This window comes from Squalius cephalus, assembly GCF_949319135.1.
Source record: "Squalius cephalus genome assembly, chromosome: 17".
Taxonomy (NCBI): Eukaryota; Metazoa; Chordata; class Actinopteri; order Cypriniformes; family Leuciscidae; genus Squalius; species Squalius cephalus.
In genome coordinates this window covers 1889765-2033943 of record NC_137138.1, presented here as the reverse complement: position 1 = coordinate 2033943, position 144179 = coordinate 1889765, and the positions used below count along the sequence as shown (strand labels likewise).

The window sequence follows — 144179 nt, the reverse complement described above, 5'->3', positions numbered from 1 at the left end:
CACCTGCATCCCTCCTTCAGGTTTTGAACAACAGGTGTGTGTGTGTGTGTGTGTGTGTGTGTGTGTGTGTGTGTGTGTGTGTGTGTGTGTGTGTGGTGTAGGGTATAACTGCTGTATATTATTTCGGTGGGGCTTCAGTCACTCTCAGACGAGCTGTTCTCCAGTGAACTGAACACACATGTGAAGTTTGTTTGTTGTGTAACGCGTTGTGTCCGGATGGAAATATGGAAAGCTCACTCAATTGAGTTATTATTTCAGAGACCAGTGTTGTGTGTTCTTGAGAACATGATGAAGGGTTTGATCAGAATCAAACTTTACAGGCTCATCTGGATCACAGGAAACTAGAAATCACAAATATATATCAGATTATCCATATTGTTTATGATTTGTGTTTTATGTTCTCAATCTGTAACACCTTCTGTCAATTAAATACAATCACACATCTGTAGACATTGATCTGAGACTGTAGAAAGTGATGATCTCTCTGAATGTGGAACTTTAACATCATGAGTGTGAAGAAAATAAATGTAAATCTAGCAACACTGTAAGAGTAATAATGATCAAACACTCACAGTTTGGCTTTATTTCTATACTCTCATGTCTATCAAGTCTCTCTCCTCTTTTCTCTGGTGATTCACTGGTTTGTGTCTCATTTCTGTCCTCCATTTTTCTCTCAGTCTTCTTGTTTTCTGCTGATCTGTGATTTCTGCTGATTTTCTTTCTCCTCTTCATTTGAATCTGTTCAATCACACAGACAGAGTTTCATTAAAGATATATTCCTGTCATGCATTAATTTCTCTTGTATTCAGATCCTGCACAAATCTGTTTAGAAAGAAATACGGAGATTTATTATATAGTTAAAATGAAAACATTTGTTAGTGATTTTTTAATACATATTTATCTTTCAGTTTCACTACTTTGTACACTTTGTACAACTCAGTTCATAATTGTTTTTACAAAAATACTCTTACAAAATGTTTAAAGATGAAAGTGTTTAATTACCTTGTGATGATCTGGACAGAGAGAAGCTCCAGTGTTACTGAGAGTCTGAGGAGCAGAACTGACTTTATACACTTACACACGCCACTCCTCCTGAGATATCTTATTACCGCATTTATATCTGACATGTTGCAGGTGTAAAGTGTCAGACTGAGGAATCCCACACATCTCTCTGACCTGTCTTACAGGTTTAGCTCTACACACTAAGAAAGTTCATTACTCCTCTGGCTCAGAGTTCACACACTGGTTTTGTTCTCTGTGTTGTTTTGCACATTTCTCAGATCTTTAACTGGACATGATGAAGAAACACACACTGATGCAGATTGTTTACAAGAGATTCTGTGTACAGGATTATGGCCAATCAATAATATCATGTTATTTATGATTATCATCATTTATTATAAGAACATTACTGGTCATCCATATCTTTAACACACTCTGGTAACTTGGATACAAATGTAATTTCGTCTGTAATAAATATATAGTTGATTATTAATAAGCATAACAGTGGAAACTAATCTCATGTTTTCTAATAATTTTACAGACCCACATTTGACACACAATAACACTTTACATTCAAACACAAGCTCTTCTTTCTGCTCAATCTTTATCAGCAGTAAATATTTACACATCATAGTAAAGTTGTAAGTTGTTACTGTATTATTCACAGTTTTCATGAATCTTTTATTATTCAGTCAGATTTGTGTCATCAGCTCTTCCTCTGCTCTAAAATCATTTTACTCATTTTATCCTCATGAAGTTGATCATGTAGAGAATAACACTGGATCATCTGAGCCAGATTCAGACACGTCAGTCCTGCCAAACCTGTTTCATATATTTCATATATTCTGTTATTCAAAACACACACAGATTTGTGCAGATGTCAGAATGGGTTTATTTTGTAACAAAAGGCCCTCCCGGACATTAACACTTGAACTATCTCCTGCATATGCAACAGGGATTTCTGCATATGCAGACAGTGCAGCTCACACTTCACACACACTATCTCACCTTCATCCCCCTCCTCCTCCTCCTCACCTGAAATACACTGAAAACATATGCAATGCTATGTATGTACAAGAAGTAACTATACATGTTTGATATCCTTTAAAGTGTCTCAGTGCGCCTGGTAAAATGGTCTCATTCTCCCAACCATAATGAAAAGCTAAAAAATGTTATAAAATATGAGAAAAGTGATGTGTCCCTTAAAGGTGTTATTGCATGTGAGAAGATATACTGCATTTAACCTTGTTGTGTTGCGAAAAGGGAAAGACATAACACGCAGAGAAACCTTCCCCGTATTATTGGAAACCTCCATTGGACCAATAGACGGGCTTACAATTTAAACCTTTGCTTTTATTGCTTTGCTTGAGTCATTATTGTTGAGTTCAGAAACTTTTGATCTACTGGGATTTCCACAAACAACATCTCTAGAGTTTACAGAGTAAAAGTGTGTTACTGTAACTGTGTGTGTTATTGTATGTTCTGTATTATATGAGGTATTATTCTATATGTTGACCAATAGGCCTGTGTTTCAGTGATCCAGAGCTGACGACTGATGTAATGATACACCACATCATACAGTATTTCTACAGTGCGTATGTGTATGAAGGTTCCCAGCATGCAGTGCAGCATGAACAGATTATACTGTGGAGTTTCTTGATTCTTGTTGGTTTTGTCTGTGCTTCTGAACTTATTTATGCTTCGCTTTTAGCAGTTTGTGTTGTTGGTTTATGTTGTAATGTTTATGCTGTAAGTATTTTTTATTAGTTATTGAGTGTCACCATTGTTGTGTAAGGATCTATAGAACCGCCCTGTTATGTTGGAGTGTTGTAGTTATTCAACAAGAATTTCACTTTCATACCAGAGATTGAAATGAAAACCTCTTTACTCTTTTGTGTCACTCACACTCATGAGTCAGAACGCAGGGACTTCCCTCATAACAATGTCACGTCACTCGTTCAGGAATAAGGACCCAAAAAAGGAATTCAAAATAAACAGTTCTTTAATGGGAATAAGGCAGGCTGCGTAGCTGTCAAACAGAATGTCTGTTGTTGTAGAAAATAGGATGAACACAAAGTATCTTAATGTATCAACTGAAGAACAGTCCCGTAAAGGTACTCAGCATACAACTCAGCATTCGGCAGCATCAAATCAAAACTGGGCTTGGGGTCCGTCTCTCGTCGTCAGATACAGAGTAGCTGGGCAGAGAAAAGCTTCAGCATTAAACAGTCCAGACAGCGCGTAGCTTCCAAATACACATGTACCAAAACCAGGCTTTGACTGGACAAGACAAGACAAGACAAGATTCTAACAGGTAAGCTCCGTGACGTAAGAAACATTGACAATAATCTGGCAGAGGAAAATGGGAAAAGGGGTACTAGAAGTAGGAACGCTGATTAGAAGAAAGTGGAAGCAGGTGAAGAGATAGATTGAGTAAAGAGAAGAATGATGGAAAACAGCTGGCGTAGAATGAATGAGCGTAATAGTAAGTGGGTGTGTCCGGGCAAGTAGTGTGTGAATGAAGAGCGAGTGTGTGTGTGTGTGGTGGGTGTGTCAGAGAGATGAATGAATCAAAGAAACAGACCACAAGGGGGAGACAGAGACAGAAGAGAATACCGGGATCATGACAAACAAAAGGGATTCCCTCACCCGTGGTTCCCTTAGAAATCTTGAAAACCCTTCTGAGAAACTCTGGTTAAACCGGTGTTTCTACTCTCGTTCTACAGTTATGTCAACCTTGAGTTCTTCTGATCTAGCTCACACACACACTCATCCTCATGTGGCACACACACACACACTCACACATCCTCACTGTCAGGTTTGGCATAGACGAAGCAGACAGAATGGTAAGTTAAATGCTTTAATTTGCAGAATGGATCGGTACAGCGAAACAGGTGAGTAAACAGTAAGATGAAATTCAGATGATTGTAACCAAGTCTCTCTCTCTCTCTTTCTCTTGCAGATGATGATGATGGAGTTCCTTGGAAGACAGAATGGTGACTGGCTGAGAAGATCTGGATCGAAGGTAGGTGTACAGGTAAGTATGCAGAGAGTCTGTGTCATGTATAGACGAGATCAGACAATGACTGAATGTTTGTAGCAGGTATATATGGGTGAACTGATGATGAGGTCCAGGTGACGGTGATTAGTAATCAGGTGACAATGAGAGTGTGAATGACTGAGTGGGCGGAGTGAGGGAATGAGTGGAAGGAGATGGTGATGGAATCCTGACACTCACGTCAGTGTTGTCTCACGTGGAACAAAATGTCTAACCGGTCTGCGCAGACTCAGAGGTGCATGAAGTCCAACAAGCCTACAATCCAACACACACACACACACACACACACACACACACACACACACACACACACACACACACACACACACACACTCAAGATCAGATGGTGGACCTGCACCTGGACCCATCCATGACGCATCCCTGAAGTGCCAGCCTCATCAGCCCTGTGAAGGCCTCATCGACTCGACCAATCTGACCTCTGACCTGTAATGCCTGGATCATAATCATACACAGTTCGCTCGTTGGCCAGAGGAGAACTGAGCGACTGAGTCTGGGTTCTCACAAAGTTTTTTTCTCCATTCTGTCACTGATGGAGTTTTGGTTGCTTGCCACTGTTGCCTTGGCTTTTGGCTTGCTTAGTTGGGGACATTTAATATTCAACAATATTATTGATCTGCCTTATTAAAGGGTACATAACATGCACAGTTTCACCTAATCTCATGTTAATCTTGAGTACCTATAGAGTAGTAGTGCATCCTTAATATCTCAAAAAAGTGTTTAGTTTTATTATATTTAGAAAAGAAAAATACAGCTTTCCGATTCTCTCCGGAAAAAGCCGAGGTCCTGGAGGCGGAGCTATAGAGTCAAGCGGTAGTTCTTGATTTCCAGCAAAAGACAGAAATCCGATCCAGTTGTACTTACATGAATGGGGTCTTTTATCACTGGGACCGCTCCACGTTTTAATAGCAAACGATTTGCAAATCCAGCGTCGACCTGAGCCTTGTTAATAAAACATTCGTCACTGAAACGACCAGAACACACAACCGCACTTCCTACACTCCGTTGCTGCCCCGGAAAAACAAACTGCATCCACTGTTCCTGTAACACTGGGTTCTTTGGAAAACTGAACACGGTAAGCTTTCCCTCACATCCAAATACACACTTTTTTGGAGACATTCTTGAACAAATCCTATGCAGCGCTGCGATGATTTCCTGTTGAAGCGCGTTGATGTGCGCGGTCTCGCTCTCCTCTAGTCGACGTGCTCGCGGGCGCGCTTTTCCGAGAGAAATGCTCATATAAGGAGTTCCACTCTGATCTACGTCATTAGATCCACGATCTAAAAAAAACCAGCCGAAACTTGTACCAACCCGGAAGTAAGATTTTCAGCATAGAAATTCTCCGTTATTCGTCCAAAATATTTTTTTAAAACTTTGCCCATGTTTAGCATGAGAATCCATCTCTTTAACACTGTAAACAACTCTGAATACATGAAACACCATTGTACCCCCCCTTTAAGGGTGGACGATGATGCAATTTTCTTCTAGAAACAAACTTTGTTGTATTATTTTCATGTTATCACTGTGAAGCTGCTTTGATACAATCTGTATTGTAAAAAGCGCTATATAAATAAAGGTGACTTGACTTTACTTTTCATTTGTTGCTGTAAAACACATTTTCATCTGTAGCTTCTTTAACTCTGCTGTGATTCTGATTATCTCCTGTAGAGGGAGACACGAGACTGCAGGACAGGGTCAAAGGGCAATCTGGATCCGGTTTATCTCAGAGTTTTATTTTTATTTTTACTTTATATTACTTTTACGTTTATTTGTATAGGGTTTTTCACAATACACATTGTTTCAAAGCAGCTTCATGGAAAATTAATTTCTGAATTAAAATTAAGACCAATCTGTTATCAGACGTGACTCAAAGTAACGTCCATATGTCAGAAATATACAGATAATACAATCATGCAGTTACCAGGCATAAAAACAGGTCAGGGGTAAAAAAAAGGATGCGGCATATATAACCCCAAAAAAATGTGTGTGCTTTTTAATGTTAAATTCATCAATCTGGTGCAAATTAAACAAAGAAAAATTCTAAACTCTTTTAGTTACAGTGTCTGTCTACATTACTACTACAATAATAGTTATAATATTAATCCCATAATAGTAATAGCCATATTGTAAAACAAATGCACTGAAAAATAAAGGAAACTTTCATAATTAGTTTTGTACTAATTTCTATACTTGAAAGAGTATATTTCTATACTTAACATTAAAGATGTGATTGGGCCAGCCCAGTGTCAATCAAGAAAAGAACCAATGGGCGCTGATCTACGTGTTTCATCGGGTGTCAGAAAAAAAAACTAGCGCTGACTTTTTTTTTTTTGACCAATGCATTACACACTAATTACGCACTAACCCAGCACTACGTCTAACCCAGCGCCGCCAAATAAGCAAAACAAAACGTATGGGCCGCCGATGTACGAGTTTTATGGGCCGTTAAGACAAAAAAACAAAACAAAAAAGTATGAGATGTATCGGCCCAAAAAGCATGTCGGCCCACCGGGAATCTCACGGTAGTCCCGATGGCATTAGCCTGCATGCCTGGACGTCACACAAAACAAAATCCTACCTGTAGCCTTTCACCATCCACTTATTTAGCTGCTGTCGCATCAGTTGACATGCCATCTCATTTCCCCTCTTTCTTTTTCTATTTTTAGCCCCCAACAGCTTTTTTGCGTTATCCATCTTTTTTGACAACTCATGTTACTCGTTCCTGCTCGCTCAGAGCCCCAAGTGGCGCCCGCGCCTGCTCGCGATATTATCCCGCCCACTTCTATGTAAAAAATAAAAAAATAATGACATTTGCAACATTGCTGTCTGTATCTGACAGTCAAGTTAACATTGTAAGATAACTTACCTCAGGCTTGCTTTCCGACGTGCGGTTCTTTGTTCGGCAGTGTGTCCAGTTGTCAGACTCGCGGTGTAAAAGACTTTGAAAACATTTCTGCCCTAACGTTACTCTGACTTGTATTGGCTGTCATGTTTCAGCATTAGGAATGATGATTGTTTTTTAAAGCTGCGAAGTTTATGGTAACTTTATAGCGGGTAAATGCTGGTGTCGACCTCGACCACAACACCACCACCACCCCCCCCCCCCCCCCAATAAATATTTTCTCATCGGATCTGCACAAATCACGTAGGTGACCCATTTTGGTTTTAAAACGGCGAATTTCGCCGAAAGGTTAGGAGTTTTCATGCCTGAGTTACAGTAGTTCACCATGTATTCATTCGTTCTCATGCTCTCAGTGTGGGAAGACTTACACATCCAGAAGCTCTCTCAAAGATCACCTGACCTGAGATCCTTCATGTGTGATCAGTGTGATAAAACATTCGCTGTGGAATCCAGCTTAAGACGACTCCTGAAAGCTCACGCTGATCTGAAGCCTCACTTCTGCTTGTTCTGTGGAAAGAGTTTCTCTCCCTCCAAACCCCTGAAAGGTCAGGAGAGAGGTCAGGGGCGTCATGCAAGCCAAAATTCTGGGGGGGCACAATCTGAGACGTTGCAATTGTTTTCTGACGGGTGATATGGATCATGTTAGGAGGGGTCAGGGGGTTTCTCCCCCTGAAAATGTTTAAATTCTGGCTGCTAAACATACCATTTCAATGCAGTTTGAGAGGGACAGAAATACCTTAACGGAGCTAGCAGCAACCCTCCTCTATCTGAGGACTAAGTTAAAGTATCTATTTTGTAAGTTTATGTAAAAGACAGGTTGATGAAAGAACTGTAAGCTCAAATTCAAAAGCTTTTGAAGTCTACTTCATTAAAGCATGTTTACACACACACTTACTGTACACTTAGGCCTACAACACATGATTTTAAAAACAGTACCATTGCATTTTTTATGTTATGATTTTAAATTGGTATGTGACCTAAGAACGATCTTACATTAAAGGTACATAAAAGTGCTGAGCTCTGACTTTGTGGTGCTCTGAAATTAAGTTATTTTAATATTAATATGTGATAAAGGACTTTGAAATAAGTTTGACAGATTTCAGTGCTGAATAAGGTTAACACTACCCCGTTTATTTGAAAATGGTTAATATTTGACAGAAATGTAAAAAAGTAATCAAATTGAACCAGCTGGAGACTTTGACACAAGACAAAACAAAACAGATGTTTCAAAACCGATCAGATAACGTTATTATGGCTTTGTATGGCAGTAACGTTAGCCAACTAGTTTACGGTTAGACTAGGCTAGCTATCGATAACGTTACACTGACACAACTTAAGTTAATGCTCTGAATTCGCAGCTAATATCAAATCCATAACTTTTTGATCAAGTTAAAATTTCCAGGTCACAAATAATCCCACTACCTTTTAAAGGGTTAGTTCACCCAAAAATGAAAATTATGTCATTAATGACTCACCCTCATGTCGTTCCAAGCCCGTAAGACCTCCGTTCATCTTCGGAACACAGTTTAAGATATTTTAGATTTAGTCCGAGAGCTTTCTGTTCCTCCATTTAAAGTCAATGGACGGCATACTGTTCACGTCCAGAAAGGCAATACAGACATCATCAAAGTAGTCCATGTGACATCAGTGGCTCAATCTTAAGTTTATCAAGCGACGAGAATACTTTTTGTGCGCAAAAAGTAAACAAAAATAACGACTTTATGCCACTATTAATTTCCTTCTCTCTGTGCCTCGAGTGAGTTCGCGTAGTGTTTCAGTGTAGCGCGTCTGTGTTGTACGTCAAACGCATCACACATGACCAGCGTCGGCCAATAGTGAGCCTACGTGTGACGTACAACACAGACGCGCTACACTGAAACACTACGCGAACTCACTCGAGCCACTGATGTCACATGGACTACTTTGATGATGTCTGTATTGCCTTTCTGGACATGGACAGTATGCCGTCCATTGACTTTCAATGGAGGAACAGAAAGCTCTCGAACAAAATCTAAAATATCTTAAACTGTGTTCAGAAGATGAACGGAGGTCTTACGGGCTTGGAACGACATGAGGGTGAGTCATTAATGACATAATTTTCACTTTTGGGTGAACTAACCCTTTAATATCATCCGATAGCTAATTCAATGCCGAATTGTTGCTTTGCCCACTTACCACTTCAAGACCATCTGTAAAACATTGCCAGCTCAACGTGCGAGACGAGTGAGTTGCTTGAACATACACAGCAAAGACGCGCGTAGCGCTCTAGATTTGATATACACAGACACCATATTAGGAAAAATGGGCGGGCTGATGCTGACCGATTTATTACACATCCAGAAGAATACATTTGAGTCGTTATAGGCTCTGGTATATTATGGAGCATAATAGGAATAAAGTTGTGACAAAAAAAAATTATCAGGGAGGAAAAATCTGAGGGGGCACGTGCCCCCTCACTTTGAATGGGCATGACGCCACTGAGAGAGGTCACACTGGAGAGAAGCCGCACCAGTGCTCTTCATGCGGGAAGAGTTTCACTCACTGGCCCAATCTACTGGTTCATATGAAGAAGCATTGTCCAAATCTGTGTGAGTGAGTGTGAGACTGGCCACATCACGCCATTAAATCCTCCATATCACACACTTGATCAGATGTGATGCATTAACAACTCACTGAAAATACTGTGCTTGTCAGGTACAGTTGGTTTATGTAACATTTATTTAACATCTTTTGTTGTCTAATCAACAGTATCGACTCAGACAAGTATTTTAGTCTGCTGTCACTTTAAGACCGATTGCTAGGATCTACACTGACACGGATCCGGTTTTCACCAAGTTCACTGAAGCCAGAATCAACTGGATCACAAGGGGAAGTTGAGGAAAGGAATTTAAGTGTGCCTAATGTAAAGGTGTTTGATGGATGCCATGTTTATAAATCTCTTTTAACCCCCTGAGGTCGGCTATCGCGCTGGCGCGATAGGCTCGTTTTTTTCCTTATCAGTGCAAAAAAGAATCAAAATACTAATATTAATTTTTATCTTATATGCTTGTGTTATACATCAATCGATCCTGTTAAGTGTGTATTATTTTTGTGTATACTCACAATAAAAGCAAAGTGTTGTGCTTTTTGCCAAATAAAGAAAAATAAACATGATGTGAGTTCTGCCTTCTCTCTGTCAGTGAAGTCAATTCTGAAACGCGTCCGAAAATGAACCATAACTCAGCGAATACTCAGTCAAACAGACATACAGACACACAGGCATGAAGCTTGAATTCTCTTCTTTTAAATGAAGTAATTTTTATAAAAAACAAATATTCTCTGTTAATGTAGTCTGTATGAAAAGAGCGAGATGTCAGTCGTTCTCATCTCAGCTAATTATTTTTAATGTGACCCCGCCCACGGAGAGCGCGCGCTATTCAAACGCAAATGACTGAGGCAATCCTGCAAACTGTGAACGCCCCCATATCAGCTCGAGAAAACACATCAAGTTTATTCAGATCATTGTACTTGTTTACACCGTCTCGCTGCAAGGAATAATACTATGGTAATAATAATAATGGAAAATGTACCTCAGAAGTGCTGGTATTTCGAGCTCGCAAAAAGACAGTTTAAATTTGAATCGCGTTTCTGTGTGTGAATGAATGATCCGCTTTTAGCAAACTATATTGCTATACTGAGATGAGTAAAAATCGACTGAAATATGTTGAAATAAAATGTATTTGTATAAGCAACGTATTAAACTGCAAATTAACATTTATATTCCTTATAATAAAAACGAAAGACCTATGTTACAGACATATGAAAGACAACATTTCGTTGACTAGTTTTGGATAGATTATATATTTTTACTGTAAAATATCTGCCACCTCAAATAAGCTTTTGTTTGCCAATTTTTGCTAATATATTAAATATAGTATGTTTTGTCAATGTAGGCTATATTCAAAGTAATGAATCCTTAACTTTGAAATATGTATGATAAAATGTATACTTCAGTTTTTACAAAGAAAGATTACACTTGAATTGTTTTTGTAATTGTAACCTTTTTAATAAAAAAATATATTTACAAGGTACATGTAAACAAATTTTAAAAGGTAAATATAGGTAACACATTTTTATTGTGTTTTATTATTGACAAATTTGGGGAGAGGATACATATTCCAAAACTGAAAATACAGTATGAGAATTAACTGCACAATTACTAGACATGTTTTCCTTGGATATTATACAATTTGCAAGCACAATTTGTGAAAAAAATTAAAAAATAAATTGAGATGCTTCCAACTGTGAACCAATGCTCTTGCATTCTTGCATCAGTGACACACCTGAATGAATGGCTCATTAAGTATGCGGGCCCCATTGTCTCCTCAGGTGTGAACCACTAAATATGCATGATGGTGTTGGATCGTTGACGCCCTTTGCGCATATTGCCTTTCCAAACAAAAAGTATTTTACAAGATTTAAATCAATGTATTGTTTTATGCGAATGATGGCAGGATGATTTTCACATCATTTTGAAGAAAAAACTCTAGACGACAACATCCATTAGTCAAAAGTCTTGTGGACATATTTAGTATGTGTTCTTTTGTGGCCTTATTTCAGAAACTTTAGTTTTTAGTTTTTTCAATAACCATGCATAAACATTATTCTCTCAAAAATACAAACATGTACATGCATGTTGCTCACATATTATGATAGCCCTATTTGTGCTAAATAGAGTGTAATTACACCTTTGCCATTAATACGTTTATAAGCAACTGAAAAAAGCACAAATGTCAGGGCATGTCAGAACATCTCAAGGACCCCCAAAACCCCTTAGACCTTAGACGTAAAACGTGATAATTTAAGTTGAGAAAACTTAAATTCTTTAGGTGTTACCAATTTAAGTAATTTTTTAAAGTTGATCCAACTGTTCACTTTTTACAGTGTATTACTACAGTAATATTTAACCGTCCGATTGGGGTTATTCATGGTCTGTTGAAAGTACCTTGTTGATGCTTTTACACTTTTAAATCTTTTAATGTTCGATGGTTAAAGGGTGAGTAGAATAATGTCATCTCATTGTGACACTTTTTTAAAACGTATTATTGCGTTCATAGAGGGCGTAGGAATTAGGTGGATAGAAATTGCAATAACTGGTCACAACTAGTTACTAACCCTGAACCTACACTCACCTAAAGGATTATTAGGAACACCATACTAATACTGTGTTTGACCCCCTTTCGCCTTCAGAACTGCCTTAATTCTACGTGGCATTGATTCAACAAGGTGCTGAAAGCATTCTTTAGAAATGTTGGCCCATATTGATAGGATAGCATCTTGCAGTTGATGGAGATTTGTGGGATGCACATCCAGGGCACGAAGCTCCCGTTCCACCACATCCCAAAGATGCTCTATTGGGTTGAGATCTGGTGACTGTGGGGGCCATTTTAGTACAGTGAACTCATTGTCATGTTCAAGAAACCAATTTGAAATGATTCGAGCTTTGTGACATGGTGCATTATCCTGCTGGAAGTAGCCATCAGAGGATGGGTACATGGTGGTCATAAAGGGATGGACATGGTCAGAAACAATGCTCAGGTAGGCCGTGGTATATAAACGATGCCCAATTGGCTCTAAGGGGCCTAAAGTGTGCCAAGAAAACATCCCCCACACCATTACACCACCACCACCAGCCTGCACAGTGGTAACAAGGCATGATGGATCCATGTTCTCATTCTGTTTACGCCAAATTCTGACTCTACCATCTGAATGTCTCAACAGAAATCGAGACTCATCAGACCAGGCAACATTTTTCCAGTCTTCAACTGTCCAATTTTGGTGAGCTCGTGCAAATTGTAGCCTCTTTTTCCTATTTGTAGTGGAGATGAGTGGTACCCGGTGGGGTCTTCTGCTGTTGTAGCCCATCCGCCTCAAGGTTGTGCGTGTTGTGGCTTCACAAATGCTTTGCTGCATACCTCGGTTGTAACGAGTGGTTATTTCAGTCAAAGTTGCTCTTCTATCAGCTTGAATCAGTCGGCCCATTCTCCTCTGACCTCTAGCATCAACAAGGCATTTTCGCCCACAGGACTGCCGCATACTGGATGTTTTTCCCTTTTCACACCATTCTTTGTAAACCCTAGAAATGGTTGTGCGTGAAAATCCCAGTAACTGAGCAGATTGTGAAATACTCAGACCGACCCGTCTGGCACCAACAACCATGCCACGCTCAAAATTGCTTAAATCACCTTTCTTTCCCATTCTGACATTCAGCTGCAACTGCCATGTGATTGGTTGATTAGATAATTGCATTAATGAGAAATTGAACAGGTGTTCCTAATAATCCTTTAGGTGAGTGTATATAAAGGACTTAATTTATTTTCAACATCACAAAACGGCAAGGACGATCAATGATTGTCATCAGTTGTAATTCACGGGAATGCAAACAAAATCCAGCATAAATTACTTGAAGATAATCAGTGTTGCATTGAGCTATATTGACTTTTTGTCCGGAGACATCAGTAACAGAAAGTGAACCCTTGTCTTTGAGCATGCAGTCGTCATCAGGCTCCTCCCCTTCACAGAGAACTGATATAAATAACAGCGATGAAACTAAAACTAAACAAAGCTGAAGAGATATATTCTGATCAGCACATCTGCACTGAAAGGTAGGATTAAACTTACAGAATTGACTATTAGCATGAAAAAAAAAAATACAAAATGCAATTAATTTTATACATAAACTGCCAATAATGCTTTATATTTATCACATTAATAAATAAATTCTGTTATATTTACATCTTTTTAACACATCCAAATCTCAAACTACAGCTAAAATGAAACTGACTGTATCCAGAACCTGGTTTCTGTCTCTCTGCAGTGGTTTTGCCTTTGGTTCACAGGTAATTATCTCTATGAAAATATAATTGTATATTGTTTGGCTGTTGCTCTTTATGTTCAGAATAGACTGAAATAATATTAGGACTAGAGAACTAGTGCTACAATATGATTCAACCAACAATCACAATCTTTCTGTCAGTATTTAAATATGAAAATCCTCAAGGCACAGAGGGAATATTCCTGTCATTCCTGTTAGGCAGTGCTTTAATGATGAATATGTTGCAGTTCAAGTATTTCTATAGAGATGTGTATATACACCACACACTTATACTAATGCCAATATTTAGGCAATGGTAAGTCCATTACCCAGATGGAACCTTATAGAATGGAAATAAATAACTGTCACGATTTGGTCTTGTCTTGGTCACGTTTCATGTTTCTGTGTCTTGTCATGTGATTCTGTTTGTCATGTGATCCTTCCATATGTTCCCTTGTCTGATGTGTTGTCATTGTTTCATTGTTCACAGATGTCCCTTGTCTTGTCATTTATCTGTGTATTTAAGCCCTCATGTTTGCCATGTGTCTTTGTCAAGTATTGTTTCCTGTAACCACTGTTTGTGAGTCATTTTTTCAGTTCATGCCACTTCATGCTTTTGTTTTATGTTTTGATTTTATTGAAATAAAGCTGCACTTGGGTTCTCTTTACAACTTTCCTTCAGTGGATCACTTTACAATAACTAGAGTTTGCTCATCTGAGGGTGTCAACATTCATTTTCATATTTTCATCATCTTTAGGATTTTTAATTAAGATTCTTGTTGATATCTTGTAATTTCATCAAACCGGCTTGAACGTCTTAAATAATCCGACCATTCGTCACAGAATTCACTCCACTGCTAATACAAATATTAAAAGTGAAATTAGGACACGTTTTGATAAAAAAAAAAAAAAACATTTTGAAGAGAGAAAAAATAAAAATAATAAACATTTCTTAATTAACAAGATTTTTATTTTAAAACTGCATCTGCTCACCATAACAGTGACATTATTTAAAATCAAATGTTTTCATGCAATGATGATGGGGATGTCCTAATACCTCTTTCACCAGGGTCAGTTGTAATACTATTAAAAATACATTGACAAAATACAAATCAGTTTATTTTTTGTAATAATTTTTTTCAGGATTTATTTGTTTTGTTAATAAAATTAATAGAATTTACTTGTCCAAAATGATTTGCATACCATCTACTTTCAACGGCTTTCCCCCAAATCCACTTTTTGCAGATTAAGACGACTGAGACCGAAACTTCCCTCAATCAATATGGTCTCGAAGAAAATGGGACTGGTAAAAATCATTATCCTATCCTCTAATGGTGGTTCTTTTTGTGCTTTATATGCATAAACAAAACATAGCTTTAATTTAAAATGAAATTATTTTATCTGTCATGAATAACAGAAAATCAATAATAAGCCTTGAATGTGTGTTTGGTGTTATTTAACAGAACAAAAAACTGAGCTCCGGATTGTCCTGGTTGGAAAGACCGGTGTTGGGAAAAGTGCCACCGGAAACACCATCCTGGGAGAAGAAGTCTTCAAATCACGTCTTTCACTTTCATCTGTAACCCGAGAGTCTAAAAAGAAGTTTAGGATTATTTATGGAAGAAAAATTTCAATTATTGACACTCCTGGTCTTTTTGACACAAGTTTGAGTGAAGACAAGGTGGAGAGAGAAATTAAGACGTGTATATCGTATTCTGCTCCTGGTCCACATGCCTTTCTGATTGTTCTTAAACTGGAAAGATTCACAGAAGAAAATGCAAAAGCAATAGAATACATTGAAAGATTATTTGGTAAAAAGGCATTAAATTACGCCATGGTAGTGTTCACTCATGGAGATCAACTTAGAGGACAGGACATTCAAACATTTGTGCGCAGCAGTCCAGAATTACACAAATTTGTCAAGAGATGCTGGGGACAGTATTTTGTGATTGATAATACGAAGAAGGATTCAAACCAGGTTATGCAGCTGCTACACAAGATTGATCAAATGGTTATTGATAATGGTGGAGAATATTACACTAATGACATGCTTCAGGAGGCAGAGAGAGCAATTGAGGAAGAGAAACAACGGATCCTGAAAAAGAATGAAGAACAACTAAAGAGGGAATTGGAGGCTCTAAAGTACAGATTTCAAGGGGCAGAACTAGAGAAAACGCAAGCAGAATTAGCAAAGTATCAAGAGGAAATGGCAAGAATTCGAGCGGAGCAAAACAATGGTTTCATTCAGAAACTAGTAAAGGTGGTTAATGATTTTGTCAATTTGTTTTTAGTATAAATGTTTAGTTTCATTCTATTATTCCAATGTTTGATCTTCACTAAGATATCTCAGTATAAGAGCAGAGGTTTTAAAACTATGTTGTTTAGTTTTTTTTAAAAGCGGTCTTATTGATAAATCAAGGTCTGATTCTGCTGAAACATCCAACAATTGAAGAGAGAAACTAAAATTCCTGAATTTTTCGATTGTACTGTATTCCTCACAAAGCTATAAATGAAGTCTGTCTACTTTTAAATGTAGAGGACAAAGGCTTAGCTTGTTCAAATTCATTTATAATGTCTCCTTGTAATAATTTGTACAACTGTTATATCAACAGAAGGTTTTACACTGTAAACATTGTACTTTTTATTAGCTTTATTACTATGTGTAAGTAAACAGTCATTCTGTGATAGTTGGTGTCTTTTTCAGGTTTTTTTTTTCTTTCAGTATATATTGAATATGATTTTTATGGCATATGCAACAGTTACATATTAAACATTTTTTACACATTGCATATCTTTTGCTTTCATTAATGTTCTCATGTTGTCACTGCACGGGTTATCTAAAGCTTGACCAGAAATATTCTGCATCGCTGAACTGATGGATTGAATGAATGGATCTGAGTCAAGTTAACAATAGAATAGTTGTGAGATTTGCACATGCAACAGCTTTTCTATGTGTAATGATATAATTCATCTCTGTGGTAGCGCTTCATAACTTCATCTCTATTAACTAATGACAGTAATAATGGAAATAAGTGCTTTGCTTTTAGAGATAAAAGTGCTCTTTCTTATCAAGAAACAAATCATACACTGTGTGTAGGAGCCATTTGTTGTATGGTAAAGTTTTTGTCCACTGGGTGGTGCTGTGGCTGTGTATAATTAGAGTATAATTAGATGTAATATAATATAATAGATGAGAATAATTAGAGCACCTGAGCAACAGGTGTGCGGTTGGCTATTGGGAAGCACACAGGTTTTGACCACACAGCAAGGGGGATTTTAGTCTTATGCTGTCCACAAGGCATGGCTTTATGTGAACGTGTGAACAAGGAAAGGCCACAAGAAGTTTTAAAGGGATACTCCACTTTTTTTTTTAAATAGGCTCATTTTACAACTCCCCCAGAGTTAAACAGTTGAGTTTTACCGTTTTCGGATCCATTCAGCCGATCTCCGGGTCTGGTGGTACCACTTTTAGCATAGCTTAGCATAGATCATTGAATCGGACAAGACCATTAGCATCTCTCTCAAAAAAATGACCAAAGAGTTTCGATATTTTCCCTATTTAAACCTTGACTCTTCTGTAGTTACATTGTGTACTAAGACCGACGGAAAATGTAAAGTTGTTATTTTCTAGGCTGATATGGCTAGGAACTATACTCCCATTCCTGCGTAATAATCAAGAAACTTTGCTGCCGTACCATGAGTCCAGCAGGCGTAATGATATGACACAGCACCTGAAAATAGTCCCCAGCTCGGTAGACTATAGGGTCGACTATTTTCAGGTGCTCGTCATATCATTTGAAAACGGTAAAACTCAACAGTTTAACTCTGGGGGAGTTGTAAAATGAATCTATTTCCAAAAAAAGTGGAGTATCCCTTTACTATAGGTTTTGAGATCATGTTTAATGGAGCACAAGTAATAAAAAAGACATGTGTTTGCATCTACGTCTGTCTGCATGGACTCTGTTTGTACGCGTTATAAACTTGCTTACTCCTATTATCAACGGCAACGGCATTGGAAAGCCAATACATAAAGTCAAAAACTGTGCATCACTGGATAAAGGAGATCGTCTGGAATAAAAGTCAATACGTTTGTTTTGACGGACAGAAGGAGGCTGTTTGGATAAAGTCTTTGTGTCGCTGCACGTGAGGATCGTCTTATCAAGACGTCTGGCTGGATTCAAGCGTTGGATTTGACTCAGTGGATTCTGTGATGGATTTTTTAATTAATCAACTTTAATTAATCAACTAACATTTGTTTTTCTTGCAGGAACGACATTCATATGCTTTTAAATGTTTCCAAACTCTTTGGGGGAAAACTTGTGACTTTGAGTTTTGTGTGTGTGTGTGTGTGTGTGTGTGTGTGTGTGAATAACAATTAAGGGAAGTGAAACTAGACAGATGCCTAGTTCTCAAACCTTGTGATAAGTAATCACAAAATCAGAGTTTGCTTGTGCCAGTGACAGAGGGAAAAGGTTGGGGCTTTTGAACCAATCATATTGAAGGTGACATGTTTAGTCACGATAATCTTATTTGTTGTCTCGATCCTATAAAAACTGTTGTATCCGTGTTTTCTGGTGGGATTCTCAATGGAATTTGTTGGGAGGGATTCCCTGAGAACTGCTCGGGAAGATCTCCTGGCCGTGATTAAAGCATCTGAAGGACATTTGCAGAAGTCTGTTTGTTGATTATTCCTGCGCAGGAAGCTAGTTTAGGAAGTAGGCTAGTTTAGGGAAGCAAGTTAGTTAGAGTAAGACTCGCCCAGTTGTCGACTGAAGACGCAAGAGCTAGAGGATAAAGGTATTGGGTGTCGATTAGTAGACGCACCAGATAAAGGTATTCTGTGCAACTTGTAGGCTATTGGGGTGTGCAATATGTCAGTTGTGCAATCTGTAGGCCATTTGGGGAGCTGTGCATTAGGTTATTTGTGCAATATGTATATTATCGGGGTTGTGCAATATGTCAGTTGTGCATTTTGTAGGGTTGGGGGGTTGTGCACTATCTCATTGTGCAATATGTATACCATTAGGGATGTGCAATTTGTATACCATTGAGATGTGCAATATGAATACCATTTGGGATGTGCAATACGTATATCATTGGGGATGTGCAATACGTATATCATTGGGGATGTGCAATACGTATATCATTGGGGATGTGCAATATGTATACCATCGAGAATGTGCAATATGTATACCATCGGGAATGTGCAATATGTATATTTGGGACGTGCAATATGGGAGCCTGTAATCAATAATGGTTGTAATTTTTTTTTTTTTTTTTTATTTAACCTTTATTTAACCAGGAAAGTCCCATTGAGGTTAAAAACCTCTTTTTCAAGGGAGTCCTGGCCAAGAGGCAGCAAAAAACACAAGTCAATTACATTTATAAAAGTTATACAATACAAATAATTAAAAACATTTGCAATTTAAAGAGGTCATTTCAGGTTCTCTCAATCTGGACTTAAAAGCGTTTAAGGAAATAAGTTCAGATAATTTCAAGTCTTTTTGCAAAAAGTTCCATGCAGAAGGAGCGGAGTAGACAAAAGCCCTTTTTCCCAGTTCTGTACGGGCAAATGGAACAAAGAGCAACAAGTGATCATTTGATCGCAATGAATAAGAACCAACACTTCTCCATGTGATTAAACTACAGATGTAGGATGGCAACAGACCAAGCATGGCCTTATAAAAAAAAATATGCCAGTGCCCTGATCTCCTGTTGGACAACGATGGCCATCCCACTCTGGAATATAATTCACAATGATGGGTCAAGTTTTTACAATTCGTAATAAATCTCAGAGACGCATGATAAACAGTGTCAATCTTATGCAGACATTGTGCTGAAGCGGTCCTATACACCAGGTCTCCATAATCTAAGACAGATAAAAATGTTGCAGTGACTAGCTGCTTTTTTGCTTTAAAAGAAAAACAAAATTTATTTCGAAAGAAAAAGGACAGTTTAAGTTTAAGTTTCTTCACGAGATTGTCTATATGAGGCTTAAAAGTGAGAGCATCATCAAGCCAGATACCAAGGTACTTATAAGAATGAACCACCTCTATGACACTTCCAGACAGAGTGAACACAGGAGGAGGAGCTTGAGAAACCTTCTTAGAATTACTAAACAGCATCAGTTTGGTCTTATCAGCATTGAGAACCAGCTTAAGCTGCATAAGCGTGCGTTGAACCACATAAAAAGCTTTCTGCAAAGACTCAACGGCTTTAGCTGGGGATGATCCAAAACAATAAATAATCGTGTCATCAGCATAGAAATGCATATTAGCATCCGACACATTGTGGCCTAATTCATTTATATACATAATAAACAAGAGAGGACCTAATATTGAGCCCTGTGGCACCCCCTTGTGGACCTTCACTAATGCAGAACATAGACCAGTGGTTCTCAACTCCAGTCCTCGGGACCCGCTGCTCTGCACATTTTGTATGTCTCTCTTATCTGACACACTCAAATCAGTTCATGGAATCTCTCCTAACGAGCTGATGATCTGGTTCAGGTGTGTTAAATAAGGGAGACATACAAAATGTGCAGAGCAGTGGGTCCCGAGGACTGGAGTTGAGAACCACTGACATAGACCATCACATTTAATGCACTGAGTGCTGTCACTCAGATAATTCATGAACCAGGAAACTACACAATCAGACAATCCCAGACAAAGAAGCCTATGCTTTAGAACAGCAGGGTTCACTGTGTCAAAAGCTTTCAACAGATCAAGAAAAAGTGATGCACAGAGTTGCTTTCTATCAAGAGCGACAAGTATGTCATTAATTACTTTTGTAACAGCAGTGATGGTACTGTGCTTTTTCCTGAAGCCTGATTGCAGTTTAGAAAGGAGTTCATTTGAGTATATAAACTCTTTTATTTGGTCTGAAACAAGGGATTCTAAAATTTTTGACAAAACACACAAATTAGATATAGGCGGGTAGTAGTTAAAACTGCTGGATCACCTCCTTTAAACAAGGGAGTAACAAAAGCTGACTTCCAAACTCATGGTATTTCATTGTTTTGAATTGACAGATTAAAAAGAATTGTAAAGGGCTCTGCAACAAAATCAGCCGCCTTTTTCAAAAAGTAAGGCTCTATTAAATCTGGTCCAGTAGGTTTTCTGTGATCTAACGCTTTAAGAGCTCCTTGCACCTGCTGCACAGTAAAAAAAACTAAATTAAAAGGCTCTCCAGAAAACACTGGGGAGTCTGTGCATGGAGTGACAGCGACTACTCCTGTCGACTCGTACAGAGACAAACTGATTGTAACCAACTGATACAAAATGCTCATTAAAGCAATTTAAGACATCAACTCTGTCGTAGACTGGGTGAGAGTTTTTTAAGACAAATTTTGGGAGGGCTTCATTACTTTTATTCACAGAAAGAGACTTGATGACTTTCCAAAATTTCTGTGGATTATTGAGGTTTTCCCGTCCCTTCACTCTGTGCTTTGTCCAAGGAGCATGTTTATTTACAATTTTCTCAAAATTCTCCTTAAAAAGTGTCCAGGCAAGCTCAACGTCAGGCAACAGGCCTAGCTGTCCCCAGTTAATCGAGGATAGATCATGATGATAGGCTTGTTCATTAAAGTTTTTCAAATTCCTCTTTCTAATAATTCGCGATTTACATTTGGGTATTTTACTGCCTCTCGAAGTAGTAATAACACAATGATCACTCAGATCATTACAAAAGACACCCATGGATAAAAATGTATGAGGGACATTCGTTAGAATCAAGTCGATTAAAGTAGATTTATCTGGATTTTTGAGATTAGGCCTTGTAGGTACATTTACCAACTGGCTAAGACTGATAGAATCACAGAAAGATTTAAATTCATCAGAAACAACATTAAGCCAGTCCCAATTCAATAAAAGTTCCCTATAGTTTAATCTGGACAAAAGAAGCTTTAAAGATGATAAAGCCTCCCTGGAGGCCGATGGAGGTCTATAACACCCCACAACATTTATTGAAAGGGACTTAAATATTTCAACATTTAAGGCCAAAAACTCCATTTGCTTACAAAAAGACTCAGACAGAACAACTGATGCACCAAATCTTGACTTAACATAGATAGCTACTACGCCACCACCTTTCTTCGGCCTGTCACTGCGAAAAACATTATACCCATGCACATTTATATCTTCATTAGTAATTGATTTCGTCAACCATGTTTCCAAAATGATCGCTATGTCTGCATCTGTAGATTAAATCCAAATTCTAACCATGTCCATTTTGGGTAGTAAACTGCGAACATTAAGATGAACAAATTTAAGTCCAGGCATTGATTTAAATTCAGCAGGGGTCTGGACACATTGCAAACAGGGGCCAGGGTTGGGCTGCACATTTCCAGATAGAAGTAGGAGTAGAGTAATAATCAATCTGCATTTCACAGTATATTTTGAAGCCGGCCTATCATATGCTGAAACCAGGCAATGCATGTCATTAATTGAGAAAGACAAATTATACAAAGCAAAAAAATTCTGCAGTTTAGGCAAATCCCAATACAGATCCATCCAGAAGTCCAGGTTCCAACAAAAGTCTAATGGTTCCTGGTGCATGTCAGTACTGGTTTTTGTGCCACTATAGTAGGTTTCCTGTATGCCCACCATATTATTAAAACAACTCACTATAGGATCAGTGCCCGGTTTCAAGTTCCAAGTGACCAACAGGGATAAGAAAATTAAGAAAGATGCCATCGTCATTAATTTACTAATAGTAAAGTTGACTAATAACAGTACTAGTTTAGCTTGTAGAGTATAGCCCAGCTTTCTTAGGCTTGTTAACCCAAGCTCCAGGAGAATGTAGCAGGCCAGGGCCGATAGCCTAGCCTCCAGGATGATGGATGAGACTCAGGCTGGTTTGCCCAAGCTCCAGGAGAATGAAGCAGGCCAGGCCCGCTAGCCTAGCTCCAGGAATATGTAGCAGGCTCAGGCTGGTTAGCCCAAGCTCCAGGAAGATGTAGCAGGCTCAAGCCCGTTTGCCTAGCTCTGTTTAGCCTGGGCTAATGGGATCAGTTGGATCAGGCTCAGGTTAGCAAGGTTGGCTCAGAGCAGAGGTATAGTGTCATTTTAAACTCATAGTAGTCCACAATCTTCTTAAAAGTTCAGGATGAAATTTCTATATAAATGACTTGTACAACTTAAAAAACTACAACTTAAAAGGAGTAAAATACTATGAAATCCATTTAAATGAAATCAGTCCACAGAGAGACACTGAGCAGACCTTAGACTAGCTGCCTAGACTTTAGACTTTTACATTTTTAAAATTGCCAACGAAAGGTGTTAATGTGTCTACTGTATATGTACCTGTCTAATGTACATGAGAACATGTGTTCAATGTGTTGAGAGATTCCAAAACAAATTTCCCCTTCGGGGACAATAAAGTATATCTTATCTTATCTTATTGGGTGTCGATTAGTAGACGCACCAGATAAAGGAATTGGGTGTCAATTTGTAGATGCACCAGATAAAGGAATTGGGTGTCAATTAGTAGACGCACCAGATAAAGGAATTGGGTGTCAATTTGTAGACGCACCAGATAAAGGAATTGGGTGTCAATTTGTAGATGCACCAGATAAAGGAATTGGGTGTCAATTAGTAGACGCACCAGATAAAGGAATTGGGTGTCAAATTTGTAGACGCACCAGATAAAGGAATTGGGTGTCAAATTTGTAGACGCACCAGATAAAGGAATTGGGTGTCAATTAGTAGATGCACCAGATAAAGGAATTGGGTGTCAATTTGTAGACGCACCAGATAAAGGAATTGGGTGTCAATTAGTAGACGCACCAGATAAAGGAATTGGGTGTCAATTTGTAGACACACCAGATAAAGGAATTGGGTGTCAATTAGTAGATGCACCAGATAAAGGAATTGGGTGTCAATTAGTAGATGCACCAGATAAAGGAATTGGGTGTCAATTAGTAGACGCACCAGATAAAGGAATTTAGTGTCAATTTGTAGACGCACCAGATAAAGGAATTGGGTGTCAATTAGTAGATGCACCAGATAAAGGAATTGGGTGTCAATTTGTAGACGCACCAGATAAAGAAATTGGGTGTCAATTTGTAGACGCACCAGATAAAGGAATTGGGTGTCAATTAGTAGACGCACCAGATAAAGGAATTGGGTGTCAATTAGTAGACGCACCAGATAAAGGTATTGGGTGTCAATTTGTAGACGCACCAGATAAAGGAATTGGGTGTCAATTAGTAGACGCACCAGATAAAGGAATTGGGTGTCAATTAGTAGACGCACCAGATAAAGGAATTGGGTGTCAATTTGTAGACGCACCAGATAAAGGAATTGGGTGTCAATTAGTAGACGCACCAGATAAAGGAATTGGGTGTCAATTTGTAGACGCACCAGATAAAGGTATTGGGTGTCAATTTGTAGACGCACCAGATAAAGGAATTGGGTGTCAATTTGTAGATGCACCAGATAAAGGAATTGGGTGTCGATTAGTAGATGCACCAGATAGTAAGGTTGAGGGAAAAATCTGCCACAATTCGTTTTGGATGATATTTTCCCCTTGCTGGTCTCATCGCTGGGTTTCTGGGCCGATCGACTGGATTGTAGGTACGTTGTTGCAGCATTAACATAGCCATGTGGGATTGTGTGCACACAGTCACGTAATTCCAACGCATTGGTTGATAAAGACTGACGAACATTGTGTGTTTGAATTGTATGTTTGTTTGCAAAATGGAAAATGAAAAGTGTATGAATACTAAAGGGTTTAATGAGTTTAAACCTGCCTAATGTTGAAAACGAGTCTGAAAGATGGAAAATACCTGTTAAATAAACAGCTAAGGCTTTAATGGAAAAACTTCACACTTTGCAAAAGTTAAGAAAGGCTAAGTTAAACAAGGCCCAGAAACTAATAGAGTCAATTAACAGGTTAATCTATGATGACAAAGAATATGAACCTGAGCTACGTTTGGCTTTTGAAGATTTTAAGAGGTTATGTTCTGAGGCTAAAGAAGCACATGAGTCACTGTTGGTTATTTTACCTGTTGATGAATCTGAAAAACATGAAATATGGTTTAGAGCAAAGATGATACCAAATAATGGGTTCATTGAACGCGTGAATAAATGGTTATCGGACACGGCAAAAGATCAGAAAAGCTCTGAAGTGGGTGAAGCATGTAGTGATGTTGGTCCTGGAGCAGCATCTCAAATGTGTCTCTAAACTTAGTAAACCCAGCTCACACAGCAGGAGTTCATCTGTTTATCTGGCATCTGCATGTATTCAAGAGGAGGCAGAAAAGGCTGCACTTATGGCACATGCTGCCGCATTGAAAGCAATGTAAATTCCATTCCATGTTGTTCCATGTAAATTCACGGATAATTTGTTGTTTTGTCGTTAGTGAAACTCAATATTGACCTTGTATTTGAAAAAGGATCCTCATAAGAAACAATACTAAAATTCAGAGTCAGTACATTCGCATTTGGAGATCGACTATATTTGACTGACAAAATGGTGGCGGACACAGCTTCCAGCACAGTTTCATGTTGTGTCGAGCCTTCTTAGTGTTTTAAAAATAGCGATTTTTGATGCTTTATTCATAGAAGTGCCCCAAGCACTCCCATTCAAAAGGCAACTTGACCGAAAACTAAAATACGGTCGAACTTAAAAGTGCCGTTTCCATTCTAATTATGCTTTTAAATGATGGGTCACCATCAAAGACTGGATTTCTCTTTTTGGTAAGATACGAGGGTGTCCTTGCTGTTGAGTAAGATCAGATGTTAATTCCTCTTGCGTTTTTATGACTTCAAGCAGGGGATCACCATGAGGAGGAAGAACACAGTTTTACAATGTTAAATGTAAAACTCAGATCTGATAAACTCCATCAGCTGCTCATTTAATCATCTCTGATTTATTAACACTGATTTCCATCAGCAGAACATTAGTGACTTTAACAGACGAACTGAAGCTGTTCAGAACAACAACAGATCAACACTTACTCAATACTCAATATCTACTGTTCACAAACAAATCATAGTATACATTAAAGCAGAAGTTGCTAGAAGTTCAGTCATTCACACAACATGTAAAATCACATTATTATTTGTGAGTTGATAATGAATGACATTCAGTGAATTAAACTGAGAGAATGTCACTTGTTTAAAATAGAAATGAAGGAATTGTAAATAAATCTGTATGAGTGTGTGTTTTCTATTCCTCCTAACACACAGAATATGATCTGCAGTTTTCATCTTTGTCCACTAGATGTCAGAAGTAGATTTGAGGTGAAACTCAAAGGCCTTTAGTTTCAGGATCAGAGACAGTGAAGAGAAATCAGAGAATCTGATCTGAAGCTCAATGAGGATCATCATGTGTCTCATATGAAGCAGAAAGAGACTCTCATCTGATCAGATTATATTACAGGATCAGTCGCATAATCAGATTCATCACATTCATCAGAGAGATCATTACATTTCACAATATAAACTGATTCATATGAGATGAGTGTGAACAGAATAACGGCTGAAAGACAATGTAAACGACAGTTTTATAGTATAGTTATACTGTATAGTATACTGTATGTATAGTTACACTTTAATGTAAACTATGGACTCATATTCATATTAATATTCTGATGATAGAAGAGATACAATAAGACACACCAGATCTGTGATCAATACAGAAATAATTGGTGTAGAAATAGAAATGAATCATCTGATGAATATTTTGTTCAGAAACAGATTCACATCATTGTTCTTGAGCTTCAGCAGTTTCTGCACTTTCTCAAAGCAAGATAAAATGAAACAAATAGTTTCATGAACATAAAGATCATTCTGACTGACTTTGACACGTTTATTCTGTTAGAGACGAAAGATGCTCCTATTAGTCAAAAGCCATCAGTGATTGTCATCTTGATCTGCAATACAGTAAAGAAATAAAGAGCGGTAACACAGTCATCACTGTAATGATAATAATGAACAGGTGATGTAATGTGTTCAGAAGGGTTGTGGGAAAGATGTGGGGATGTCGTGTGTTACAGACGGAAGAAAAATAGGTCTAAAAGCTCAACCAGACCAGACTGTCATGTTTGTCCTTACATGTGTGTGTGTGTGTGTGTGTGTGAGAGAGAGAGAGAGAGAGAGAGAGAGTGTGTGTGTGTGTGTGTGTGTGTGTGTGTGTGTGTGTGTGTGTGTGTGTGTGTGTGTGTGTGTGTGTGTGTGTGTGACAGACTGAAGGAAGCTTTGAAAAGCATTACTCAGTGTAAAGTGTAAAATAGCAGAACTAAAAAAGTTTAGCCGGTTTAACCAGACAAGAGTAAAGGTCACTACACACTGAGTGTGAAAATGTCATTTTTTTGTATCCGTCATTCGGTGGCTCTGAATTGTCAAAACACCTCTAAAAATGGGAAAATAGAATTTTCTAAAAAATTTTATGACGGACGAAAGTTTCGGAGGCAGTGTGTAAACGTGATTGAAACAACGTGAGGTCGTATTTCTTTTTTTAACGTGCGAAAATTTCCGGCAGTGTGTAAGGACCTTTAGGACCTTCAATGTGTATAGTGTGACTCACATAATCCTGTAAGATCAGGTGAGCCAGAGCAACATAGACCTCTGAATCACTAATAAATTGTAAATGTGTTCAGCATTCTGCAACAAATATTTTTCAGATTTTCAAGACTATTCTAAGTGGGAAAGTGAGCACTATATATATTTATATATATTTAGGCTTCCACATGGATTCGGCCGGCATCTGTGATGCTAAGCAGTGTATGTTTGTTCTGAGACATGACTTTGTTTTCCTCACTGAAATTCCTCCACAACTGGCTATATTTTAAAACAACATTCAGACGCATTAAATACTACATTAATGCAATTCTACGATGGCATTCTATGCGTTTGTTGTGTGTAATAAAGCATGTCAATCATCATATGCTTCACTGTTCTGAGCAATGTGTGGTAATTATGTACAGTGCTTAGCATACCCAGGTGAAAAAGAAGTATTAAATGTATTAAAAAAATGTACTTGAGTATGTTTTTAGTACAATACAAATATACTATAATGCATTTTTAATACATTTTACAGTACGTCTTTTTCACCTAACACATGCTAAAGTTGACTAAAAAGAAGAATAAAAAATCATCTTTTGGAAATTGATCTGAATGCCTTAATTTTAAAAAAAAAAAAAGAGGAAAACTCCTTTAAAAACTTTAAGGACACCACTTTTCTTTGTCAAAATAAATGTTCTTCCTTAAAATACAGGGAGCATAAGTAAGTACACCCCTACGTTAAATTTCCATAGAGGCAGGCAAATTTTTATTTTTAAAGGCCAGTTACTTCATGGATCCATGATAATATGCATCCTGATAAAGTTCCCTTGGCCTTTGGAATTAAAAAAGCCGCACATCATCACATCCCCTTCACCATACCTAGAGACTGGCATGGGGTATTTCCATGAGATCATCTGCAAATCAAACCAGCTGTTAGGCTAACTTAAATAAAACCATGCTAATCTCTATGGTGATGTATTGTGATTGGCAAAACATTTGGTAAGTACATGTTACAAGCTTGACCCAAATTCCGCGATTTCAATTCAATTCGATTGCCAATGGACTAAAGGATTGCTCCTGTCTGCCTCGCTGCCTGCTGTGAGTGTGTTTGCCTCGGTGCTGTAAGCTCCGTCTTAGCCTCGTATTTCTTTGTTTTGAACCATCATTTACTACAATTTGTAGTTGTTTATACTACTAAATACAGCTTACCCAACATCTCAGATTAACCTGACATTGCTAGCTTCCGTTACTACTAGCACAGCACGCTAGTAATTCGCTAGCCTGTTAACGCGCCACCCGTGCGCTCAGCTGTTTTTTATTTTTTATTTTATTTTTCTCGCCCGCCCGCGCCTTTGAGTTCATAAAAAGCTCAGGTGAGTAAGAATCAGTCAACAAACACGGTGAGTAATGTCTTGTCCTGTTATTGTCACCTGCACTTCATGTCACATGTTTAGCATTGGCTTCTCTGTTGGCAATATAGGATTTATATGTGATAAATGCAAGGAGACAGTTAGGCTGACGGAGAAGATTTCAGAACTAGAGACACGCATCCAAACTTTAATTGAGGATAGTAGGAGTGCTAGAGCTTCAGATGCTTTGGATGCGCCTAGCATAGTGAACTCTTTACATGAGTCGGCTCCAGCTGAAGTAGAGCCTGCGCAGCCGGGCAAATGGGTGACAGTGAGGGATCGCTCTAGTCGCGGATCAAAAAACCACTCTTCTGTTCCGATTACCATAACAAAACGATTTGCCCCGCTCAGTGAAACACCCACTGAGAGTTCTGTTGATTGTGCCCTAGTAATTGGTGATTCGATTACACGGAACTTGAAAATAGAGACACCAACCACCATAGTCACATGTTTGCCGGGAGCCAGAGCGCCTGACATCAAAGCAAATTTAAAAGTGCTGGCTAATGCTAATCGTAAATTCTCTAAGATTATTATTCACATCGGCACTAATGATGTTCGACTCCGCCAGTCGGAGATCACCAAAATTAATATTAAAGAGGTGTGTGAACTCGCAAGTACGATGTCCGATGAGTGATGAGATAGTTAGTAGATTGTGTTCACTGAATCACTGGCTGTCTGAGTGGTGTCCGCGCAATAATATAGAATTCATAGACAATTGGAAAAGTTTTTGGGGCAAACCTGACCTATTGAAAAGAGATGGTATTCATCCCTCCTGGGATGGTGCTGCTCTTCTCTCTAGTAATATGGCTCATAGTCTTAGAGCTCAAACATGACAATCTGGGGCTCAGGTCAGGAAGCAGACAGACTGGCTAAACCGACCATCTGCTAGCGGCCTCGCGTCACCCAGGTCAGATAAATCCCATCACATAGAGCCTCTTTCACCTAGCTATCATCATATAGAGACTGTGTCTGTTCCCCGAATTTGGAAATCCAAAAAAAACGTTTAAACCCATCTAAGGTTAAAAATTTAATTGATGTTCAACGAATAAAAAACAGCTATAATACAGATGAGCAAATGCTAAAGCTTGGGTTGCTGAATATTCGATCCCTTACTCCAAAAGCACTCATTGTTAATGATATGATTTCAGATAATAATCTAGATGTGCTGTGTTTGACAGAAACAGTTTTACACTTTGATTCTCTCATCTACACAGAAGCAGCTGTTTTCATTTTTGCAAATCATACATTATTACAAGGAAAAATATTAGGTCTTGCAGGTCTTGATAAGCCTAGGGCTTCTATCTATCCCTTTTCGAACTGTGATTATTATGCTAAAAAAAATTTTTTGGTTTTGTTTTTCTGGTTTTTGTTTTATTTTTATTGATGGATATTTCATGTGTTTCTGTCTTTGGTTTAATTTACTTCTTTATTGTTCGAAATAAAGATTTCATTCATTCATTCATTCATATTAACACACGAGGGAAATCATTGTTGTGTCCATGAAGATGTGAAAAAATAGGCATAAATCTAGCTTACACGTTTACCCAAATTATCATACGCCTGTTTAACTGAAGCTAATCTGGGTGTGTTTCTCCATCCCCATACGATGTCACTTCTCTGTGTTTTACGGCCCTGACGAGAACGTCGGTCTCCTCGGCTGTGAACCGCTCCTGGCAAATCCGCCGTTATAATAGCAATCCGCCATGGAACAAGCGCGCCTGCTCTTAAAGGGAATGTGAGATGTCGCTCTGATTGGTTTATTTCACGTTACGCCCAAACCACACCTATGAGTAATGAAGCGACTTCAGACCAACACATTTTAGATTTGCGTCGGGCGCAAGAGTCATTTATCCCGCCGGTATAACAGCAACAGCACCCGAGAGAAAGTTACTTGCGTTTTGCGCTTGATACTTGCTTTTCAGATCGTTAAAATAGGGCCCTCAGTGTAAAATGTCATGGAACTTACTAGTCAATATCCTCTGTATAACAGTTTTCTGTATACCTATAGATGATTATATACAGTCCTGATAGTAAATATTAAGATGGATGGTTTGGAAGTGGTCAAATTTCTAATAAATATTCATGTGCTGTGTGATAATGCATCTAAACCTTTCCATTGTCATAAGGATCAGTTGAGCTCCTCTGGATGATGCATTATCATCTTTACTGTAATTACCTTATTAATAAATAATAATAATAATCAATAAATAATCATTTTCAATGATCTCAACAGCTTTAAAACGAAGAAATGAGTCTGCCTCGACCCAGATTCAGCTCCAAAGTATATATTAGAAGGAGCTCATCCCTGAAATATCTTAATTATGACGGAGAAGAAGGAAGTCAACAGATATTGATTCCTCACCATTAGTGATCATGTGTGTTGATCACATTAAGCCAGAGGAAGCGTGTGTATCTGTGTAAGAGCGAGGAGAAGAGCCGAGAACATTACCACTCTGAGCTGTGTCTATCTGGATGTTTCCTCTTATCTTCTCATCACAATGTGTCTAATTGAGATGAAGTGTTTGTAGTTTTACTGACTGTGATGAGTGTCTGCTAAACTGATACTGAAACTGATCCTGCATCAGCCTATATCAGAAGCCAGAGGAGGAGTTTAACCTTCACACTGTATACAAGCTGAGCTGTTTCAGTTAACGATCTCTCAGCGCTGGATGTCTCCTCTCTTCTGCTCATCACAAGGTAACTAAAACACTTCATCTTTCATTGTTTTGTAAAGAGATTTTTACACTTTATTTAAGGTGTCAGTGTTACAGTGTAATTATATATTTATTATTTTATTTACCTTTATTTTACCAGTAAGTCTCAATGAGATTAAAATCTATTTTACAAGAGAGACCTGGCCAAGGTAGCAGCCATAACCTACAGTAAGACAACATTATAAATACAACAAATTAAAAAATAAAATTAATAATACTATATTAGAACATAGTATCCTCTCAACAAAAACAATCACAAGCCTTCATTACCACTGTCTTTATGATGCCTTTAAATTCACTAATAGACACCAATCTGTCTAGTTTTAGATCTTTTTTAAGTACTGTGTGATATTAAGCAACTACATGTAGGCTACTTACTATAGGGTTAGGGTAGGATTAGGGTTTGGTTGAGGGTAAGTTGCATGTAATTATGCATAATTTACTGTTATTACTATGGTAAGTACATGTCATATATGTAAGGTGTTGGAAACTTTTCCTTCATCAAAGCAGAGACCAGGAGACTTGGTTCTTTCTTCAGCAGGATTCTTTATGAGAACACGAGCTGTCGTAGCTGCAGTCATCAAGTCTATCGCTGTAGTCATCAAGTCTAACTAGGGAAGTAGACATTGTAGTTTATATACATTTCAAGGGGACTGTCATTTTCTCGTGAGAGGCGTGAGTCGTTTGTTGAATGAAACACTTGATACTGTGGACGCATTTACGCCAGTAGGAGAAACAACAGCAGAATTGCTATTTCCTTGATCCACAGCCAGGGTTTACCTAACAAGTTTCTGAACCATGAAGAATTATCTTCAGTCATCTGGTGTAATTTTTCTGAAAGATCAAGAATGTCTTGTTGGATTTTGTTTAAGTTCTCTGTTCAATCCATTAAAGGGATGGTTCACTTTGAAATAAAATTTTGGTATGTTTTAGCTTACCTCAAGGGCATCCATGGGAGCGGCAGTGGTTCATGTAGGTTGTCTACAAACCAGAAGGTTGGTGGTTCAATCCCCGGTTCCACCTGACCAAGTGCCGAGGTGTCCATGAGCAAGACACCTAACCCCAGCTGCTCCCGACGAGCTGGATGGCCCCTGCATGGCTGAATGTGAATGGGTGAATGTGAGGCTATGTAAAGCGCTTTGGTGGCCATAGGTCGGTGAAAGCGCTATATAAATGCAGTCCATTTACCATTTACCATCCAAGATGTAGGTGTCTTTTTTTCCCCAGTAGTTTCAATTTTTATATTTTTAGGTCAAACCGTTTTTGTCTGACAGTCCTATAATGCAGGTCTATGGTCACTGTCTCAAAGAGCATGCACAGAGTCCAAGTTAAACAATTCCCCATCGTAAGTACACATTGATGGCCTAAGACACGAAACGAGCGGTTTGTGTGAGAAAACGAACAGTATTTATATCGTTTTTACCTCTTGTAACACAGCCACGTCCAAGCAGGTTTGGAAGTTTTCTTTAAGGTCCTGTCGGAACCACTTCCCATTTCAGATTCTTGAGATTAATTTGATGATGATGTGATCAGCTCATAAACTTCATCATCTGTGTTGTAGCTTTATGTTCATTATGATTCCAGGAAAGATCATGAGATCATCTCATCCGTGAGTTTATATAGTCAACTATCTTTGTGTTTCAGCCTCTGGTATCACTGTGATCATTTGCACTTAAACTAGTTTCTTTAATTAACATTGTGTGTGACTTCAGTCAGTCAGCAACACAGATTTCCATTTCTTAAAGAAAACAGGCTTGCAGAGCAGCAGAAGAATCAATATTTTAGAGAGATCAGAGTATGTGTGCTTTATCTCGTGCATTCATGGGTTTCTGATTCTACTGAGGATATCAATAAACACTGAGTGAACTTTAAAAGTGAAAGCATCAGATATAAAGCGTTTTCAGATTCAGTCGTCGTAGTTGAGCCGAAGCGTTTGTGAAAGTTAGACTGGTTTTTCACTCAAACTACCATTGTTAGTTAATTGAGTCTTTAAGGTAATTACAGTTTCACACGTTGGATCAAATAGTTTGTCTGTAATCTCAGGCATTTCCTACATTAGATCCACAAGCTTTAAGATGTGTGTTTTTACAGTGAATGAAGAGCAGTGGAAACTTGTGAAACATCTGTCCGTCTGTGTGTTGCTCCACAAACTTCTGCTTTGACCTGCAGACGAAACACACACTCCTGTCAGTAACGTAAGTTCTTCAAGATTTACTCCTAGTTTAATAAACCATTGTACACTTGCAGCTGTGCTGGACTGAATATTCAGAACAACAGCATTCAGAATATTCTTGCTTCTGTGATATTGTTCAAATGGAGGATTTACAAACTTTAATCTTACATTTCACGTATTTCAAGCTCTCTAACATTACACACACCTCCTCTAAAGCAAACTGAGGAAACTTTATTTCAACAGTCACACAGAAAACAAGTTATGTCATATATTTTTCCCTAATGTTTTTAATTGATTAGTAAATAGTAAATTTTTTTTTTTTTTTAACTAATGACTGTTTTGTTATTTAGTGTTGCCTGTCAAGATTTCATGAAACAATGGCAGAACAAAACGCCAGCATCAACGGATCAAGTGGAGTAGATTATTATATCAACGCCAGCAGATCAAGTGGAGTAGATTATGAAGATGAATGGAGCCATCATATTGAAGAGTTTGTCATGAAACATGAGTTTGTAGCAGGAATATTTTTCATGATCATTCCAGCCATTGAGATTGTAATCATGATCTTAACTCTGTTTGCGTTGTGTGCTCTTATCAAATCTGATCAAATCTCCACTCCAGTGTTTGTTATTAATTTGATTCTTTCAGATCTCATTCAGATCATTTGTATATTAATAACGATTTTCATAAGGGATGTGTTTTATGCATATTTGTATAGTTTGATTGTGGGTCTGTATTTTATGGCATGTGTTGCTTTTGAACAATATCTTCAGGTTTCTCCTCCTATCTGGTACAGATCTCATCATTCACTAAATGTCTGCCGTGGCGTTTCTGTGATCATCTGGGTTGTTCCTCTGATCTTAACAGTCACAGACTTTAGCGAACTGACCATACCGATCATCTGTTTAATCCCCTACCCGATAATCATTCTGTGTTTTATTGGCACTTGTTGCGGTCTTTCACGCGCAATATCACTTACTCCTCTAAAGCGCGAACAAATTTTGGGTAGTTTGTTCGTGGTGCTTCTGACTTACACTTTTCTCATTCTCCCCCTCGTAATCATGAGCAATATAATTGATATTTTAGGAGCTCACAACAGTGCAGCTTTTACATTTTTAATGTTTTCTTATTTTCTCATTTCTCTGAACCCACTGGCTGACTGTGTATTGTACATGTTCTTGAGGCCTGAATGAATTGCTGTTGTAGAACTGACACACAGCCGGGACGAACACTCTCGAGACAGTAGAGCAGCGTTTGTCTGTGTTTCAATGCAAATGCCTGCGTCTCATTCACAGACCGCCTGCAGTTCAGTCTAAACATCTGCACTCAATAAATGAAGTCGATGTCATTCTTCTCACTGCACACACCCTTCCTTTCTGTGACATTTAGGGTTATTAGAGATAATTCTTGATTCATAAAACTCAAAACTCAATTGCTCTGTTTGCGGTCCATTGAACACATACGGTAAACAGAGTTTCATTAAAGATGTATTGATGTGCTTGATGTATTGATTCTGCTGACGTTCTGTATCAGCAGGACTTTATCATACGATGGAGAGGAGGGTTGTATAAAGCACGGTTTATTCTCATTAATTCCCCCGATAGACTGACAGATCAACAACATCAAGTAGTTTAATGTCATAGTCTTGCTTGTGCTCCTAATGCATGTACATTATACTCTTTTACCAAATAACTACTATTCACGCTATTATTCACAGCACTTGAATATTGTTAGTTTAACTTCTGTTGTTCTCCTCATTTGTAAGTCTGCTAAGTGATAAAATGTAAATGTATTAAAAAGATGGTTCACTCAAAAATGAAAACTGATAATGTAAATATGCCCTTATGTCGATCAAAAGCTGAATAACTTTCTTTCCGCTGTGGAACATAAAAGACAATATTATGAGATTTCTTTGTCCATACATTAGAAGTCAGTGGACAGTTTCGGGTGAACTATCCCTAAAAAGACTTGATTTAAAGTGCAAATAATATATATAAGAAGAGTACTAAGTTTATATACAAATATTAAGCAGAGCTTACATGGAAATCAGAAGAGAAGTGATTTGTAATATTGTTGTGTCTTTATAGAAGTGTTTCATATATGTCTCATATCGAGTCAGAGACTGTCCTGTATTCAGGAAACAGGAACACGAGTATTCTGGTGTTGATAAAGAGAACTTGAGCATTACTGACGGGACTGTGGAGGCTGGGAAACACTGGCTATAGCCTACAGAATAAATTAAAGGGGTGGTTGATTATGATTTGACTTTTCTAACTTTAGTTAGTGTGTAATGTTGCTGTTTGAGCATAAACAACATCTGCAAAGTTACAACGCTCAAAGTTCAAAGCAAAGGGAGAAATTTGCTTTTAAAGAAATCGCTTTTTAAGGACTACAACAAACGGCTGGTAGAGACTACACAACATTCCTCCCGGGTTAGTGACATCACTAACCCTGTAATTTACATAAACCCCGCCCCCTGAACACGATTTATAGATTATCATGTCAGAATATGCTAATCAATGACTAGAAGATAACTACACATAAGATGCATAAATTCATCAACTAACCATTCAGAAATGTCCTGTTGCTTCTACATGTTTCACTTCTTCTTGAGTCTCTCCATCTTTGTCCGACTCCGGTTTGAACATAAACATTGACATTTCCAGTGCATGTCGGTGTGAGGTAAACCTAACTTATATACATTTAAGGACACAGATATGTTTGTAGAGGTTTATTTCAGGCACTGTTGTCGGTTACTGTAGTCACCCAATGCCAATACACTATTTATTGTTTTGAAAATGTGAACTATTGCAGTTAATGCTTCATTACTTTTTCGGGGAAAAAAAATCCATTAAAAGTGGTGCGATTTGAGGAGCAAGCACTAATATTTTCAGTTTCATTCCTTTTAATATTATTTTTTATAAAATATGCATTATATATCCGTGTGTGAGTGTCTCAACTTTAAAACTTGCCTTCTCATCTTTGAACCCTACATTACCTAACATTTCTTATGAAACTTAACTTTAATTTAAACAACATGACAAAAATTGTCCAATGTAACTGATGTATATATCTTACCCTTATTCTTTTTCTCTATCTTTTTTTTTCAGCTCATTGTTAACTCTTCTTTTTTCATTTGTATTCTGATGACATTCAACATATTGCAAATAAATGTTGTATATTGTATTCAAAGTTGTATGTCATGTCATCTCTGTATGTTTTGCACACAATAATTTTTTTTTTTTTTATTAAATCACAACAGGTAGACTTTAAGCAATTATTGTAGGGATGTCTCGATGCCACTTTTTCACTTCCGATACGATACCGATGCCGCAGCTTTGGCTATTTGCCGATACCGATATCAATCCGATATTTTTATTTTATTCTTGAACTAATACTAATAATAATAAAATATATGGAAGCACTTTGCTCAATTAGCCACATAAAAACATCTCACTCAAATGGAGAACAAATACTTCTCCTGTATATAGTCTACAACAACAGCTGATGATGAAAGACTGCCACCCTTTATTCAGAAGACCTCGAGATATGTTTGGTAATTGCACCTGAATGAATTTAAAATTAATTTGCTATATTTCAGATCAATATATTTGTTTCCTTAAAATTTTAATTAACTTTAACTTTATTCTCATCTGAATTATAGATAATTTATTTCTGTATAAAATACTACTACTATTAAAAACACATTTGATTTTCTTTTTTAATCAATGTAGAATGTGTAACTTAAGGTGCTATTTTTTTACATAATTACCTAGAATTTAGCACGTCGAAGAAGTGATTTCATTTTGCTACAAAGTCAGCTGTATCTTTTGCCTCTGCTGGCAGTCTCTGCAATGTTACCATCGCAGAAATGCCTAGGTCACAACAGATACGACAACTGAATAGGTGGTCAGTATCACATTACAATCTGCAGTTAGTTATTGAAGAAAAGTTTTTGAAAAGATGGATAAACTTTACCAGCAGAGACAGTGTGGCTAAACACCTGCGTAGCCAAACTGAAGCGCATCTTTGAGAATGCGGACAGGTGGATGTGCCTCTCGGTTAGCTTAATGGCGTGAAGCTTGTCCAGCTCATAGAATTTGGTAATGTGATTCCAACAAACATTTTTTTTTACTTGTGTCTAAGGATATAAATAAATACGAGCTGGTGTGTGAATCATTGTGATATCTTTTATGTTCAGTATGAGTCATTGCAATTGTGATTGCTTTGTTTACTGTGCTTACCTGTAGGCCATATTTGTACAGGTTGTTCCTGATTGATTTGAGAAGGTGAGGTACATCAAAGATCACTGGAACCCTCTGAACCCCCACCAGGATGCAGTGAGACTCCTCACCTCCCAGAGGGTCCAGGCTAGCCCCAAGGTTGGCCTCCTGGTCACATATTATTGCCTGCACCTTTGAAATTGGTTAATACATTTTGTCAATACAAGGTTGGAATGGAAGTCCACACAATGCAGTAATGCATTTGTTAATGCTGCTATTTAAGCTCTGTGCACTACACACTGTCAGCCCTATATGTTGTAGTTGGCGAATGGCATAATGATGGCCGCAATTTCCTCCACTGGCATTGAACTTGGGGAAAAGAAATATCCTATGGTCTGTTAAAATACATGGTTTAGGTAAATGCATTTGAATATACACAGCAATATCAAAACAAATGTTTTTTCTAAAGTATGGCTTGCCTGCTTCCACGTCCCCAAAATGCCCCTGGCCATGACGACCATTGCTTGTTTGGCAGCAGCTCCTGATCCTGATACGCCACAAATGGCATAATTTCTCCGGTCATAATCAAATTGTTTTTTGATTGCCATCTCGTCCAGGACTACTGTGCACATTCTTTCCACAGGGGTCATAGTGGTGGCGATGACTCCCATTTGGGATATGATTCCCTGCAGGAAGCCAGGCTGTCGGAAAAGTAAGTTGAATAATCAGATTTTGTTATATCTTCAAATTATGAAACTGGTCTAATTTTATAAATTGGTATTTACAGAGAAATATCCCACACCTCCAGTGACATAACACCTAAGCGTTCTTGTAGAGGGAAGAGCAAATATCGTCTTCAGTTGACGATACGCCTTTGGACTGCTGTGTAAAAGCTGCAGCCCCAGATCCTTCATGTTCTGGTCAAACCTTCTTCCTCTGTCTTTTTTCCCTGCCTCTGACAGCTGTGCCTTAATGAAGTTCCGGCAGCCCTCAGGACACTTCTGGAGCATCTCAGCCATAATTTAATGGGGACTACGGAAGAACAAGTAAGTAGATTTTAAGATTCAAGATGCATTTCCTTTTTGATAAATCAAGGGTTTATAATTCTAAAGGCAGCTTTATTTGCCTTTTATTGACATTACTTGGGTTTTTAGGCCTGGCAGCTGGCTTCCTTTTCCTCCGTTTAGCCTTTCCAGCCGTGCAAGGCGTGCCTCTAGTTGCATTAAATTCATAAATGAATTTAATTTAATTTAATTCTCTGTAATAACAAAAAAGGCATCCCGTATGTGTGTCTGTGATAATGCTACAGTCACAATCTTGAAATTGAAGATCAGAACATCACCTGGTCCATTTGTTGGAGACTGCTGAGTGGTCACCTGAGCCTGTTCTTTTGTGCCTCCATTTGACTCATTATCTGTCCCTTCTGCGCTCTCCTCTGTCCTCTCCTCTATCTCAACTGGTGTCTAGAGTCTCCTCTGGCCTTTCCTCTATAATTTCTGGTGTCTCCTCTGTGCTTTTTTCTGTCCCTCCCTCTGTGTCTATTATATCCCTCTCTTCTTCCTGCTCCTCAGATTGTCTCTGCTTAGCTTTTGAGAATTGAACCAGTCAATTAATATCAAAGGATCAGTTAAAGTTAATTAATTTAATGTAATGTATGTAAATGTAATTTCATGGTCTTGTGTCTTAATTATTTGTATGGTCTTGGCCTCAGAACACCACTAACCACTCGGTGAGTTGCACAGTTTTGAAAACGAACGTTAAAGGAGAACTCCGGTCAATTTTAACATTGAGCTCATTTTTTTGTACATTTGGAGTGCTGTCAATACAGAGAACAACGACAAAAATCGGTGTTGCCTACACCGAGTTATTCTATTTTTAAAATTTGCACCCTGTTGACTTCAACGGGGCAAGTTTTAAACCTGCTTTTAGCCTCTTAACATCATTGATGTGTCATTACAAGTGCACAGGTCATGTGAGTGATTCCTGTAGAGTGAACACGGTGAATCTGACTGCAGTAGATGTGCAAGATATGAATAAAAATGATGTTTATTCAGCCAGCGCTCATACCTGTAATTGACCGGAGTTCTCCTTTAAAGGTTGTTTTAAGGACATGTTTGTGCATGCCCGTAGACAGCCACTCTGAAGCGGTCAAAGGCGATTCTAAACAAGTCTAAAAGTCGAGACAGGACCCATCGTCAACATTTCTGTGTCCACCACTCTAGTTCATCCAAAACAAACCAGAAAAGAGACTCGAAGTGCTAAATACCGGAATTATCCTTTAAGCGTGTAGAAGAGATCTCGATACGATCCTCAGACTGTGGAGTTTATCCTCCGTTACTGGGACACTTTCTCCTCCAGATTCACATCAGATGAGAGTCTCTTTCTGCTTCATATGAGACACATGATGACATATTATCCTGAGACTCATGATTGTAATGCATGTATGAGTGATCTGAGTTTGTCATATTGTTGAATCAGGAGCTGATGGAGATTTGCCTGATATGAAACATCATCATCAGCTTCTGCTAACAGAAGAATCCAGAAACACAGTCTCTGGGAAGAACATCAATTATTCCCTGTTTCTAACTCTATCAGAAAGAGAAACAGAGAGATCTTCTGTGTGAAACGACAGATGAAGCACATGATGGAGAAAGCGGAGAATAAAAGTGATTCTGTCATAAACTCATCATCATAATCACAGGCTGCTTTATGATATTAAAGCTGGAAGCGTCACAGAATTCACTGGAACTAAAGAGATCTTGATTCTGATCAAACCATTCAAACCTTCAGAATAATATCAAAACAGCAGAAGTCATATTTTATAGTGACGCACATTTGACATCTTTGTGTTTGACTTCAATAATGATTCCCTTCAAATTACAACTTGTTGATTTTCATATTCCCTGATGAACTGAAATCTGGAAGTGTTTTCATTTGTTGCTGTAAAACACATTTTCATCTGTAGCTTCTTTAACTCTGCTGTGATTCTGATGATCTCCTGTAGAGGGAGACACGAGACTGCAGGACAGGGGCAAAGGGCAATCTGCTTTATTTCACATGTTTAGTTTTATTTTCACTTTTATGTTTATTTGTATAGAGTTTTTCACAATACATATTTATTCAAAGCAGTTTCATGGAAAATGGAATTTCTACATTACAATTAAGATCGATCTGTTATCAGAGACTGAGTCAAAGTAACATCCACATGTCAGAAATATACAGATAATACAATCATGAGTTACAGTAGTTCACATCACATATTCATTTGGGCAGAAATAATGAACACATTAAAGATGATTACAGTATATGATCTTACAGTATTGTACAGATTACAGTATATAGATGATAATATGTTGACTCAGAGTTATGATCATCTGAAGTCTTCATAACTCAAACTGTGTGATCTCTAGTTACTGAGACTGAACACACACACACACACACACACACACACACACACACACACACACACACACACACACTCACACTTCTGTCAGAGATCTAGTGTTCTTGAGTTATTCAAATGTGGAAAGCACAGTGAGTTATTAGAGGCCAGACAGACTCTCAGAGGCGATTGGCTTTTCACAACACACACTTTATTCTCCAGTGAAACTCCTGGAACTGTCTGTCACACGCTCTACCGTTCACAGCGTTACTGAATCAACTAAATAACTTAAAAATGAGCAGAAAACAGAAAAAAGAAATAACCCACATACACAACCACAGCACACTCGAGGCGCACAGACTGTTGAACAGGAGCACACACCTTTATATATATACTGTACATGTGCAAGTGTTCACTATCAGAGGCAGAGAACACTGGTGTGTCTGTGAAACAGAAGTGCAGGATTGAGACACAGAGTCTGTAAGAGTCCAGGAGCTGAACAGACTGATGAAGATGATGATGATGATGATGAAGATGTTCAGGTCTTCAGATGCTGATGGATGTCAGTGATGATGATGATGATGAAGATGATGAAGATGTTGTGTGTTCTTGTGATCATGATGAAGGGTTTGATGAGAATCTCTCCTCAGTTTTGACATCAGAATCAAACTTTACAGGCTCGTCTGGATCACAGGAGACTAGAAATCACAAATATATATCAGATTATCCTCATTGTTTTGGATTGTTTTTATGTTCTCAATCTATAACACATTCTGTCAATTGAACACAATCACACATCTGTAAATATTGATCTGTGACTGTAGAAAGTGATGAATCTCTGTGAATGTGGAACTTTATGACAGGATTGTGAAGAAAATAATAGTAACACAGCAAAATCCCCAGTGTTAAATTAACTCTACTCAGTGTTTATAAGAGTCCACACTCAGTGTTTATAAGTAACACTGAAGCAGTGTTAAAGTTAATGAGATAATTAAGTGAATAATTGAGTGATGACTGAGCATTATTGAAGACACCTGATGTTAACAAGCAGAATCACTGAAGGAGAAAATAGTAATGTTAAAGGTGCTCTAGGTAACTTTTTAACCTTAACTGAACAGCTTCGGAGTCAGTGGAATGGTTATATTACTTATTTCGGGTTGAATGGTGGTGGTTTCGCACCCCCCTGGTGCCCGAGAGCGGAAAAAACTCACTTGCAACTTTGGGACGCGGGTCGGCGTCAGGAAGTATCGCGTGATATCAGGTCTCGCGATGTAACGAATTGCTTGACGGCACTGCACACGTACACGCCCCTATTCAAGCACCGGCGGGCTAGCTATAAGCAAAGGGCAACGATAGATTGAGTTATGGCTGAGCCTGTAAAAAAGAAGCAGAAAGCTAGGAAATCTTTGTCGGAGGACCAACGAAAGAGGAAACGGGAGACTGACCGAGCAAGAAGTCAGACTTGAGTAAATATCGGACCGGCTTTTTCAGAAGGGTGAGAACTGAGAGAAACAGAAGCCTGCCAAACGGATGCTGATCCTGCTGTTGCACTTGTAAGTATCTTTGGAATAAACTGTGTTTAATATTTAAATTTCAAGTAATTGCGACCTCAGGATGTTTGCTATTGTCTGTAAAGGTTTTTATTATGATCGCTGTCTGTTAGGGGCTTACTAGTACGCTAGATACTATAACTTTGATGTTAGCATTGTCATAGCAAACACGTTTGATTTCTGTAGTTGTGTGGCCGTTCCTCTGTCGGTTTTATTTGTGTAACTTACACTTTTATTTTATGTCACTAAAAGTCAACGCGTCTGATAGTAGTGATGTATGTCTCGAGACCGGTCTTGGTCTCGAGACCGGTCTCGAGACCACTTTTACGTGGTCTCGGTCTTGTCACGGCCTTGACGGTCTTTGGTCTTGGTCTCGGACCTCTTGGTCTTGGTCTCGGACCTCTCGGTCTTGTCTGGTCTCGCTGTCTCAGACCGACATAGTGGTCGGGGGATTTAGAAATACAATACTACAATATCCACGACGACACAACGTTCGATAATGCAACATTATTATCTGCAACGGAACGGATTGAAGCGCGCGCCGGATTGATGACAGTGCGGTGTGTGCGCGAGCCACACGAGAAAACATTTTATCCGCGCCACTGATCGCAGCGGCAACGAGCACTTTGATCACTTGGTTTAAAAAACACATATCAGTGACATGATGGGTATTAACTTCATTCAGGAGTCATTCATTTTGGGTAACTGCACAACTACACAACTGACAGATGACTTTGAGCGCACCGCCAACGGTGTGTGTGTTGTGTGTGTAACCATAGCGACAAAACGACCAACTTTCGGATCCCGCACTTAAGCCTATAATTTCGTTTTTAAAAATGTAATTATGTATTTAAAAGTTGCAGAATGGGTTAATTTGGAGTCTGAGACTCCGAAATCGGCAGAGATAGGCAGGCATTTGCTTGGATGAATTTGTGTCTTTGATAGAGATACAGATTACAATGAGCTCACAGTCACACACATGACATGGTCTGTCTCTGTATTGTTCTGCCTGTGTAGTTGAAGTAATACCATCTAATATGTATTGAATGTAAACTGCGGCTGAACCCTATGCTGCTGTTCTTGAATTCACAAGTTATTGCTTAGCTTCAACTAGTCTGTTTTTTTCCCCTCCGGTCTCGACTTGGTCTCGGTTTTGGTCTCGACTTGGTCTGTCTTGGTCTTGGTCTTGGTCTTGTCTTGGTCTCGATACCCTCTGGTCTTGGTAGTGTCTTGGTCTCGGTTTAGGCGGTCTTGACTACAAGTCTATCTGATAGTAGGCAATATCAGACGCGCAAAATGTTGCACATATCATGATCAAGCTAGAAAAAACGTTCTGATGTTTTCTTAGACAAGCAAAGGTAAACCATCATTCTACCAGATGAACTTATAGACCTTGCTAATATAACTTTAGACAAATATTAGCCTCCGATATATATATTTTTTTTTATGCTCATGCCCATTCTCCCAAAAACAAACAAACAAACAAACAAACACGAAAGCAGTAGTTCGCCTCGTTCATATCGTTCGTTCCCGGTAAAAATACTAGTATGCATGACAACACAATAAATAAAAAAATCGCCATCAGTTGGAAAGAAAGTATTGCTTTACTTGCCTCGGTAGACATAACTGGTTTTGAAATAGCCGGTTCCTCTGCTCAGCTGGGTTGACAGCTGATCAGCTGGGTTGCTCGTGGCGAGGGGGGAGGGACAACAGTTCGTTTTTACGACAGAGTGTTTGAAAGCATTTACTACCAGACACTAGGGGGAGCTCGTAGAGAAAAAACACTCAGACTTGCATAATGCCCCTTTAAGTCACCATTATGGTGATCTGTGTTTGCTTTAGTTGGGCTCATGACCCTTAAATCATTAACTTTAGATTTTGTTTGGCTGATGTACCTGAGTTATAACAACCAGATGAACAAATATAAAAGGTGATCTGATGGTTTTGATCATTTAACACTGGGGATTTTGCTGTGTAGCAACACTGTAAGAGTAATAATGATCAAACACTCACAGTTTGGCTTTATTTCTATACTCTCACGTCTAACAAGTCTCTGTTTCTTTGGTGATTCACTGGTTTGTGTCTCATTTCTGTCCTCCATTTTCCCTCTGTCTTCTTGTTTTCTGCTGATCTGTGATTTCTGCTGATTTTCTTTCTCCTCTTCATTTGAATCTGTTCAATCACACAGACAGAGTTTCATTAAAGCGATATAACATCATATCACGAGACATCAGATCAACTCCTGATCAACATCTGCATGAGCTCAGTGTTATTACAGCATCTCAGATTAACTCTACAATATTCACAATAATCAATGACGATGACAAATGACAAATATAGAAATGTGAGTTTATGTGTGAGTCCTGATAATAAACATCTTTCTCTTCTCACCTCATGTTTGATCATATTTGATTCATCAGAACGACACTTTACAGCTCCGACTGGATCAACAGAGACTGGAAATGAAGAAAACAACCCGTTATCATCATAATTATAATACAGAGACTGAGCTGATGATATAGACTCAGATAATAGAGTCACTCGTGCATAGTTGTAATGTTATGTGTGTCAGCTATTAAAGCCCTTCATTCAAAACACATAAAAATAATTCAAGATTGGTTCCACATTTAATTATACTGACATTAGTCTTATATATATATATATGAAGAGTTCAGATGCAAAAACCTCCAAGTGCCATCTGAAATTTTCTTCTAGAATGATCATTTTTATCAAGTTCGTATATTTAAGTTCAATAATTTCACTTATATGGCAATGTAAATTACCAATTAATTGTCATTTAAGTGAAATTACTGAACTTAAATATACAAGCTTTATAAAAATTATCACTTTAGAAGAAAATTTCAGATGGCACTTAGAGGCTTTTGCATCTGAACTCTTCATATATATATATAATACCATTCAAAAGTTTGGGGTCAGTAAGATTTTTAATGTTTTTAAAAGAAGTCTCTTCTGCTCACCAAGGCTGCATTTATTTGATTAAAAACAATAAAAAAATAGTTTTCTATTTTAATATATTTAAAACTGTAATTTATTCCTGTGATCAAAGCTGAGTTTCCAGCATCATTACTCCAGTCTTCAGTGTCACATGATCCTTCACAAATCACTCTAATATGATGATCTGATGATCAAGAAACATTTATGATTATTATCAGTGTTGAAAACAGTTGTGTACAATTTTTTTTTTTCAAAATTCTTTGATGAATAGAAAGTTGAAAAGAACAGCATTTATTTAAAATAGAATATTTTCTAACATTATAAATGTCTTTACTGTAACTTTTGATCAGTTTAACTCATCCTTGATGAATAAATGTATTGATTTATTTTATTTCTTTCCCCCAAAAATAAGATTAAAACTCTTACTGACCCCAAACTTTTGAACGGTAGTGTTTAATGTTACAAAAGCTTTAGATTTCAGATAAATGCTGTTCTTTTGAACTTTCTATTCATCAAAGAATTTTGAAAAAAAAAAAAAAAAAAAAAATTGTACACAACTGTTTTCAACACTGATAATATTCATAAATGTCAGATCATCATATTAGAGTGATTTGTGAAGGGTCATGTGACACTGAAGACTGGAGTAATGATGCTGGAAACTCAGCTTTGATCACAGGAATAAATTACACTTCACTGTATATTCATATAGAAAACAGATGATTTACACTGGAATAATATTTCACAATATTACTGTTTTTGTTTGTATTTTTAATCAAATAATGCAGCCTTGGTGAGAAGAGACTTCTTTTAAAAACATTAAAAATCTTACTGACCCCAAACTTTTGAACGGTAGTGTATATATATATATATATATATATATATATATATATATATATATATATATATATATATATATATATATATATATATATATATATATATATATACAGTATATAATGAGTGATCTCACAGTCTGGTCTGTGTTCACTCCTGCTGCTCAGTCTGATGAACTTCACAAGATTCACATTTTCACTCTTTATGTCTTCATGTGTTTCTTCCTGATTTACATCTAATTTAAACAATGATACAATGAATATAAACAATGATTACAATTTTACAAACATTCAATAATTTCCAAATAGCAGCTATCAAAGTATTTATTGTAAAATAGCACATAATCCAGTCAGAAAATAAAGCTCCTCAGTAAAGTAGACTTGAATGAATAATTAAATGATGCATTTAGAAACTTGTTTCTCACCTGTGAGAAGAAGACTATAAAGATAAATTCATGCAGTGAGAGTCCTAGTGTCAACAGTAGATACAAGAGAACACACTGAATACAGAGAACACGCTGAATACAGAGAACACACTGAATACAGAGAACACACTGAATAGAGAATACACTGAATACAGAGTCTGCTCTGCTCTTTTCTAGTGGCAGAGACAGGGGGAGTGGCTTCTTGTTATCGGGAGAACACAGTCGGGTAGTTAAACTCACTCTCAGTCTAACCAAAGGCTGAAAGACTATCATGTACAATCTCCAGAGGCGGTGAAAGAAGAATGTGGAGCTAAAACTGTCCCTCTCGCATGTGTGTTAGACTGGTTTCGTTCTCTGTGTTGTTTTGCACATTCCTCTATTAATGCTTGTTCCACACATCAGTAGTTGAACAGATTCCCAGTGTAGAGATGGTAAACTGGTGTTATATGATGATATTGTCTTGATCTGGTAATAACTCTCGCTGCTGTATTTTGCACTATAACTGTAGTTTGTTGATTGATAATGATCAGGATAATCTAGTAATGCATTACAGTAATCCAGTCATGAACGCTTTATGAGCTTTTCTGCATCAGAAACATGTTCTGTATTTTGGTGTTTCTGAGGTGAATAACGCTGAAGGATCAGCCAGATCTTTAACTGGACATGATGAAGAAACACACACTGATGCAGATTGTTTACAAGAGATTCTGTGGACAGGATTATGGCCAATCAATAATATCATGTTATTTATGATTATCAGCATTTATTATAAGAACATTACTGGTCATCCATATCTTTAACACTCTCTGGTAACTTGGATAATATACAGATGTAATTTCGTCTGTATATAACAATATGTCCAGATTATTAATAAGAATAACAGTGATGTCTGTCTGATACACAGGATTGATCAATATGAGATTAATATATACTGTTGGTTTATTAAAGCAGAGGATGATTCTGTCTGGAGTCTCTTACACACCTCATGTAATTATCTAGTGTTTCTAACATGTTACTACATCATGTTTGGTAGCTTATAAACTGAGAGTTGTGGTAAACATAATAGAGATATTAAAGTACTAATGTACAATCTAGGAAATATTGCTCAAACAAGCAATGAAGAGGAATTGAAATGTGTTTCTCTATATCAGCACACTCGTCTGGCTTGGTCTTGTAGTTTCATATCATTCGATTTCCTCTTTGTGAAGACATTACACAGTTAACACAAAACACACCCAGTCAGACGACCGGCTCCCTTTTGGTCCTTCCCACCAGCACACACTCCCTGTGTGTCCCTGCGCTCATGTCTCCTGTTACTGTCATCATATAAACATGTGTTCTCCTATCAGCTCTGAGAAACACTTTACCTGTAGAAACAAGATGGTCAAGAATAACGACTTTAATGCAGTCAGGTTCCTCCTCTGGTCTGAGGTGTTTTCTGGATGTGTCCTGGTGTGTCCTGATGTGTTCTGGCATGCTCTGACTGTCTCGAAGCCGAAGGTACAGCAGTGAGCACTGAAACAATAATGTCACATGGTAGCAGTGCTTTCCCACAGAGCACACTCTAAAAATATGATTTACTAAAACAATTTGGTGAAACATTTTTACACTCAAAGCTTTAAAATCAATTAAATATACTGTTCGAATTGAGTAAATGCAAGTAAAAAATTAAGTAAATCTCAGTAACTGCATCTGGTACATTAACAAATAAAATTGAGTAGAAATAATTTAACATTTAAACGTTTAAAAAACAATATTTATGAGTAATATTAACTGTTTTTATGAGTAATATTAACTTCTTTTATTTTCTCCAAACCTTTGTAAAATAGTATTCCACACAACCACCAGTACATGACATTGGCCTTTATTGTCAATGAGTAGCTATACAGCAATACAGCACATTTTACACTGTTTTAACATGTATACAATATTGCCTACATTTAAACTAATTTAACACACATTTTAAAAGTAAAAATGAAACATTTAAACCTTCAGGTAGCCGAATTCAAGTGTAATCAACCACTCTGTTATCCAATGTCCACCGGATCAAAGCTGGTCCTCGGACTCATGTACAGTATATTACGCGCATGAACGCAGTGACAAATCAGAGGCGTTTCAGAGTCAACATGCGGAGAATCCGCTCAAAATGTATGTTCAGAATCAGCGCGAGCTTTCTCAGTTTGTGTAAATCTACTTATGGTTCAGAGTATTTATTTTTTTCCATATTCATTTCCCACATGTCTAGTACAATTATGTGTTTGTTTTATTAATACAGTATATACTTTTTTCTTGATATACCCCGAAAGAATGGAAGTGAAATGTGACAACATGCCCCATAGGTGGCCATGACCATATGACAGCTTAACCCTCTGGGCTTCTTCGCCCGAAAACGGGCGAAAACTTGAACGTTTCGAATTGTTTAATTTTTTTGCTTCATCGGATGGGGGTGAAACTTGGTGACTTTTCTTTTATTACCTATATGAACACACAAAAAAATCAAGGAGATGATTCTGATATGTTAAAGGGTCGTAAAAAAAAAAGTCACACTTAGCTTCCTCCCGCCCGAAAACGGGCGACATAGGAAATGAATGGGAAATACGAAAAAATAGGAAAACTCAGAGAAACTTTTGGTGGTACAAGCTACAGATCAGCCACTGTGCTGAAAAAAAGTGTACAGCAATGAAGGGGTGACACTCTAAAACATCAAGAGTGCAAAAAAGACACCCTCCCCCCCACACACACACACCCACACACACAAACACACACACACACACAGAGAAATGAACTGGTTAGACTGAAACAGCAAATTTTGCCCCAAACTATATAAAAATGATATAATCATAATAACTCCAAAACTATAGCAAGGAGAGTCAAAAGGTAGGTATCGTTTGAAAGAACTCTTTTTAAATTTTTTGAAAATATAAATTACATTACATTTGGACATTGTCCCGCCAAGAAACGGTGGATAAAAGACAATATATATATATAATTTTTATTATGATTTTGCATATCTTTCATATTTGTCATGGAATAACTCAGGAAGGAAATAAGGTAGGAGGAAAATTCTTTTTTAGTGAAGTCCCCCTACATGTTAGCTGCATCTGGATAAAAAAATAATAATTTTTGGATAAAGGAATCAAAAATTACAGCATTTTGAAAAGAGATAGCCTTTTTGTACAGTCTTTCACACCCCCTCATGGGCAATTTTTTCTCCATGAAGAATATCTTGTCATAAAAGCAATAGATTATGTTAATTTTGGGCTCATTTTAATTGTAATAATATGCTGTAAAAAATGAAGTGCCATTTTCAATTATCTGAGAATGTTTCATGAGCTGTATGATGTTTTTGACACATTGCAGTACATTATTTTATAGATTATGAAAAAAAGAGAAATTCTATGTATCAGCAAATAACTCAGCAATACTTAAGAGTTTTTCAAAGTGGATACATTCACTGTAAAGTTCAGACTCTAAGCTTTCAAATGACATCAACTTTGTGTTTATCAAGGCAAGATTTTTGAAAAATATGGTAATAAATATTTTCGCAGCTAGGTGGCGCCTGCTGGCGGTACACTTGGTTTTAGAGGGATTACTCAGCACTCGTTAGGAATTAATACATTTAATTAGATGCATTAAAAAGCTGAGATTCTAAGCTTTAAAATGATATATAATTTGTGTTGTTCCATTCAGTGGTTGATTAGTAATAAATTGTTTTCTTTCCGAATGGGAATAAATCAAATAAATAAATAAATAAGCTATAGGCCGCCTATGGGCGGTTATAGGACATGACACAAATTAATAAATTTTGAAGCCACTAGGTGGCGCTCTTCTCACTTGAAATATTTTTTTTTTTTAGGCCTGCACTCTAATTTGATGTGAAATGTTGCATTTATTGAAAAATAAAATAAAATAAATAAAATAAAAATATATATATTAATTCTAATGGAAAAAATAGCTCATAAAAATTGCATAATTAATGCAAAGTATCATAAAAAATTCTAAAAATTCTATATAATAATCAGAAAACATTATAGAACAAAACAATATTTGAATGGTTATCCTAGGACAAAGTTAAGTACAATTTTAAGGCTTCGCCCGTTTTCGGGCGGGAGGAAGCTAAGTGTGACCCAATTATGAAGAAGCCCAGAGGGTTAAAATGTTATCCGATCTAATAAAAAAAATACACAAAACAAACTAAAATATTTTCCAAATAAAATACAATTAAAAAACTTTTTCATATAAAATAATGGCAGTTTTTAATAATTAAATATAAACTCATTTTTGAGTTTTGACTACGAACACAGGAAAACACAGCTATACAACATAGTTCAAAACAAATAAATAATTAGTAATTTCTGGACATTGACTCTCAGTCTTTATTCACCTTTTTCTCACGTTTTCTCAATAAAATTAATAATAGTATAGAATATAATAGCATATTTCTAATAGGGGCACATTGTAACGCAGTGTGACAACATGCCCCCGCCTGCACAACTGGGATTTAAACCCTGCTAGTGTCTTCTGCTAGTTAGCGAAGCATTAAATAACTATCTCAACTGTTAAATAACATCTTGGAGATTAAAATAATATCAGATTTGTCTTATTTTAAATAAACACAAAAAATAGAGATGAAAAAATAACTTAAGTAAGAAATGTACTTTTGCTATGGTTTAATAAATGTCTATGGATATCTTCCAAAAAAAAAAAAAAAAAAAAAATTGGCGGATTTTTTTCTTTTCTTTTCTATATAGTGTTGATATGGCAACTAGTAAATAAACAAAGTTCCGTCATCCAAGCATGTGCGGAAGTATTTAAAACAAGCGTGTTACAACTAACCCCGCGTTAGGTTGTGCCCCGCGCTCCCCTAAATAAGAGATTCACTGTGCAGTGCGGACAACTTCAGTGTTTATGGCGAGAGTTTCAGTGAGAGTGCAGAACGCGGTAAATAAGTGATGGCTTACTGTACGTTCACACCGCCGCCGGCGAGAGCGGCAAAATTCGCTCTCGCCGCCCTGCCACCGACGCTGTAGAAAGATTCGGGGACGCTCTGACGCTCTGACGTAGATTAGAATGCGTGATTTTATAAAAAACTTCATTTAAAGGGGCCGCAAAACCCGTTGCTGCAATTGGTCAACATCATTATTATTTTGAGCAAATGAATTGCATTCCTGCTTAAAAAACAAGCGTTTTTAGTTCAAAGAAGTTCTAGCGCGAAAATGTTGCCTATAAATAGTGTTGCGCAGCTTTTTCTAATCAACTGACAACACTATGGATGACAAGTCGTACAATAACGGGAAACCCGCAACAGAAATGATTAATTTTTCCTCCATTTTGCTTAGGAACTAATGTGGTGGGAACCAAAGTTTACAGAATTGTGTTCTCTCGTATCCTCTCAGGCGGAGGACTTCTACATTCCGATTGGTTGCCGCCGAACCGCGTCATAGCTTATTACCATAAAGTTGACTTGATTTCAACTCTTCTCGCCGCTCTCGCCGTCCAAGACGCGCCGCGCCGCCCTCGCCGGTGCTCGCCGCCGGCTCTCATTGAAAATGAATGGCTTCCGGCCACTTTGACGCTCTCGCCGCCGGCGGTGTGAACGCACAGTTAAGCGCTACTGACATAAATAATAGTTCGGTTTTCCATGCTTCAGCGGTTACATGATTCACACTGTAAAGTTTAAGGAGTGATAACTGCATTTAAATGAGGGAGTGAATCCGCTAAATTATAGTCCTGTGAGTCATGAAATTGGACGATTTGCAATAGCAACATGAGAACGTGATAACCATAGCAACATTTTGTCGTCTAATAATGTTATGATTTTTGTTACACTTTAGTAATAAGTTGAAATACACCTTGCAGAACCTCCAAAATGTTATTTTTATTTATTTTTTAATAATAAGGATCATAAAAACTTTTTGTGTTTTTTTTTTTTTTTTTACTGCCCTGAAAAAAACTTTTTCACATAGATGTTTAAGTAAAGCCTAGTCCACAAGACAAAATAAAAACACAAAATACAAGAAAAATTACATAAGCTTGATTTTTAATACTGTGTGTCATTACCTGAATGATCACAACTGTTTTTTTGTTTTTGTTTTTTGTAATGGTTGTTCGTGAGTCCCTTGTTTGTCCCGAACAGTTAAACTGCTCAATGGCCTTCAGAAAAATCCTCCAGCTCCTGCACATTCTTTGCTTTTCCAGCATCTTCTGTGTATTTGACTCTTTACAGTGATTGTATGATTTTGAGATGCATCTTTTCACACTGGTGACAACTGAAAGACTCATACACAACTATTACAAACACTGCAAACATTCAGTGATGCTCAAAAGGGAAACATCCATTTAGAGCCAGGGTGTGTAAATTGTTCTTATTTTGTTTAAGAATTCCTTAATTTAATACTGCCCTTCAGAGGCTAAATAAGATATTAACATACTGTATAAAAGAAAATAAGAAAAATGTACACATCACCATCTTCTTGCTCAAACGTTTACCCCTGGCTCTTAATGCATCGTGTTGCATACTCTTGAGCATTACTGCAGATTCTGAATATGTGACCAATCATTATGCAGATATCCACCATTTTTGTCTGACAAACAAACCAAACCAAAACCAAAAGGTGTGTATTGACATCTTTTTGCATTTCTAATGTTCATGTTCATTTCTAATGTTTAAATCGTGCTATAACTAAAATAGATGATCAGTTCACATGCTGCTAATTTAAAATCCCTAGTTTAGCTTTTGCAATCATCCTCTGTGCATTTGATGTACAGGCTATAGCCCCACTCGATAATGCAGGTCTGACTGGGAACTGTGTGGTTGATTGATAGAAATGACTGCATTCTAACTCTAAATTTGTATTGTCATTAGTCATATTTTGTGGGTCCTACTAGTTTACAACAATGCGAATGACTGGACATAATAAACATTTTATAAAAAGAGACCAGTTGCATTGCATTTGAATGTGGAATTTGAATGATTAGAAATTAAATTAATTGATGTGTGACTATAGCCATGCACATGTCCAATGCACATTACAGTGTTTTACATACAGGAAGTTGCCAAGACTTTAACGCTGTAAAATTGTTTGACACAAGTGAGAAGAAATTATGAATGCTTTTGGCCTGGATAGTCCTATGATCTATGCCAGGTAGAGATGTTGTGAGGTTGTAGGTGTGAGGGTGTGTTCTGTATCTTTGTGTATAGGAGATGGGTGGTGTCTATCCTACCATAATCTGTGGTGTATAATTTAGTTCCGGAGCTACACCGGGAGGCCATGGAGCTGCAGTATGAGTGTTATGAGGTGTGAATTGCCCCTTGAATTATCTCCACACCCATCTCCTACATCTCAAGATGTGTGTGTCCTGGCTGATGCAGGTGGGCCCAGACCCTTGTGGACCCTGATTCTGAAAAATGGCAGCCATCAGCCTAAAAGGAAAATGGACAGGGAGAAAAACAGTTTAATCTTGAACCTTTACACAAATTGCAAGAAATTTTATCTTTAAGATGTATGTGACCATCATGTGACGATCATGTGACGACTGACAAGAGCACACACAAACCTTATTCTAATATGGAATTGTATTGGAATGGTAAAGAGTGTTGGTACGTGACAGGAGAGCCTCCACTCAAGGACATTCTGGGAGTCAAGACTATAAAGGAGAAAGGATGCCCTCCCCTCACGGTCACACTCTGCATCCACTCTGACTGTATGACTGCTGGCCTTTCCTTGCAAGAAAATAAACCTCATCAAAGATAATTGGGAATGTTTGTCTCTTATTCAGTGATTCACTTTTGTTTGCCACCACACAAGATAGTTGTTACAGATGGCTTTCACCTGCGGTTTTGTGCCATCAAGGAAAAATTTACAAAGACATGAAACATTATCATGACCATGTTTCAGCAAAGAAAAAGGCCAGATAAACGTGATAATGGTCAGATCTGACTGCTGGTAATAAATAAAGTCCTTCTGAAGTGAAGCGATGCGTTCGTGTAAGAAAAATGTTCATATTTAAAACTTTATCGACTAAGATAACTAGCTTCCGGCAGACGGCCGTACACAAGTCGTCTTATGCCAAAAGAGTAACACTTGATGATGTATGACGTAGGATGTAGGAGTGACACCTCTGTTTGTAGGACAATATTGAGCAGGATATTAAATATTTAAAAAAAAAATTAAATACAGTTGTTTTTTTATTCAAATAGAAAAATAATTATTAAATACTCAGATTATACCATACATCGCCATTTAGCCCAAAAATTCAGATTTATTTGGCAATTGGCTATTTCCCAACCCTACCGGTTGAAGTTTTAGCTGAACTTTAGGCTAATGATAGCTACATTATTATCACTGTTAAATTGTTATTTAACAAATAATAATTCAGTTTGTTGCGTGTTCACATGTCCCACCCAAATTACGGCCATGCTCACGTGTGGACCCGAATCAGAGCAACGTCTGTGTCTGTTTTCAGACCTTCCCGCTTCGCTCTCTCCAGCGCTGTACAGCGTTTCTAATATTAACGCGGATCCCAAAGCTCTTGCCCAGACATAACCCTTTATTTTCCAGTGTTTTCTTTTGAGCTTTTCTCTTTTGTATTGTGTCTCAGCTATTTCTGCAGTCTTTCTTCAGTTCAAATCTCCCTCTTGATCGTTCTCTCTCCTCCACCGTCATACGCCACCTAATGCAGATTGGCTACACATTTGTTGTTGTGTCGGTCAGACTTCCAAACAACATATTTCAAAAACGACTATGCATGATCTGTTTTAAAGCAAAGTATAGAGTGTATTTTATATAAACATACATACATAGGGCCTTCATACAGCCTACTACCGGTCAAAAGTTTTAGATCGGTAAGATTTTTAATGTTTTTAAAAGAAGTATCTTCTGCTCACCAAGGCTGCATTTATTTGATTAAAAATACAAACAAAAACAGTCATATTGTGAAATATTATTACAATTTAAAACCGCTGTTCTCTATGTGGATATACAGTAAAGTGTAATTTATTCCTGTGATCAAAGCTGAATGTTCAGCATCATTACTCAGTCTTCAGTGTCACATGATCCTTCACAAATCACTCTAATATGAGGATTTGATGATCAAGAAACATTTATGATTATTATCAATGTTGAAAACAGTTTTTTATATTTTTAATTCATGATGCTATGATGAATAGAAAGTTCAAAAGAACAGCATTTATCTGAAAGGGAAAGCTTTTGTAATATTAAACACTACCCTTCAAAAGTTTGCACTGTAAAAAAGAATCCCGTAAAAAAACGGTAAATCTCTGGCAGCAAAGTTTCCAGACGGGTTCTGTTAAATTACAGCAAATTACCATTTCACAAAATTACAGGCAAAAACCGTAAAAATACAGAATTGACTTTACGGTCAAAATTAATTAAATTACAGTACATTACTGTTAATAATGGCTTATTAAACCGTGGAAAAACAGATAAATTATGTCAAATTACATAAAAAGAACATTTAACTTTAAGGTTAAACTGTAAATTTAGGGTTTTATAAAGTTATTTTATAATAATGCTCTGTCTATCTACAGTAATTATCTTTTAATATATAGTTTTTCTGTGTAAAATAACTATGAAGTTATGTATAAAAATGTAATAAGTCCATAAATTCAAATACAAAGTTTGTATATTTACAGTTTTTATTTTTTTGCAGATCCAGTTTCACAACTTTGACCAATCTCTAATTAAGCACTTAATAATAGCAAATGTACAGTCAATTTCTGTTAAATTAACTAAATGTACAAGTATGGAATACCTGCACATTTACAGTATTACTCATTAAACAAACACTGAACATCAATATATGTGAATGATAGGAAATACAGGCTTAGTATATCATTTAGAACATGTAAAAATATCCACATTAAAATATTTTATATTTATATTAAGAGAACAATAGAAGCAACAAGTGCAGTGACAAGTCCCAGTTAGTGTAGCACAGTGCACAATTTTTTTTTTTTTATTAAAACAAAGATTTAGTATTATTGGGTCAAGTGTTTATGAAAAGATGGATCTTTAGCAGTTTCTTGAAAATGTGTCGAGTTGGGCAGGTCATCCCACCAGCAGGGAACAGTCCAGGGAAAGGTCAGTGAAAGTGATTTTGTGTCTCTTTGGGATGATGGCACCACAAGGCGCCGTACACTTGCAGAACACAAGCTTCTGGAGACACACAGATCTGAAGCAGTGAGTTTAGGTCTTGCTGAAGCATCTGGATCAGTTGCAGAGGTTTGACTGATGCTGGAAGAGCTGCCAGGAGAGCATTACAATAGTCCAGTCTGGATAGAACAAGAGCTTAGACAAGGAGTTGTGTGGCTCCGATAGGAAGGGCCGGATCTTTCTGGTGTTGTATAAGGCAAATCACCAGGATCACACAGCAAGGATGGTTTGGCTGAAACCATAAGCAGGTCTGTCTTGGCAAGGTTGAGTTGAAGGTGAAGGTCATTCATCCAGCAAGAATTTTCCATCAGGTAGGCTGAGATGCGAGCAGCAACCATCAGATCCTCTGGCTGGAATGAAAGGTAGAGATATGTGTCATTAAGTGATAGGAAAAGTCATGTTTCTAAATGACAGAGCCTAGTTACACTACAAAAAAAAAAAAAAAAAAAAAAATAATAATAATAATAATAAATAAATAGATGGGTGGAATCTAACACAATCATGGTCTTACTGTAGTAAAACCAAACATTGTGCAGCTCCAGTGGCCTCACAAGGATCAAATGAATATTCACATGGGAAAATACAGTATAAAACAAATTAAATGTTCTGCCACTTTTAGTGCAATCATATGGAATCAGAAGACTCAGCCATAACAATATTTTAAATTACTTCTTCCCATACCTTGTTTGCCATGATCATTCTGCTTTCCACTTGACCTGACATCACAAAAAAAAAAAAAAAAAAAAAAAAAAAAAAAAAAAATTAACAACTCAGTATTACATTTACACATGTCAGAATATGTTCCACTGGGACAATGCAAATCCTCAACTGACTATGATCTGGAAGCTGAGCAGGAAAGGCTAATAGTGAAGGTTTGAGCTGAGACACCTAGGGGTGTAAGTTAACTTTCTGTTCATCTGGATCAATGCAATTGTATGCAATCAATGCAAAAGTATCCTATGAAAAAGGCTACTATGATGAACCCAGTTCATCCAAAATGTAGATAAGTTCATTTCTTCATCAGAACACAAACATTCTATCAACTTTTATTTTATAAGCCTAATATATGCACATGTATGCATTCTATAGCTAACGTTATGTTGGCAAGCAGATGCAGCCAGAATATGCTATTTATCATGTTGTGTTCATATTCTAGTCTCATGTGCTTTCCTGTATCATCAAGTAAGTTACAGTATTTACTGAATTCGTTTTCTTAACAGTCTTGAGATAGCCATGTTAACCCTTACGAAAATTAACTATGGTTTAACCACAAAGAAACAAAAAAACAAACAAACATGGTAGGCCTATTTGTAGTATAACTGTGGTTATTAAAAATAGTAATAAAAATCCGCCAAAAACGTGGTTACTATAATTTTACTATAATTAAAACCAAGGATATTTTTTAAGAGAAGAGTTTTCAGCTTCCAGGCAGTGTTTCAAAATGTCCCGCCATTTAAGAGATTGATTTACTGACAGATAGTATCGCGTATTAACGAAGATTTTATATACAATTAAACGGACTTTGATATGTATAACAAGTCTACGAAAGCTCGTTTTAGGTCTTTTGAGGTGTGGTTCAACAGATCTTTCTTAAAACAGATGGAAAATGTAAAGACGCATGATGCTACATTTTTAGTGTTTTGCCCTCCAGCTCTCGCCAGTTATGACAGAACATCATTTAAGTATGCTAACGTTAGCTTGAAAACTGTAAACTTAACACAAATGTAATATAAAATATCGTTCACATGTAACTTAGTATAATGAGACTCTTACCTCAGCCGGTGATCGGTTGGCATGATGTCCGCTCGCCTCGCTGTGACGAACAAGGCTCACTGAAAAGGGCGTTTATTTCCGAAGAATCCAAACGGACTGACTAAAAACAGAGCTCCTGCTCACGGCTGCTCTTGACAAATATACGATTGCTTTGAACCCCTGTTGATCTCACAATCCACTTCACGAAAGTAGACTGAATTCAAATCTCCCGCTTGTAGTGATGGGTCGTTCGCGAATGAGCCGGATCTAAGAGCCGGCTCTTGTAGGTGAACGACGGGAGCCGGCTCGCATATCTGAAGAGCCGACTCTATTTTTAAAAATATAGCCTATAGAAATTAAATCATTATGTAGGCTAATAATGAAATAATGAATGATTTTAATTTTATTTAAAATTATTGACTAATTCAAAAACCAACAAAAACATAATTATATAGGCCTAAAGGCGCACACACATTTGTTTCGACTGTCTGACCAGCCTCACATTCTGTTCCTGTCAATCATACACTGCATGAGGGAGGGCCGAGCTAACTCATACACACACACACTAGAGATGCGGATAAACCGCGGATCGGGCGGATGACGTAACGAAAAATAATAGTTTAATTAAATTCGGGCGGGTGGCGGTTGAACCAATCAAATGAAAAAAGTTTGCCACTAAGCAAACCTGCAAGCTATGAGCCCATGCTGTCAGTACTATTGGAGGAGGCCTAAACGTCTCTTAGATGAGACTACCTGGGTTATTTTGTTATTTTGTTTCGATATTAGTTATATTTTAAAACAGCCAGTCGTAGCCTACCACTCATGGAATAGGCATTTAAAAGAGAGACAGATTATGGTCTGATGTGACTCAGAAATGACATCGGCCAATGGCAGCGCAAGATGTTCAGAAGAACGCAAGAGCTAAACTAAACTACTACAAGCTCAATAACATCCATAAAAAAAAAAAAAAAAAAAGAAGGTAAGAAAAATAGTCAGTCATAACTTTGCCCATTAATTAGATGTGCAAGGCAAGCAGACAAGTTTTTGGGTTGTTATGGACAGTTAAAAATATTAATATTAACGTTGCACAGTTGTGCGGTGGACTTTCAGCGAGTTAAAACATATATTTTTTAAAGAGCCGTTTGTGAGTCAAAAAGAGCCGGCTCTTTTCAGTGAGCTGAGTCAAACGAGCCGGCTCACGAAAAAGAGCCGGAATGCCCATCACTACCCGCTTGCCCAAACTCGACTGATCAGCTAACGTTAACCGTTGTGGGCGGGAGTAAACAGCGGATATGAATTTGAATCTGCGTCATCGCGCGCGCGCACTCAAACACACACTCACACACACACACACACACACAAACACACAAAGCCCTTAATGTGAAGCAACGGAGATTTGGAAAAATATTCATAAAATATACATGAAATTATGGGAGAATAAGACAATGAAATAATGATCAAAATGAGTATAAAATAAAATGTGAAATAAAAAATAATTCAGGCCTACTGTAGTCTATGTAGGGTACAGTACAAATCACAGTCTATGGTACAAATACTTTTATTTAACCTTAAAAAAACTCACTTTAGCCCCCACATGCTTAATAATCTGTAAGGAAAACATATTGAATAGATGCTGATTTCCGCAGTTATACCTTCTTTTCTTTGTTTTCTAATTTCACAGAAAAAAACTGTAAAATATTACTTAATAATTTCTGTAAAATTACACATAACTCTGTAAAAATACAGACAAGTTCCTTTTAAAAAACGTAAAATTGCAAAAATACGCAAAATACAAGCAATTACCTGTAAATTTAACAATGGACCTTTAAATTACAGCAAATGCCTTTTATTTTACAGATATTTGCTGTATAATGACAAAAAAAAAATTCTGTCTTTTTCTCTACTTTCTGTAAAAAAATACAGACAATTACCTGTAAAATTACACTTTTTTTTTACAGTGTGGGGTCAGTAAGAATTTTTATTTTATTTTTGGGGGAAAGAAATCAAATAAATCAATACTTTTATTCATCAAGGATGAGTTAAACTGATCAAAAGTTACAGTAAAGACATTTATAATGTTAGAAAATATTCTAAAATGTTCTTTTGAACTTTCTACTCATCAAATAATTGTGAAAAAAAAAAAGTACACAACTGTTTTCAACATTGAAAATAATTTTTTGAGCATAAAATCAGCATATTAGAATGATTTGTGAAGGATCATGTGACACTGAAGACTGGAGTAATGATGCATTTCTTTTAAAAACATAAAAAATCTTACCGATCTAAAACCTTTGACCAATAGTTATATATATATACCGTACAGGCCAAAAGTCTGGACACATTACTATTTTTAATGTTTTTGAAAGAAGTTTCTTCTGCTCATCAAGCCTGCATTTATTTGATCAAAAATACAGAAAAAAAATGTAATATTGTGATATATTATTACAATTTAAAATAATTGGTTTTCAATTTATTATTCTTTAAATTATCATTTATTTCGGTGATGCAAAGCTGAATTTTCAGGATCATTACTCCAGTCTATCACATGATCCTTCAGAAATCATTCTAATATGATGATTCATTATCAAAGTTGGAAACAGTTCTGCTGCTTAATATCTTTTCATAAGCTGTGATACTTTTTTAGGATACTTTGATGAACAAAAAAAAAAAAGAAAAAGAAAAAAGAAAAGAAAAAAAAGAAGCAAATGTTTATTATTTATTTAAATTTGATTAATCAATAAATAAAATAAATAAATCATTAAATAAATCAATAATTGTATTCAGCAAGGATGTGTTAAATTGATAAAAAGTGATAATAAAGAAGATTTATATAAAAAAAATGTTTTTTTTTATTTTGAATAAATGCAATTCTTTTTAACCTTTTATTCATCAAATATATTAGGCAGCAGAACTATTTCCAACACTCATAATAAATCAGAACATTAGAGTGATTTCTAAAGGATCATGTGATAGACTGGATGTCACATGTCACACTGAAGACTGGAGTAATGATCCTGAAAATTCAGCTTTGCATCACCAAAATAAATGATAATTTAAAGTATAATAAATTGAAAACCAATTATTTTAAATTGTAATAATATATCACAATATTACATTTTTTTCTGTATTTTTGATCAAATAAATGCAGGCTTGATGAGCAGAAGAAACTTCTTTCAAAAACATTAAAAATAGTAATGTGTCCAAACTTTTGGCCTGTATTTTAAGGGTTAAATTCAACAAATAAGGAATAGTCGAAAAACTTTCTTTCTTTCTTTCAAAATTCCTTTGGGGGAAAACTGCCCTCTAAAACTCCATGCACAAATGAGGGGTTTCCATTTAGTTTACTTTAGGGAAAATAATCATTTCGCAAGAGATTAGTTTCAGATTTGGGATTGAATTTAGTGCCCAAACTGGCCAACCCACACACTGTCATAAAAGACTGTCTGGTGGGATTGTATTGGATATAATCTAAATCAAACTATTGTGTATAGCAGGGGTGGGGAACGTTGATCATGAGGACCGCTGTCCGCAGAGTTTAGCTCCAACCCTGAAAAAAAACATTCAGCTGCCTGCAACTTTAGTAATCCTGAAGACATTGATTAACTTCAGGTGTGTCTGATTAGGGTTGGAGCTAAACTCTGCAGGACAGTGGCCCTCCAGAATCAACGTTCGTGTATAGGAAAAGTATTATACTTCTTTGAGACCATTGAAAACTAGTTTGTGTATTCTGGAAGAAAAAAAAATTGCCATCACATTCATAGCCTAGAGCTCTCCCGATTGGCATCATAGCCTGGAGCTGGTCTTGCATCATAACTCTCAGACCTCATTGGAACTTTTTAAAACATGCGGAGTGTTCTATTGTTCTCCAAATCAGATCATCCCGCCCCAAACTCACGCCATTGGTTGAGCGCTAACTTAAATATTCTCTCGTCCTGAGACAAGTAGGATTTTCCAGCAGTTCATTGTATAACCGTAATTGGAGAGGATGACAGCTCGAGTGTACTGCGCTGTGTTATTGTGTCTGTCTGGATGCTTGAGCACAACAGAAGCTGCTCTAGGAACCACAGGTGAGATATCCATGTTCTTTAACTTCATTACGAAGCCTGAAGAAATGCATGAACAATAGAACAGGTGACCAGTGAAAGATGAACTTTGTAAATGAATAAATTGTAATATTATCTGAGTCAGTCAATAGAGTTGCCAACTGCCATTAAAACCTGAAAGATGTTATATTGAAAGGGTTGACGCCTGTTTCACACTGCAGTGGGTATGCGGTGCCCAGAGCCGTTAAATATGAGAGTTGCGACAGTTTACACCTGGCCACTTCATGCGTTTTCTCAGATCCGATCGGATAGCTATCTGTTTTTTCAAAACGATTCCATTTACACCTGGTCACATAAATGTGTTTTTGCGAAACGGATTTAAATCCGATCTTCAGTTCCCGCGCTATATGCAGATTTAATGGAGGGCATCACCGAAAGCAACAGATATGAGCTGGATTATATTGATCATCAGCTAATTTCAAAATCAAAGACCGCAATAATAGAGAGCGGCAACAGCACTGGCAAGATCATTTCGTTTCTCTACTTTTAATGATGTGGATTGTGTGTAACAGTTAAGCGTTTTACTTTCACTTTGATTTGCGATAGGTTGCACGTTGGCTTGATTGAGTAACTCATAGCTCAGCTTCTTATCTGTGATGCGCGTTCCAGTAGCGTCGTCATATCTGGATATAACATTACATATAGCCCATAAAACGCTCTCACATGCACGTTTATTTTTTTAGCATTTTTGGGAGGAGTAAAATTTACATATGGTTTCAACAACCAGATGCACACTTAATCCAGTTTCGTCTGAAATGAGTCTCAGATCTCCTCCTGAAGTGGTTTGAGCGATCGGATTCAAATCCGTCTCAAATGCGTTTCGGAGGGCATTTACCCCTGGTCTCTTCACGATCGGATAGCTATCCCATCTGAGAAAACGCATGAAGTGGACAGGTGTAAACAGCCCTGTGATCTCGCCTTAAATCACTGGTTCTCAATTCCAGTCCTCGTGACCCACTGCTCTGCACATTTTGTATGTCTCTCTTATCTGACACACTCAGTTCAGTTCATGGAGTCTCTCCTAATGAGCTGATGATCTGGTTCAGGTGTGTTAAATAAGGGAGACATACAAAATGAGCAGAGCAGTGGGTCCCGAGCAGTGTTGGGCAAGTTACTTTAAAAATGTAATTACAGTTACTAGTTACTTCTCACAAAACGTAACTGAGTTACATCATTACAAAAGTAACTAATTACCAGGGAAAGTAACTATTGCGTTACTTAAAAAAAAAAAAAAGTTAAATGAAAAATGGACACTAAATAGAATAATTTATTATTATAAAATATTGTACACTAATTCACACTATTTTAATGTTAATTTGGTGTGGGACATTGTGAGAGACACCTATTACCTTAAATATTAAAATGTTATCTTTACTATAGAGGAACAACAAAACAATAGAAGGTTTAGAACTTTAATATTTATTGCACAGTCAACAACTGGCCAAGAAATAAGTCTAAAAATAAATGATGCTTCAAATGTACCAAAAATAAATAAACAGTAATAAAAAATATATATACACATACTCTTTGTAGTGCAAATTAAAATGATAAAACTCACACACCTTTACAACTGGTAGACATACTGTATAGCCTATTGAAATATTTTTTTTCCTCACGAAAGTAAGCAGTTTAACAAAATGTGCTCAATATAATACTGAACAATGTACCAAAATAAACAATAATAATAATAATAATAATTATATATATATATATATAATTTTTTTATTTTTTTTTTTTGGGGGGGGGGGGGGGGGGGGGGGTATATTTCTATAACCTACAGAGAACGTCACCATCAGAGGTTATTTAAGCCAAATTCTAGTCGTGTTTGCCGCACGTGTCGTGTTCACAACCGGTCAGATGTGTTCTGGGAACGTTCTTTGCAGGTTATTTTGGAGTTTTGTTTCATATGTAAACTAATTAAAACGTTGCAGATGATACCAATATGCTACAGATATTCAAATGCTGAAGTGTGTAATTTCTTTATAAACAAACTGTATTATGCTCGGAACACATTCGGTCTCTCTCGCGCACTTTCGAGCTCGCTCTCGGACACATCGGTCTCTCTCGCGCACTTCCGAGCGCGCTCTCCAACGGTCTCTCTCGCGCACTTTCAAGGGCGCTCGCGACGTTTGACTCGCTTTTGTTCGCCTCGCTTTTGTTCGCCTTGCTCTCGCCTTGACTGCCGCACATAATTAATTTTAAAAAGTAACGGACAACGCACCATATGGTAACGGTAACGGAGTTAATTTATTTAAAAAGTAATGCGTTACAGTATTAGTTACTGTCAAAAGTAACTGAGTTACTGCCCAACACTGGTCCCGAGGACTGGAATTGAGAACCACTGCCTTAAATATTGACGCCTAATGTACATTATGTTGACACTTAAATGACTTGCATTTGATAGAATTTTTTTTTCTGGGGAGTAGCAGAAACACAACATTAATACAGTTTTAAATTTGGAGGGAAATGGGGTGCTTCCATAATGTAGAATACAGTTACATGCAATGACCATTTGCAGCAAATTTCTGTAAATAAATGAAGGAGAGACTGCATTAGGCTGAAACTTGAGATATGGTTACTGAGTGGAATAACTATGTTCATAACATTAACGTTACTGTTAACGGGATTCATTTCAGTACATTTACATGTAACGTTACACATATTGTACACAGTACATCTATGCATGTATTTGTGTGTGTTCTGGTGAATGGTTTGAAAGGATGTAGAGGTAGATATGGGGCGCCGTTTGTAAAGCGGCTCACGCTGAAAATAACAGCAACATTTTGTCACATTTAGCTTCAAATAATGTTTAAATAACTGACAGTCACTTTTTAGCACATTTACAACAATATGTCAACAATATTTTAAATAGTTAACTTAAATCTAAAAATTAAATGTTACACCTAAATGCTAAATCTAAATGTTAAATCTAAATCGAAATGTTTCGGGTTAAACTAAATATTTACCTAATATGCAAATTCACAATTCCGGTAACCGGAAGTGGCAAAATAAAAGCTCGAGGAGGTCAGTGTGTGTTTATAGCATGGTTTATAGTGTCAAATACTGAATAAAAACCATCTCATCCAAGGAAATGGACTCTTGGACATGGATTATTGTGATAATAACTACCTAAAATAATAAACGCGTTTGGAGAAACCGTATTTAAAAAGTAGGCTACTTCAATGAAAAGTGCGGGACTTATGACGTGTAGCCATAATAGCCAGCCACGAAGGGGCTCACTGTGACTAAATGTCTATGCTATAAACCATGCTATAAACACACACTGACCTCCTCGAGCTGTTATTTTGGCACTTCCGGTTACTGGCATTTTGATTTAGCATATTAGTTAAATATTTAGTTTCACCCGAAACATTTAGATTCAACATTTAGATTTAGATGTAACATTTATATTTACATATGTGAGCGTGTGTGACACAAAGATGGATTACGGCCCAGCTAAGTGGCGCATACACACACCCAGCACACACTTCATCTTGGTGTGGTCCTAATATATAGTGTATTTTGTCCATCTAGCTGCCTGTAGACTGCCTATAGTGCCTGGTCCTTGTAAATTATACACGCCCAGGTGGGCCTTCGATTCTTCTGCGGGAAAGTGTGTGTCCTTCATATATGGAGGCTGCAAGGGCAATGACAACCAGTTCTACAGCCAGAAGAAGTGTGAGGAGTTTTGCGGAGTCATGATGAGAAGAGGTAGGACACACACATTACACTGGGGGAAAACAACAACACATTTTCTTTAATATCGTTTATCTTATTATCAAAACTGTGACGAGAAGCTCATATTGTGATACTTGTGTAATTTTTTTGTTTATGTTTTTGAAATGTTAATGTATCATCATGACATGGCCTGTCAGGAAAACAAGACCCAAAAGCTGTGAATTTGTAGCAAATCAAACTTTATTTTTATGGGGTGGCCTGTCAGAGTGTGTGACTCGTGGCCTAATGGTGTCCCTGACTGGCATTAGCCTAAATAAGTTGTAACATTAAGCATTTAAGTTGACTGAAATAAAGCTGAAATTAGGCTAAATAAAATGGGCCTATAATATTCGTTGAAATTTATGAAAATTAGAAATGTTGTCTTGCAATAAACTGCAATAAGTTTAAGTTGAAGCTCTAAAATTATGAACTGGAAAGAAATAAAAACTTAAACTAAATTTAAATAGCCTATAGCTAATGTAACCCTGAACATGTCAGAGTAAGGCTGCACCGACTGTATATTTCTCCCAATATACATGTTTAATGCCTAACCCTGATGTTCAGACTTCACCTATGGAAAGTTCTCATAATGGTGTGTGTTAGAGTGTGTGTGACTCAAAGATGGATTACGGCCCAGCTGAGTGGCCCATAGTGACCCAGCACACACTTCATCTTGGTGTGGTCCTAATATATAGTGTATTTTGTCCATCTAGCTGCCTGTAGACTGCCTATAGTGCCTGGTCCTTGTGAAGCAATGATGCCCAGGTGGGCCTTCAATTCTTCTGTGGGAAAGTGTGTGTTCTTCGTATATGGAGGCTGCAAGGGCAATGACAACCAGTTCAACAGCCGGAAGGAGTGTGAGGGGTTTTGTGGAGTCATGATGAGAAGAGGTAGGACACACACATTACACTGGGGGGAAAACAACACCGCATTATTTTCTTTAATATCGTTTATCTTATTATCAAAACTGTGAAGAGAAGCTCATATTGTGATACTTGTGTAATTTTTTGTTTATGTTTTTGAAATATTAATGTATCATGACATGGCCTGTCAGGAAAAGAAGACCTGAAAGCTGTGAATTTGTAGCAAATCAAAAAGGAGTGTCTGCAGAGCTGTCGCACTAAGTGTGTGTGTGCGTCTGTGTGTCTCTGTGTGTGTGTCTGTGTGTGTGTGTCTCTGTCTGTGTGTGTGTGTGTTTCTCTCTGTGTGTGTGTAGAAGCATGTAAGTCCGAGCCAGATTCCGGTCCGTGCTTCGGGATGATGGAGCGTTTCCATTACAACTCGTCCATCATGACCTGTCAGACGTTCACCTATGGAGGCTGTAAGGGGAACCAGAACAACTTTGTGACAGAAAAGGAGTGTCTGGAGAGCTGTCGCACTGAAGGTTGGTGTGTGTGTGTGCTTTATATGATTGAGGACACAAATTTGCATAATGACATGGGTATTACAGCATAAATATGGTAAAGAGGACATTTCCTGAGTCCTTATTATTAAAATAGCTTAAACATACTAAACAATGTTTTATCAATTTAAAAATGCAGAAAGTTTTCTGAGATGGGTAGGGTGAGGTTTCATTTCACCTATGGAAAGTCCTCACAATGATGTGAGTGTGTGAGTCCGTTGTTTTTGTGTGTGTGACTCAAAGATGTATTACGGCCCAGCTGAGTGGCCCATAGGGACCCAGCACACTTCATCTTGGTGTGGTCCTAATATATAGTGTATTTGTCCATCTAGCTGCCTGTAGACTGCCTATAGTGCCTGGTCCTTGTGAAGCAAGCATTCCCAGGTGGGCCTTCGATTCTTCTGCAGGAAAGTGTGTGTCCTTCACATATGGAGGCTGCGGGGGCAATGGCAACAACTTCTACAGCCAGAAGGAGTGTGAGGAGAATTGCGAAGAGTCATGGTGAGAAGAGGTAGGACGCACACATTACACTGGGGGAAAACAACACTTTGTTTTCTTTAAAGGGGGGGTGAAATGCTATTTCATGCATACTGAGATTTTTACACTGTTAAAGAGTTGGATTCCCATGCTAAACATGGACAAAGTTTCAAAAATTAAATTTGTACGTTTGGAGTATTTCTGTGCCAAAAATTGTCCTTTCGGTTTGTCACAAGTTTCGGAAAGTTTTTAGAGTATGGGCATGTGTGACGTCAGCTGGGGCGGAATTTCCTTATACGGGTCCTAAGGGCATTTCTCCCGGAAGAGCGCGGGCGTGCGCGCATCTGTAGACCAGAGAGAGAGAAGAGAGCGAAAGCAGTACCTCATCAAAGCGCTGTGCTCGGCTTTAGGGAAGTCAGTGTCACCAAAGAAGTGTGTTTTTGGTTGCCAGGGCAAGACAAACCTGCACAGATTCCCAAAGAACCCGGCGTTAAGGGACCAGTGGATGGAGTTTGTTTTTCCAGAGCATCAACGGAGGTTGTGCAAGACTGTTGTTCTCTGCATTTCGACGATGATTGTTTTATAAACAAAGCCCAGATCGGATTTGCAGATCGTCGAATGCTTAAGGATCGAGCAGTCACAATGATAAAGGTTCGCGGCCGTGCGTTGGAACCGGGCAGTGAGTAAAACTGCTTCAAATGTCTCTGTGTGGTGTTAGCTCGGCGCGTTAGCACAGCTTTAGCTCCGCCCACACGGCCCGCCTCCAGCCGCTCGTTTTTTTTTCGGAAAGACTCGGCACAGCCTATCTTTCTTTTATAAATATAATAAAACTAAAGACTTTTTGGAGATATGAAGGATGCAATACTACTCTATAGGTACACCCCCCCCCCCCCCTTTAATATCGTTTATCTTATCAAAACTGTAAAGAGAAGCTCATATTGTGATACTTGTGTAATTTTTGTTTTTTTGTTTTTGGCTTTGCAGGAGATGACTAGTTTCTCACGGTGAACTGAGAATGCTGTGAATAAGAAAGGCGCATTTCTTTGTTTTAAAACAGAAAAGTGCAACATGGATCTGTTTCCACAAGGCATTTACTTCAACATTAACACAATAAATAGAAACCTGTTAAATTGTCTGGTTGTGCAGTTTATTTTTATACATTTTAAGATGCTGTGTTTCTGTTGTTGTTGGGTGTTTTTATTTTTATTTTATTAAATAAAATGTATCTAATTTTAATTTTAATTAAATTTTAAAAAAATAGTTTAAAATTGTATTTTAACTTTAGGGATCTGCTCTATTTTCCTCTCACTGAATATTTTCCCTGGATTTATTTATTTTTTATTTTATTTATTAACTGTTTTATTTTATTTTTCATAAAAGAAGTAGAAGATACCAGATCAAGTTACTCACTGGTTACTGTAAGGGTTTGATTTATTATAATTTATATTTTTTTTTATAATATAAATTTTATAATTTATGATTATATAATTTACATTTATAATTTATTGCATATAATAAAACCATGCTGCTAAACCACAACAACGTTAATTTGTCTAATTTAGACGCGTAAATGATTCAGCTGTTTATTATAATCAGACAAATTCAGGTATTTGAGCCTTGAAAAAGGGACTTTGTTTGAGCTCTTTATTAGAGTATATTTTCCTATAGCAAAAGTTAATTTATTTTAAGCAAATGATTATGAAGGACAGGCAGGTAAAATGCATGCAAGACTTGTGTATACTATAGGGTGCCATGTTGATGACTGGTGGATAAAGGAACAATGGGGTGTGTACCTCCCCGTCTCTCTCTTGAAACCAACACGGAAGTGAGTTAAACTGCAATTCGTTGACTGGCCGCTTGAGGCTGTTGTCAAAAGTGAGTCAAATCTGTATCTCCCCCATGTTAAAATGACCAACTTTACAGCAGAAAAAAACATGTTTACAGCCTGGTGTCTGTATGTGGCTTTGGTCTATACAGCTAATTTTGCCCTTCATGACAACTGTGAGGGGGGTGTTTTTTTTTTTTTTTTTTTTTTTAACTCATCCGTTTAGTTGATTAATATTTAAAGTTCTGCATAATTAAGGGTGTGTCCATTTTTGAGTGACAGGTGGATTCCCGCTGATGTCAATGCTAGCCGTTTGTCTGCTGTTAGCCGCGTCACTTCACCTAAGCAAATTTTAGCTGCTGAACTTGCCATCTCTGCAGTGTTTGTGCTTTTTTTCAGGATTATTTCATACAATTTAATAAACCCATTACTTCGCCCACGGCTTAGGATTCCCTCGTTGTCGTCGAGTATCGTTCGAGAGAACAACCAGCGCTGTATTTCAGTTGTTTTCCTCTGTGAACATGCACTAATGGATGTCTGACAATTTCGTTGCTTTTTGGAGTTTTCAGATTTAAAAAAGGTCTATAGATATAAAGGCTTGTTCGTTCTGCTCTCCCGGAACAGATAGATTATAATATGCAAATGTACCGTCAGATGAAATCCTGCAGGTGTCGGTGCTTTCTCCGTCCATGCTATAAATGCACATCCTTGAATGAGCGTGGATTTCTATCGCATTTACTTGAACTTCATAGGTAATATATCTATCTAACCCATTTGAGAGGCGGCCAAAATCAGAATTTAAAATGGACTGAATAAGCTCTATGAACTTGACGAGCGATGCCGCGCTGACGGACCATAGACTATAAAAAAGAGTGACTGACATGTAACTGTTATGCTGATGCACATAAATCACCGTCACACACACTCTCTCAGAATAGTTACTGCATAATACATTTTCAACTAGCAGAATAGTACAGTCTCACTTGTAGCCATGTCTTTTAACTATTATAATATTTCGAAGGGCAAAAACAGGAACTTTTAATTGGCTTTTCATCATCAACAGTCACTTTAGCGCGAGGCCCTGTGCAGTCGCAGACTTGGTACTTTCCATAGGGTACTTTCAGTAGCATATAGCATTACCTCCCCAGCCTGAGCTAACTCGATCACGTCGAGCGGCTCCTCCAGCTCCACACGCCCCGCCTCTTTGCCAATTTTCTGTTACCCGGGAGTGACGCAAGGTGACGCGAGGCCAAGATGGCGACGGCCGACTCCGCCCACTTTAGGCTTCAAAAATGCTCTTCAGAAACCTACGGGTGATTTCACGGACACTACGTCCATATTTTTTTACAGTCTATGGTTGCAGCAGCAATGTTCATATGGCGTTCCAATAGGAACGCCGCGTCTCTTCCGCGGATCATTGTGCTTTTAATAGCTGTTTTTACAAACACGTCCCGCAATTTAGAAACTGTAGCCTATATAAGATGTATATTTCATGGGCAGACTCTCTCGAAGCACTCGGCAGATATCATGAACATCGTCAGATAGCTTTGTGAAATACTCAACTCAACAGTCCATTGGATGGGCATCAAACTAACATATTCCAACATATTTCGAAATTGTAACATGCTTATTTGCGAAAATATACTTATAATTCATCTCCCACTTCGTTTTAAGTCTGCATCGCACCTCACTATGTTTTGAGGGTTGATTTGAAGGACAGAATAGCACTCCCCCTTGCTCCCTAAAGTTTTGGGACACCCTACACAAGAATGCGCAAAAATCTAGGGGAAGGGGAGGTATTGGGGCAGGCCCATAATATCCTATATGGTCCATATAGGATATATAAATAACAGACGCAGACGTCATGTTAATTGAGACGAGTGCATGTTGCAAAGTCATATTAAAGAACCGATCGCAACCGCTGGCACACTGCACTGAGCCGTGTTGAGTAGAGTGTTAAATATGTGTTAGAGAAAAATAACAATAACTTCACTGCTACACGTGAATGACGTGACATCTACGCCTCGTCTGCGCCTTAAATTTAATGGAATAAATAGCAAAAATAAATAAGACGTTGAGTGAGACATTGAGTGCGACGTTCATTGAGACGAGTGTGTGCTGCAAAGTTACGTTAAAGAGCCTATCGGAACGCCATATGTTCATGTGTTGGTCAGCCTGGGACTCCTCACACTTGGCAAATGTCTAGAACAGTGTGACATTTATCTTCACAGAAGACATAGAAAGGTTATGATGTTAACAGGAGAGATGAAACAGTAGTAGTGTCCCAGCATTTGTCAGCAAATTTTGGGCACTTGTAGAGGCTGAGTCAATGAACAAATTGATCAGCTGGAGCCAAGTGAGTGTTTTTTGCAGAATACAGATGATTTAATTTAAATAGATGATTTAATTTAACTTCTGTTTATATTAGATAATTGTTATATAGTGGTTCTTTATTTACAGTATTACATGTCTTGTATATATCATAATACATATATATCATAATTTTTCTAAAAAAAAAAAATTCCAAATGTGTTTAAACTTTATTTATAGGCTATACCAATACATAATTAAAATGTAAGTACTCTGAAAAAGAGAGTATAAAAATCGAGTGTCTGTAGTCCTTCTCAGAGCACAATAAACACAGCTACTTATTTCCATTCACTCCACCCCCTCCCTTCTGGTCTCCTTCCAAAGCCACGCCCCCAAAACACATGAACGCGCGACGCCGACCGCTCAGCGTTTGCCAGCGCCGAGCGGAGAGGAGAAGTTCATGTAGTGATATCATGTCAGAATCACATGTAATAAAATATCTAACTTTATCATTATGAATATAAACAATTAACATGGCTGTTAGTACTCACTATCAAGCTAGCATATAGATACTGGTAAAGTTTAAAATATATTGAGTTTGATTCGGTAACGAACTAGTAGCATAAGGCAAAGCTAAAAACAGGTTGCATTGATACACGTTTCCCCATTACCATCAGTTACACTGTGATGAAGGTGAATTTCGTGTAAGATTCATAACATATACGGTGTTTTGCATGTAAGAGCTTCCACGATGAAAGCACTGTTGGCTCTAACGAGGACGCCGATATTGACTCTCGTCTGACTTCTTGCTTTATCCAAAGAATTTTTGGTCATAGCCTTTTCGAATACTGTCTTTCTTTTTTGGCCTTGTTTGCCTTTGCTGACTGTATATGCAGGTACTCGGAATTTTGACTGCTCTTTCTCTGCCATAATTGTGATTGTTCCTAGCTTCCATGCCTCTCCTCGAGTCAAACGGGTGCGCGCATGTGGGCAGCTCCTGTAGCAGCGGGGGTGGTAGCCATGGTAGCGAGGGAGAGTGACAGTCACCCAGCCAATCATTTCATTCGTTCCGAATGGAAATAAGTAGCTGTGTTTATTGCAGACCTGAGAGGACTACAGACACTCGATTTTTATACTCTTTTTCAGAGTACTTACATTTTAAATATGTATTAGTATATAAAGAAAGTTTAAAAAAAATTGGATTTTTTTTTTTTTTACTGCCGACCCTGCCTTTAACACTCCTGAATATAAATTTCACAATAATAATAAACTCTTCAGAATTTCTTGTTATTCATTTAACATTGCCCAGTAGACGTTTATTCTGATGTAATCAGGTACCATTTAGTAATACGCTGTCTGACCTAGGTTACAAAACCACATGTGTACTTAAGCCTGTCAATCATCACTATAGCGCCACCCTCTGGCTGTATAACTCAAGAACACTAGATCTCTGACAGAAGTGTGTGTGTGTATTAGAGTCTGTCAATCATCACAATAGCGCCACCCTCTGGCTGTATAACTCAAGAACACTAGATCTCTGACAGAAGTGTGTGTGATGTGTATTAGAGTCTGTCAATCATCACAATAGCGCCACCCTCTGGCTGTATAACTCAAGAACACTAGATCTCTGACAGAAGTGTGTGTGATGTGTATTAGAGTCTGTCAATCATCACAATAGCGCCACCCTCTGGCTGTATAACTCAAGAACACTAGATCTCTGACAGAAGTGTGTGTGATGTGTATTAGAGTCTGTCAATCATCACTATAGCGCCACCCTCTGGCTGTATAACTCAAGAACACTAGATCTCTGACAGAAGTGTGTGTGTATTAGAGTCTGTCAATCATCACAATAGCGCCACCCTCTGGCTGTATAACTCAAGAACACTAGATCTCTGACAGAAGTGTGTGTGATGTGTATTAGAGTCTGTCAATCATCACAATAGCGCCACCCTCTGGCTGTATAACTCAAGAACACTAGATCTCTGACAGAAGTGTGTGTGATGTGTATTAGAGTCTGTCAATCATCACAATAGCGCCACCCTCTGGCTGTATAACTCAAGAACACTAGATCTCTGACAGAAGTGTGTGTGATGTGTTCAGTCTCAGTAACTAGAGATCACACAGTTTGAGTTATGAAGACTTCAGATGATCATAACAGCTGTGAAGAGAAGATACTGACCCTGCAGGGCCACATTAAGACTATAAGGGCCCTTCAGGGTCCCTTCATCCACTGGAAATATTACCTACATTCACTCAATCTTCTCAAAGTTATCAGCCTTTTATTCTGCAGGAATAAATACCATTAACAAAACCTCCAAACTATAGTCTGTCATTTAAATAAATACAGGCCTATACAAATATCACTGCATGAACTAGGCCTATATCGGCACAGTTCGAACAGTGGCGCAGCCGGGATCTTTTCATACTGTAGAATGAAGGAGTGAGACGGCTCTCAGATTTCATCAAAAATATCTTAATTTGTGTTGCGAAGATGAATGAAAGTCTTACGGGGAAACAACATGAGGGAGAGTAATTACTGACAGAATTTACATTTTTGGGTGAACAAACCCTTTAAAGGGATAGTTTGCCCAAAAATGATATTAAACCCATGATTTACTCACCCTCAAGCCGTTCGAGATGCATATGTCAATAATTTTTCAGACGAACACACTTTCAGTTATTTTAGAAAATGTCTTGGATCTTTCAGTGGTTATTATGTGAAGTAATGGGGTCCACTGCTTCAAGTCCCAAAAATGTGCATGCATCCTTCACAAAAGTAATCCAAAAAAAAGTAACGGTCGACACGCGTTCACGGAGATGGATGCTGGCGTATGACGTAGGACGTAGCGTAGGAAGCGTCGTGACGTAGAACGAACGAACGTAGAGTTTTGTTTTGCTCTGCTCTCTGGCTGCGCTGTCACGTTCGTTCTACATCACAACGCTTCCTACGCTACGTCATACGCAGAGGCGGACAGAGTACACAGCTTCATTACTTGAATAAAAGTACAGATACCCCTTGCTAAATTTTACTCAAGTACAAGTAAAAGTACTACAGTCAGATGTCTACTTAAGTAAAAGTACTGAAGTACTTGTTTTTAAAAGTACTTGAGTATCAAGAGTACAAGAGTACATTTTCTAAATATTGCATTACTACTGCCACAGTGCTTACATTGGTAAACACAGCAAACACTTGAAGCGAAAACTATCATTAACTTGTTCAGAAAATTTAAATAGTCTGGCGAGGTGGGGCCACGGGTTGGCACATTCCCGGGATGGACCTGCTGCGTCTTCATCCATTGTTTCGTCCATGGTTTCGTCTCTTATCTAAATCTGACCATGGAGTTGACTTTGGCGGAAAGCTGAAGGTGATTGCTGATAGGCTGTCCCAATCAGTGGCGCCTGCACAATCCAATCACGTTTGAGAGGGAAACAACAAATTGAGGGTTTCCGAGATTTTTCTTTTTTCCTTTTTTTTTTTTTAGAAGAAGTAACAGGTACTCACGGTTATGGATAGAAATGTAGCGGAGTAAAGAGTACAATATTTGCCTCTCAAATGTACTTGAGTAAAGTCATGAGTACTCCCCAAAAATGATACTCGAGTAAAGTACAGATCCCTCAAAATTGTACTTAAGTACTGTACTCAAAATTGTACTTAAGTACAGACTAAGAGCGGTTCAAAACCCCTTATGATGCCAAATAGAAAGAGGACCGTGACGTCGCCCGGTATGGTGCAGCCGGGGCCCCACCCTGGAGCCAGGCCCGGGGTTGGGGCTCGTATGCGAGCGCCTGGTGGTCGGGCCTCCCCCCATGGGGTCCGGCCGGGCTCAGCCCGAAGGAGCGACGTGGGGCCGCCCTCCCGTGGACCCACCACCTGCAGGAGGGACCGTAAGGGGCCGGTGCTAAGTGGATCGGGCGGCAGTCGAAGGCGGGGGCCTAGACAACCCGATCCCTGGACGCGGAATCTAGCTCTAGGGACATGGAATGTCACCTCTCTGGCGGGGAAGGAGCCTGAGGTTGTGCGTGAGGTTGAGAGATTCCGACTAGAGATAGTTGGGATCACCTCTACGCACGGCTTGGGCTCTGGAACCACACTCCTCGAGAGAGGATGGACTCTTCACCACTCTGGAGTTGCCCATGGTGAGAGGCGACGGGCTGGTGTGGGTTTGCTTATAGCCCCCCAGCTCAGCCGCCATGTGATGGAGTTCACCCCGGTGAACGAGAGGGTCGCTTCCCTGCGCCTTCGGGTCGGGGATAGGTCTCTCACTGTCGTTTGTGCTTACGGGCCGAACGGCAGTGCAGAGTACCCGGCCTTCTTGGAGTCTCTGGGAGGGGTGCTGGAAAGTGCTCCGACTGGGGACTCCATCGTTCTACTGGGGGACTTCAACGCCCACGTGGGCAGCGACAGTGACACCTGGAGGGGCGTGATTGGGAGGAACGGCCCCCCTGATCTGAACCCGAGTGGTGTTCTGTTATTGGACTTCTGTGCTAGTTACAGCTTGTCCATAACAAACACCATGTTCAAGCATAAGGGTGTCCATCAGTGCACATGGCTCCAGGACACCCTAGGCCGGAGGTCGATGATCGACTTTGTAGTCGTTTCATCCGACCTCCGGCCGTATGTCTTGGACACTCGGGTGAAGAGAGGGGCGGAGCTGTCAACTGATCACCACCTGGTGGTGAGTTGGATCCGATGGTGGGGGAGGAAGCTGGACAGACTCGGCAGACCCAAACGTACTGTGAGGGTCTGTTGGGAACGCTTGGCCGAATCCCCTGTCAGAGAGATCTTCAACTCCCACCTCCGGCAGAGCTTCGACCAGATCCCGAGGGAGGCTGGAGATATTGAGTCCGAGTGGACCATGTTCTCCACCTCCATTGTCAACGCGGCCACTCGGAGCTGTGGCCGCAAGGTCTCCGGTGCCTGTCGAGGCGGCAATCCCCGAACCCGGTGGTGGACACCGGAAGTAAGGGATGCCGTCAAGCTGAAGAAGGAGTCCTATCGGGCCTGGTTGGCTTGTGGGACTCCTGAGGCAGCTGATGGGTACCGACGGGCCAAGCGGACTGCAGCCCGGGTGGTTGTGGAGGCAAAAACTCGGGCCTGGGAGGAGTTCGGTGAGGCCATGGAGAAGGACTATCGGTCGGCCTCGAAGAGATTCTGGCAAACCGTCCGGCGCCTCAGGAGGGGGAAGCAGTGCCCTACCAATGCTGTTTACAGTGGAGGTGGGGAGCTGTTGACCTCGACTGGGGATATCACCGGACGGTGGAAGGAATACTTCGAGGATCTCCTCAATCCCGCCGTCACGTCTTCCATTGAGGAAGCAGAGGCTGAGGGCTCGGAGGCGGACTCGTCCATCACCCAAGCTGAAGTCACCGAGGTAGTCAAGAAACTCCTCGGTGGCAAGGCACCGGGGGTGGATGAGATCCGCCCTGAGTACCTCAAGTCTCTGGATGTTGTGGGGCTGTCTTGGCTGACACGCCTCTGCAGCATCGCGTGGCGGTCGGGGACAGTACCTTTGGACTGGCAGACCGGGGTTGTGGTCCCTCTTTTCAAGAAGGGGGATCGGAGGGTGTGCTCCAACTATAGGGGGATCACACTTCTCAGCCTCCCTGGGAAAGTCTATGCCAGGGTACTGGAGAGGAGAATCCGGCCGATGGTAGAACCTCGGATTCAGGAGGAACAGTGTGGTTTTCGTCCCGGTCGTGGAACACTGGACCAGCTCTATACCCTCTACAGGGTGCTGGAGGGTTCATGGGAGTTTGCCCAACCAATCCACATGTGTTTTGTGGATTTGGAGAAGGCATTCGACTGTGTCCCTCGCGGCGGCCTGTGGAGGGTGCTCCGGGAGTATGGGGTCCGGGGCCCTTTGCTAAGGGCTATCCGGTCCCTGTATGACCGGAGCAGGAGCTTGGTTCGTATTGCCAGCTGTAAGTCAGACTTGTTCCCGGTGCGTGTTGGACTCCGGCAGGGGCTGCCCTTTGTCACCGGTTCTGTTCATAATTTTTATGGACAGAATTTCTAGGCGCAGCCAGGGGCCGGAGGGGGTCAAGTTTGGGGACCACACGATTTCATCTCTGCTCTTTGCGGATGATGTGGTCGTGTTGGCCTCATCAAACCAGGACCTCCAGCATGCACTGGGACGGTTTGCAGCCGAGTGTGAAGCGGCCGGGATGAGAATCAGCACCTCCAAATCCGAGGCCATGGTCCTCAGTCGGAAAAGGGTGGCTTGCCCGCTTCAGGTTGGTGGAGAGTTCCTGCCTCAAGTGGAGGAGTTCAAGTATCTCGGGGTCTTGTTCACGAGTGAGGGAAGGATGGAACGGGAGATTGACAGACGGATCGGTGCAGCTTCTGCAGTAATGCGGTCGCTGTACCGGTCTGTCGTGGTGAAGAAGGAGCTGAGCCGCAAGGCGAAGCTCTCGATTTACCGGTCAATCTACGTTCCTACTCTCACCTATGGTCATGAGCTTTGGGTCATGACCGAAAGGACAAGATCCCGGATACAAGCGGCCGAAATGAGCTTTCTCCGCAGGGTGGCTGGGCGCTCCCTTAGAGATAGGGTGAGAAGCTCGGTCACTCGGGAGGAGCTCAGAGTAGAGCCGCTGCTCCTCCACATCGAGAGGGGTCAGTTGAGGTGGCTCGGGCATCTTTTCCGGATGCCTCCTGGACGCCTTCCTGGGAAGGTGTTCCGGGCATGTCCCACCGGGAGGAGACCCCGGGGAAGACCTAGGACACGCTGGAGAGACTATGTCTCCCGGCTGGCCTGGGAACGCCTCGGTGTCCCCCCGGAAGAGCTGGAGGAAGTGTCGAGGGAGAGGGAAGTCTGGGCATCCCTGCTTAGACTGCTGCCCCCGCGACCCGGCCCCGGATAAGCGGTAGAAGATGGATGGATGGATGGATGGATGGATGGTACTGTACTCAAGTAAATGTACTCCGTTACTGTCCGGCTCTGGTCATACGCCAGCATCCATCTCCGTGAACGCGCGTCGACCGTTACCGGAAGCCAGTTATTTTCATTTATAAAGTTTTAAATATGTATATTTTTACGACAAAACCGCACGGATTACCCTCAGAAGGCCTTCGTTTATCCCCCTGGAGCCGGATGGATTACTTTTGTGCACATTTTTCAGAGCACAGAGCTCAGATCAGTTCAGATGCTTGGATCAGAGAACTGAACTAGATTCAGTGTTGAATGTGAATCTTTGTGCATGAAATCATTAGAGTAAATCACTTTTTTTTTTTAAAGTAGACAATGCTAAGTAAGTTACCTTGTTCAAGCTCTCAGTGGAGGGAATTTTAGGGTCAAATGAAACACTTTGAACACCAACAGAGCCTTAATATCTGTGTTTATTTAATTTGACTAAAAATAAAGATGATTATTCAGTGTAAAATGTCATGGAACTTACAGTCCATTTCCTCTGTATTACAGTTTTCTGTATACCTATAGATGAGTATATACAGTCCTGATGGTAAATATTAAGATGGATGGTTTGGAATTGGTCAAATATGCTTGTCTAATAATTATTTATGTGCTGTATGATAATGCAGAAGTGCATTTTAATGCATAATTTGGAGGACAATAATCACCAAATGTTTACAGCCAAGTATATTTGCATTTGCTCAGATAGGCCTATTTATATATTTGCATGATATCAGGGGCCTGTTTCAATAAGGAGGTTCAACCAACTCTGAGTTAAAACTTGAACTCTGAGTTGACTTACCCTGAGATGGGAAACTCTTGAGTTTTCGGTTACAGAACAGCTGGAATGAGTTAGTTCAATCAACTCTGAGTTGACCTACTCTGAGTTAAGCGCGTGCACCACAACTATAAAAAGCCATTATCAATGGAGCGCAGATATTACGAGTCACCATGGCAACAGCGCCAAACAAAAAGAGGAATTACTGTTATACAGTGTTGGGTGTCATTAATTAACAAGTAATCTAAATATTGTGATTTAATTAAAGGGATAACTCTTAATTCTTCTGTAATTTAAAATAAAATCTGATGTAATTACATTAAATAGGCTACTGCATAGACTATAGAGAACAATTCTGTATAAAACAATAGTGGATTTAACATACATTTTTAAAAGGTATATTTTTTATGTAACCTTCTCCCTCTACACACTTTGGTCAAATCAAGAATAGTTCATGCAATTGTATATTGTTTATTTGAAAGCATTAAACGTACAGTTTCTTGTCTCTCCTTGTATTGTTCAAGTGGTTGAGGTTGATATGGGATTTAGTAATTAGTAATAAGTAGACCAAAACTTTCTAAAGATAGTAATTATTACATTAATCTAATTACACTGTTGAAGATAACATTGATAACTATTTTAGAGTAACTTACCCAACTGTTATAATATCAGAGGTGAAACTGGAAGAACAGTGTGTTATTCAACCTAATTTTAATTTTCATGTGGAGCAATCCTGCAGGTATTAAAAGAGCATGGCAGCTGCTGAAAATTAAATATAAAAACATAATTCAATCAGGTAAGGCTTGAGCATATCATGGGTGAAGGCTACTGACTTTACAAACATTTGACATATTAAATAACTAAATAGCATCCAGTGTCTAGCAGTGCAGCAGCATTTACAGCTGAGGGAATTCCTGGAGGGACTTCAGAGCCAGTCACTCCTGAAGATACAAGGCCTTCATAAAATGTAAGAGGTTTACATATGTGTTATTTTTTAGATAGGCTATTTTTGATATTTCCATTTATTTTACTTTGGGTTGGGTTTTTTGTTGGTCCTAGCAGATTCTGATGGTAATATCTGTCTTTTGGAGCCTCCTGTCCCAACAGAACCCCAGGCAGTCGTAAGTCGCCGACTCAATACACCAGAAATGATGACAAATAGTGTTATAAAGTATACTCAACCAAATGCTCATCACATGGGGATGAAGAGTTTCTGCTGCCACAGAGAGGCCTACAGAGGTAATGTTAATATTATGTGTCTACTCATCAAACAATCTACCCATTCAGATTTTTTCAATTTTTTATGTGGATAATCTAAGTTTAAATCTAAGTATAAACGGGTATTCTTATCTCTCCCTGCGCCCCCAGAGTGTGGAAGAACAGCAGGAGGACGGTCCATCAACTTCTGTTGCACAGATGAACACATTTCAGTGATTTCCAGTAAATGCCAGTTTAATTCTGTAGAATTTGTTTAGAACTACATTATGTAACTCTAATCTACTACTGTTTTTTCAGTTGCCAATTAAGGAGTTATATAGACTTCATCTTATAAAAAATAATAATAAAAAACTGCAGTAAAAATAGCAATATTTTATTTATTAATAAAATATAAATTGTATTAATAAAAATTTACTGAAAGAATGAATGAGGTGTTTAAACGCCACTTCCTCTTTAAAAAAAGTGGAGGAGACCGATAGAAACTCTGGGTTTACCGAAGAAAACCTGCTCCCGACCAGGGGTGCGTTTCCCGAAAGCATCGTTGGCCAACTATGGTCGCAAGTTCCGTCGTTACCAATAGAGTTCAATGGACATTGCGATGAACTTACGACCATAGTTGGCCAACGATGCTTTCGGGAAACGCACCCCAGGTTAGGTTCACAGAGTAAGTTACCATGGTAACTGACTCTGAGTATAAGTTACCTCTCTTTCAGAAACGGGCTTGACTTACTCTGCTTTCTCAGGTTTAACATACCTCCCATTCTGAAACAGAAAACTCAGAGTTTCCCTCATTTCAGGGTTAACATACTCAGAGTTTTCACTTAACCTCCTTTCTGAAACAGGCCCCGGGTATTGTTGAATCATTAGCTATGTTTCCATACACACGTTTTTATCCGAATTAAGTGATATCGAATGAAAAATGCCTTATGGAAACAGTAAAATTCACCGAGATTTATTTTTTTTAAACTTTTTTTTGTGTGCAAAACATACAGAGATGACGTTTATGACATTTGATCAACTTTGTATACATTATACAACATTTATTAACAATATGTTCAATGTCTTCAGAATACAAATGAAAAAAGAAGAGTTAACAATGAGCTGACAAAAAAATGATAGAGAAAAAGAATAAGGGTAAGATATATACATCAGTTACATTGGACAATTTTTGTCATGTTATGTTTAAATTAAAGTTAAGTTTCATAAGAAATGTTAGGTAATGCAGGATCCAAAGATGAGAAGGCAAGTTTTAAAGTTGAGACACTCACACACGTACATATAATGCATATTTTATAAAAATATTAAAAGGAATGAAACTGAAAATATTAGTGCTCGCCCTCAAATCGCATGTTTAATGGATTTTTTTTTTTTTTGTGTGTGTGAAAAAGTAATGAAGTTTCAATGTTAAGCATTAACTGCAATAGTTCACATTTTCAAAACAATAATTAGTTTATTGGCATTGGGTGACTACAGTAACCTACAGCAGTGTTGACAACAGTGCCTGAAATAAACCTCTACAAACACATCTGTCCTAAAATATAGAAATATATAAGTTAGGCTGCTGTGAGTATGTGTGTCATTCTTAATTTCTTAAAGCGGTGGTATAACGCCCTTTTCACAAGATGTAAAATACGTCTCTGATGTCACCAGAGTGTGTGTGTGAAGTTTTAGCTCAAAATGCCCCACAGATATTTTTATATCGCATGTTAAAATTGTCACTTTTTGTGTGTGTCCCTTTAAATGCAAATGAGCTGCTGCTCCCGGCACAGGGGGCGGAGCTTCAAGAGCTCGTGTCCTTTTACCTCACACAGACATGCACTGGAAATGTCAACGTTTATGTTCAAACTGGAGTCAGACAATGATGGAGAGGCTCCAGAAGAAGTGACAACATGTAGAAGCAACAGGACATTTCTGAATGGTTAGTTGATTCATTTATGTATCTTATGTGTAGTTATCTTCTAGTCATTGATTAGCATATTCTGACATGATAATCTATAAATCGTGTTCAGGGGGCGGGGTTTATGTAAATTACAGGGTTGGTGATGTCACTAACCCAGGAGGAATGTGGTGTAGTCTCTACCAGCCGTTTGTTGTAGTCCTTAAAAAGCGATTTCTTTAAAAGCAATTATCTCCCTTTGCTTTGAACTTTGAGCGTTGTAACTTTGCAGATGTTGTTTATGCTCAAACAGCAACATTACACACTAACTAAAGTTAGAAAAGTCAAATCAACCACCCCTTTAATTTATTCTGTAGGCTATAGCCAGTGTTTCCCAGCCTCCACAGTCCCGTCAGTAATGCTCAAGTTCTCTTTATCAACACCAGAATACTCGTGTTCCTGTTTCCTGAATACAGGACAGTCTCTGACTCGATAAAGACACAACAATATTACAAATAACTCCTCTTCTGATTTCCATGCAAGTTCTGCTTAATATTTGTATACAAACTTAGTTTTTTCGAAATTGACGTGTTTCCATTGGGCATATTTTCAATTCGCAATTTGAAGGGTAATGGGAACGCCGTGCAGATGTTTAAACTGAACTGCAGGCGGTCTGTGAATGAGACGCAGGCTTTTGCATTGAAACACAGCAGGCAAACTCTGCACTACTGTCTCGAGAGTGTTCGTCCCAGCTGTGTGTCGAACACTGATCTGTGTCAGTTCTACAACAGCAGTTCATTAACCCTCCAACATCAGGCCTCAAGAACACGTACAATACACAGTCAGCCAGTGGGTTCAGAAATATGAGAACAAAAGAAAATAAGAAAAATGCTTCACTGTTGTTAACTTCTGAAACAAGTGTAACGATCATGATTAGAAAGGGGAGAATGAGAAAAGTGTAAGTCAGAAGCACCACGAACAAACTACCCAGAATTTTTTTGCGCTTTAGAGGAGTAAGCGATATTGCGCGTGAAAGACCGCGACAAGTGCCAATAAAACACAGAATGATTATCGGGTAGGGGATTAAACAGATGATCGGTATGGTCAGTTCGCTAAAGTCTGTGACTGTTAAGATCAGAGGAACAAGCCAGATGATCACAGAAACGAGACAGCAGACTTTTAGTGAATGAGATCTGTACCAGATAGGAGGAGAAACCTGAAGATATCGTTCAAAAGCAACACATGCCATAAAATACAGACCCACAATAAAACTATACAAAGATGCATAACTCACATCCCTTATCAAAATCGTTATTAATATACAAATCTTATGAATGAGATCTGAAAGAATCAAATTAAAAACAAACACTGGAGTGGAGTGATCAGATTTGATAAGAGCACACAACTCTAACAGAGTTAAGATCATGACTAGAATCTCAGTGCCTGAAAAGATACTGAAAATTATTACTGCTGTAAACTGATGTTTCATGACAAACTCTTCAATCTGACGGATCCATTCATCTTCATAATCTACTCCACTTGATCTGCTGGCGTTGATATAATAATTTACTCCACTTGATCCGTTGATGCTGGCCATTGTTTCATGAAATCTTGACAGGCAACACTAAATAACAAACCAGTCAAAAATAATAATTTACTATTTACTAATTTATTAAAAACATGCCATAACTTGTTTTCTGTGTGACTGTTGAAATAAAGTTTCCTCAGTTTGTTTTAGAGGAGATGTGTGTAATGTTAGAAAGCTTGAAATACGTGAAAGATTAAAGTTTGTAAATCCTCCATTTGAACAATATCACAGAAGCAAGAATATTCTGAATGCTGTTGTTCTGAATATTCAGTCCAGCACAGCTGCAAGTGTACAATGGTTTATTAAACTAGGAGTAAATCTTGAAGAACTTACGTTACTGACAGGAGTGTGTGTTTTGTCTGCAGGTCAAAGCAGAAGTTTGTGGAGCAACACACAGATGACAGATGTTTCACAAGTTTCCACTGCTCTTCATTCACTGTAAAAACACACATCTTAAAGCTTGTGGACCTAATGTAGGAAATGCCTGAGATTACAGACAAACAATTTGATCCAACGTGTGCAACTGTAATTACCTTAAAGACTCAATTAACTGAATGTTGAAGTCAGCAGGACTCATCAGTGGGGCGTCTCGTTCCTGTATTAAAAAAGAAAAGAAAAAAACTGTGAGCATGCTGATATCAAGAGAAACTATTGGGCAGCACGATTTTGGGAATACATTTTAGATTTTTCTGGTTAAAATTGCTTTTTAAAATTCACAGAATACACACAAATGTTTCCAACAATATATAATGAACACCAGGTGTGTTGTGCCTTGTAGGCATAGGCTACGCGCAGTGCTGCATAAAATAATAATAACAATAACCTATAGCAGCCTATGAATCGTTAGAAAGGAACACTTCAGTAACAACTACACTAGACAAATATATTGATTATCATATGTTACAATGTTTCCATTCATTATGATGTTATGAAATGAGATTGGAGTAAAAACATGAAGCCTAATGTTTGGTGCGTTTTGCTTTTCAAACACACAGCGCGCTCCAAAATATGAAACATTATGGTTACCATATTATACATATCTACAAATATCAAATATCCACAAACACAGTATTTAACAGTAAACACGGGTCTAAATATTATAATATTCACCATATATCTAGCAACAGTTCAAATGCAATGGGAAGTTTATGCAACAATAACATTAACAGTAACTTACAACAAAGATGAAAGACTTATTTTTGTTTAATAGAACAAAAGGAAAGTGACTGTCTCAGCCTTCCTTTGGGGGACACTGGTTAGACTTACAGCCTTAAATGTTATGCTACAGCACAAGCCATTCACTGCTCCATCCTCTATGGGTTATGATGTCTGCTATGACTGATGTTTTCATTGGAAGATGGAGATGGAGATGTAGATGCCTCAGTAACCAGGCAGTTTCTGGTCTCACTGACTTCCATAGTATATATTTTTTCCTACTGTGGAAGACAATGGGACCCAGAAACTGTCTGGTTACTGACATTCTTCTAAATATCTTTCTTTCTGTTCAGCAGAAGAAAGAAATTCATACAGGTTTGAAACAACATGAGGGTGAGTATATGATGACAGAATTTTCATTTTTAAGTGGATATTTTCCTTTAAATATATAATCAGCTTTATGAGGATAAAGATGGTTTTAGAGAGAAGGAAAGAGTTCATGACACAAATTTGATGATTTTAAGGTGATGAAAAACATGTATGAAAGAAATGAAAGGTCAGACACACACACACGTCTGGTGCACTATCTTTGTGAGGACTCTCCATAGACGTAATGGTTTTTATACAGTACAAACTGTATATTCTATCCCCTTACACTGCCCCTATCCCTAAACCTACCCATCACAGGAGACATTCTGCATTTTTACATTTTCAAAAAAACTAATTCTGTATGATCTGAAAGCTTTTGTACCCATGGGGACCTCAATTTAGGTCCCCACGGTGACACGAGTCCCCATGAGTCTGTGTGCATTCAGGTTTAAGTCCCCACCGGTGTAGAAAAACATGTCCACACACACACACACACACACACACACACACACACACACACACACACACACACACACACACACATCAGAATGTCCCTTGAGCCCTGTGACAGTGGAGTGTCGCCCTCTGCAGGAGATTACCAGGATTACAGTTAAAACACACACACACACACACACACACACACATCAGCCCTGTGACAGTGGAGTGTCGCCCTCTGCAGGAGATTTCCAGGATTACAGTTAAACGAGTTTTAAAGGAATTATAATTGTATTTTAAGGGAAACGTTACTGAAGTCAAACTCAAGGATGTCGAATGTAAAAGTCAAACGGCTCATTATATCAGATCAGTCCTGCTGTTTCTGTGTTATACTGAAGCTTTCAGTCATTTAATCACAATCCAGATCTGTTGTTCCAGTGAATCCTGTGTTTAGAGCTTCATTTAAAGCCTCTGGTCAGTGTTCAACATCTGAATGAACTGAGTTTGTGTTTCTGACAGAATCATCTTTATTCTCAGGTTGATTTTCTCTGTTATATATATACATTTTTACTGTTGCTATGCACTACGTTGATAACGGGGATATACAAATCTCTATGGAGAAGCTGACAACAGCGACATATTTGAAGAAAAGAGGATTACATGGTAAATGCTATAATTTTCAGATATTAGTAAACAAGTGTTTAAAAGAATATTGTTCTGCAGGATATGGCAGTGATGTATGATAGATGAATAGTGAAGTCTGTAGTTTGAGATCATATTTCATTTATAAGGAATATAATTATATTTTAAAAAATAAACATTTTTTTTAAAAAGTCATGGCTTGTGGGGTAAAACGCCCCCCGGGGGGAATGGCTTTCTCTCTATCGTAATTACTATAATAACAAATTTCTGTTCATCAAATATTTTTTTTATTATTATTTTTTTAAACTAAATATTAAAATCAAAATCAAAATATTTGAACAAAACATGAAAAAATCACCTCAAGTGAGCATTAGCTTGCTAGCACAGTAAGCTCACTGATGGAAGGTAGTTAATTTGTCTATTTTGGACATTCCTGAAATAAATATTAATATATATACACATGTTGATACATTCCTTAACCTTTTACTTTTAGAGATTAAAAACTATTGTCTGTTAATTTTGCTGCTGATCTATGAAGCAAACTGGTTTGTAAGAAGGTCCTCACCGCTGGGGCAAAACGCCCCCTTTGTACAAAAATATTTTCAGTCAAAATACTAATTAATTATGAAGGCTGAGCAATTTTAATATTTGGTGAATAACTCCTGCCATAGTCACTCAAAACCGGGATGGCAATTCTAGTCACATTTATGTTTTGTTTCACCTAATGTCACATTTTCCTTAAGGGGGGCGTTTTCCCCCACTCAATTCTCTTTCTATGGTGTCATTCTTTCAAGTTCACAGAATAAAAATCTCAGTCCATACCTTGTAGATCCAGCTAACGTTAGGGATGGCTGACGCGAAACAGTCGTTCCGAAGCTTTGGGAGATCCCGAAGCGCAGATGTTTCGAAACACTGAGCCGAAGCGTGATATGGATTCAAAACACCCATGTCACGTGACTATGGCCAAACGAAGCCTCGAAGTGTTTCACTAAGTGTTTCCGCCAAATCAGCCTTTGATTGGCACGGTCGGGAACAGACCACACAATCGCACATCTGTATAAAAGTGAAATCCACGCATATTGACCTCGTGGGTTTTTGTGAGAGGAGTTTGATTTTGAGATAGCGGATTTTTGATGATATAGTGACATTTATAGTGCGATTTGATTAGTTATAGGCTATTTAGGCTTACATTTAAATGTAGGCTACACAACACATTGACTGATAGGCTATAGAGACAGAGTATAGTGACACATTAATAGATACATAGATATAGACAGCTTGATTAATAGATAGATAGGCTACATATTATCTAGATACATAGATAGATTATAGAAACATAGATACATAGATTTGGATAGATAGATAAAATGGAGGCTCCCCAGAAGAGATGCCGTACATCTGTGGTGTGGGAGCATTTCCGTTTAGAAACCCCAAATAAAGTGAGATGTGTGTATTGTGATCGGCAGCTAGTCATAGGCTACTGCAACAATACATCATCATGATGTGCCATTTGAGGAGCACTCATCCTGCCATTTTACAGGGTGCAGAGGATGGCATTCCCCCTGTACCTGCTACTGACACTGCTGGGCCATCTCAGCAAGGTATGCATTGTTTGAAATATAATTATAATTGAAATATAATTACAATCTTTTGGGACACTGTTTAGAAAGTCCATAGCCCTATGCCCTACAACCTAATGTCCCAATCACAACTGCCAATCATGTTAAAAATTGCATGTGAATATAATATTGTGTGAATATACATTTTATAGGTCTACATATGAGACACACAGCTACAGCTGATGCCACAGTGGAAGTGAAAAAATACATCCCAATGAAGGGGTGAAACTCTAAAACATCAAGAGTGAAAAACATAACATAATTAATAATTATAATTAATAAAATGTTATAAACCTTGGCAAAAAGTATTATTTGAGAATTTCTAGAAAAATACATTCAATCCACATCTTAAAAGTAAGTAATTTGGTCCAAAAACAACTAGAATTCACAAGCATCTCCATTTAGAGCTATTACAGGCATCTAGTGGTAAACCCATGCAATAACATGATTTATTTAATTTTATGTTTAATAAATTGATTTTTTTTTTATTTTTTTTTTAATGAAAGTCTAGTCTCTATTTTAACCGAAAATACCACATAGAAAAATAAATAATAATAATAATAAAAAACATTATTTTCAATGGCAAAAAATGGACTATAAATATTGCATAAATATTAATAAGTTCAATCAAATTGTCTCAAAATACAAAATTAAAAAGAATAAATATTATAGAACAAAAATAAATTGCATTGGTTTTTACTGGGATGGAGAAAGTTTAATTTTTAGGTGTCCGGTCACTTCTGACCGGGAAGGCCCTGAGTGTGACTGCTGAACGAAGACCATCTGGACCAAAATAACATTATGCACAGTGAGGAGCCTATAGGTTACAAGCTTCACATATTAGAAAAATACAATAATAAAAAAACAACACATTTTTTTAATGGCTCATCAAGGTTGTTTCAGATCAACACCTGCAAGTGACCACTAGGACGGGTGTCACCGTTGAGACGGGTGTCGGATTGTTTCGAAGCCTCGAAACGATATGGCCCATTTGGTTCAACTGTTTCATTGTTTCACGAAGCCTCGATCTGCCCACCACTAGATCCAGCATGACCAGCTCGGTCCAACACTATAATCCCATAAACACACACACACACACATACATACACACATTCTAAAACGTTTCTTATAATGGTTTTCTATGGGAAGAAAATGCTTAACGTGATTTAAACGCGTTGCGTTCAATTTCTGGGTTCATTTTCTTCAATTTTTGTATACATAGTACTGTTTATAAATATGATGTGTACTGAGTTTGGTCATTTAATATCACTGTCTTAGGCCCCGTCCACACTACTGCATTTTCGTTTAGAAACGGAGAATTAAAACGAATACGATCTCCGTCCACACCAGCGCTTTAGCTGCGTATTAGAATTGATTTCCGTCCACATTAAAACGACTGAAAACGCGGATCACGTGACCATTCACCAACAAGAAACAGGTGTAAACAGGAAACGGATTGACTATTCTCAGATTTGATGAAGAAGAAAGTAGCTAACGTTACCGCTGCACACGAGAATTGTCAAAGATCGATCGAATCGGCAGTTATAGCATTGTAAAATGCAGAATTTAGAGAAGGAAGGGAAGGATACGCCATGACTGATGACACCCAATCATGAGCCGAGCGTGAGCCTCTGCGTCATCGTTTCTAAAGTCCTCCGTTTTGACCCGTCCAGACTAAAACGCCCTCCGGAGATTAAAAACGAAAAACGTGTCGGCAGCGTTTCTAAACTTCTCCGTTTTGTGTCTCCGTTTTTGCCGTTTTAGTGTGGACGGGAGGTGCAAACGTAGCAGAAGGTCTCTGTTTTTAAACGAAAACGCAGTAGTGTGGACGGGGCCGTACAGTAAAGCCACTAGGGCTGTCGCGGTTAAGGATTTTCCCTTGCGGTAATCTTGAGTGGCTCAATAGCGCGATATGCGGTTTTACCGCATTTATTAATTTATTTTGATTTATTTATATTTATTTGTTGCTATATAAATAATCAGCATGCACAAAAACGATTACATTTTCAGTAACCAATAAACCGAAACTAAACAGCGTTTCTCCACATTGAAAGCCTGTCACTCAGTGCGCAGTTGTTACAGCAACGGACTGTCTTTGAGTGAGTCATTAAACCATTCATTCAACAACACGTTCAAAAACGCTGATTGATTCATTAAAAGATAGTACTGAAACAAGGTTAATTATTTTTAACTTTGAGCTCCACTTTTCAAGGCTCAGCTGACCAGCAATGCGTCGCATGGGTAACGCTGAAGCTTCACTTAATATAGACAAATGGCATTGATTCAATGCGTGACTCACTGAGTTTTGTTTCCCACGACCGCGAGTTCCTCGCGCTGTGGATGCTGACCAGCGCTGTCGCTGATGCCATTCATGGTAAATAACCTTTATTTTATTAAGCGTTTTAGAATGTCCCAACACAAAGCACATTAAAAGTTTTTTTTTTTTGTTTTTTTTTAACTGAGACTATTTCTGCATCTCTATTCGCCTACGTTGCCCCGCATGTTTTCTATGTACGACGTTCTCAATATAATTCATAATCCCACGTTTATAATGAACACCGCGTTATGGTTATTGTGTTAGAAACGGTGTACGCACAGAACAGAGGGGCGGGGTCAGCAAAGCTCATTATCATTTAAAGACACATGCACTTAAACGGCGTGCTGAAAACAGCTGTTTTTGACCAGGTAAAATTAGTGTTTTCTTACAATAGCCTACTAATGAGAATTTTTAATTAAAGTATATTACAAACTTTTAATTTATACCCTAAAGAATCATATTAGCTTGCACAAAAATGGCATTATATGACCCCTTTAGGGGTTGTGGGGTGGTTGAGTGCTTGCCGAAGAGGTTTCGCTTCAGCTGCTTCTTGAAAGATGTGATGATCTCAACAGTTCAGCTCGTTCCAGCAGAGGCGAGAGGAAAGTGACTTTTTGCCTAATTCTTGTTCAGTTACTTCAGCTGCCAGGAGGGAGTGCATTATCACGGCTGGGTGCACAGATGGAACAAAGAGTGTCCGCTGCTTTAAGAGAAGTGGTTAGTCAGAGATGGATCCAGAGCCTGCAGAGGAGAAGTGTGTAGGAGAGAGATAGCAGAGGTGATAGTAAAAGGAGACCGGAGGAGCTTGTGACTGTTTTTATAGTGAGATTTTGAATCATTTATTCTGTTGAATTTATTCAAAAGTAACTGATATTTTTTAAAAGTCATTGAACAGAGGTGTGGAGCTCAATCCCTGCGCCACTGAAACTCATTCATTCATTAAACTAGGTCAGTGAATTGGTCATTTCAAGTTAGGATAAACAGTTAGAAGAGGTAAGATGTCAAATAAATGAAAATCTGTTATATATTATATAATACTGTATATGTAAGACAATTACAAAGCATTATATTTTTCTAGGAAAATGTATATGAGAATTTTGAGTGAGAAAACCGACAGAAAGTGGCCACTCATTCAGTTTTGGAGATGCCAGGCCACAGTTGAAGATTTCGAGACACTGTGTCCACAGAAGAAAAGTTTCCAGAAAACGTCCAAACAAAAAGCTGCAAAAGCGCCAAGTTTCATCCCTAAATTTCACTGTCTGCGAGTCTTTATTTGTCATGAACAGTGTTTCATCTTCTAGTGTCTGAATGTGTAAAATCAGTTCTAAACTATAACTTTTCATTCACTCTATAGAAAGAGCATTATTTACATTATGATTTACATTAATCATTCACTCCATAAACTATAACTCATATCATGGAGCCCAGGACTGGTTTCCTTATGATGATAATACGCAGATTCCTGACGCACACACACACATAAACTCACACTTCACTCACATTTTACTCACAGTATCTTACAGTGAACACACACAAAGGCCTCTTCAGATTCCATCGCCTTGCCTATGGAGTTTCCACAGCTCCAGCAGTGTTTCAACACACAATGGATCAAATACTGAATGGGATGGAGAAGGTTGTGTGCTTTATGGATGACATTCTTGTGTCAGCACCTACAAAGGAAGAACACCTGGAAATTTTGGATCAAGTGATGGCAAGACTGGAAAAGTATGGTGTGAGAATCAAGCTTTCCAAATGTGCATTCCTGCAAGACTCAGTGGAGTACCTAGGGTACAGAATAGATGCACAGGGACTGCACCCAACCACAAGCAAGGTCGAGGCCATAGTAAACACACCAGCACCGCAAAATGTTACAGAGTTAAGATCATTTTTGGGGTTGCTTAAGAGGTACATCAGTGTTCACTACAATTGACTTAGCGGCTGCTTACCATCAGCTTACCTTACACGAGGAATGCCGGGACATCACCGCGTTTATTACGCATGATGGTCTCTTCAGGTACTTCCGGGTTCAGTATGGCCTTGCTTCTGCGCCATCTGTGTTTCAAAAAATGATGGAAACTGTCCTGAAAGGCATACGTGGGGTGAGGAACTACCTGGATGATATTATAGTGTACGGTGCCACCCAGGAAAGTCATGATGCGACGCTGCGCTCAGTCATGCAGCGCTTGTCCGACGCAGGACTACAACTGAACTGGGACAAGTGTACGTTCAGCCAGTCATCCTTAAAATTCCTTGGACATGTCGTTTCCAAACATGTAATTTTCCCAGATGAGGAACACAAGTCCGCGATCATTGAGGCTCCTGCGCCACACGATGTTGCTTCCTTGCGCTCATTTCTGGGACTGATTTCATGGTACAGCAAGTTCTTGCCGAACTTTGCTTCTGTTGCTGAGCTGTTGCGTGCACTACTTACTGTAGAGATGCGTCAACTTCTACATTTGAATGGACTGTGTCTGCTGAACGCAGCTTCAAAGAGCTGAAAGAACTGCTTTCTGGAAGTCAGGTGCTTGCGTTGTTTGACCCTTCCCTTCCCACTATAGTGTCGACTGACGCTTCTGACTATGGTCTGGGGGGGGGGGGTTTGACACAAATACACCCAGACCGTGTTGAGAGAACTGTAGCGTTTGCTTCTAGAACCCTTACTGCTGCTGAAAGGAAATATTCTGGCTTGTGTCTGGGCCGTAGAAAAGTGGCGTCCGTATTTGTGGGGTCGTCACTTTACGCTCAGAACTGATCATTATGCGCTCACTACACTATTGGCAACCAAAGGCATTGGCCGGGCCGGTATGCGGGTCGCCCGGTGGTCGGCACACTTGCTTTGCTACACATATGACGCCATCTACCGACCTGGACGTCTTAATTGTGCTGCAGATTGTCTATCAAGTCAAGTCAAGTCAAGTCATCTTCATTTATATAGCGCTTTTAACAACGTAGATTGTTTCAAAGCAGCTTCACAGAGATAAGCGTATAATTTAAGGTAACAGAGATTGTTTTGGCTTTATAGCAGAGTTAAGTTATTTTCCATCTAAAGTTAGTTTTGATTGATTTGCTTCCGTCGCAACTATCATTTGTTATTAAATTAGGGGCCGCTAAGACGACACCATTCTCTCTACACATTTAAACGCGAACCTGTGAGAAACGCTGATGGCGTTCACATGCGCATTTAGAATGGGTTCTATAGTTATGTGCGTTTGAATATACGCAGGTTTGGAATTCCCTACAAGCCAAGCCTAAACAAAGTACTTGTCTTTCCTTATAAATTTTGATAAAGAATTTTATTTTATTTTGTTGCTTTGGGGTAGGAACACGAAACGAATTTCCCGACAACGCCTTATATGTAGAGTGGTAGAGGGATCCTCCATAGGGAGAGACTAGTTGGCACTTCAGCACTGCGTTGTCATCGGGTCCAGGCGAAGGTCCTTCGTCAGATCTGGATACGGCCCGGATCCGGCAGGCTGCGGGAAAACCTCGGGATAAACAAAGACACTAAAATTAGCGTAGATGCCATTCATCTTATGATGTAACGAGTACATCAGGATTTATGGGAAGTGTTCCCGGTTCCGGCTGACCTAATCTATGCAGCCTAACATTAAATTATAGAAGTCTATAATGTATTATGTGAAAGCTAGGTCAAAGAGATGTGTCTTTAATCTAGCTTTGAACTGACAGAGTGTGTCTGCTTCCCGGACAATGGTAGGAAGACTGTTCCAGAGTTTTGGTGCTAAATAGGAGAAGGATCTACCGCCAGCAGTCGATTTAGAGATTCTAGGTATTATCAACTGGAGATCGCAATAGACGTGAAGGACTATAATGCGTTAAGAGCTCGCTCAAGTACTGCGGAGCTAAACCATTTAGTGCTTTGTAAGTAATCAGCAATATTTTAAAATTGATGCGATGATTAATAGGGAGCCAGTGCAGTAGTGACAGAACTGGGCTAATATGGTCATACTTCCTGGTTCTGGTAAGAACTCGAGCTGCTGCGTTTTGGACCAGCTGTAGTTTGTTTATTAAACGTGCAGGGCAACCACCCAGTAGAGCATTACAATAATCTAGCCTTGAGGTCATGAACGCATGAACTAACTGTTCCGCATTTGTCAATGAGAGCATATGACGTAATTTAGATATATTTTTAAGATGGAAAAATGCAGTTTTACAGATACTAGACACGTGACTTTTAAATGAAAGATTGGTATCAAAGAGCACACCCAGGTACCTAACCGACGACGAAGACTTAACAGAGCAGCCATCAAGTGTTAGACAGTATTCTAGGTTATTACGTGAGGAAGTTTTTTGTCCAATAATTAGAAACTCTGTTTTTTCAGAATTTAGAAGTAGGAAATTACGAGTCATCCAATTTTTTATATCTGCTATGCATTCTGTTAATTTAGTGAATTGGTAAGTTTCGTTAGGTTTTGAAGAAATATACAGCTGAGTATCATCAGCATAACAGTGAAAGCTAATGCCATGTTTCCTAATGATATCTCCTAATGGTAGCATGTACAGAGTGAACAGCAGCGGTCCTAGTACTGAGCCTTGTGGTACGCCATACTGAACTTGTGATCGATGAGACATCTCATCATTTACTGCTACAAACTGATAACGGTCAGATAAGTATGATTTAAAACCATGCTAGTGCATTTCCCGTAATGCCAACATAATGTTCTAATCTATTTAAAAGAACGTTGTGGTCAATGGTGTCAAACGCAGCACTAAGATCGAGTAACACTAATAGAGAGATACAACCACGATCGGATGATAAGAGCAAATCATTTGTGACTCTAACGAGAGCTGTCTCGGTACTATGGTACGGTCTAAATCCTGACTGGAAATCCTCGCAGATATCATTTCTTTCAAGAAAGGAACACAGTTGTGAGGATACTGCCTTTTCTAATATCTTTGACAGAAAAGGTAGATTCGAGATCGGCCTGTAATTGACTGATTCTGTAGGGTCAAGTTGCGTTTTTTTAACAAGCGGTTTAATCATAGCCAGCTTAAAGTTTTTGGTACGTATCCTAGAGACAAAGACGAATTAATGATATTAAGAAGAGGATCTATGACCTCTGGAAGCATCTCTTTCAGTAGCTTAGTCGGTATAGGGTCTAACATACATGTTGTCGATTTAGATGATTTAACGAGTTTAGTAAATTCTTCCTCTCCTATAGCAACGAATGAATCAAATTTTTCCCCAGGGAGACTACAATGCACCGCCTGATGCGATACTGTAGTAGACGGTTGCATAGTTATAATTTTGTCCCTGATATTATCAATCTTATAAGTGAAGAAGTCATTACTGCTGTGCTGCTTAGAAACTTCTGTGTTTGAAGCTTTATTTTTCGTTAGTTTAGCCACTGTTTCAAATAAATACCTAGGATTATGTTTATTTTCTTCTAATAGGGTTGAAAAATAAGCAGATCTAGCAGCTTTTAAAGCCTCTCTGTACGCAATCGAGCTCTCTTTCCATGAAATGCGAAAATACCTCTAGTTTTGTTTTCTTCCAGTTGCGCTCCATCTCTCTGGCTGCTCTCTTAAGGGCCCGAGTGTGCTCGTTGTACCACGGCGTTGGACTATTTTCTTTAATCTTCTTTAAGCGCAACGGAGCAACTGTGTCTAAAGTGCTGGAAAAGAGAGAGTTAAAAGTTTCTGTTGTAATATCTAGTTCTTCTAAGCTATCTGGGATGCTGAGATGATGAAACTGATCAGGAAGATTATTAATAAAGCAATCTTTAGTAGCAGAAGTGATAGGCCTAACATATTTATAACACGGAGTCGGCTTTGCAGCCTTGGCTAAATGAAGTTTACACGAGACTAAATAATGATCTGAGATGTCATCGCTCTGTTGCAGAATTTCAACGGCATCAACATCTATTCCGTGTGATAATATTAGATCTAGAGTATGATTACGACAATGAGTAGGTCCTGACACGTGTTGTCTAACTCCAATTGAGTTTACAATGTCTTTAAATGCCAATCCCAATGCATCTTTTTCATTATCGATGTGTATATTAAAATCACCAACAATTAGTACTTTATCTGCAATATAAAATAAAATAAAATTCCAGGAAAACAGATCAAAACAGGGCAATAATTAAGGAGAATTAGCCAATATGACTAAAATGTCCAGATGGACACTGTCAAAATGGCAATCAAGAAATGAACCGATGACTTTAACCCTCGGAAGTAGCCTACACATTGCAGAACATAACGCAGAATTTAGCAGTCAAACGGATTCATCGTTGATTCAAACCGGATCGCTGATTGGCTAAAAGTGCGTGCTCGTCGGTGATGTCAACACTAACGCCAGCTGACTCTGCATGGGTGTGTGTGTACAGTAATGTCATGATGACTGATTTTATGGACTGCATGCACACTTTAGTTTAGTTTTTTAACCAATTAGACTTTAAAATGTAGATGTTTGAAAACCGCCGAACTGACCCCAAACCAGCCCAAATTTTGTCCACCCGCCCAAACCCTTTTTTACCCTCACAATCAAATTCAAAACCGCCCAATTGGGCGGGAACCCGCCCAATCTGGCAACAAGCCAGCACAAATCTCAAACGTGATTTATCATTTATACTAGGCTATATATTTTTACATTAAGCACTAACACTTCAAAAGAATTATATTTAAAACTTGATTTCTTAGTGGTTTTGAAAATATTACTATAGATTACAGCAACTCCTCCCCCTTTGCGTTTCAGACGAGGCTCATGTTTATAACAGTAGGCTAATCTTGCGGGGTGGACTCATTTAAAGTGATATAATCGTTTGGTTTTAGCCAGGTTTCTGTCAAACACAGCACATCTAGGTTATTATCTGAAATCATATCATTAACAATGAGTGCTTTTGAAGTAAGGGATCGAATATTCAGTAACCCAAGCTTTAGCATTTGCTCATCTGTATTATAGCTGTTTTTTATTTGTTGAACATCAATTACATTTTTAACCTTAGATGGGTTAAAACGTTTTTTGGATTTCCAAATTCGGGGAACAGACACAGTCTCTATATGATGATAGCTAGGTGAAAGAGGCTCTATGTGATGGGATTTATCTAACCTGGGTGACGCGAGACCACTAGCAGATGGTCGGTTTAGCCAGTCTGTCTGCTTCCTGACCTGGAAGTTGATCTGTTGTGTAGCCTATGTATAATTTGTAAAGTGTAGCCTATTATTACAAATACATAGCGCCTATAACATACTGTTTCATATAATACTGTGCTGTGCTGGATTCCTATTAACAGCAAAGAAACCAATAACACCCAATAACAGCAGACACAGTGATGAGTGAGAGTAAGCTGCCACCTAGTGGACATAATTTACTATAGTAAAGTACACACTGACTCACTGAGGGCCTTTTGTACAGTACACAACATCCAGACTGCTGAGAGTGATGTGTAGATGAATATGTGAATATGTGCTGTGCTTTCCTCTCAATAACTCAATAATCACACAACAAAAATGAGAAAACTGCAAGTTTTTTTAATAAACCATAAGAAAAGCATCTGAACACGTCACTATTATTTTATAGCAGCTTTACAGTATTAAAGATGAAAACAGTGTCAGTGTCTCGTTTCATCAGAAGTAAAACTTCATTTGCCTGTCATCAACAGATTATCAGCTTTATCATCATCATTATTATCTTGTGCAGTTTTAGTGTTGTATGTGTTTGTTCTGTCCCTCTTTAAACTGAAGATAATATTATGTTTCTTCATGGACAGTTTCTGTGGATCCACACACTCCTGTAAAGTGTGGATCTGAATCATCAGAGAAGATCAAACATGAGCTGAGATCATGATATCTGAATCAATGATGTGAGGACGCCTGAAACTAATGTAAGATCATGTTTGGCATCATTTCTGAGATCACTGCAGCTCTGATGATCAGGGGCCGTATTCACAAAGAATTTTAAGGCTAAAAGTAGCTTCTAACTGGTGAATTTAGGAGCAACTCCTAAAAATAATGGGCGTGTCACTCGTAAATTTATGACTCCTAATTTTTTTTGACTACCCTTACGAAAAAGAAGTTTATTCAAGTGTGCTATTAGTATACTTCTTTTAAACTAAAAATAAGAAAGTATACTTTCAGTCTACTTTTTATGTACTTCTCAGAAATATACTTTATGTACTTCTCAGAAATATTCTTCAAATTCCACTTAAGTATACTTGACTTATACTGATAGAAACGTTAAAGTATATTTGGCCTGTACTTGTTGATCGAGATATACTTAAAATTATAATTAAGTATTCTAAGTATTCTTGGCTTGTACTTGTGTTTACTATTTTGATTGAGTACCTTATTAAATACTTTTTTAAAAAACATAATATTACACACCGTCTTATAAACTAACATGTTCAGTTTTATATAGTAACAAACTTTCGGGTGGAGTAAATAAAATAAGCATGGAAAATAAGTTTATTCAAGTGTTCTATTAGTATACTTTTCAACTAAAAATAAGAAAGTATATTTTCAGTCTACATTTAATATACTTCTCAAAAATACACTTTATGTACTTCTCAGAAATATACTTAATTACACTTAAGTGTACTTGACTTATACTGAGAGAAAAGTCCAAGTATATTTGGCCTATACTTGTACTCAATCTTTTGATCAAGATATACTTAAAAGTTTAATTATTCTAAGTATACTTGGCTTGTAGTTCTGTTAACTCTTTTGATCGAGTAGCCTATTAAATATACTTTTTTTACATAGTTTTTCATATACAGTCTTATGATACTTTGTTTGAAAATATTGATTAAAATAATGATATAAAACAGATATGTTTCTAATTCTGCATATCTGAATTTTGTGTAGGCTAGTCCACTGGTAGTGCACATAGGAATGTACTCTAATTCTACTTTACTCTTTCCCCACCATTGACTGAATTTTCGAGTAGGGTATAAACGGAGGTCGGAGCCAGCTGCAAATGGGTGGGTTAGCAGCAAGTGGGTGGAGCTTTAGCCGCAAGTGGGCTGTACAAACTTCCAGAGGATTTTGATTGGTTTATTTAGTATCACCTGTGTAGTAGCTATTGGTTTATGCTCCACAGTTGGTGGCGGTAATGTGTAAGTTTTGTTGCGATCCATCAGAAAACAAAGAAGAAACCCGCTTTCACATGTCAGCGTGCCGTTGAGATGAAGGGGTAAGCTTGTTGTATAGTTTTTAGTTTTGTGAAAAAGCATTATAAGTTCTGAAAAAGACCATTTCATAATGGCGTTTGTACACTGTTTTTAGTCTTGATGTATTAAAAAAGAATAAGGGTAAAGTGTATCCAAATAAATTTCTGTAGTTTTTTTAGTAGCACAGAAATTACAAAATCTGTAACGTGCATGACAAGATCTTTTCTGCATTCCATTTCTACAATTTGCTCTCCAGATTATGGATTCTGAAGACCATAATAAGGTATTGTGGCAGTGTAATTTTTGCACGTTTTAGGACTGCATTGATTTTCAAATTGTAAATGTCTTAAACGTTTTGTAAATGGATTTGATATTAGAATACAACTCCTAACTTAATTGTACAATGCATGCAATTCTTTTAAAACTTGTTTTCATTGTAGTTATGCTTTTTTTCTGCGTAATCCACAATGTAATGTAATGTAATTGAAACATTTGTTTTAATATCATAATTATTTTATAAAATGTATTACTCATAACAATCAGTGCAATAAATGTGAAATGCATGTTATTGTGCTTCTTATGGCTAGAAAATAAATATTGACATTAAAAAATAAAATGCATAACAAGAACATCATTGATAATGTTAAATGTTATGTTCATATTTTTTTTTCACCTCAGGTGTTGCATGCTGGAAAAATAAGTCGTCTCACTACAAACAGCTCTTCTGGAGGATGTACTCAATCTCCACTTGTTTGGAGTGTGGGTTTGAGTACAAATGCTGCACACCTGGTACGTTTTGTGTAATTTGGTGATGAATAATCTAGTTAGTCTAAAGGAAAACTAAAAATCTAATTTACTTATGTCATCCCTTGGAGTTTAAAAGTTCTGGACACCATTCATTTGCATGGCATGGAGCTACAGAGCTGAGAAATTATTCTTAATGTTTGTAAATGTTCAATGTCAACTATAAACCCTAGTTCTTATTGTGCTTCTTGTGTATCCACCAGGTTATGCTGGGAAGGGAAAGCGAGGCGAGCTCCAGGGCATTTATTCTGAAACCTTCCACCCTGGATTTTGCAGTTTCCACTGCATGCAGATCATTTCTAATGAGCTGATATAGTGTCCTTACAAATAACAAAAAAAGACTAAAAATAATCAAATAAAATAAACACTTTTGCAATCAATTCTGAGTGACTTGTACATGATTTTATTAATTGAAAAAAAAAAATTATCCACCCTGAGATTTAAATGTAATGTATGTGTAACACGTTCAGAAGAACATTATTTCATTATGCTATTTAAAAAAAATATGCAGTAAAGATGGATGGTAACTTTGTTTTTTTACATTAGCCAAATGTTTTTCATGTATTTACACATTCACTTCACTGAGTCCAATTGCATCACATTTTAATATGTTCACTTACTTGATACTGTAGAATTGTAAAAGATATATCTAATATTCAGAAATATGCTTGAATAAGGCCTACAGCCTGATGAATTTAAAACACCATCACTTTAAGTATGGTAAAAGGTGTAAAGACGTGACTTCATCATTGACAGTGAGTGGTATTGGACACACAATAATAACAAAGCTGTAAGAAATCAGACCATGATGAGGAATGTAATATTTTATCGTTTATTTTCATTACTGTCACTACTTCCTGCCATACTCATTCACCACCGTCCTCGGCAATGACAGCTTGGAGATTTCCGCATAAGCTCCTCCCACTTGCGGCGTAAACTCCTCCTACTTGCACATTTCTGAAACCCCTCCTACTTGCGGCATAAGCTCCTCCCACTTGCGGCGTAAGCTCCTCCCACCTGCAGGTCTCCGGGCTGCAGCGATACATACATGGAATTTTCCAGCTATCCATGTTTTCACTGTTAAACGATAGGGGGCGCTATATGACATCTTCTAGTGCAGAATCTCCTGAACAAAACACAGGAGAAGAAGAAGCTGAAACAAGTGATAGAAGATTGCTCACTCAAATGTAAAATAATGTGATCATCAAACAGCTTGTAAATCAAAACTACTTAATGTTTCTAAATGAAATGAAGCGTAGGCCTAACCCATGAAGAGAAAACAACTGAAGCTGTGGGGGTGTCGGACTCGATTTACTCTGTCTGTGTTTGATCATCGTTCTGAATCTGATCAAGGCGTGTAGTCTTTGACAAAAATGAGATTTTCTCAACTATTTTGTTTAAAATGTTGCCTTTCTTTATGAAATTTACCAACATTCAAGTGTTGATAAAAATTATGCATGAAGCTAATAAAATGTTTTTAAAATTAAAGTACAGTTAAAGGTATTTTTCAAATATAAAAAATAACATTTGAGCACAGTACTGTAGGCCTACTGCAAGTGCAAAAAATTTATATAAATAGTAAACTATAAGTATAATGTTAAGTTCACTTAAAGAAAACTTGTAGTATAAAACTACTAAAATATAGTTTACTGAGAGTATACTTCAAAGTTGCTACAAGTATTAAAATAGTAAACTACTAGTACACTCATAAGTTCACTTGCAGTACAAATGAGAAACATAATTATGAACTAGTTGTGCACTTAAAGTTTACTACTGTTACACTTAAACATATACTTTTATATACTTCAAGTGGGCCAATTTAGTCCCAAGCGGTATTAAAATAGTACACTTACAAGTTTACTACTAGTACATATTGACATTAGTATACTTACTACATAAAGTATACTTAAAAATATACTTGAACATTACTCAAGTATACTTCATAAAATGAACTTGAAGTATACTTTTTTTTTCGTAAGGGTAAGAGTAATTCACGAAGCATTTTAGCCCTAAAAGTAGCACCTAAGCCTGGGACAGCTTAAAAGAAGTCGAGAGGACTCCTAACTCACTAAGACCTTCACAAACCGCTTTTTGTGGCATTTCACGTTGTGATGTTCTGAAATGCGTATGCGGCGGCTACAGGAGCTTCCAATCGCGAGGGAACAATTCTGCATTGTAGGCATAACTAGGGATGCAATAACGCCGCCACCAACAACAACCAAAGCTAGGCTACTCATTGCATGTAAACTAATTGTAACGTTTCATTGTGAATCAAATTAAAATGTTCTTCTCTTTGCAAACGTAGGCAGAGGCATATAGTGACAGATTAATTCAATAATGTTGCAAAGATATTGCATCAATCCATATGTTTCATTAGGCTACTAGGCTATTTGTTTTGCCTTACTCTTTATTCATTTAGGCTATTTATTCAGTTATTCATCATCTTCCGTCCTTCGCACTACTTGTGTAGCGCACGCATTCTCAGACCTGTCACCTGTCACTCATCATCGTAGGGGAGGGGTTTGAATCATTCCCGCGTTACAATCATCAGCCAATCAAGGTGGTCACTTCAGTCAAGCTCGTGCATGAGTAATGACGTCATCCATAGCAACGAAGACTCACTCTTAGTTTAGGAGTTGTCATTTTTCTTTACTAAGAGTAGGTCTGAAAGGCGTTGTGAATAACTTTTAAGAGAAAACTCTCTTAAATGTTCTCTCTTGCGATTTAGGAGTACTCCTAGTGGTAAGATAAAATGATTTGTGAATACGGCCCCAGATGATCAATATTTAGGGGTTCAAGCATGAAATGCTGAAACCCTATTGTAATTGTAAGGATTCGTAAAACGCATCGCGCAGGACAAACCGTAAGGCCTAGAGACTTGAAACCTGGCCAGATGGTAGGCCTCAATTTTGGGGACAACCTATCAGAGTATGACCCCGAATGGCCCATAGATGGCGCTACAGCAACCAAAAGTACAAAATCGCTCATAACTCTTAGATCCGTGGCTCAAGGCGGACCAAATGGCTATCTCCAAAATCGATTTAGGCAAGAAAAATGTTCTGCTATGTCGAATTTTCTCCAAAACCTACTTTTGCGAACTAGTCCCTGGTTTTTGGCCCGATCGGAACCAAACCAGTCTAGGACAATTCTCTGGACTCTCTAGATCAATAATTATCAAAAAAAAGTTGAACTGAAGTTGAACATATGCTCATTTTGGATAGCCATTTGGTCCGCCTTGAGCCAGGGATCACAGTGGTGTAAGACACCTGATCCTGGGACAAACGGTCTAAGAGTTATGAGCGATTTTGTACTTTTGGTTGCTGTAGCGCCACCTATGGGCCAATTGGGGTCATACACTGATAGGTTGTCCCCAAAATTGAGGCCTACCATCTGGCCAGGTTTCAAGTCTCTAGGCCTTACGGTTTGTCCTGAACGATGCGTTTTACAAATCCTTACAATTAACCAGACCAGTCTAGGACAATTCTCTGGACTCTCTAGATCAATAATTATCGAAAAAAAGTTGAACTTTTGCATTTGCTTCACAAAAATTGATGAGCATATGTGATATAACATAATTAACAAGCATGCCACATTTTATGGAGATCGGACGATAGGTGGCGCTATAACTGTTAAAAAGTTTTAAAACCATATATTTCCTATGGTACATTGCCTGTATTGGCTGTAAATGGTCTTTTCCATCTATTATGTCAGTGGTTACATACTTGCAAAATAAAACTTAATAACTTTTGATGCTTTTGTGCTTAAAGGCCTTAAAGGCCTTAACTGCTTGAACCCTGATAAATGCTGCTTGCAGCTTTAATTTATTTATATTTCAGTGAATATTGATGAAGATGAAGATGAACACGGCATGTGTCTCTTTATAAAGTTTCTTCTGGACTCTGGAGATCTGGACAGCATCTTCATTCATAACAGAACATGATGAAATAATGTTTCCAGACCTTAAATCTTCCTCGAGAACAAACCAGCGGGAGAATCAACTGTGTCCGTTTATTAGGCTTTGGAATAAGTGTAAATAGTGTAAGTGTGTAAATGCTGTTATATTTTCATATAGTTGTGTAGTTTTTTTGTTCTGAATCTAAAATTCTCTGTATGTCAGTTATCAGTGAAATACTGCATGTTCATCTGGTGTGACAGTATTGTGTTTTCCATGTTAAATATGATCCTCCTCATGTGAGGTTCTCTGATACACACACACACACACACACACACACACACACACACACACTAGATGACAACCTGACATTTAAGAACAGAAGAGGTTGTTTGGGAACAATAAAGACTGAGAAATATTCTGTGATAAGTTAAAATAAAGTTGGTGTTCAAAGTTCATAGACTTACTTTAATCCTTAAGTTTGTTCAATTACTCACTGTAAAAACGAACTTTTTGGTATAGTAATATATATTTAATTAACCATCATAATTTTTACTTTATAAAATTAAAATTCAATGAGAACTAGAATTTTCTGAGTAAAATTTTAAATACCTACACATTTAATTCATGTAATAAATTAACTGGTTGGAAAGAGTAAATCTTATTATGTATTTGCTTGTAATATTTAAACGTTTTATAGTCACTTCACATAAACATAGTCATTTTAAGTAAATTTTAATCGAAAAGTATAGCGCGTTTGAATCCGCACATGCATGTTTGGACAAGACAGTCTAACTGCCACTTTGGGTCAGACGGATTGGCGAGCTGCTGCGTGACTGCTGTTTGTCGTGTTTAAGGTAAGTTTGTCTTTCTGTTTTACATTTAATAAAACATAGGTCTGTAGATTCACAAAGCACTGTTTTTCGTGTAAAAATTTCGAACTGATTGGAAATTATTAGAAAATCTTTACCGTTGTAACTGCTAGCTTGCTAACATTAGGCCTTAAAATTAACATGAACCGCTTTTCTTTAGTAACTAGTTAACGTTAACGTTATACTGTTGACTATGGAAAAGTTTGAATTTTCTTACTGAATATTGCTCAGGAAGGTATGTGAACGTTACACAAAGGTAGAATTTTTCAATCACTCTGGATTGTTCATTACACTATTGATATCTACAGTCTATCACTATTGATAACGTTACAGAATTAACCCTTGCTCCCTGCATCAGACTATTTAACCACATTTCTGCTGTTGTACTCTTGAATCATTTTGTCACATTAGATCAAGGAGGAATTCAGGAGAATCACTACAATTTGGGGACCAAACTGAGGCCATTTCTGGACAAACTGAGTCAGGTGTGTTTGATCAAAATTGTGCTTGTTCACATTTTTGGAAATAAGATGAACTTAATGTATTTCTTATACATGCACGCACATGTTGTGTTTATTTATATAGCTTTTTATACAATATAGATTGCTTTAAACAGCTTTACTGTATTAAACAGTAAAAATAGTGCTTTAATCACAAAAGAATAGTAATTTAGTTTGTGTATGTGTTCATTCTGTTGTGATAATGAAGTCACTTCAAATAATTCCAGCAATTCTATTTTTGTTTCTCAAAAGAATTATAATTTTTCTTCTAAACTGTATGCAGGAGGACAGCTGCAGTGACGTCACTCAGCACATCATTAAAATACTGGTTGTCCATGGTGCTGATGGATCCAATCGATGTATCCACCCTTCTTAAAGGAGAACTCCGGTCAATTTTAACATTGAGCTCATTTTTTTGTAAATTTGGAGTGCTGTCAGTACAGAGAACAACGACAAAAATCTGTGTTGCCTACACCGTGTTATTCTCTTTTTAAAATTTGCACCCTGTTGACTTAAATGGGGCAAGTTTTAAACCTGCTTTTAGCCTCTTAACATCCTTGATGTGTCATTACAAGTGCACAGCCAATGTGAGGGATTCCTTTAGAGTGAACACGAGTGGATCTGACTGCAGTAGATGTGAAAGATATGAATAAAAATGATGTTATTTCAGCCAGCGCTCATACCTGTATTTACATCCTGTTTTCCGTTGAAGTCCACAGTAGTCGATTGTCGAGTTCGGGCGCATGATCGTACGTACTAAACCTATGCGCGTGAACTCGACAATCGATTACTGTGGGCTTCGACCGAAAACAGGATGTAAATACAGGTATGAGCCCTGGCTGAAATAACATCATTTTTATTCATATCTTTCACATCTACTGCAGTCAGATTCACCGCGTTCACTCTAAAGGAATCACTCACATTGGCTGTGCACTTGTAATGACACATCAAGGATGTTAAGAGGCTAAAAGCAGGTTTAAAACTTGCCCCATTGAAGTCAACAGGGTGCAAATTTTAAAAAGAGAATAACACGGTGTAGGCAACACAGATTTTTGTCGTTGTTCTCTGTATTGACAGCACTCCAAATTTACAAAAAAATGAGCTCAATGTTAAAATTGACCGGAGTTCTCCTTTAAACTCTCCCCAAAAGTTCAAAGATTGAAGATGAAGTTGTATTAAATGCTATGGTATGATAGAACTGTTTAAACATTTAGCTGTTGATGAATTTATAATACATTAAAGTTTTAATGGTATTCTTTAAAGGGATACTCCACTTTTTTTGGAAATAGGCTCATTTTACAACTCCCCCAGAGTTAAACAGTTGAGTTTTACCGTTTTCGAATCCATTCAGCCGATCTCCGGGTCTGGCGGTACCACTTTTAGCATAGCTTAGCATAGATCATTGAATCGGACAAGACCATTAGCATCTCTCTCAAAAAAACGACCAAAGAGTTTCAATATTTTTCCTATTTAAAACTTGACTCTTCTGTAGTTACATCGTGTACTAAGACTGACGGAAAATGTAAAGTTGCGATTTTAGGAAAAATATTGTATTTTAGGAAAAATATTGAAACTCTTTGGTCATTTTTTTGAGAGAGATGCTATGGGTCTTGTCCGATTCAATGATCTATGCTAAGCTATGCTAAAAGTGGGACCCCCAGACCCGGAGATCGGCTGAATGGATTCGAAAACGGTAAAACTCAACTGTTTAACTCTGGGGGAGTTGTAAAATGAGCCTATTTCCAAAAAAAGTGGAGTATCCCTTTAAAGTTCACTATTTCAGAGTGCTGTTTTGAATGTTGAATGTTTCGCATGAATTTTTTTTAAAATACATTTTTATGTTTAAAACAAGGGTTACAGTATAATTTTGAAGTTTAACTGAATGCACCTGTGTCAAGAGATGACTGTGAATGAATGAAGAACATTTTTTGATGACTGAAAAATAAACTGTTTAATTGTATTTTAGTTGTGTGATTTGTGAAAAATATAGAGAAAATGTTCATTTATTTATGTTCATGATTATTTATAAAAAAGAAATTAGCAATGTTTACATAATTATAGGGAGTATTATAATTTCATAAAACTAAGTAAATGAAAACAAAAAAACTTAAATAAAATCTACTTATTTACTTCATTAAATGGTAAGATTTACTTCATAATTTCATAAAAGCAAACTTCCTAATTATAAAACAATAAATAAACTTTACTTAATTACTTTTAATAAATATAGCTTCTAAATGACATGTAAATAGGTAATTTTTACTTAATTTCTTCATGAGCGTTACGTTCAATACTAAGTAGATTTTACTTGATAATGACACGTAAGTTGTACTTGATATTATAGCAGTAAAATTTACTTAAAATATACTTGTGCAAATTGTTACGAGGATTTTATTAAGTAAATCTTACAAGTAGTTTTTTTCAGTGCTCCTATGAAATGTAGAATTGTTGTGCAGCAAAGACTTATTTTCCTGTTTCTATTATCAGGTTAGAGGTCATGCTAAAGAGGTTCCTGTGGTACTGAGATGCAGATTATGTCTCTGCTCTGCTCTGTGGGAAACCACTGCAACCACACCATTTATTGCCGGCTGTAAAACAAATCCGTCAATGCATACCTTTCCTGTACCATGGGCTTCAAGACAGTCACAGGGTGTCAGAACACATCAGCACATCCTTTACTCTGTAAACCCGAGAGATGTTGTTTGTCACAAGATACATGAATCTATTATGAAAACTGATTAATACATGTAACAACTTACAACTTTACTATGATGTGTAAATATTTCCTGCTGATAAAGATTGAGCAGAAAGAAGAGCTTGTGTTTGAATGTAAAGTGTTATTGTGTGTCAAATGTGGGTCTGTAACAGGTTACAGGTCATGCTAAAGAGGTGTTACTGAGATGCATGTCATGTTCCTGAAACCACTGCAACCACATTGTGTTATTATTGTTTCAAAGCACTCACTTCCTGTACCAGACAAGGACAGTCACAGCATGTCAAACCACAGAGCACGTGTTCTCGTGTTGACTCCGCCCGTTCTCAAGTATACTATATAAGCAGTAACTGAAACTCTCTGTTCTGACTCCGCCCCTGTATGTGTTCCTGTCTGCCTGTCTAAAAGAGCGGAGAAGACTCTGTATTCAGTGTGTTCTCTGTGTATCTACTGTTGACACTAGGACTCTCACAGCATGACTTTATCTTTATAGTCATCTCTCTTCTTCTCAGGTGAGGAACATGTTTCTAAATGCATATTTTAATTATTCATTCAAGCCTACTTTACTGAGGATATATATATATATATAGACTAATATCAGTATAATTAAATGTGAAACCAAGTTTGAATTATTTTTTATGTGTTTTGCATGAAGGGCTTTAATAGCTGACACACATAACATTATACAGCACGAGTGAATGTATTATCTGAGTCTATATCATCAGTTCAGTCTCTGTATTATAATTATGATGATAACGGGTTGTTTTCTTCATTTCCAGTCTCTGTTGATCCAGTCGGAGCTGTAAAGTGTCGTTCTGATGAATCAAATATGATCAAACATGAGGTGAGAAGAGAAAGATGTTTATGATCAGGACTCACACATAAACTCACATTTCTATATTTGTCATTTGTCATTGTCATTGATTATTGTGAATATTGTAGAGTTAATCTGAGATGCTGTAATAACACTGAGCTCATGCAGATGTTGATCAGGAGTTGATCTGATGTCTCGTGATATGATGTTATATCGCTTTAATGAAACTCTGTCTGTGTGATTGAACAGATTCAAATGAAGAGGAGAAAGAAAATCAGCAGAAATCACAGATCAGCAGAAAACAAGAAGACTGAGAGAAAAATGGAGGACAGAAATGAGACACACACCAGTGAATCACCAGAGGAAAGAGGACAGAGACTTGTGAGATGTGACAGTATGAAGGACCTAAAGCCACGCTGTGAGTGTTTGATCATTACTGAACTTAATTTAATCTTTCATCACATTTTAGTCTGTTTTAAATTGAGAACATAATCCATATATATGAGGATAATCTGATATATATTTGTGATTTCTAGTCTCCTGTGATCCAGACGAGCCTGTAAAGTTTGATTCTGGTGTCAAAACTGAGGAGATATTCTCATCAAACCCTTCATCATGTTCATCATCATCATCATCATCATCTTCATCACTGACATCCATCAGCAGCTGAAGACCTGAACATCATCATCATCATCATCATCTTCATCATCATCATCATCATCATCATCATCTTCATCATCATCATCATCATCATCATCATCATCTTCATCATCATCTTCATCTTCATCATCATCATCATCATCACTATCATCATCATCTTCATCATCATCATCACCAGATTATAGTCTCATGAACAGTGCATTTCTCAGATTCTCCTGCTGTTGCTCTGCTGATGAACTGTAGAGATCTACACGGGTCCAACAATTCGTGCCCGAACTCAAAGAGACCCGTAATGTGCAACACCGAACCGACCCGGACCGGTCTATTATTTCAAAATCTGGACCCGGTGTGGTGAACAAACGAGTCCGACTGAAGAGATGAGTCTGAGCTTAGGACCCAAGCAATCCAATTGGTTCAAAGCAGGTTTATGGGTAATCGCTTTAGTGCCTGCTTACAAATCATACAAAACCACTTTATTATAGAAGACGTTTGCACTACGCTATAACGAGTCATTAATGTATTTTAATGTATACATTTCATATACTAGTATTTAACCGAAGCTATAGATTGTGAAATTAAACATTTCTTGTTGTTAGTGTTTTTTAGTTAGCTTAGACAATAGCATAGCATACAGCTAACGTTATCCCATGATCGTGCTAGCTGAGCTTTACCTGAGCTTATATTGATACTGCCAATCATAATTGTGTCATTATGTTTTATTAAAATAACCATAAAATAATGTTTATTTGTGTTTATTACTATTTTTCTTATTAACAGTTTTAGACATTTAAATAAATGGCAGAATGCTACCGTTTAGTGGGTACTTATTATAAATATTAATTGGTTGTCTAACCTTGACTAAAGAACAGTATAACAAAATTACAGAATCACAAATCTTCATGTAATCAATCAAACCCCTTAATTCATATAATAATCTTTTATTTTTATCCAGATTAATTAAAGAAATAACATTTTTAGGTATGTTTTGTGACAAAGTTATTTGTTATTACGCAATAGGGCATAATATACTTTTCTTTATTACAAGCATGTCATTTGTGTATAACGTTACAGAATTAACCCTTGCTCCCTGCATCAGACTATTTAACCACATTTCTGCTGTTGTACTCTTGAATCATTTTGTCCCATTAGATCAAGGAGGAATTAGTACAATTTGGGGACCAAACTGAGGCCATTTCTGGACAAACTGAGTCAGGTGTGTTTGATCAAAATTGTGCTTGTTCACATTTTTGGAAATAAGATGAACTTAATGTATTTCTCATACATGCACGCACATGTTGTGTTTATTTATATAGCTTTTTATACAATATAGATTGCTTTAAAGCAGCTTTAATGTATTAAACAGTAATAATAGTGCTTTAATCACAAAATAATAGTAATTTAGTTTGTGTATGTGTTCATTCTGTTGTGATAATGAAGTCACTTCAAATAATTCCAGCAATTTTATTTTTGTTTCTCAAAAGAATTATAATTTTTCTTCTAAACTGTATGCAGGAGGACAGCTGCAGTGATGTCACTCAGCACATCATTAAAATACTGGTTGTCCATGGTGCTGATGGATCCAATCGATGTATCCATCCTTCTTAAACTCTCCCCAAAAGTTCAAAGATTGAAGATGAAGTTGTATTAAATGCTATGGTATGATAGAACTGTTTAAACATTTAGCTGTTGATGAAGTTTTAATGGTATTCTTTAAAGGGATACTCCACTTTTTTGGAAATAGGCTCATTTTACAGCTCCCCCAGAGTTTAACAGTTGAGTTTTACCGCTTTCGAATCCATTCAGCCGATCTCCGAGTCTGGCGGTCCCACTTTTAGCATAGCTTAGCATAGATCATTGAATCGGACGAGACCATTAGCATCTCTCTCAAAAAAATGACCAAAGAGTTTCAATATTTTTCCTATTTAAACCTTGACTCTTCTGTAGTTACATTGTGCACTAAGACCGACGGAAAATGAAAAGTTGTGATTTTCTAGGCTGATATGGCTAGGAACTATACTCTCATTCCTGCGTAATAATCAAGAAACTTTGCTGCCGTACCATGAGTCCAGCAGGCGTAATGATATGAGTCCAGCAGGCGTAATGATATGAGTCCAGCAGGCGTAATGATATGACGCAGCGCTTGCCGCCTGATAATAGGCTACAGAGCTGGGGACTATTTTCAGGCGCTGCGTCATATCATTACGCCTGCTGGACTCATATCATTACGCCTGCTGGACTCATATCATTACGCCTGCTGGACTCATGGTACGGCAGCAAAGTTTCTTGATTATTACGCAGGAATGAGAGTATAGTTCCTAGCCATATCAGCCTAGAAAATCACAACTTTTCATTTTCCGTCGGTCTTAGTACACGATGTAACTACAGAAGAGTCAAGTTTTAAATAGGAAAAATATTGAAACTCTTTGTTCATTTTTTTGAGAGAGATGCTAATGGTCTTGTCCGATTCAATGATCTATGCTAAGCTATGCTAAAAGTGGGACCGCCAGACCCGGAGATCGGCTGAATGGATTCGAAAACGGTAAAACTCAACTGTTAAACTCTGGGGGAGCTGTAAAATGAGCCTATTTCCAAAAAAAGTGGAGTATCCCTTTAAAGTTCACTATTTCAGAGTGCTGTTTTGAATGTTGAATTTTTTGCATGAATTTTTTTTACATACATTTTTATGTTTAAAACAAGGGTTACAGTATGATTTTGAAGTTTTACTGAATGCACCTGTGTCAAGAGATGACTGTGAATGAATGAAGAACATTTGTAAAATTTTGATGACTGAAAAATAAACTGTTTAATTGTATTTTAGTTGTGTGATTTGTGAAAAATATAGAGAAAATGTTCATTTATTTATGTTCATGATTATTTATAAAAAAGAAATTAGCAATGTTTACATAATTATAGGGAGTATTATAATTTCATAAAACTAAGTAAATGAAAGCAAAAAACTTAAATAAAATCTACTTATTTACTTCATTAAATGGTAAGATTTACTTCATAATTTCATAAAAGCAAGCTTCCTAATTATAAAACAATAAATAAACTTTACTTAATTACTTTTAATAAATATAGCTTCTAAATGAAATGTAAATAGGTAATTTTTACTTAATTTCTTCATAAGCGTTACATTCAATACTAAGTAGATTTTACTTGATAATGACACGTAAGTTGTACTTGATATTATAGCAGTAAAATTTACTTAAAATATACTTGTGCAAATTGTTATGAGGAATTTATTAAGTAAATCTTACAAGTAGTTTTTTTCAGTGTACTCACTACCCTTGTGAAAAAAAGTGCACTTAAGTGTACTTTTATAAAATGTACTTATTACATAAATAATATACTTTAAATATATACACTTAAGTGTGAATTAAATGCCATCTTTTCGGCGCATTTAATGCACATTAAGTGTAATTAATTTCAAATATATCATATATTAAGTTGAAATAAAATGTAATAAGTTGCCATTAAAGGAGAAGTTCACTTTTAAAAAAACTTTTGCTGATAATTTACTCACCCCCATGTCACCCAAGATGTCCATGTCTTTCTTTCTTCAGTCGAAAAGAAATTAAGGCTTTTGAGGAAAACATTCCAGGATTTTTCCCCATATTATGGATTCCAATGGGACCCAAACGGTTCAAGGTCCAAATGACAGTTTCAGTGCAGCTTCAAAGGGCTTTAAGCGATACCAGACGATGAATAAGGGTCTTATCTAGCGAAATGATCGGTCATTTCAAAAATAAATAAAAAAGTTAAAGTTTTATAAGCACAAATGTTCGCCTTGCTCTGTTCTGTGATGCGCGTTCGTGACGTCACGTAATACGCAATTACGTTGAAAAGGTCAAGTTTGACGTGTTTACAAATGTGCGGAAGAAGGACCATATACACATTTTCAAATGTATTTGTGTCAGTTTATCGTTTAAAATGCCCATTTCGTGTGCGTATCCTGGGTGCTTTAATATTAAAAAGCCAAAAAGAACATTTTCTTCAGGACAGGACATTTTTCAAGCGTGACCTTTTCAACGTAATTGCGTATTACGTGACGTCACGAGTGTGTGAGTGTGTCTAGAGTGTGTCTAGAGTGCCCTAGAATGTGAAATTGAATTTATCTTGGCATAGTTAAATAACAAGAGTTCAGTACATGGAAATGGCATACAGTGAGTCTCAAACACCATAGTTTTCCCTTTCTTATTTAAATCTCGTTTTTGAAAAACACCCCTGAAAAACAGGCGAATCTCCACATAACACCAACTGTGACGCAACAGTTGGGATCATTAATATGTACGCCTCTAAAAATTTGCATATGCCAGCCCATGTTCAATGCCAGGCGGAACTGCGCAGCCGAATCATCAGAAGTTCTGCAGGTGAAGAAACAAGCAGGAGGAGGATCATAGGGAACATGGCAGATCTATCTATAATCTATCTATAATCTGATACCGCTACAGTTTAATTCGAAGTTGTTAGTTGCTCTGCCCGTTTCACCACGGACTGTTTTTCTAACCTGGAACAATATCAAGCAGCCAGGCTTCTCTTGGCGTCTCAAACGGACGAAGGGGGCGATTTCAACTAACGTTATATTCCCGCAAGCGGTAAGTAGTGATTTTATTAACGATAATTTACACTGTGTTATCTAGATCCAGCGCGATATTGTTTTTTCCTCGAGAGACATCGTGGCTTGCAAACGAGCGAACGAAGCATGGCAGTTGCTCAGTGTTTGGATGTACAAATGAACACAAAAGTATTTTTTTAGCTCCTTCATCCGAGCCTCTGGAGAACCAGTGGGTTATGTGAATTTCTGATGTGTAATTGTTCAAGTTCAGACAGATAATCTTTCTCTCAAAGTCGTTCAACACTGTTTATGCATCAGTAGATCGCGTTGCAGTGATAAGATCTTCATTCACGCGATCAACAGGCTGTCATCTGCTCAATGCTGGAATAGATCTAAATACTTAAAAAACTTCTCATGATTCGTTATTATTATTAATTCTTTATTTCAGACCCATGGGTCCATATAAATAACTTACAACATCCATAGACAAAAACAACATACAAAATTTAAAATACATACAAGCTTTCTCTCCAATGCTTCCAGAAACAGGAAAAATACCTTGTTTCACTCAACACAATATTATTTAAGTCTCTTATGATACTATTTTTAGAATCATTCATCCGACATATGAAACTGTACATATACTTCCTTAAGACAGCATTCAACATGGGTATATCATTAGCCACAAACATTTGACTTGCACTTGACCACCTTGGGACCTTAAGTAAAATTCTAAGAGCATCATTATATGCTACCTGTAACTTTCTCATCTTTGCTTTAGAATATTTACACCACAGGTGGGCTGTATAGAAAGAAGTACAGTATGCTCTGAATAGAGTTATTTTCACATCGTCTGAACACCTAGAAAACTTACGAGCCAGCATATTGGCTTGCCCATACAATTTACAGCACTGGCGCTGCACATCATCATCATCGTTTAAATCATCTTTAATGATGTGGCCTAGGTACTTTACTTTAGTTACTACATTTAAAACTTTATCATCTAGATATAAAGAAGGAAAGTTAATCTTTTGGTCCTCTTGGGTTTTAACAATCATGATTACACTCTTTTTAATATTAAATTTTATGTCATGCTGCTTACCATAATTTGAGCAAATTCGAAGCAATTGTTGTAGGCCTACACTATACGGAGACATAATGACAACATCATCCGCATACATCAAATGATTAAAAATACTATCACCTATCAGACATCCAGTCTTACAGTCATTTAGCTCCACAGAAAGACCATCCATGTAGAGATTAAAAAGAAGGGGTGACAATAGCCCACCCTGCCGAACCCCATTTGTCATATAGAACGGTTCCGAAACGGAATTACCCCATTGTACTTTTAAGGTTTGATGTATATACCAAAAGAGTAAAATTCTTATAATATAAGGGGGAACTCCTCTTTCTTGTAATTTTAAAAAAAGCTTAGAATGATTTATTCGATCAAACGCCTTGGAAGCGTCTAAAAAACACATAAAAACAGTGGAATTATGAGTATTATACTTACTAACTACTTCTTTTAATGAATATATGCATAGATCAGTGCCAAGCTTACTTTTAAAACCAAATTGGTTATCCGTAGTTATTAAATATTCTTTAATCCTATCCATGAGAATTTGCTCAAATATTTTAGAAAGCACACTTGCCAATGCAATTGGCCTGTAGTTTTCTGTCGCAGTTATTTTACCAGTTTTATCCTTAATAACAGGCAATAGTAATACTGTTGTCATGGAATCAGGTAACACAGCATGAGATAAAAAACCTGAAAAACACAAAGCAAGTAATACATTAACCCTTGAACTAGCGTGTTTCAAATGTTCAGCAGTTATTCGATCAGGACCGCATGCTTTATTCACAGCGAGTTTATCAATTGCGAACTTAACCTCATCAGGTGTAATAATCATATCTTCTTCATTCGACACATGACCAACTTCAAATTCATTCCTCGCAACACAATTAAAAAGAGCTTCATAATGTTTTCTCCACAGGTTAACAATATTCTCGGCTCCAACAGCCCCATCAATACAAGTCGGCAGTGGTATTTTTCTGTTGTTGATAGCCTTAACTTCTTGCCAAAAGTCATAGCCATTATTTTGCTGCAAGTTCTTAGCCATTGAGTTTGCTCTCATGGTCAGCTCATTCCTTTTTATATATCGCAGAGCATATTTGAATTTAGCATTTGCCAGTTTCTTTTCCTCAAATTCTGGACCATACCTAGCTTTACCTGTCAAAACCCAGTTTTTAAAAGCAACTCTGGCCTTCAGATGTAATTCAGAAACAAATTCATTCCATCCGGCCCTAAAATTATGTTTTTTAACCCTTTTTTGACAGAAAGGTCTACTAGCATCATTTAAGCAGTCCACGATTGCATCATACATCTTACATAGCTTTTCGTTATGCTTTGGATTCTTACAACCCGCATTAACACACACAATTGTCTCAGTAGGCACTTTTATATTGCTCAGCTTTTCCTCTGTCAATAATTTATATCTCCGAAGGTCATTTACTGTGAGTCTTGCCCAGTCTAATTTTCCACTATTTATGGAGTTTTCACATTTAGTCATCTCAGGTAAACTTTCAACATTTAACATAATTGAAATTGGTATGTGATCTGTTGTAGCTAAGTCATATAATATTTCAAGTTTATCTATGGAATCGTGAGCATCTGCTGTACATATACAGTGATCCAGCCAAGATGTTGTATTCCATGCCTCACTGATATATGTAAAGCTTTCTGCTGGCAATAGTATTTGACTGGAAAGAGCCAACTTGCTATCCTGGCAGAACCTGATTAGCTGTTGGCCAAACAAAGAATTATTATCAGATATATCAGCGTTTAGATCCCCCATTATAAATATACTTGTACATACATTGTCTTTGATAAAAGCACTTATAAAAGCAAGCCTATTCATATATTCATCTTCATTTTGGCTGCATTCATATGGAGTATACACGTTCAGAATTACAAAAACCTTTTCATTATGCACCACTTTGATTGCGATACACCAGTCTACCTCTAGCCTAATCACAGTGATCAGAGGATCGTATTTCTTATGCCAAAAAATGGCCACACCCCCAGGTATTCTGCCACGCAATATTCTCATACTTAAGTCAGTTGTGGATTCACCAACTCCATGGAAATCATCATGCAAGGAATTAAGTTTATCTAGATCTTGTTTGGATAAAAACGTCTCTTGTAAACATAGAATGTCCGCTTTCTCCAAGAGTTTGTCAATAACAATCCGTTGTGCTTTATCACTCATATTCCGACCCAAGCGCAGCCCTCTGGAGTTATATGACAGTACTCTAAGATACATCGTTCATTCTCATGACTTCAAAGCCGTAGACGCAAGCGCCTCAGATGCCAACACCCTTCTTAAGCTACTAGTTGTTACTACATCCACTGGGCCTGCATTTGCCCTGGGTTTGCGTGGCTCAAAAAATCGACGTACAAATACTCCATGAGGCCAAATCTGTGGCTCATATACCTCTTCCACCTTATCACATTCAACCGTTACTTTAAAGGAGCTATATCGATTCTGAGCAGTGTCCATCTTTTGGCAAGTAACATCATGATGGAGTTTTTCCTTCAAATAATTAGTCAGTGTCTCAGCGTCAAGATCAGGCAAAAACTTTGTGGCATAAACACTCACCCGCTTTGTTTTCACAGCTTGTATATTCCCCTCAGGGCAAGTTCCAACAATACCGTATGGCTTCTTGCCTCTTGATTGATTTAGACGGGGTCTTGGTTGTGCATTCGCGTCCTCACTCACATGTTTCAGCCGGCGACCCTCCTTCACCACACGGCTCCATGCAGGCGACACAGCCAAGTTCCCCGAGTTCACCTCCGTCGCACTATCCACTACAGCGACATCCAGATCCAACGTCCCAGTCAACGGCACAGCCCTCAGCCCACTCTGAGTCGGGGCCTCCTCCTCTCCAAACCGGGTGGCAGTCGCCGTCACACCACTCGCTCTGCCCAGCTCAAGCCATCCACAATCCGAGGACACACGACGCACTTCCCGGAGTCCACTCCGGGTCGGCTCCATGTCACACCGGGAAAAGGGCACGTCCCCCCCTCCGCCAGGTTCAGATTGTTCAATCACGCATACTCGTTGGTTTATCCCTGCCGTGACAAGCCGAAGATCTTCACAGATATTAGTCTGCATAGACATGGCCTGTTTCATATCAGAGATATCCGAGCTTAAATGCTCAATTTTCCCAATCAGGCAGGAAATATCAAGGCTATTGAAAGTAACCGGTGGTAGATCGTCTAGGTAGTGTGACACAAAACGAGGTATGTTTTCACCTGCCTCGTTAAGCAGTTTTAAACAGCTCTTGACATTGTTCACATCTTTTTGCGGACCCTTATGTGCCACACAGCGTTGAGAGGAACTAGGGCAGAGATCAAAGAGAACTTTTTTAGAGTTCTCAATCCATTCCGTCCCAAAGTGATTCACAGCCAATAAAATGATGTCATCCTGGTTCAAAGTCTTCATCTTAATAGCGAGAAAGTTTAAAAATACATCCTCCACTATTACTTGTCCATCTGTAGCCGTGTATATTACTGGTTTAATTCGAGATTTACTCAAAGCACTGGGTGCATTCCTGCCACATGCACCCGCCATCTTGCCGCTTGCTTTTTATTACTTGTTTCTTTCAGTTGCGAGTTTATGTCTCAATCGTTAATCCCGATAGCTGTAATAGTAAAAACATATAAAAGCTGTAATAGTAATAGTTTTCCAGATAGCTCTACATGTAATGCCAGATATTTCATATGCAAGCATGTCAGCCAATCACAGCAGAGGGCGTTTACACTGAAGTCTCACAGCAGACACGCCCCTTCAAACAGAGTGTTCAATTCAGGGAATGAAATCAGGCTAGGAAATATGCCTTTTATTTCTAAATTATAACAAATTTTGATCTAAAAAACATACTAACATTATAAGGGCACCCCAGGAAACATTATAAAATAATAAAATAATCCATTCTACGGCACCTTTAATAAAAGAAATCAAGCCACAATGTCTCACTTTTTTAGACATTTTTAATCAAAAATATTAATTTCTCTGACACTTGTTGCTGGCATGCAAAGATATTTTTTTTAGCTAGGACATACAAATGAGGAAAGATTACTGCTCTCTCTTTCCAGTAAGTTAGTATATCATGAGTTCTGGGCAAATACGCATCGTTGATGTATTTTTTCACTTCCACTGTGGCATCAGCTGTAGCTGTGTGTCTCATATGTAGACCTATAAAATGTATATTCACACAATATTAGGCCTATATTATATTCACATGCTATTTTTAACATGATTGGCAGTTGTGATTGGGACATTAGGTTGTAGGGCATAGGGCTATGGACTTTCTAAACAGTGTCCCAAAAGTTTGTAATTATATTTCAATTATAATTATATTTCAGACAATGCAAACCTTGCTGAGATGGCCCAGCAGTGTCAGTAGCAGGTACAGGGGGAATGATCCTCTGCACCCTGTAAAATGGCAGGAGTGCTCCTCAAATGGCACATCGTGGATGATGTATTGTTGCAGTAGCCTATGACTAGCTGCCGATCACAATACACACATCTCACTTTATTTGGGGTTTCTAAACGGAAATGCTCCCACACCACAGATGTACGGCATCTCTTCTGGGGAGCCTCCATTTTATCTATCTATCCAAATCTATGTATCTATGTTTCTATAATCTATCTATGTATCTATTAATGTGTCACTATACTCTGTCTCTAGCCTATCAGTCAATGTGTTGTGTAAATTTAAATGTAAGCCTAAATAGCCTATAACTAATCAAATCGCACTATAAATGTCACTATATCATCAAAAATCCGCTATCTCAAAATCAAACTCCTCTCACAAAAACCCACGAGGTCAATATGCGTGGATTTCACTTTCATACAGATGTGCGATTGTGTGGTCTGTTCCCGACCGTGTCAATTAAACGCTGATTCGGCGGAAACACTTATTAGTGAAACACTTCGAGGCTTCGTTTGGCCATAGTCACGTGACATGGGTGTTTTAATTTGAATCACGCTTCGGATCAGCGTTTCGAAACATCTGTCGCAAAGCTTCGGAACGACTGTTTCGCGTCAGCCATCCCTAGCTGGATCTACAAGGTATGGACTGAGATTTTTATTCTGTGAACTTGAAAGAATGACACCATAGGAAGCAAATTGTAAGCGATATTTATTAATTGAAGCCCAATAAAGAAAGACACTGTTTGCATCTTACATAGCCTTGCCACCCGTCCCGGTTTTCCAGGGATTGTTCTCTTTTTTGGAGCGACAGTCCCGGAAAATGTATATTCTTTCCAGTGGCGTGGCGTGGGGAAAATTTTTGAGGAGGCCAATTAAGACACAACCTCTAAGCTGTGTGTTTTAAGGGGTGGGGGCAGAAAATCATACGTTACCATTTATATGTTGCTATTTGGATGAACTATTAGAGCGCCCAGCATCATCTTACCGGGACTTACGCTTGTTACACTCGAGCACGGACTCTCTCTCTCTCTCTCTCTCTCTCTCTCTCTCTCTCTCTCTCTCTCTCTCTCTCTCTCTCTCTCTCTCTCTCTCACACACACACACACACACACACACACACACACACACACACACACACACACAGTCAGTCCTCTTAAACATCTTTCATGGTGTTTTTTATTAAAACATTCGCAGATAGGAAACGCCAACGGTAAGCAACAAGAAGATAACCTTTTTCATTTAATACACCCTTAAATCGGTGTGACGCTCATGTAAGGATATACAATAGCGGTTATTCACAAACAATCACAACAATAAACAACAAAGTGCACTCACATGCTGCTTAATCAAAGCACGCAAGAAACGAACTATAATCACATTAAAAAAATAACACATCGCTAAATGGGCAGTTCAGACCAGACGCGCTCTCTCTCTCACACACACACACACACACACACAGTCAGTCCTCTTAAAGGAATACTCCACCGTATTTTCATATTAAACTATGTTATTCCCTTAACTAAGACGAGTTGATACATACCTCTCTCGTCTCAGTGCGTGCACTAAATCGCTCTGTCTTGCGCGAAACTTTTTTAGCACTTAGCTTAGCCCAGTTCATTCAATAGGTGCCAAGCAGAGAAGCAACAAAACACCTTGACGTTTTCCCTATTTAAATACAGTTACTCGAGTAGTGTAACTCGACCTAGGACGGTGACACAAAACAAAACGTTGCGCTTTTCTAAGCGTGTAAAATGGATAACTATATTGTATGGCGGAATACCATAGCAAGTGCTTGGAAGCACTTCGACTTGGGCGCAGTAATATCTTCACTAGAGGGAGCGGGAGCCGGTGAGAGGATTTTTCACGAGTGAAGATATTACTGCGCCGAAGTCGAAGTGCTTCCAAGCACTTGCTATGGTATTCCGCCATACAATATAGTTATCCATTTTACACGCTTAGAAAAGCGCAACGTTTTGTTTTGTGTCACCGTCCTAGGTCGAGTTACACTACTCGAGTAACTGTATTTAAATAGGGAAAACGTCAAGGTGTTTTGTTGCTTCTCTGCTTGGCACCTATTGAATGAACTGGGCTAAGCTAAGTGCTAAAAAAGTTTCGCGCAAGACAGAGCGATTTAGTGCACGCACTGAGACGAGAGAGGTATGTATCAACTCGTCTTAGTTAAGGGAATAACATAGTTTAATATGAAAATACGGTGGAGTATTCCTTTAAACTGAGTTGCTGCTGTAGAGGCAGTTTAGTAAAAGATTTTTTTACCAAATACTCCAAATCTCCACCCTCCATAATTACAATTAATAATTTTAGCTAACTAGCTAAACAAGATGTCAACACAAATCCACAAATCTTCCGCTATTTCATTCATTCATTCATTGACGATGATAACGTGATGTGATTGGCCTGATGCCAACAAGTTCATGGCTTCCCTTGACACTGTCCTGACCAATCACAGGGGAGCAGTGTCGTGACAATAGCGTCACCTGATTGGTTAATCATTCTTTTTTTTTTCTATCAAGGGATGCCAACTCAGCCTGGCCTCCTCACAGACACAGGGTGCAGTACCATGTTTTCAACGCTCATTCACCATGTCACTTTTATAGGGGCGCTGTTTTACACATCATAAAACGCTCAGTAATGAATGAAGAGAGACGATGAGGAGATGACAGAAGGATTACGTAAACTGTGAGAACAAAAGTGTTTATTAAATGACGATTATATTCTGAAAAAGTGAGGAAGCCTGGCTTCCCTTGGCCTCCGCAAGAAAACGCCACTGATTCTTTCCCGGGACACGAATTGTCCCGTTTTTTTGTGAAAATGTATTTCTATGTGACTGTGTTTTCTTCATGGTTGTGTACATCCAATCCTGTGTCCAAAACTTTTATTTGATTGGAAGCTCAACGTATATCGCCTAGCAACTGCCTGTGCTGTCTGTCGGTCGCAGCCGTCGCACGCATCCACATTCCACACACGTCCAGGATATCGCGTCCAGGATGAAACAGTGCGAGTTGCTAGCTAGCTTTTTTTAAACGTTCTATTTACTCAGTTTTGTGAAATGGGGGGAGAGACGGACGAGGAGGTGGTGCCCATGTCATGATCCAATCGGTTAATGGTTAATCGTGCATGCATGCATATATATAATACAGGGCTCTCAAGTGTCACGCATTGAGCGTGACAGTCACTCATTTCGGTCTTTTGTCACGCACTCCAGCCACACATTGTATTTCTCACGCAGAAAAAACTATGTATAATATATTTAATATGCCGCAGCGCCCAACATTTCTCTTTGCGCGCCGCTCTCGCTATGGGAACGGCAGGAATCAATCCGTCTCCCCTGGAATTCTTAGTCGAGCCTGTCACTTATCAGCCAATCAAAAAAAGAAAGGGGCTACACAATAGCCAATCAGAAAATAGCACTATTGTATCTGGGTAAGATTTAACGCAACAACCAATGAAAAAAAGCATATCCTGGAATTATTCACTTGATTCTGCTACAGCGTCGTCTTCCGAAGTTTCGTTCACCCATAGAGGAAACCTCTCAAGCTCCGAGCATCACTTTGAGCACAGAGTAGTCATGATGATCTCCTGTTTTAATGTTACAACAAATTCACAGCTTGTTTGACACAAACATTGACAACTTGACTGCTGTTAGAGAATGTTTCCCAGATAATTAGCATCAGTTTTTCATGAGTGTCTGTAACTTAGTTAGCCAACAGTAGACAACACCTGCTCAGAACAAGTAGTCTAGGCCTAGTCATATTTTTGTTATCACACAATGACTGACATATTGTCACATTATAAACATCTCTCTCTCCAAATAGGCTTAATCATTTTATTAGCTCTAAATAAATGAAAGTGTATTACATAGTCGATGTTATACACTACTGGCTAAAAGTTTGAAAACATTACTATTTTTTATGTTTTTGAAAGAAGTTTCTTCTGCTCATCAAGCCTGCATTTATTTGATCAAAAATACAGAAAAAAACTTAATAATGTGATATATTACAATTTAAAATAATTGGTTTTCAATTTATTATACTTTAAATTATCATTTATTTCTGTGATCAAAGCTGAATTTTCAGCATCATTACTCCAGTCTTCAGTGTCACATGACATCCAGTCGATCACATGATCCTTTAGAAATCACTCTAATATTCTGATTTATTATGAGTGTTGGAAACAGTTCTGCTGCCTAATATATTTGATGAATAAAAGATTAAAAATAACTGCATTTATTCCTAATAAAAAAACAAATTCTAATAGTATAAGTCTTCTTTACTATCACATTTTATTAATTTAACACATCCTTGCTGAATAAAAGTATTGATTTATTTCAAAAAAAGAAAAAAATACTGACCAGTAGTGTATATTAAAACATTTGCTTCTTTTTTTTTTTATTATTATTATTTTTTTTACTTTTTATTTATCAAAGTATCCTAAAAAAGTATCACAGGTTATGAACAAATATTAAGCAGCAGAACTGTTTCCAACTTTGATAATGAATCCTCATATTAGAATGATTTCTGATCATGTGATAGACTGGAGTAATGATCCTGAAAATTCAGCTTTGCATCACAGAAATAAATGATAATTTATATTTTAATAAATTGAAAACCAATTATATGAAATTATAATAATATATCACAATATTTAAAAAAAATGTCTGTATTTTGATCAAATAAATGCAGGCTTGATGAGCAGAAGAAACTTCTTTCAAAAACATTAAACATAGTAATGTGTCCAAACTTTTGGCCTGTAGTGTACAGTAGGTCACTTTTAAAATCATCCATCCATCCATCCATCTTCTACCGCTTATCCGGGGCCGGGTCGCGGGGGCAGCAGTCTAAGCAGGGATGCCCAGACTTCCCTCTCCCTCGACACTTCCTCCAGCACTTCCGGGAGGACACCGAGGCGTTCCCAGGCCAGCCGGGAGACATAGTCTCTCCAGCGTGTCCTAGGTCTTCCCCGGGGTCTCCTCCCAGTGGGACGCGCCCGGAACACCTTCCCGGGAAGGCGTCCAGGAGGCATCCAGAACAGATGCCCGAGCCACCTCAGCTGACCCCTCTCGATGTGGAGGAGCAGCGGCTCTACTCTGAGCTCCTCCCGAGTGACCGAGCTTCTCACCCTATCTCTAAGGGATCGCCCAGCCACCCTGCGGAGAAAGCTCATTTCGGCCGCTTGTATCCGGGATCTTGTCCTTTCGGTCATGACCCAAAGCTCATGACCATAGGTGAGAGTAGGAACATAGATTGACCGGTAAATCGAGAGCTTCGCCTTGCGGCTCAGCTCCTTCTTCACCACGACAGACCGGTACATCGACCGCATTACTGCAGAAGCTGCACCGATCCGTCTGTCAATCTCCCGTTCCATCCTTCCCTCACTCGTGAACAAAACCCCAAGATACTTAAACTCCTCCACTTGAGGCAGGAACTGTCCACCAACCTGAAGCGGGCAAACCACCTTTTTCCGACTGAGAACCATGGCCTCGGATTTGGAGGTGCTGATTCTCATCCCAGCCGCTTCACACTCGGCTGCAAACCGTCCCAGTGCATGCTGGAGGTCCTGGTTTGATGAGGCCAACACGACCACATCATCCGCAAAGAGCAGAGATGAAATCGTGTGGTCCCCAAACCTGACCCCCTCCGGCCCCTGGCTGCGCCTTTTAAAATCATGTCATATTTTATAATTATATCCTGGCCATGGATGCATTAATCATTGCATCTGTCTTTCAAAGATGTCAGGTAAAAAGCAATTATAAGCATCCTCTCATTCGCCCTGAGAGGAAAGTCCCCTAAAAAGGCCAGGTTAGAGGATGCTGGCCCAGAGAAGGTGGAGAAAAGGGTAGATCCATTAGAGGAGGAGACAGTGCAGGTGGGAGGCAACAGTCCATAAAGGCAACAAACACTTACAATAAACAGCACCAGTCATAATCTCTCTCTCTCTCTCAGAAATTGAATAAATACTTTGTATTTGAGCAATTATTAATAACAAAAACACTAATAATAATATTATTAATGAAACACCCCCACTCCCGTGACCCGTCCAAAAAATATGGGGGGGGGGGGGGTCACTCTTGCCTGTCTTCAAAACTTGAGAGCCCTGTAATTATTATATATATAGGCTATGGATATATAATGCTATTTTGATTCACAAACATCAGTGTCTGGAATGAAACTGCAAATAAACATGTAATGATTTTGTTTTCAGTAGTAAAAGTTATAATGTTTTGTCTTTACTGATGTTTTTATTTAGCCCTTACTGCTTAATCATAATTTGATAAACGTACAGTATGACAAAATCTGAGTATTATATCACTGTATTTCTGGCTATTCACATTTTCCTTTCTATAACACTTGTGGCTTTTAAATGGTTTTATATTGTGGAGTTTGGCTGATTGCTGATGCATGTGCATTAAATGTAAATGATGTTTAATGCATCTGTGTTTGGTGTTTCTGGAGTTAATTCAGGCTATAAAAGAACGTGAGCAGCTCATAAACACCAGCATCTCCTGATGAGCAGCGTCTTCAGTCTTCCGTCTGATTCCTGGTAAGATCATGTCGTCTCATGTGGGAATTATTGTGTCATTGTGTTTTAGCCTTTATTCAGACGTTAGCACATGTTGTTCAGCTTGTTGACTCTCTAGTGTGCTTGATTATGTGTAGAAGAAACTAAAGAAATTAAGATGGAATTGTTTAAAGCAGGTTTGGAAGTTTTCTTTAAGGTCCTGTAGTAACTAGGGCTGGGCGGTATGACGGTATATATCGTTACCGCGGTAGAAAATGTCAACCGTAACAGATTTTTTTATTCCGTGATACCGCGACATGTAAATAAGTGGGCATGGTTAACTCGTGTACAGCGTGCGTGAGACTGAGACACTGAGATTTGTCAAAGAAACATGGAGAAAGCAGATCAAGAGGATCCACAATATCGTAGCGAATAGAAATAACCTTAAATAATGTATAGTTATCTGCATCTTTCCGTCTCTTACGTATACTTTTTAAACAGGAAACTCGCATTCAGCATGACACGCGAGCGGTTGTCGTGGTAAACCTGCGAATCTGAGGCAAAATTATTAAATATGCAGCGCGAGTTATTTCTAACTCCAAACAATTGGCCACTGAACCAGCTGATAAAATCTTCATTTTATTCAATGTAGTATTACAACTTGTCACTCAAATTAACCGATCGCATTTTACTGATGCGAAAGACGCGCGCGTGCACACGCACAGAGGTGTGTCGGTGTTCACCGAGCTATGTAAAATAATGACGCAGTTACAAGGTGTGTATAATTTACACTACTTAGTCAACACTAACAGTAACAGTTTTCATACTGCTGTTCGCCTAGTCACTTATGAACTTGATGAACTTGACACTTCTGAACTTCTCTTGATTAAAGCTTTAGGTGACGGGTTGCCAGATATCACAAAAAGAGCAAAACAAGCCCTTTAAAACGCAGTATAATAAGCAGACATGGCAAAAAATATCCTACCAAATTAAAAGGAAGTAACTCATTTATTATGAATAGAATAGTTCAATATAAAATATTCAGATATTATAAACTGATTGATGAAGTAAAGCAATAACATGAGATGGAAAAATTATTCAGCAACACTTTATTTAAAGTTGAATTGCACCTATGAGTTGTATTTAATATCAATCAGTTGGGGGCAGTTCATCTAAAAGTTGATGAGAGTGTTTTGTTAGCTATATTTAGCTATTAAAAATTGTTTACCAAAGAAATAATTTACCAAATAAAAGAAAAAGAAAATTCAAACAAAGTGAAGTAGCCTACTTTTCATTTCTAAAGTATTTGGGTTTATTTATTATACAAAGCCCTTTTTGTCTATTTTTCGAGAATAGCTACATATATAAATAACTATATCGTGAAATATATCGTTACCGTGAAATAAAATTAGTCATACCGTGAAATAGAATTTTGGTCATACCACCCACCCCTAGTAGGAACCACTTCCCATTTCAGGTTCTTGAGATTAATTTGATGATGATGTGATCAGCTCATAAACTTCATCATCTGTGTTGTAGTTTTATGTTCATTATGATTCCAGGGAAGATCATGAGATCATGAGTTTATATAGTCAACTATCTATGTATTCCAGCCTCTGGTATCACTGTGATCATTTGCACTTAAACAAGTTTCCTTTAATTAATATTGTGTGTGACTTCAGTCAGTCAGCAACACAGATTTCCATTTCTTAAAGGAGAACTCCGGTCAATTTTAACATTGAGCTCATTTTTTTGTAAATTTGGAGTGCTGTCAATACAGAGAACAACGACAAAAATCGGTGTTGCCTACACCGTGTTATCCTCTTTTTAAAATTTGCACCCTGTTGACTTCAATGGGGCAAGTACTAAACCTGCTTTTAGCCTCTTAACATCCTTGATGTGTCATTACAAGTGCACAGAAAATGTGAGTGATTCCTAATCAAAGATAATGACACATCAAGGATGTGTAGGCAACACCGATTTCTGTCGCTGTTCTCTGTATTGACAGCACTCCAAATGTACAAGAAAATGAGCTCAATGTTAAAATTGATTGGAGTTCTCCTTTAAAGAAAACAGGCCTGCAGAGCAGCAGAAGAATCAATATTTAAGAGAGATCAGACTCAGAGTATGTGTGCTTTATCTCGCGATCATTCATGGGTTTCTGATTCTACTGAGGATATCAATAAACACTGAGTGAACTTTAAAAGTGAAAGCATCAGATATAAAGCGTTTTCAGATTCAGTCGTCGTAGTTGAGCCGAAGCGTTTGTGAAAGTTAGACTGGTTTTTCACTCAAACCACCATTGTTAGTTAATTGTGTCTTTAAAGGGGGCATATAATGGTACATGCACTTTTACAAGTTGATTGCACTGAAATGTCTGTTGGCAGTGCCTGTACACAACCATCCTATCATGATAAAAATCCATCCAGTGGTTTTGTTTTAATCTCCTTATATGTTTTCCCCTTCATTATATTGAGCCGTTCGATATTGTGACGTCATAATATCCAACGCCCCTCCCGCGATTGTTGACTGACAGCCGTGTTTCAACACAAGACCCGCCCTGAGCGAGCTGTGACAGCTGTCGTCATAGTTGATATGCTGGAGCAGAATGGCGTCTAAGCGATTGTGGTGTTCAGTTCTTAGATGTAATAAGAAACACAGCATCATTTTACTGTTCCGAGATCCATCCCGCTGAAGACGCAGTGGCTGAGTTTTGTTTTTGAAGGAAATATTCCCAACGATCAATCTAAATGCCATTATGTTTGCGCTAATCATTTCTCACCAGACTGCTTTTTAAACGAGTGTCAGTATAAAGCTGGGTTTGCTAAGAGGCTGCTACTGAAAAACGAATCTGTACTAACTATTCCTGTGCCTGCTGCAATTCCAGAAGAAGTAAGTATAACGTTTTATTAACCTGTATATTAATCTTTGCAAATCGCTTGCACTTTATGATGAATGTGGCTAATGTTTACACTCATTACTGCATCGTAGGGTACATTACGGCATGTTTTCTATGTAACGACGTTCTCAAAACAACTCATAATCCTATACTGTATAATAATGAACAACGCGTTATGGTTAATGTGTTATAAAAACTGTGTACACAGGTGTTATAGTTAACGTTTTATTAACCTGTATATTAATGTTTTTTAGAAGCCTAACATTTACAAAAAAAAGTTTTTCAGCATCAATCTGTCAACGAACTAACCTATACATAAGTAAAGCTAAACACATAGCGTTTGTATCTCACTTGACCAGGTAAAATGAGTGTTTTCTTACAATACTAATGAGAATTTTTAATTAAAGTATATTACAAACTTTTAATTTAGACCCTAAAGAAACATATTAGCTTGTACAAAAATGGCATTATATGACCCCTTTAAGGTAATTACAGTTTCACACGTTGGATCAAATAGTTTTCCTACATTAGGTCCACAAGCTTTAAGATGTGTGTTTTTACAGTGAATGAAGAGCTCCTTAAACACGGCAGTGGAAACTTGTGAAACATCTGTCCGTCTGTGTGTTGCTCCACAAACTTCTGCTTTGACCTGCAGACGAAACACACACTCCTGTCAGTAACGTAAGTTCTTCAAGATTTACTCCTAGTTTAATAAACCATTGTACACTTGCAGCTGTGCTGGACTGAATATTCAGAACAACAGCATTCAGAATATTCTCAGGATTTCCAAACTTTAATCTTACATTTCACGTATTTCAAGCTTTCTAACATTACACACACCTCCTCTAAAGCAAACTGAGGAAACTTTATTTCAACAGTCACACAGAAAACAAGTTATGGCATATATTTTCCCCTAATGTTTTTAATAAATTAGTAAATTATTATTTTTTTAACTAATGACTGCTTTGTTATTTAGTGTTGCCTGTCAAGATTTCATGAAACAATGGCCAGCATCGACGGATCAAGTGGAGTAAATTATTATATCAACGCCAGCAGATCAAGTGGAGTAGATTATGAAGATGAATGGATCCGTCAGATTGAAGAGTTTGTCATGAAACATGAGTTTACAGCAGTAATATTTCTCATGATCTTTTCAGGCACTGAGATTCTAGTCATGATCTTAACTCTGTTTGCGTTGTGTGCTCTTATCAAATCTGATCACTCCACTCCAGTGTTTGTTTTTAATTTGATTCTTTCAGATCTCATTCAGAAGATTTGTATATTAATAACGATTTTGATAAGGGATATGAGTTATGAATTTTTGTATAGTTTTATTGTGGGTCTGTATTTTATGGCATGTGTTGCTTTTGAACGATATCTTCAGGTTTCTCCTCCTATCTGGTACAGATCTCATTCACTAAAAGTCTGCTGTGGCGTTTCTGTGATCATCTGGTTTGTTCCTCTGATCTTAACAGTCACAGACTTTAGCGAACTGACCATACCGATCATCTGTTTAATCCCCTACCCGATAATCATTCTGTGTTTTGTTGGCACTTGTCGCGGTCTTTCACGCGCAATATCGCTTACTCCTCTAAAGCGCAAAAAAATTCTGGGAAGTTTGTTCGTGGTGCTTCTGACTTACACTTTTCTCATTCTCCCCTTTCTAATCATGATGGTTATAGATGATATTTTAGAAGTTCACAACAGTGAAGCATTTTTCATATTTTCTTGTGTTCTCATGTTTCTGAACCCACTGGCTGACTGTGTATTGTACGTGTTCTTGAGGCCTGATGTTGGAGGGTTAATGAATTGCTGTTGTAGAACTGACACAGATCAGTGTTCGACACACAGCTGGGACGAACACTCTCGAGACAGTAGAGCAGCGTTTGCCTGCTGTGTTTCAATGCAAAAGCCTGCGTCTCATTCACAGACCGCCTGCAGTTCAGTCTAAACATCTGCACGGCGTTCCCATTACCCTTCAAATTGCGAATTGAAAATACGCCCAATGGAAACACGTCAATTTCGAAAAAACTAAGTTTATATACAAATATTAAGCAGAGCTTGCATGGAAATCAGAAGAGAAGTGATTTGTAATATTGTTGTGTCTTTATAGAAGTGTTTCATATATGCCTCATGTCGAGTCAGAGACTGTCCTGTATTCAGGAAACAGGAACACGAGTATTCTGGTGTTGATAAAGAGAACTTGAGCATTACTGACGGGACTGTGGAGGCTGGGAAACACTGGCTATAGCCTACAGAATAAATTAAAGGGGTGGTTGATTATGATTTGACTTTTCTAACTTTAGTTAGTGTGTAATGTTGCTGTTTGAGCATAAACAACATCTGCAAAGTTACAACGCTCAAAGTTCAAAGCAAAGGGAGATATTTGTTTTTTCAGAAATCTACAACTACAATCTAAGGACTACAACAAACGGCTGGTAGAGACTACACAACATTAGTGACATCACCAACCCTGTAATTTACATAAACCCCGCCCCTGGGAATGAGATTTATAGATATGCTAATCAATGACTAGAAGATAACTACTCATAAGATACATAAATTCATCAACTAACCATTCAGAAATGTCCTGTTGCTTGTACATGTTTCACTTCTTCTAGAGTCTCTCCATCTTTGTCTGACTCCAGTTTGAACATAAACATTGACATTTCCAGTGCATGTGTGTGTGAGGTAAAAGGACACAAGCTCTTGAAGCTCCGCCCTCTGTGCCGGGAGCAGCAGCTCATTTGCATTTAAAGGGACACACACAAAAATGGTGCGTTTTTGCTCACCCTCAAAAAGTGACCATTTTAACATGCGATATAAAAATATCTGTGGGGCATTTTGAGCTAAAACTTCACACACACACTCTAGGGACATCAGAGACTTATTTTACATCTTGTGAAAAGGGCATTATACCAGCCCTTTAAGAAATTAAGAATGACACAGATACTCACAGCAGCCTAACTTATATATTTCTATATTTTAGGACAGATGTGTTTGTAGAGGTTTATTTCAGGCACTGTTGTCAACACTGCTGGAGGCTACTGTAGTCACCCAATGCCAATAAACTAATTATTGTTTTGAAAATGTGAACTATTGCAGTTAATGCTTAACATTTAAACTTCATTACTTTAAAAAAAAAAAAAATCCATTAAAAGTGGTGCGATTTGAGGGCGAGCACTAATATTTTCAGTTTCATTCCTTTTAATATTTTTATAAAATATGCATTATATGTACGTGTGTGAGTGTCTCAACTTTAAAACTTGCCTTCTCATCTTTGGACCCTGCATTACCTAACATTTCTTATGAAACTCAACTTTAATTTAAACATAACATGACAAAAATTGTCCAATGTAACTGATGTATATATCTTACCCTTATTCTTTTTCTCTATCATTTTTGTCAGCTCATTGTTAACTCTTCTTTTTTCATTTGTATTCTGAAGACATTGAACATATTGTTAATAAATGTTGTATAATGTATACAAAGTTGATCAAATGTCATAAACGTCATCTCTGTATGTTTTGCACACAAAAAAAAAGCAAAAAAATAAATACATCTCGGTGAATTTTACTGTTTCCATAAGGCATTTTTCATTCGATATCACTTAATTCGGATAAAAACGTGTGTATGGAAACATAGCTAATGATTCAACAATACCCGGAACATTCTTAGACCTGTTCATCATATTGTCTCCTTGAGTGAGGCTCTCCTGTCACGACCAACACTCCAATACAACTCCATATTAGAATCAGGTGTGTGTGTGCTCTTTTACTGTCCTATGAAGGTCACACACATCTTAAAGATAACATGTCTTCCACAGGTAGGTTTAGGTGTGTGTGTGTGTGTGTGTGTGTTTCTGTGATGGGCAGGTTTAGGGGTCTGGTTAGTGTGTGCGTGTGTGTGTGTGGGTGCGTGCGTGTGTGTTTCTGTGATGGGCAGGTTTAGGGGTCGTGTGTGTGTGTGTGTGTGTGTGGGTGCGTGCGTGTGTGTGTGTGTTTCTGTGATGGGCAGGTTTAGGGGTCTGGTGTGTGTGTGTGTGTGTGTGTGTGTGTGTGTGTGTGTGTTTTCCATTAAAGCTCCAATATGTAGGAATTTTGTAATAAAATTTCCGAAAATAACTTGCACAGTGTGATATATTTCCTCCAGTTGTGTACTTACAATATCTCAAAAGTCTCCAAAGATTTTTTATTTCAGAGAAATTCCGATTTTAAATAACTGGCCGTCCCGGAAAAGAAATGTTGCGCCTCAGTGACGCAATGTCCGCTCTATCCTTTTTTCCGGTGTGGACCATGTGATAGGATATTCCACCACACCGGATTTTGTTTTTTGTTTTTTACAACAACTTTATTGAGGTTTTTTTTCTTATCACAATAAACAATAAAGACGTCTGACAAAGAATAAAAAAATAATAAAATAAAAAATATGACCCACCACACCGGAATATCGCATGGTCAAATGCGGAAGTGGTGGTTAAAGCGTTATAGCCATAGACTGTATGGTTATAGCTGTTATGGATCACGAACACTTTGGCGAGTATTGAAGTGCCAACAAAACGAAAGCGTCCATATTCGGATACACGCAGAGTCGCGGACAGTGTGACAAACGGAGGAATAAAACCTGGATAAATATCGGCAGGCGTTTTCGAGATGGAGAGAGCTGCGCGACAATCTTGGACTTGACAGAGACTCTGCTCTCGCGAGTGTATTGAGACCAAGCGGCAACCTACCCGTCTCTCTCTTGAAACCAACACGGAAGTGAGTTAAACTGCAATTCATCGACTGGCCGCTTGGGCTGGCTGCAGGAGTGAGTCAAATCTGTATCTCCCTCATGTTAAAATTACCAACTTTACAGCAGAAAAAAATATGTTTACAGCCTGGATCTCTATGTGGCTTTGGTCTATACAGCTAATTTTGCCCTTCATAACAACTGTGAGGGGGGTGAATTATTTTATAACTCGTCCGTTTAGTTGATTAATATTTAAATTTAAGGGTGTGGCGTGGCCACTTGAGTGACAGGTGGATTGCCGCTGTCAGTGCTAGGCTGCTGCTAGCCGTTTGTCTGCTGTTACTAGCCGTCACTTCACCTCAGCAAATGTTAGCTGCTGAACTTGCCACCTCTGCAGTGTTTGTGCTTTTTTTCGGGATTATTTCATACAATTTAATACTTGGGTACAAAGCCCACGTCTTTGGATTCCGTTGTTATCGTTCGAGAGAACAACCAGCGCTGTATTTCAGTTGTTTTCCTCTGTGAACATGCACTAATGGATGTCTGACAATTTCGTTGCTTTTTGGGGTTTTCAAATTTAAAATGTCAATAAATGCTCGTTCGTTCTGCTCCCATGGAACAGATGGATTATAATATGCTCATGTACCGTCAGATGAAATCATGCAGGCGTCGGCGCTTTCTCCGTCCGTGCAATAAATGCACATGAATGAGCGCGGATTTTCTAGCACATTTACTTGCACTTCAAAGGCAATATATCTATGGTTTAACCCATTTGAGAGACGGCCAAAATCAGAATTTAAAATGGACTGAATAAGCTCTCTACGAACTTGAGCAATGCCGCGCTGACGGACCATGAAATAGTGACGGTATGCACATAAATCACTGTCACACACAAACACTCTCGAAGTAATACACAGTCTCACTTGTAGCCATGTCTTTTAACTATTAAAATATTTCGAAGGGCAAAAATAGGAACGTTTAATTGGCTTTACATCATCAGCTAACTCGATCACGTCGAGCTAGGTGATTTCAGATAGCCAGGCCAGGCTCCTCAGTCAGCTCCACTCACGCTCCGCCTGTTTGCCTATTTTCTGTTATCCGGGAGTGACGCAAGGCCAAGATGGCGACGGCCGGCTCCGCCCACTTTAGGCTTCAAAAATGCTCTCGGTTGCACCAGCTGTGCGTAAGTTATAACTTAGCCTAGTTTTGACGTAAATGGACACTAAGTTACGACTTACGCACTTCTAAATATTTTTGCGTTGCACCATTAAACTTAGTTGAAGCGTAACTCTACGTATAAACTAAATATTTACGGCAGCCTCCGATCAGGAGTAACGGATGGAATAAAATATCAGACAGACTGAACTGCATCAATAAGCTCTTCTTTAACCTGACAGACTTCAATTCTTTAGACATATATGATTATGCTGACATTTACACTCGCTTACATTTTAAGAGAGAGAACATTATGTGAATAGATTACTTTGTTAGCGGCTCTTTAACACGAACCCGTCCTAAACAGCACGTCGCTGTGTGCATCGGTCCATGTGCATGTCAAATATCAGTCATAAACAATAAACGTAATTTCTTATGTTTTTTTGTATCAATATTTATTTATTGATCCTTATTCATTTCATTTCAAATACAGTTTCTGAATGTAATTTACAAAAACACTTATGCTATTCATGATCAAGTATCGTATTTAATGGAAACTTATTTTTACCGTTAGTAACGTGAGGCAAAAGAATGAAGGATAAACTGAAATTCACGGCATTTCAACACAACTTCTGCTCACGTATTTGAAGGCTGCTATTGGATCATCGAGGCTAAACGTCATATTATGCGACTACGCATTACTTTACAGAGAGCTTACGACCTACTAGCTACGTTCTGCCTTACGAACAAATGGTGCAACGGAATAAAGTTCAGAGTTAGTTACAAACTAGCTAGTAGTTACTAAGCCTCTAGTGTGGACTTTACGTTCCAATTTAAGAAAGAACTTACGAACGGCTGGTGCAACCCTACCCAGAAACCTACGGGTGACGTCACGGACACTACGTCCATATTTTTTTATAGTCTATGATTGAGACAGGTAAGACATGCAACTGTCAATAATAGCGCTTATAAACAAAGTTATATTGCTCTTTGTACTTTGGTAAGGCTTTTTATCACGTGTGGTGACCGAGATTATGGCAGTACAATTAAATACAATCGGATATGATGTTAAAAAAATATATTTAGTCATTACTTGCAAATGTTCGTTCAAATTTACTTTTAGATATTGGTTTGAACACATTAAACAACACGGCATTAACCATAAAAACGTAAAACTGCACAACATTAACCAAACAAATCATTTGACAAATAGCTGTAAGTTGTAACGGGTTAATATAGCATAACATTTCACGTTCCTTGCAGTTCATTAATTATGATGACATAAAATAATACGATCAGACATACAGGTAATACAAAAACGAATAAATTACCTCATCCGTGATCATGATTCATTAATTCCATGTAGATATATCGCTAGAATCGTGAAAACGCATTAAAAACGACATCTCCCATCGTCACCTCCTTCATGGCGTCATCAAGCTTCGCCTTTGTTATTGTTGGAAACTGCGCCCTCTTGTGGTCAAATACCAAAGTCGCATACTGGAGCTTTAAGCGGCTTTGAAAAAATATATATTGTGAAACGCACTATACAAATAAACATAAAAGTGAAAATAAAACTAAACATGTGAAATAAACTGGATCCAGATTGCCCTTTGCCCCTGTCCTGCAGTCTCGTGTCTCCCTCTACAGGAGATCATCAGAATCACAGCAGAGTTAAAGAAGCTACAGATGAAAATGTGTTTTACAGCAACAAATGAAAACACTTACAGATTTCAGTTCATCAGGGAATATGAAAATCAACAAGTTGTAATTTGAAGGGAATCATTATTGAAGTCAAACACAAAGATGTCAAATGTGCGTCACTATAAAATATGACTTCTGCTGTTTTGATATTATTCTGAAGGTTTGAATGGTTTGATCCGAATCAAGATCTCTTTAGTTCCAGTGAATTCTGTGACGCTTCCAGCTTTAATATCATAAAGCAGCCTGTGATTATGATGATGAGTTTATGACAGAATCACTTTTATTCTCCGCTTTCTCCATCATGTGCTTCATCTGTCGTTTCACACAGAAGATCTCTCTGTTTCTCTTTCTGATAGAGTTAGAAACAGGGAATAATTGATGTTCTTCCCAGAGACTGTGTTTCTGGATTCTTCTGTTAGCAGAAGCTGATGATGATGTTTCATATCAGGCAAATCTCCATCAGCTCCTGATTCAACAATATGACAAACTCAGATCACTCATACATGCATTACAATCATGAGTCTCAGTATAATGTGTTTTCCTCATTTAAAAGCGACTGAAAGATGTCATTTCTGTAGAAGATGAAAATAAATCCACACATTCATTCACACAGAACATACCTTAGTACTTCTTCAGATCAATATCTCCTCTGAATATCTGATGTGAGACGCAGCCGTATTGTTTCCTGAAGAGTTTCAAGAGTCTGAATGTTAAATGTAAAACTCAGATCTGATAAACTCCATCAGCTGCTCATTTAATCATCTCTGATTTATTAACACTGATTTCCATCAGCAGAACATTAGTGACTTTAACAGACGAACTGAAGCTGTTCAGAACAACAACAGATCAACACTTACTCAATACTCAATATCTACTGTTCACAAACACATCATAGTATACATTAAAGCAGAAGTTGCTAGAAGTTCAGTCATTCACACAACATGTAAAATCACATTATTATTTGTGAGTTGATAATGAATGACATTCAGTGAATTAAACTGAGAGAATGTCACTTGTTTAAAATAGAAATGAAGGCATTGTAAATAAATCTGTATGAGTGTGTGTTTTCTATTCCTCCTAACACACAGAATATGATCTGCAGTTTTCATCTTTGTCCACTAGATGTCAGAAGTAGATTTGAGGTGAAACTCAAAGGCCTTTAGTTTCAGGATCAGAGACAGTGAAGAGAAATCAGAGAATCTGATCTGAAGCTCAATGAGGATCATCATGTGTCTCATATGAAGCAGAAAGAGACTCTCATCTGATCAGATTATATTACAGGATCAGTCGCATAATCAGATTCATCACATTCATCAGAGAGATCATTACATTTCACAATATAAACTGATTCATATCAGATGAGTGTGAACAGAATAACGGCTGAAAGTCAGTGTAAAACCATTAAAGAGTTTTTATTATGTATAGTTATATACTGTTGTTATATGCCAGATGTAATGTTTGCCTGAGGTGAAGGAGTAACAGTGGGAAAGCAAAAAGATTTGAGTTGAGTTAGTGTGCCGTTCCTCTGTCCCGAACGACTGACAGTAAATCCCAGTTCAACAAGGTTTATTTATAAAGTATAAATGAAGCAACTCAAAAGAAAGTAAAATATTCTTCAGGAGGAGGAAAGGCCGAAACAGCAAAAGTTCTCTGGACTACTTTGTTACAAAGTAAATATACTCTGTCTTAGAGAAAAGAAATGAACAACAGAAATGTTCACTAACTCGTGTTGGAGATTTTCCTGTGCCTCATATAAAAGTCTGTATTGCTGTGTCTCAGTCAGAACCCAGGTTAAATCAGGATAAATCAGGTTAAATTAGGTCAAGGGGTCTGAGAGGATGAAAGAGTACCTAACAAGCTTAAAGAGAAGATGTGTATAGGTAGGTGATAAGATGGTACTAATAACGTTAATTAAAATGATGGATGGCATTACAACACTGCAGGTGCAGAGAATCATGTGACCAAAGATATTCTTTAAAAATAGGTATGGCCAAAGATTTTTTCACCAATAGAATAATGTCTCCAGGAAAGATGATGCTAACAGTAGCGAAATCTTGAGGTGGAGCAAGAAGAGAAAGATAGCTGATTGGCTACCTAGTGATAAGAAAAGGTATAAGACCTGAGGTTCCGACCATTGCAGATCAGATGTACAGCTGCATCTCACTTTGTTGCTTGTCAATAAAGTTACTTCTTCTGAAACCTGGAACTTCGACCCTTGAGAGATTTCTTCGAGACCTGATTTGAGGACTTAGAATTTGCCACAACACTCCTTAAATAGCCAAACACAGGAGAAAGGAGTTTAGGGTGCTTTCACATTTGTAGTTCGGTTCATTTGGTCCGGACCCAGGGCGAAAAATTATACTTTGTAGTTTTTTTCAGGTGTTTTGGTTCCTTTTCACACCACGATCGCTCTGGTCCGGATCAGTTTATGAGTTGATAAAACGAACCAGACTGCAGTCACGTGACAACATCCACATCACTCGTCGGCCAGATGTGTCTTGAACGCATTTCCATAACGGCACTTCGACTGGTCAGAATTAATGTGCGGGAAAATTCCAACAGAACTCCCGGAAGTAAACAAAGAGGTGGAAAATCCAGCAGATAACACGCCGCTGTTTACTATGGAGAGACGACTGCGTTGGCTTAATGTATCCCTTGTCATATTTTATTATATAGTTTGTCTACACCACTTTAGACAAACAATAATATTTTAGAATGAAGCGAGGATGCGACTCGAAAATAATTTCTATCAGGCTCCGCACCTCCTCACAACTTCAAGTTTGTCCACGAGCTGCAAACTGTCAACAAACACTTCTCCTCATCCCATAATGCACAGCGCTATTGACTACGGCAACTGGTTTAGTCTAAAAATGCACAGTTCTTTAGCAGTTGGTTCTGTTCGAGGTCGAATCACGTTCTCACCACAGACGAACCGCTCCAGAGTTCATTTCAAAGTGTATCGAGATCACCTCTTCCAGGAGTCCTCGGTACGCTTGTTTGGTCCACTTTTGGTCACCCGAGTGCGATTGCCGCATTCACACCTGCCCAAACGAACCGCACCAATGGGGAAAACAAACTCTAGTGCGATTCAACCGAACTAAATGAGGCAGGTGTGAAAGCACCCTAACAGAAATAAAATGGCATCCAGTGCATTTAAACACATAGTGGCGACAACAACAGTGAGTTAAAGTTCAGTAAGCTACAATTACCCGTAACTTATTTCACAATATCGTCTCTGCAACAATATACAGAGCAACAACACGAGGCAGGCGAGGGTTAAAGTCAGTAATCTGGAAGATGAGCTTCAGCCAAACTCGAACACTGCTGAAGAACAGCTGAAGAAAGAGGAGATCAAACCTCTTGATGCAAGTCCCAATATTTCTCTGAAAGACATTCGCCAGCTGGAGATCACGTCGGGGTCACCACTGTAAGGAATGTATAATGGTATAATCAGGTATAAGGTGTGTATGTCTTTTCAGCGTTCTGCGTTTCTTATTAGAAAATAATCATAAATATTGATTATGATTTAATTTAGATCTTTGATTATTCCCAGTATACCTTAATATCAGTTATCCGTTCATTAACCCTTTCACACATACGAACACACGGCTGTGATGAGAACGGTCAGTCCATCACGTGATCAACTGAGAAATTCAAAAGTGTGTTTGCGTGTTGACTGGCGCTGAGCTGTCATATATCACAACTATTCAGTGTTTCAGACATTTAAAAGTGCTAAACAACTATTTAGAGTTTGTAAAATACACACTGATGTCTATGGAAGCGGCAATAATAAATCTTTTCCATTAAAATTAGATGACACGTTTTATTTAAATCAGAAACACATTGTGTAAGTAGCTTTAAAGTTTACTCTATTCTTCTCCCAGCTCACCGGCCGCTTACTCTCATGTATTTCGGGAGAAGTGGATGAATTCATGTGTTGTAATTCCAACAGATCCGATTCTCTGCGTTACAAACTAACATGGTGCTGCCCAACTAACGTGATTGTTGTAAAGGTCTATAAACAACAACTGGGGGCTCCTCAACCACCAATGTGCAGCTCCTATGAATATGAATATATATATATATATATATATATATATATATATATATATATACTATACAAAATGTTTTCAACATTGCTGTTGTGTTGTTAACTGCTGCATTATTCAGTGGAAACACATTTACCTGCTGATTTTGATCAAATGATGGATCAAATATATTTACATTTACGCATTTGGCAGAGACTTTTATCCAAAGCGACTTACATTGCATTTCAAGCTACACATTTACATTCTTATCAGTTCTTGCTTTCCCTGAGAATCGAACCCATGACCCTGGCGTTGCTAGCGCTAACACTCTGTCAGAGCTCCAGGAAAGCATATTAACACACACACCAGCAGTTTCTGTCAGGTTACAATCAAGATTACTGTAAAACTCAGATTCAGCTCAGATGTGTTCAGGGAAGCATGTCCTATATTCATGAAATACTAACATGTACTATATAAATATAAAATCCATTCATACACATTCATCTTATATACAGTAACAGTGTCTGAACCATGAACTTATTATTTGTTGAGAAAGGAACATGATGGAGAATATTTATCAGGTTAGATGAATCACACTGCTGCTTTCTGAAAGGAGAAACACAGAAATATAACACAAAGATCAATATAACATCAGATTTCTGCTTCAGTTCCTCTCTATTCCTCTGTATTTGTGTGTGTCTCACCTTTTCCTGTGAATCGGTGAAACATGAGAAACTGTGAATGAAGAACACACACATCAGATTATAGCAATTCCTGCTCAAACAGCGACAATTAATAAATCAGTGTCACTGATGGAAAGATCTGCCAAAAGCTTACAGATGTGGATATACACTTACTTACAAGTTACAGAATCTCAAAATGTGGGTATTTTTAACAAAATAAATAAGAATATGCAGGGGTGATTTTTATTTTTGTGTGCCTCAGTCCCCATTGAGGGTAGGCTATGATTAAAAAAAAAAAAAAGTAACATTTTAGTTTAGGGTCTAATTTTAACCTGCATATTAACATGCATGTGTTTTATAATAGGAGAGTTTTATAATCCCTGAGGTCCCGAATGTGAGGTAGTCGGGGAGTTCGGGGTTTCCCCAGAGAATGTAGATTTTTCTGATCTACATATGTGCATTTTAAGATGTTTTTGAAGGCCCCCAAAAATTGGATAACAATAGCTTTCAAACTAAGATTTAAACCATGTCAGTGGGACGTGATTATTTCTCTCCGTCACTCTCTTTTTCTCTTTGTTTTTCTCTTGCTCTGTCTCTTCCTCCTAAAGCTGAGCTTTGACTGATATAGGCTTTTCATTTTTGTCTGTTAGTGAAGTAAACATAGGGTCAACTGACTCTATTCATTGATTTTTGAATAATTTTCTCAAACACGTTAATTTACTGAATGCTACCAGAAACGTTAGATAACTAAGTTTATTAAATTCATTCACAATATGTAGGCTACACATTCATTATTGGTCTTATGTCTAATACAGGGCTGTAGACAGGGCTTTATAATCACTGAGGTCCTAAATGTGAGGTAGTCGGGGGGTTCGGGTGTTCCCCGAGAAAACGTTGATTTCTCTGATCAACATTTGTGCATTTCAAGACGTTTGAAGGCCAAAAAAGGATAAGAAAAAGTTTTAAAACCATGTTTACTGAAGCTACACAATGAATTACAGACCCTTTCCAAAAAATTAGAATATCATGGAAAAGTTTATTTATTTCCATAATTCCATTCAAAACGTTAAACTTCCATAGATTATAGATTCAGGGTCCACAACTTAAATGATTTCAAGTATTTAGTTTTCAAGTATTTGTACATAATTTGGGCTTCCAGCTCATAAAACCCACGAAAACAGGATTTCAAAAAATTTGAATATTACATGAAATCACACAGTAATTACACAGTGATACCATGGTCATTGAACCAGGTTTTGGCTCTTTTGGCAGTGTGGGCCGGTGCAAATCCTGCTGGAGAATGAAGTCAGCATCTCCATAAAGCTTGTGTGCTGAAGGAAGCATGAA

At 38.0% G+C, this 144179-nt stretch overlaps 3 protein-coding genes and 3 long non-coding RNA genes across 6 annotated transcripts; 4 read left to right on the top strand and 2 right to left on the bottom strand.

Moving 5' to 3' along the window:
- The first annotated feature begins 13584 nt into the window (after positions 1–13584).
- Positions 13585–16621, top strand: LOC307144477 (GTPase IMAP family member 9-like). Its single transcript, XM_079846874.1, has 4 exons — positions 13585–13624; positions 13788–13858; positions 15079–15139; positions 15297–16621. The coding sequence occupies exons 2-4, from the start codon at positions 13793–13795 to the stop codon at positions 16127–16129; spliced, it is 960 nt and encodes a 319-aa protein (XP_079703000.1). The 5' UTR covers positions 13585–13624; positions 13788–13792; the 3' UTR covers positions 16130–16621.
- A 14800-nt stretch (positions 16622–31421) lies between these two features.
- On the top strand, positions 31422–111325 carry LOC307144486 (uncharacterized protein). The gene is made up of 4 exons (XM_079846887.1): positions 31422–31447; positions 110363–110427; positions 110647–110815; positions 110934–111325. Exons 2-4 carry the CDS (start codon positions 110413–110415, stop codon positions 111065–111067), a joined length of 318 nt encoding a protein of 105 aa, XP_079703013.1. The 5' UTR covers positions 31422–31447; positions 110363–110412; the 3' UTR covers positions 111068–111325.
- Positions 40893–47183, bottom strand: LOC307144493. Its single transcript, XR_013818763.1, has 4 exons — positions 47006–47183; positions 45184–45248; positions 44806–44964; positions 40893–41940 (listed from the first exon to the last, which is right to left on the bottom strand). It is a non-coding gene; the product is annotated as an uncharacterized lncRNA (long non-coding RNA).
- Positions 62842–69622, top strand: LOC307144734 (carboxypeptidase inhibitor SmCI-like; the record flags this gene model as incomplete). The annotated part of the gene is made up of 6 exons (XM_079847297.1): positions 62842–62999; positions 66570–66746; positions 67466–67642; positions 67969–68136; positions 68487–68655; positions 69616–69622. The coding sequence occupies exons 1-6, from the start codon at positions 62918–62920 to the stop codon at positions 69620–69622; spliced, it is 780 nt and encodes a 259-aa protein (XP_079703423.1). The 5' UTR covers positions 62842–62917.
- Positions 82605–88699, bottom strand: LOC307144497. The gene is made up of 4 exons (XR_013818768.1): positions 88561–88699; positions 85671–85732; positions 85471–85573; positions 82605–85173 (listed from the first exon to the last, which is right to left on the bottom strand). It is a non-coding gene; the product is annotated as an uncharacterized lncRNA (long non-coding RNA).
- On the top strand, positions 100737–101901 carry LOC307144488. Its single transcript, XR_013818758.1, has 4 exons — positions 100737–100825; positions 101059–101085; positions 101481–101591; positions 101810–101901. It is a non-coding gene; the product is annotated as an uncharacterized lncRNA (long non-coding RNA).
- Positions 111326–144179: the final 32854 nt, after the last annotated feature.

What these genes read in the sequence shown, in the direction of transcription:
- LOC307144477 (XM_079846874.1), top strand. Translation starts at nt 13,793, where the DNA reads ATGAAACTGACTGTATCCAGAACCTGGTTTCTGTCTCTCTGCAGTGGT. An exon ending in GTTTTGCCTTTGGTTCACAG is followed by an intron (nt 13,859 to 15,078) that starts GTAATTATCTCT and finishes CACTTTTTGCAG; the next exon opens with ATTAAGACGACTGAGACCGA. An exon ending in TCTCGAAGAAAATGGGACTG is followed by an intron (nt 15,140 to 15,296) that starts GTAAAAATCATT and finishes GTTATTTAACAG; the next exon opens with AACAAAAAACTGAGCTCCGG.
- LOC307144486 (XM_079846887.1), top strand. An exon ending in GAAGGACCTAAAGCCACGCT is followed by an intron (nt 110,816 to 110,933) that starts GTGAGTGTTTGA and finishes TGTGATTTCTAG; the next exon opens with TCTCCTGTGATCCAGACGAG.